General features: G+C 50.4%; 1 protein-coding gene, 1 non-coding gene and 1 pseudogene across 2 annotated transcripts; 2 read left to right on the top strand and 1 right to left on the bottom strand.

The window, feature by feature from the left end:
• Nucleotides 1-17,563: 17,563 nt before the first annotated feature.
• On the bottom strand, nucleotides 17,564-54,955 carry LOC101446765 (YTH domain-containing family protein 1 pseudogene; annotated as a pseudogene).
• Nucleotides 54,956-57,940: 2,985 nt separating this feature from the next.
• Nucleotides 57,941-93,907, top strand: WIPI2 (WD repeat domain, phosphoinositide interacting 2). Its single transcript, XM_058285732.2, has 12 exons — nucleotides 57,941-58,232; nucleotides 64,463-64,545; nucleotides 80,986-81,155; nucleotides 82,828-82,924; nucleotides 83,333-83,430; nucleotides 83,791-83,883; nucleotides 87,753-87,823; nucleotides 89,795-89,902; nucleotides 90,832-90,996; nucleotides 91,788-91,895; nucleotides 92,521-92,618; nucleotides 93,609-93,907. Exons 1-12 carry the CDS (start codon nucleotides 58,159-58,161, stop codon nucleotides 93,719-93,721), a joined length of 1,278 nt encoding a protein of 425 aa, XP_058141715.1. The 5' UTR covers nucleotides 57,941-58,158; the 3' UTR covers nucleotides 93,722-93,907.
• Nucleotides 93,908-112,581: 18,674 nt separating this feature from the next.
• Nucleotides 112,582-112,659, top strand: TRNAG-ACC (transfer RNA glycine (anticodon ACC)). Its single transcript has one exon. It is a non-coding gene; the product is annotated as a tRNA-Gly (tRNA).
• The last annotated feature ends 14,496 nt before the right edge of the window (nucleotides 112,660-127,155 follow it).

The raw sequence follows: 127,155 nt of genomic DNA, 5'->3' as shown, positions 1-127,155 counted from the left end.
CAAAGCCAGATGCCGACCCCCCGGGAGCTGGGCAGAAGGCCTGGGGAGGCTCGAGGTATAATTCTTCCAACTCTTCTTTATGTTTAAAATCCCCGTAATAAAAGGTTGGCGCGAAGAGGGAAAAAGAAAGCGAGCCCGGCGGTGTCCCCCTTTGCCCCCGCCCCGCCGCCGCTGTGCCAGCGGGGCCGCGCCAGGCCACGGCAGGGCTGCCATCTGCTTCCCGCGGAGCTCAAACCTAATTTATCCCAGCTTATTAACTTACAGCCCATTAAGATGGTTCCCATCAACCTGTCCCCCAGCCGAGGGCCAGACGGGGTGGAGTGAGGGGCGGGGGAGGGCGGCGCGGCGCCCGGCGCCCTGGCGGGACCGTGCAGGGACGAGGGTCTCCCTGATTCCTGCAGGGGGCCCGGGGCACCCAGGGAGCCCCCTTTTACAGGCGAGGGAGCCGGCTGAGCGGCCAGGCCGGGCTGGGGGACGGAAGGGCTGGGAGCCTAGCCCTAGCAGGGGCCCTGGCAAACCTCCGTGTCCTCGGGCCACTTTCGGGGGCCACTTTCGGGGGCCCCAGCAGCCGAGCCACCCACTGGGCTCCTGCCAAGGACAGAATCGCCCCCCAGGAGGTCCAGCCCCCTGCCCAGGAGGAGTCTGGCCGGTCTGGCCGGCGTCTCAGGCCAGTAGAGACGAGTGTCCCCTGCCTTGGCCACGACGGGCACTGCCTGCCCTCCCTCTGTTCAAACAGCGTGACGGCGAACTCACAGCCGACGAGACAAAGGAAGAGGCGAGACGAGGGAACGAACCCGGGACGCTCTCCTCCAGGCGAGGGCGGCCTGGCGCGGGCAGTCGTCAGCAGCGGCCACGCGGTGGGCTCGGGGCCAGCCGCCCCCGGTCAGTGTCCACTGTGCTGCTGGGGGAGGGGGCACAGCTAGAGCAGGGAGGGGGGAGGCGGGGCTTGGAGGGGGGAGGGCTTGCCCAGGTCCCACGGCAAGGGGGGCAGATGTAGGCCCCTTTGCGGCCACGAGGGGCTGTCCCCTCGGAGCGCCACGTCTGCCTCCCCGGACACACCTCCCAGGACGTCCCAAGAGGGAGAAAGGGCCCCCGGGCTGTCGGAGCTGCTGCAGGAGCTGCCAAACGCGTGTGGCAGGAAGAACGCTCGCTCGTTCGTTCCAGGTGGACCCCGGCTGGGGGAAGGGGAGCGGGGCCCTGGCCACCCCCCAGCCGGCTCTCACCAACCCGGGGCCCTGTCCCCAGCCTCCAGGAATACCCCGTGCGCCCTGCCCGACCCCTCCCTCCCTCCCCCGGCTCTGCAGCGTCTCTGTTCCAGGCCTGTCCCGGTCAGCCACCTCCACCTGGATGCACATGCCCTCCTCTGCCCAGCAACTCCTGCTCATCCTCCAAAACCGAAGCACCACTCTCTCCTCCTCCAGGAAGCCTCCCTGCTTTCCTCCTGGTTGGGATGACCCCGAGCTGTCACTGGGTGTCAGTCGTCCTCTCATCCAATCCCCCCTCCCACTTTACAGACGGGGACGAGGCTCAGAGAGGTCAAGGCACTGGCCCGAGGCCACCCAGCTAAGGAGGCTTGAGGTCTGACTCCTCCGGGTCTCAGGGCAGGACAGGGAGACGAGCTCGCTAAGCGCTGCTGGGTGAATGCTGGTGTCGGTCGGGGGGAGCGGGTCGGGGTGGGGTCGGAGGTCCCTGGTACCGGCCAGGTTCCCCGGGCTCCTTACCTGCGCCCCGAGGCCTCCCCCCACGAGGTCGGATTCCGCGCGGTGAGAGGAGCCTTTGTACTCTCTATTTACAAGAGGAGGCTGGTGCGCAAATTAGCAGGGTAACCAGGGAAAATGTTTGGCTCCGTGGGTGGGAGCCGGAGCCATCTGTTCCCAAGTGCTGAGAAAACCTGGGAGCCGCCACGGGAGCCGCCTCGGCTGGGCTGCCTGGGGGAGGGCGCTCACCCTCTCTGGGCCTCCGCTCTGCAGCTGTGAGACCAGGGGTGCCAGGCCGGCCGTCATGCCTGGGGATGCACCCCCCTGCCTGTCACTGAACCCACGAGGCCCGTCCCAGGCAGGGGAGGCAGCCTGAGGGGGGACGGGGGCCCCCGGCAGGGCCCGAGGTTTGGTTCCCTTCGGAACCCTGGCTCCGCAGCTGAAACCAGCGCTCCTGTGTCCTCTGCCTGCAAAGAAGGTTGAGAGCCCGAGGCAGGCGGTGGCCGGGGGTGGCCGGGGCAGCCTCCCAGCGGCTCCACGTCTTGGTCTGTCCTGGGATGAGGTCATCGGCTGCACCTTGCGGAGGAGGGCGGGGGAGAAGGGAGGGAGGGAGAAGGGACGGATGGGAGGGGGAAGGGGAGAGGGGGAGGGGGAGGGAGGAGGGGAGGGGAAGGGGGAGGGGGAGGGGGAGGCTGGAGGGAGGGGCAGGGGGGAGACAAGGGAGAAGAGGGAGAACGACCGCCCGTCCCCTCGGGGGTCCCGGGAGGGTCCCTGGGGTCCTCCAGCCTCAGAGGGCGTCTCCCTCTGGGCGAGTGGAGAGGGGTCCTGCTCCACCCCAGGAGGTGGGTCTGGGGACTGCCCCCCCTGGGGAGGGTGAGGTGGGCAGCTGGAGGCCATGTGGGAGGCGTCGGTACCCGGGGGTCAGGTGGGAAGGGGCGACTGGATGTGGCCCTTGGGGGCGGGGGGCACAGTCCCATGACGCCTACCGCGTCCCCCCAACAGGCCCTGGGATTTAGTGATGGAAAGTTCCAGATGCCTCAGCTCTGCCTTCCCAGGGGTGCGCCGAGGCCGCGGTGCCTCCCAGCGCTGGAGAGAAAATTAGATCTTTGGGAAGTTTTGCCAGATAGTCGTTAAACAGAGCCGTCGCTCTGGACTGACCATGGGATAGCCAGGCCCTGAGCCTCAACAGACTTCAGCTCCTACACTCTGGTTAATGGACTTACCCAGGTCAGCTAACATGGAGGTGAAGAAGGTCAACCACCACACCAGGGAACCAAGAGTGCCTACAGCTGAAAGCAGGAGAACTGCATCCAGCATCCATGTGGAATCTAAGCCCCCTCTTGATATAGATGTGGAGTGGACACAACCATTCCAAGGTCCACAGGATGGAGGAATAGAGTATGGATTAGAGTGGACTTACTGCTATTCTATTCATGAACTATTGTGATGAGTAATCGAAGAAAATGTGGCATTGGTGTGGAGAAAGTGGCCATGGTGGCTGCTGTGGGTAGGGAGTGGGAGGAAGAGATGAGATATGGGGGCATTTTCGGGGGTTGGAGTTGTCCTGGGTGGTGCTGCAGGGACAGTTACCGGACATTGTGTGTCCTCCCATGGCCCACTGGGTGGACTGAGGGAGAGTGTGGGCTATGGTGTGGACCATTGACCATGAGGTGCAGCGGTGTCAGAGATGTATTCACCAAGTGCAATGAATGTCTCGTGATGATGGAGGAGGTTGTTGTTATGGGGGGAGGAGTGGGGTGAGGGGGGTGGGGGGTATATGGGGACCTCATATTTTTTTAATGTAACATAAAAAAGTAAAGACAAAAAAAAAACCATGAAGCTCTATAAACCACAGCGGGGCTGTGTCCCCTGTGCTTTGCCTGCTTGCTGTCTCTCCGCTGGGCCTGCCCATGAGCAAAAGTCACCCCTGGGCGCTCCAGCCTGTCTCTTCCCAACTCCAAGTCCTGCGGCCCCACACGGCGCCTGGAATCCGCCTTGGCATTTCGGCGGGCACGCCAGCCTGGTGGCACAGCGCCACCCTGCCCACCGCCGCCGTGTCCGCGGACGCCCTCTGAGGGTCCCCGGGCACATGCCAGGCCGTTGTCCACTCCCAGCCTGGGATCCCGTCTCCAGCCTGCCGTTTTCTGGGCGACGGCAGCACCCTCTTCCTTGGTCCCCGTCAGCCCGTCCAGCCCCTTCTCCCACAGCATCCAAAGGGCCCCCCGCCCAGGCCTGCGCCAGCCCCGCTGCCCACAGCACTGTACTCTCTGGGGCCCTCCTCCTGCCCCCAATAGGCCCAGGCTTCCGGGGCCCAGCAGGGCTGGCCGCTGCACCCCGTTTACCCACCCCCCCAGGTTCTGCCCAATGGGTCCCACCAAGCGGAATCCCCCCGGAAGCCTGGGTTAGGAGCCCCCTGCCCCGCGCCCTGCTGCAGTCCTCGGGCTCCTGGAATGCTCTGTGCTGTCACCCCTGAGCCCGTCTCCAGGGCTCGCGTGGACCTTCCTCCTGAGGACTGGCCACGCGGCTGACCTGGTGCCCCGAGGCCCGAGGCCGGCCGAGGGACGTGCGTGTTCAGGGAAGGAGGACGCGGCCGGGACGGGCAGGCTGGGCTGACGGCCCGGCCGTGCTGGATGCTGGCAGGGACGGGACGGGGGCAGCGTGTGGGCCAGGGCCAGGGGCTGGACATCAGGGGCCAGCAGTTCCTGGCAGGGAACTCAGTTGCCTCCTGCCCTTCCTCGGTGGCAGAAAGGAACGAGGACACCTTCCCTGAAAACTCTTTGAACTTGAGACCTGGCAGGCGTGCCTTTGTCTCCGCTTGGCCCAGGCCCTGTCCCTGTAGATTTAGGGGTGGCCTGCCCCCAGGGTACAGACGCCGCCTCCGCTCGTGCCGTTCGGCCTGCCGAGGACACCTGTCCCCTCGGCTGCCTCCGGCGCTAGGTTGAGTGTGCCCCAGCTCGGGCGTGGCCTTGGTCCTGAGGGGATCCTGGGGGCCTGGACCCCGGGCCGAAAGGAGTCCTTGGAGGTGTTATCTTTAGTCCTGGGGAGGCCAACTGAGGCAGCCTGGGCCTAATCCAGACCCTGGAGTCCTTTCTAAGCAGAAGAGATTCAGACATAGAGAAAGCCCCGGGAGTCGATGGAAGCCAGAGAGAAAGGAGGGGACGTTGCAGCAGCACCCCTTTGGCTGACTAATACAGAATTTGGTACCAGGAGTGGGGGAGTGTTTTTGTAATTACCAGAATGCTGGAACGGTTTTGTCAACAGGTAAGGCGTATTTTTTGGATGAATTGTGAGATGCTTGATGGAAAAGGCCTAGATCACTAAAGAGACTTTTTATGATGCCTTAGAAGTAAATCATGAAACTATTATTGGAAACTGGAGGAAAGGCGATCCATGCTTTAAAGTTGCAGAGAACTTAGCAAGATTAACTCCTGGTGTTTTATGGAAGGCAGAATTTGAAAACGGTGAGCCTGGGCGTTTAGCTGAAGAAAGTTCTAAAGTAAACCTGGAGAATATGACTTGGTTTCTGCTTGCAGCTTACAGCAAAATGTTAGACAAGAGAGATATGCTGAGGACTGAACTGCTGGGCACCAAGAAAACAGATTCTGAAAATTCCAAGCTTCTGGAAATCAAGATCCCAGAAGAAAGTGCCCCACTGGAGGACTTAACTAAACCTGGAACAGGTAAATCAAGATTGAAGATGCAGTTATCTAGAAAAGATTTGTGGAAAGTCTTATTATCTGATGGCTTGGACCCCTGCTTCCTGCATGCTAAACCAACAGACTTTTTGAGAGAGCTGTATGAATAAAACCATTGTCAGCTTGGAATAAAAAGGACATGGAAAGGAGAGACTGAAGGAGAAACAGCTTTAAGAGGAAAGCCATGGAAGCTGAGACCTGGAATTAAGACTTCACCTTGGGCCAAGAGAGGAAGCCCACCCATGTGGACAGAGAGGGTGAGTTTGCCCAGCAGCTGAAGAGGGTGGATGTTCCCATCCGATGTTCTGGGAGAGTTTTGCTGCCCCAGGGTGCAGAGAGGGTGGAGACATTCCCCAAGGATTAGGGCAGTTAAGGTCAGCACCCCACAGGTCTGAGAGGGGTGGACCTGTCCCCCATGGATTAGGGAAGGCCAGATGGTCAGCTCGTTGCCCTGAGAGGGTTGAGCCTGTAGGCCAAAGGTTAGAGGGAATGTTGTCTTCACATCACTGCACAAGGGGGGTTAAGACTCTCACCCAAAGACTGGATGAGGTGTGGCAATCACCCCAGCACTGTTGGAAGGAGAGGTCTGGAGCTTGTTCAACACTCAGATGCTTGATGAGGGTGGAACCAAGAAAATGGTCATTGGGCCAGCATGTGGAAAGGGTGGGTTCCCATCAGGCCCCAAGGAGAAGAAACCATCATCTTAAGAATGACTCTCAGACTGAAATAGAATGGAGGATGCCCTGCAGGTTCACTGAAATATAGAGGACCCGTGACTCATGTTTCCTTCCCAATTTCTTCTTATTGTAATGAAAATGTTTATCCTTCATCTGTCCATTTGCGTATTGGAAACTGATGAATTGTTTTGTAAGTTTCAGAGGGCTATAGCAGACAGGACTTTGCCCTAAGACAAATGATTTAGTACTTGCATTGTCACTGATTTAAGTTTTTTTTTTTTCAATATTGTAATGTCTTTTTGGAATTCAGAGGGTCGAGTATAGCAGTTTGATATGGTCATGAATTCCAAAAATAGATATTGGATTATGTTTGTAATCTGGTCTGTACCTGGGCCTGATTGAGTTATGATTAGGGCTTTGATTGGGCCACATCATTAGGGCATTGAGTCCCTGCCCCTTTGTGAGTGGGGACTCAGAGATAAAAGGCATGGCAAAGGACAGAGTCATGGGTATTTGATGTTGGAGTTTTGATGTTGGAGTTTGATGCTGAAGCCTTAAGCTGGAGCCCTGAGAAGTAAGCCCACAGAAGAAAGAGAAGCCAGCCCCAGGAAGAGAGGAATGCTGAGCCCAGGAAGAAGCGAGCCCGAGAAGAGAGGAACCCTGAACCCAGAGAGAAGCAAGACCCTGGAGGAGAGGAACCCAGGATGCCTGAGCCCTCGCAGACGTCGGCAGCCATCTTGCTCCCACACAGGAAAATTGACTTTGGTGAGGGAAGTAACTTAAGTTTATGGCCTGATATCTGTGAGCAACTACCCCAAATAAATACCCTTTATAAAAGCCAGCCAATTTCTGGTATTTTGCATCAGCACCCCTTGGCTGACTAATACAGTTGCCATGAGATGGAAGTCAGGGAAATAAGCCAAGAGCCTGAGGATCCCTGGCAGCCAGCCCCAGGGCTTCCAGGCCTTGCTGGCCCCTCAGTTTTGGACTTCTCCTCACCTCAAAACTGTCGGCTGATAGATCCGTGTTGCTTGAGCCCACTCTGTTGTGTGGTGTTTGTCATAGCAGCTCAGGCATACTCAGACGCCCTCGAAGCCCTGTCACAACACACCCTGCATTTGTGGCTGTCGTAATTACGGGCTGGGAGCCCCCATGCTGGGGGGGGCAAACAGTCAGGGATATTAGCCGAACCACCCCTCTGCGCCAGGAAGGAGCTGATCCTGGCTGATTGCTAATCCGCTCGCGGCTCGCGGATTTACAGGCTTCAGGCTCTCCGGGGAGCCTGTGCCGTGGAGCTCCAGGCTCTGCTCACGGTGTGTCCTTGGCTGGAGCCTGCGTCCCTCTGCCTGCAACGGCCTTGAGCCACGTGTGTCTCAGGGCTGGACGGCGGGGCCTGGGGAGCTCCCCACCCCCACCTGCTCCGGGGGGGCAGAGTCAGTCACCATCTGGATTGACTCGTCGCCCTCCCCTGCACAGGACGCCCGTCCCCGGGCCTCGCGTGTGAATCCGTGTCTAAGTAGGCTCAGAGGCAGAGGCCGAGCGGTGGACGGCCACCCCCAGAACACGACCAGCCGCAGAGAAAGCGCCGTCCTGCTGACACCTTGACTTTGGACCTCGGGCCTTCAGAACGGTGAGACCATAAACTCCTGTTGGAGCCGGCCAGCTTATGTGTCATAGCGGCCCTGGCAGACCAGGGCAAACACCGGGCCGCTGCCTTCGGCCCTCAGACGAGGCCAATCGTGGTCCAGCATCCACGAGCCCAGCGAGCGGCCAGAATCAAGCCCGGCCCGTCCCGATCTGCCCCCAGAAATCTGCTGGGATCAGCTGGATGGTTTCCTTCCATTGTGGCTCTTAAATGCAGACGATGAGATAAGGCTGCAGGCAGCCACCTTGCCTCTTCCCCGGCATGCCTGGTGCCGAGCTGGGAAGGCTCGAGGTGGCCTCCGTCCCGTCCGCCCCGCGTGATGACTTCGCGGAGCTGGACATCCTACACGGAGGCTCCGGGCACACCGAGCAAGCGTCCCCAGAGGAGCCTGGGAGGAGCTGTGTGGCCTTTTGAAACCCAGCCCTGGACGTCAGCAGCGCCACTTCGGCCTCACATGCTCACTGAGGCGGTCGCCGAGGCCCGGTCCGCTACGGAAGGAGACAGCCCGGCCTCTGGATGGCAGGTGTGGCCGAGACTTTGCGGGGACCCTGTGATGTCCACGGAGAAGGCGGATGGTGAGAAAGCAGAGAGGGGGAAGGGAGGTGCTTAAAAAGAAAGCCCGGCTAAGTGAAGACGTTGGCGCAACGCAATGGCACGGGAACGCAAGGACGCGTGGGGCCGTACGAAATACACAGAGAAGCCCGGGTTTAGGGCCTTAGTGACTATTCATAGGGGAGGTGAGAAGACTTCTGCCCTTAGTCACCTCCGCGTTCCTGGAGCACTTGTCTGGGAGTCAACGTGAGTGGAGGATTTGACCCCCTGGGCGGGGCAGCTGATCACAGCGTCCACTGTCACAGTGCCCCCTCCCCAGGATGTCACAGGGGACGGACGACCAGGATGCCCCTTCGCGGTGCTCCACGTCTTGTTCCCCGTGGGGTCTGCAGTTGTCCCGGGGAGGCTCCCCCGCTGGGACTTCTTGGCTCCTGGGAGCTGTGGGCTAACTCTCTGAGTCAGCCAAAGGGCGCTGACGCCAAATACCAGGCATGGGCTGGTTTTTATAGAGGGTGTTTATTTGGGGTGGGAGCTTACAGATACCAGGCCACAAAGCATAAGTTACTTCCCTCTCCAAAGTCTATTTGGCTGCCGACGTCGGCAAGGGTTCAGGCTTCCTGGGTTCCTACGTTCCAGGGTCTTGCTTCTCTCTGGGTTCAAGGTTCCTTCCTTCCTGGACTTGCTTCTCTTTCCTCTGTGTGCTGACTTCCCAGGGCTCCAGCTTAAGTCTTTGGCATCAAATTCCAACATCAAAACTCCAACATCAAAACTCCAACATCAGAAACCCTCAACTCTGTCCTTTGCCATGCCTTTCATCTGTGAGTCCCCACCCACCAAGGGGCGGGGACTCAGTGCCCTAATGACGTGGCCCCATCAAACCCTAATCATAACTCAATCAGGCCCAGTAATACCCCAGATTGCAAACATAATCCAATATCTCTTTTTGGAATTCATCAATTATGTCAAACTGCTGCCCTCCCCCAGACGCGCGTTCACCCTCTTCCGCCAAGGTGGCGGGACCCTGACCGCCTCTAGTCGGCCGCAGCTCAGCTTCCTTGGGCTTTTAAGGGCTGTTTAACCATTGATGGCGCCGCTGAGCCCTGGGGAGCAGAGGGCCGTTTGATTTCCGCTGGGACCAGACCCCAGGGAGGGGAGTGGCAGGCCGCCTGGAGCTTCTCTGGGACCCTCCCTCCTGCACCCCAGCCATGCGCCCGGGGCGGCCCCGCCTTCTCTCGGGTTTGGCATCACGTCCCGAAACGGGGGCGCAGGCCGGGGCAGAGTAGGCAGAGGCCGTGTCTGCACATACCCACGCCCCATGCACTGGGGGCCAGCCAGGAGCAGGACGCCAGTGAAAGCTGCGGCCAGAGGAGGACTCAGGGCCACCCACCCCGCAGGCTAGGCTCTTTCAGGTGCACTGTGTCCCCCCAAATGCCATGTTCGAGTCCTCGTCCCCCTGTGTCCCAGAATGTGAGCCGATGTGGAAATAAGGTGGTGGCAGGTGGCAGGAGGTCACGCTGGAGCAGGTGGCCCTCGTCCGGCAGGACCGTGTCCCCGTGGGAAGTGGAGGCAGACCAAAGCCACGTGCAGACGGAGCGGGGTTGGCGTGCTGCGCCCACAGCCTGCGGGGACAGCTGGCCACCAGCAGAAGCCAGAAGGGGCAGGAAGAGCCTGTGCTCCAGGTTCCCGGGGCAGCGCGGTCGTGCCCACCGGGGGACCAATTTCTGTTGTTCTGGATCGCTGGGGGCGTTGCTTTGCTTCAGCTGCCCTGGGAAGCGAGAGCCACCCCCCCACCACCCTCCGCCTGGGCGCCTGTAGCCCCTCGCCCCTGCCGGAGCTCTGCCCACTCTTCAGGCCGCCGCCTTCTGGGCCTGTCCTTCGTGTTCTCCTTACTGGTTCCTCCTCCTTGGTCCCAGCATCACACAAGACGTTTCCTTAAGGCTCGACCCGAGAGCCCCTTCCCTTCTCCCTGACATCGACTCCCCGTGACCCCCGCCGCCCCCGGCTTTGAGCACCCCCTAGTTCCAGCTTCCTGGCCCCAGGGATCTAGCGCCAACTGCGTCCTGGCCAAGAGCCCGCAGAGGGCTCTGGGTGTCGCACGCGCTGGCCGGCTGCCCCTGCTCTGCCAGCCTCAGCGTCTCTGGGTGATAAAGAGGGGGTTGGACGAGCCCATCACGACCTCCCTTTCTGAACCGGCATCGCGGGTCAGGACGGCACAGGCTGCGCATCTCAGCCAGCCAGCGCGGTTGGGAGCGGGCCTCAGCGAGGAGCCGGCCAGGGGCAAGGAAGGCGCATTCATTTACTGAATCATTCATTCCATCACAAATGCTCACGATGCCAAGTCTGGGCATTGGTGGGTCCAACGGTTGCTGCTGAGAATGGGCACTGCCTGTCCATCCAGCTTCCCTTCTGCTGGAGGACTTCCTGCCACGGGGCCTTGCATCCTCACGACCAGAGGCACATAACAGCTGACCATCGTGGTGCTCCAACCCCCGGGGCCACGTGGCCCTTGCAGACCAATCGAGGCCTTCCCTGAGCTTTGCTATGTGACGGGGGGGGGGGTTGTGAGTTCTGGGAACTGTGGTAGCTGGAGCATGTGTGACCCTCTTTACCCAGCTCTGCAGGTGAAGCTGGAGGCCGGACGGAGCCGTGGAGGCTTGGTGACACCTCGGTGCCTCCTGGCGTGCCAGCCAGTCCCTTCCCTCTGCTGCTGAGCGCCGTGTGAACAGGGCTTCTGTTACTTGCAGCTGGACGCATCCTGATTAATCCAGACAGACGAGTTCCCTGTCCTCGCGCGTTTATGTAATGGGGACACAGATGATACACAAGCCCGACACATCACCCTTGTGTAACTGTACTTGCGATAAAGGTGAAGAAGGAAGCAGAGGGGGCTGGCGAGAGCACAATGGGGTTTTCATCAGATGGGGTGTTCAGGAAGTCTGAGCAGGCGAGGCAGAGGCAACCCACAGAGCGTGGGAAGACGCCACCCTCCTCACAGCAGCTCGTGGGGGTGGGAGGGGTTGGGGGTCAAGGTGAGAACCGGGGGGGTTGCCAGGTACACAAACCCAGCCCAGAGAAGTTTAGACCCCAAAGGGCAGTTCATTAGCTTGTGTAACCAAATCAGGGCAAAGGCCAGGGTGAGGCTGGGCCTCAGAAGCGGCCGGATCCAAGGACGAGAACGCCCAGGGGGCTCTCGCTGTCTCTTGTCTCCGGCTGCCCGTACGCCTGGCCCCCAGGTACCCCGCTTCCTTTCCCAAGATGGCCTGATCCTTTTCTCTTGGTTCCAATGTGAAAAATCCCAAGGAAGAATTCTGATTGGCCCAGCCTGGGTCACATGGCCACCTGGTGGCTGGAGGGAGCAACCACATGGCTGGGGTGGGGGAGGAGTGGGGTTCCCCAAGAAGTGGGTGCTGTTCCCAGATCTGGGAGGGTGCTGGCATTGGGGCCCACTACTGGGTCTAGAATATTCTTCTGATGGAGGAGAGAGCCTGAGACAGGGAAAAAGATTCCAGGAGCTAAGTGGGGAGCAGCGTTCGGTCTATTCTGGGCCCCTTGATCCTTACCGGTTTTGCCAATTCCATGACAATGAGGAGATGCGCTCTTTTAAGCCACGAGTGTTTTTGTAAGCAACAAAGTTTCTATTTTCATCACTATGAATCCTTCTTTGCTCCCCAAATGATTACTTTCTCGAGGGCCGTGGCCGGTGCCTGGAAGTGTCTCCTCAAAGGGAACTGGTGTGTGTTTGGGGTGACGGCCCCACGGCCTCGGGACCCTCGATCCAGGCCCTGACGAAGGGCCGCCGTGGACGCCGCCCCGTGACGTGGTCCCCGCTGCGGCGCTGCCGTGTGCTCCCGCCCCTGCCCCTCTCCCTGTCCCCTCAAGGACATGTGCCAGCAGGTTGGCACTGGTAGTGGATGGTGTCCATCAGAGGCTTAGCCGTCATCTCCCGCACAGTGACACTCACACAAACATAGACACGCAGGCACAACCATGCTCTCTGACACACGCACACAAACCACACACAGACACGTGCATCAGCAGCCACCCACCCACACTGTCACACACGGAAATGCATGCTCAGACACACGTGGCATCCACTGGACACACACCACCAACACACGTCACAGACAGACCTGCACAGTCAGACACACCCCTACCTGCACAGGCAGGGACACACACAGATGTACCAGGAGATCCCCCCCCCAGATATACACACTCAGCACACACGTGAGCTCACACAAACACTCAATTTCATGCAGACACACACTGGTCAGTGGTAGACTGTTTATACTTAACAACCAGCTCCCTGATTTGTAGCACTTGCTGATTTCCACGGTGTAAATTCTCCTGCCATGGCTGGTTTCAAACTAGCATTGAGAGGTCGCTGTCCTTGGACTTGGGAAGAGCTGTGTGCAGTCAACTTTCTAGCTGGTTGGAGCAGGCTTCAGCATCCCACTGACACACACACATGAATACACAGACACATGGACATGCAAGAACAGACACCCATGCACATAGTCAGACACATGCGAACTCATGGACACACAGACATGCACAAGGTCAGACATGCACATGGCACAGAGGTACTCATAGGAACAGCCAGATGCACATGTGTGTTCTCTGCTGTCTGGTGACAAGACCGTCCTGCATTCAAGTCCTGGCTCTGCTGTGTGTCTCCAATCCCATTTCTCAACCTCTCTGAGCCTCTCAGCTTTCCGAAATGGGAAAACCCCGTCCAGTGCTGCCGGGAGGACCAGTGGTCATTAGGGAAAGCACCCGCACGGAGCCTGGTGCGTGGTGGTTGCTCGGTGAAAGTGGGGCGTAGCCTTACCAGGAAGTGGGCCGCTGTGGGTGCTGGACGTTCCTGGGACCCTGGACCCCTGCAGATGTGCTGTCCCTGGAAGTCCCCAGGCCATGCCCTGGCAGCGCGGGCTCTGCTGCTTGGGAGCATTGCCTTCTAGTCTCCGGGGAGTTTCCCATGGTGGAATTTGGGGCCTGCCAGGCTCTGCCGCCTCACCACCCGCCTCACATGCCCGACAGCTCCCAGCATGCCCTGCAACTGCACCGGGGCCTCTGGGTGGGTGGGCCTGATGGAGTGGGGGCTCCTCTCTGTCCAGGCCGAGCTGCTCTGCTGCCTCCTCTTGGGATTTGTAAAAAAATTTATTTTTATTTATTTCTGTCTTCTCTCCCCTGCCACCATTGTCTGCTCCCTGTGTCCATTCACTCTGTGTTCTTCTGTGTCCGCTTGCATTCTTGTCAGCGGCACAGGAATCTGTGTTTCTCTTTGTTGTGTCATCTTGCTGTGTCAGCTCTCCGTGTGTGCAGCACCACTCCTGGATGGGCTGTGCTTTTTGCGTGGGCCAGTTCTCTTTGAGGAGCACACTCCTTTTGGGGCTCCCGTACGCAGGGGTCATGCCTGCGTGGCAGGGCACTCCTTGCGCGCATCAGCACTGCGCATGGGCCAGCTCCACACGGGTCAAGGAGGCCCGGGATTTGAACCGCGGACCTCCCAGGTGGTAGACGGACGCCCTAACCACTCGGCCAAGTCTGCTTCCCTTGGGAATTTCCCTGACGTGCAAACAAGGCCCAGGATGAGCCCACCCCCGCACCTTTCTAGCTGTGCTGGGAGGTTCTTTTTTTCTGTTTTCCCCCAAATCCATGCACTCCAGGGGCAGGGGCTGTGCCTAACATTGTGCTTAGTACGTGGCGTGAGGGCAGCTTGTCCAATTGGATTAATTCAACTCAAAGCTCAGTGACCCACGAAGCCGCAGACAGGCGGTTCAGAGCCTGCACTGGGCGAGAGGCTGGCAGTGTGGTCAGCAACAGCCCAGGCAGGCGGCTCCCCGGTTCTGGGCAGTCGGCCACCATCCAAGGCAAAGGTCCAGGTCCACCTGTCACGGATACCCCAGGCCAGAATGTGGGGTCTGTCCCTGAGTAGCCATAGGCTGGAGGGGCCCATTCCTCGTGTCCCTGCCGGCTGCACCCCCAGGCTTTCGGGGAGCCCCCAGCCATCTTGGCAGCCTGCATCTCCAGTGACCACGACGAGACCACCGAAGCTGAGAGCTGGCCGAGCGTCCAGCTGCCCCGGCCAATGGGGGCCTCCCCACCTAGCGAGACCTCGCCTTCCAGAAGCAAACGGCCTTCTGTCCAAACAGCCCTGGAGTCTTGCCAGTTCGGCTGGGGCCCGAGACTGAGGCTGGCAGGGTTGGGACGAGTCAGTGACCTTCTCAAGATGGTCTGCGCCTGGGGTTGGCCAACTTGGCCTTGAGATGAATCGCATCAGCGTATTTTGACCAGGAAAAATTAATAAGTCTATCTTTTTGCTGATCCAGCAAATACATGTTGGCGGGTGTTCAGAAGGCACCTAGAGGCTTGGGCGCGGGGCCCACAGTTCTCCGGCGGCCTTCCTCCGGCAGGTGGGGGCCGCGCCCCTTCTTGAACCTGCGTGGGACCGTGGCCACGTCAGCCAGCAGTGTGTGGTGGAGGTGACGGCGGTGGATCCTAGGCTGGGCCACGAAAGGCCACGTGGCTTCTCCTGGGTCTTTGGGAAAGTCTGTGGACTTTCTTGAGACCACCACGGTGGCCAGGCACGTGGGCTGTGGCGTCCACTGTCCCCGCTGAGCTCCCAGCCGGCCGCGGCAGCCCCTGCGGGCCCGGGAGCGCTCTTGGGACCGTGGCATCAGGGGCCACCGCTCAGAACCAGCGAGAGGCCCCTGGCGCAACCGCCTTGCTGAGCCTGTCCTGACGGCTGAGCAAAGAGAACGGGGCTTCTCGGCATGATTTTCACGCATCAGCGGTAACCGGAGCAGGAAGTGTCTCCGCTGGTACCAGATCATGCAAGTGGGGCGGCTTAGGACAACAGAAGTGTGTGCTTTCTCAGCGCTTGAGCCCGGAAGTCAAGGTGTCAGCTGCACCAAAAGCAAGGTGTCGACAGGCTCTTCTCCCTCCGAAGGCTCCGGGCTCCTCCTCTGGCATCTGGCGGCCTGTGGCCGTGTGGCTCCAGTCTCTGCCTTCACAGGGCCGCCTCCCCCGTGTGCCTGTGTCCAAATGCCCCTCTACTTCTAAGGGCCCTGTCAAATTGGATTAGATCTGCCCCGCTCCCTGCGCCTCATCTTTTTTATTTTTGTTTTTTTAAAAAAGGATTTATTTATTTCTCTCCCCTCCCCCCCCCACCCCAGTTGTCTGTTCTCTGTGTCTATTTGATGCATCTTCTTTGTCCGCTTCTGTTGTCAGCAGCACGGGAATCTGTTTCTTTTTGTTGCATCATCTTGTTGTGTCAGCTCTCCGTGTGGGTGGCACCATTCCTGGGCAGGCTGCACTTTCTTTCGCACTGGGCGGCTCTCCTTACGGGGTGCACTCCTTGCGCGTGGGGCTCCCCTACGCGGGGGACACCCCTGCGTGGCAGGGCGCTCCTTGCGTGCATCAGCACTGTGCGTGGGCCAGCTCCACACGGGTTAAGGAGGCCCGGGGTTTGAACTGTGGACCACCCGTGTGGTAGACGGACGCCCTATCCACTGGGCCAAGTCTGCTTCCCTAAAACAATTTTTTTAAAGGGGTGCCTAAATGCAGCCAAGAACTCTGACGAACAGCTTCCAAGAGCTGGGCACGACACGGGGCCTGCCCAGAAGCAGCCACAGGACTGGGGGGCTGAGGGGGCACCGGCTTCCGTTCAGAACCGCCCCTGCTCCCCCAGCGCTGGGAAGGCACGGGCCTGACTACACGTCTGTGCTCCAGACCCCTTGCCCCTCAGATGCCCGCGGTCCTACCCTGTGCGCCGCCCTCCACCCCCCCAGGCCCCGCTGAGCGCGGTGGGCCCCCCCCAAAGCTCCAGCTCCTTTCAGGCAGAAGTGCCCGAGTGAAAGGGAATTCTGAGACTTCGGAGGTACGAGGCTGCTCACCTCCCCCAGGGCCCCTCAGGTGACGGGGGCAGGAGGGGGGCTTCCTGGGAACAGCCAGCATGGCCCAGCGGGGCTTGGAGAGGGATGGAGGTCTGGGGTCCCCAGGGGCGGGCAGGCACCCCCAGCTGCACGGCGCGGGAGCCACGAGCCGCTCCCTGCTCTGCGTCCTGCCCGCCGGAGGAGCTGGACACCAGTCCTCCTCCGTAGCTGACGCCCGAGGCCCCTTGCAGCAGGGCGCATGCCAGTTGTCCTGGCAGGAGGCCCTCATCGCACTCTCTAGGGTGTCCCTGAGCTAACGGAGGGGTCACTCGTTGCGCCTCGGGAACAAAACGAGCACTCGCGAAGAGTCGGGCCACACGGCAGGAGCGCGTGCCCCCCACCCCGGACCCAGCTGGGGGCGGGTGTCCCTGGGGCCACTGCCCTTCCAACCGGCTGGCTATAAATTTGGGGGTTCCCACCACACCCTCGACCTCCACCATTCAGCACTCAGGACACTCCATTCTCACGATGGCGAAGGATAAGACGAGAAGGAGCCCAAAGAAGAGACCAGGGCGAGGCCTGGGAGGCCCCCCTAAATTCCTGCTTTCCTTCCTCCCCACCCAGCGCATCGACGGCACGGCCGCCAGCGGGGCTCCCCAGGGTTCTGCTGGGGGGTCGTTACGTAGGCGTGACTGGCGAATCAGGCCCACGGGGCCGAGCGCCACCCCCACTCCCGCAGCCCAAGGTCGCCTCCTAGGACGTGGCCCCCGGCCCCGGGGCTCGTCTTCCTCTCTGTGGCACGACCGTCCCTGGAGCCGTCTGAGCAGCAGGCATGCGGTCCCCTCGGGTGGCACCAAGAGCTGAGGTCGGGGAAGCGGAGGTGGCTCAACTGATAGCGCATCTGCCTACCACACGGGAGGTCCACAGTTCAAACCCCGGGCCTCCTTGACCCGTGTGCAGCTGGCCCATGTGCAGTGCTGATGCACGCAAGGAGTGCCCTGCCACGCAGGGGTGTCCCCCGCGTAGGGGAGCCCCACACGCAAGGAGTGCGCCCCGTAAGGAGAGCAGCCCAGCGTGAAAGAAAGTGCAGCCTGCCCAGGAATGGCACTGCCCACATGGAGAGCGGACACAGCAAGATGACGCAACAAAGAGAGACACAGATTCAAGGTGCCGCTGACACAAGACGACACAGAAGAACCCACACTGAATGGACACAGGGAGCAGACAACTGGGGGCAGGGGGAAGGGGAGAGAAATAAATAGAAAATAAATCTTAAAAAAGAGAGCTGAGGTTCAGGAGCCCGCGCTGGGCGGGGGCAGGCGCGCCGGGAGCGGGGCTTGGCCAACGTGCCCTGGGCACTTGGGCAGTGGAAAGGAGGACGCACTGGCCCCTGCTCTCATTGGCCACCTCGGTGACAGCGGCCCTATGAGGGCAGCGGCCGAGAAGCCACGCGCCCGTCGCTGGGCCGGCATTTCGGCAAACCGGACGGGAGGGCCCGGGTGGACAGGCCCAGCCTGAGTGCAGGGGAGGGGAGCCGCGAGCGGGTGGCCGGCCTGGGCGCAGGGGCCAGGGGAGCGGCAGCGGGACAGAGGCTCCCAGGAGGCCCCCATGAAGCCCCCTCGCGGGAGCCCGAACCAGCAGGACTTTGTTCTCCACGCGTGGGGGCTGGGAGGCGCGCAGGGCGGCGGAGCGGGGCCGCTGACCCCTGCAGCGAGGGGCCTGTCCTTGCCTGGCCCCGCGCCTGGTGGTGGCCCCTCGGCCTCCCGGGCCGGGAGCGGCGTCGCCCAAGCTCGCCTGCGCCTCCGTGTGCGCGCCCCTTCTCCCAGGGGCGGCAGTGTGGCCTCGCCTTGGCTGGATTCCATCTTCCAGACGCTCTTTCCACACGAGGCCCCTGCGCGGGGACCTGACGTTAGTTCTGCCCGGGACAGTTCAACTCAGGGCGGCAGGCGAAGGAAGGGGGCTGTGGCAGGCCCTGCCCGGGCCCCCCAGGCAGCACCCCTTCAGGACCCCCCTCCCCACCACACACACACGCCCCGCTGCTGCCTCCCCCAGCGTCTGCCTCTCTCTGGCCACAGGAGGCAACCTTACCTGTGTCCCCAGCAGGTCAGACATGAGGGGCCTGGCTCGTCACATCCACCAGGGGCCGCCCTCAGCTCAGGGCCCTGAGAACCACCTGGCCCCTCTGTGCCCAGGGCCCTGGGAAACACCTGCCCCTCTGCGCCCAGGGCCCTGGGAGACACCTGCCCCTCTGCGCCCAGGGCCCTGGGAGACACCTGCCCCTCTGCGCCCAGGGCCCTGGGAGACACCTGCCCCTCTGCGCCCAGGGCCCTGGGAGACACCTGGCCCCTCTGTGCCCAGGGCCCTGGGCAACACCTGGCGACTCTGCGCCCAGGGCCGTGGGAAACACCTGGCCCACTCTGTGCCCAGGGCCCTGGGAAACACTTGGCCCCTCTGCGCCCAGGGCTGTGGGAAACTCCCGGCCCCTCTGAGCTGTGTGTGCTCCCCCATCTCCAGGAGACTGGCCACCTACCTTTCAAGGCCCCCTCTCCTCACCTGCCTCCTGGCCCTGGCATTTCCTGGGGTCGCCCCCCAAATGAGCTACCTGCGCTTGAATTCTCATCTCAAGGTTTACTCCAAGGGGAGCCCAAGCCGTAACGGGGGACGGGGACGGTTCTGCGCGTCTGAGCGGATGATGGCCTGGATTCCGCGCCTCGGCTGACGCGGGCTGACCCTGCTCCCTTCAGACAGCCCGTCCACTGTGTGAGCACCTGGCTTCTGGGGAGGGGCCACAGTTCCTGGAGAAGCTGCCCCGTCTCGGTGGGGGTCTTAGTCTCCTGAGCCACTAAAACAAAGTGCAACAAACTGGGAGCCTTCAAGCAACTGGAATTTATCCTCTGAGTTCTTTTTTTTTTTTTTTTTAATATTTATTTATTTATTTCCCCTCCCACCCCTGCCCCGGTTGTCTGTTCTCTGTGTCTATTTTCTGTGTCTTCTTTGTTCACTTCTGTTGTTGTCAGCGGCACGGGAATCTGTGTCTCTTTTTGTTGCATCATCTTGTTGTGTCAGCTTTCCGTGTGGGCGGCACCATTCCTGGGCAGGCTGCACTTTCTTTCGCACTGGGCAGCTCTCCTTATGGGGCGCACTCCTTGCATGTGGGGCTCCCCTACGCGGGGGACACCCCTGTGTGGCACGGCACTCCTTGCGCGCATCAGCACTGCGCGTGGGCCAGCTCCACACGGGTCAAGGAGGCCCGGGGCTTGAACCGGGGACCTCCCATGTGGTAGACGACGCCCTAACCACTGGGCCAAGTCCGCGTCCCCGTATTCTTTCTGAGTTCTGAAGTCTGGAATCAGGGTTGGCAGGCCCGGCTCCCCCGAGGGCCCCAGGGAGGGTCCCTCTGGCCCTTCCAGGCTCTGGGTTGCCGGAGCTCCTGGGGCTCCTCGGCTTGTGGCCGCGGCTCTCCGGCCGCCTCCTCCATGGTCACCTGGCCTCCTCCCTCTGGGTCTGCATCCAGTTTGGTCTCATCCCAACTGATCACACCTGCAAAGACCCTAGCTCCACAGGAGGCCACTGCATTAGTCAGGTCTCGAGGGAAACCAGAGCGCACCCTCAGGGCTCAGACCTGCGCCTGGATTTTGTGAGGAATGTGCTGGGTACTTGGGGACAGAGAGTGAGTCCGTTTTCAAACAAGTTTTTCTAGAAAATTTTCCAATGTACCTGTATAAAGTTGTTCATAGTATTCTTTTTTTTTTTTAAGATTTATTTATTTATTCCCCCGCCCCCAAGTTGTCTGCCCTCTGTGTCCATTCGCTGTGTGTTCTTCTGTGTCTGCTTCTATTCTTGTCAGCAACACCCGGAATCTGTGTCTCTTTCTGTTGTGTCTTCTTGCTGGGTCAGCTCTCCGTGTGTGTGGTGCCATTCCAGGGCAGGTTTCGCACTGGGCAGCTCTCCTTACGGGGCGCACTCCTTGCTCGTGGAGTTCCCCTACGCGGGGACACCCCTGCGTGGCAGGGCACTCCTTGCGCGCATCAGCACTGCGCATGGGCCAGCTCCACACGGGTCAAGGAGGCCCAGGGTTTGAACCACAGACCTCCCATGTGGTAGGCAGATGCCCTATCTGTTGAGCCAATTCCACTTCCCCATAGTATTCTCTTCTGAGTTTGAAAACTTTCAACTCAACTTCTTTTATTCATAGCACTGAATTCATACCTTTTATTTTTATTGTTAGCCTACCAAATATTTTCAATGTATAATTTTTTAAAATCATTTTTCGTTTTTTCCTTGATCCTCTCTATTGTTTCTTTTTTAAAAAATGAGTCTCTTTGATTTTTGCGTTTTATCCTTATTCCTTCTGTGGGAAAGCAGATTTTTGCCTGGGATGCATGGAACACACGGGGTTTCTCAATCAGCTCGATGAGAAGGCTTGAATCAAGCCCCGCGAGTGGGCTGCAGGAAGACAGGCCTTCTAGAACACACTGCAGAGCTGACGCAGCAACGCAAGCCAGAGGTGCCGGGACCCTCAGGGGGGCCTTTGGATGCGGTCGTGACCTTGATGGAGCGCGTCCAGTTTAAGAACCAGCAGAAGGCTAATCCACAGGGACAGCACATGGAGTCTGCTGAAGGCTGGGAGGAGGGCATGGCTGCCAGGCTCTTTCTAGGGTGATGAAAACGTTCTGAAATTAGATTGTGGTGATGGTCGCCCAGCTTTTTTTTTTTTTTAAGATTTATTTATTTATTCCCCCCTACCCCCTACTGTTGTCTGCTCTCTTTGCCCATTCTCTGTGTGTTCTTCTGTGTCTGCTTGTCTTCTCTTTAGGCAGCACCAGGAACCGATCCTGGGACCTTCTGGAGAGGGAGAGAGGTGCTCAATCTCCTGTGCCACCTCCACTCCCTGATCTGTTGCATCTCCCATTCTCTCTCCTCTGTGTCTCTTTTTGCTGCGTCATCTTGCTGCGCCAGCTCTCTGCTCAGACCAGCTCGTTGCGTGGGCCAGCACTCCACGTGGGCCAGCTCTCTGCTTGGACCAGCTCGTTGTGTGGGCCAGCACTCCATGTGGGCCAGCTCTCCGCTCTGGCCAGCTCGCCACGCAGACCAGCCTGCCTTCACCAGGAGGCCCCGGGGATCCAACCGTGGGCCTCCCATATGTTGGACAGGAGCCCAATCGCTTGAGCCACATCCGCTTCCCAATGAAGCTTTTTTAAAAAAGTAAAACAAAAACCCTTATAAGGGAGAGAAAGGAAGCAGGAGCCCCGGAAGAGCGCTAGTTTCTCCTTAAATGGAAGTATTACGGCCGCCTTCCCTGCCCGTGGCCATCTAAGTCCTGGGAGCAGCTGAACTTACGCCACTGTCCCAGCTCGAGAGGACCTTTCCTCGGCCAGTAGCCGCCCACCCCAGTGGACAACCAGCAGGGGACCTGCCGGCGGGGCCTCCTGCGTCTGCCCTTCCCCGCGTGGCCCCCGGCTCCCCGGGAGTTGCTGTGTCCTTGGCTAATTGGGTGGGAAATCCATCTCCTTCCCCCGTCTTTCCCCACTGAGCCACGAATGCTCATTAATAATCTTCCTTTCCAGCCCATGTCCGTGTTGAAGGCCCTGGATTTGACGCCTGAAGCGATGTGTCCTGCTGGCACTCGGCCTTGCTTGGAACCAGACCCCTTTATTCCTTCTCTGCTCCAGGTTGGAAGGGAGGGTGTCTCCCACCCACCACTGCATCTGGCAGGAAGACATCACAGGTCCACAGATGGAGAATTGTTCCTCAGGACAGATTACCCAGAGCCTCTACCTAAAGAGATGTGGGACTTCGGGACCCAGTGCTACTGAGATGAGATTTGGGACTTGGAATGGGTGGAGTCTGTGGGGGATGTCGAGACGGGGTGGAAGCGATTTGCACGTGGGATGGCTGTGAAGGTTGGGAGGCAGAGGGTAGACAACCAGTGGGCTGAATTCTGCTCCCCCCACCCCCACCCAAGATATGCCCACACGGGCCCTGGCATGTGACAGGATCTTGGCAGGTGTAATTAAGATTATCGAGACGATATCATCCTGGATGAGGCGAGACCATAAATGCAAGGACGAGAGTCCTCAGGAGAAGCGGAGACTCACAAAGCGCAGGTGGCACGTGAAGATGGAGCAGCAGCTGGAGTGCAGCACCGCGAGGACGCTGCAGGGGGAAGGAAAGGCTCCTCCCGCGGGCTTTGGAGGGCGCACTGTAGAGCCGTAAGAGAGACATTTCTGTATTTTAAGTCACCACACTTGCCGTTCTTTGTTACCACAGCCAAGGAAACTAATAATGATCTTCTAACTGGAAACTAGATTTTTTAAAAAAATGTTATGTATTTTTTTTTTAATTTTACAATCTATTGAGGTATATTTTTCTTTTTTTCCCTTTTTCTTTTTTTTTTTTTTTTAGGTACCGGGACCGGAGATTGAACCCGGGACCTCATATGTGAGAAGCCAGCACTCAATCACTGAACCACACTGACTTCCCTGAGTTGGTTTTTTTCTTCGTTTTTTTCAGGAGGCACTGACAATCGAACCTAGGACCTCCCATGTGGGAGGTGGGCACTCAACCGCTTGAGCCGCGATCTGCTCCCAAAGTGTATTTTTCATACATGAACAATGAGTATATAGTAAAAGTTGTGAACTTACAAAACAACTATGTCTAACATCATACAGGGTTCCCATACATCACCCTACCATAAATACCTTGCATTGTTGTGAAACATTTAGAAACTAGATTTTATCCTAGGTTATCTTCTGGAAGTTTCACGGCTTTGCATTTTACATTCAGGTCTATGATCCACTTGATGTTTAATTTTGGGGAAGGGCAAGGACTGTGTCTAGAGTCATTTTTCTTTGCTGCATGTAGATGTCCAGTTGTTCCTGCACCATTGGTTGAAAAGACTCTCCTTTTCCACTGAATTGCTTTTGCCTCTTTGTCAAAGACAAGATGATTCCATTTGCACAGGTCTGTTTCTGGACCCTCTAATCTGTTCCACTGGCCTATTTGCCTGTTCTTTTGCCAATTCCACGCTGTAGCTTTATAGCAAGTCTTTTTTGTTATTGTTTTGTTTTTATATAATTATCTTTTTTCATTTTTTACTCTTTTTTTTCCCATTTTATATAAGTCCTGATAGTTCTCCGACTTTGTTTTCTGACTACTGGGTTGGCTCTCTTTTGGGTCTTTTGCTTTTCCATATAAACGTTAGAATCCGTTTGTTGACATCCACAAAATAATGTGCTGGGACTCTGATTGGAATTGGGATGAATCCCTAGGTCAAGTTGAGAAGAACTAACATCTTACAGATATTGAGTTTTCCTGTCCTTGAACATGGACTATCTCTCCATTTATTTACATCTCCTTTGGTTTCATTCATCCGAGTTCTGCAGATCTTGTACAAATTTTGTTAGATGTATTCCTAAGTACTTCATTTTTTGGGGTGCTAATGTAAATGCTATTTTGTTTTTAATTTCAAATTCCAATTGTTCATTGCCGGTATATAGGAAAAAAAATATAGAATTTTTTATATTAATTTGGCATCCTGCAACCATGCTATAATCACTTATTAGTTCCAGGAATTTTTGGTGGTTTTTTGGGAGTTTTGACACAGAAAATTATGCCGTGTCCAAACAAAAATAAATTCACTGACTTTAAAAATATTTTTATTATGGAAAGATTCAAATATATACCAAAGTGAGGAGACTCATAGAAGGAGACCCAATAACTCATCACGTGTTCTGGCTATGCCTATACTTTCTGGAAGATTTTATCAATATTATCTTCTGATTCCATTATTGAAATGTAAAATATTATGTTAGTGTGTTTTTATGCCAATGCCTACTTGTTTCATGTAGGCAATATCTCTTAGAAGCTATTCATAATAGCTCTTGGTTTTTTTTTTGAATATTTTTTTCTCTCTACACAACCTCTGTTTCTTCCCAATGGCTTTTTTCTGAACAGTTGTGTTGGTTTTGCTCTTTCCTGTAGGAAACTCACTTCACACGTAAGCCCTCCCTGGTTCTTTGCTTGTAACGAGGAGTGAGAGACAACGCTAAATGTGAAGGTTTGCGCGTCTGGGCCATTGACCTTGAGCTCCACGGAAGGGTGACCTGAGTGCGCCATTCGTTGAGGGAAGCCCCAAAGCAGGACTCGGGGTCTCTTAGTGGGGGCTGGCCCTGTCCCCCCCAGATGCGCGGGGTCTGGGCGCCTGGCCTGGGAGCTGAGTGAGCACAGGAGGCTGGGGGCGGGTCAAGGTGAGCGGAGGCCGTCGAGCGCCCTCTTTGGAGCATGGTACCTGCAGCAGGTAGGCAGAGTCCACCGAGACGCCTGCCCTCCGCCCAGCCCTGCTGTGCGCCCCGCGCTGGCGGCCTCTCGGGAGGGCTGGCCTGGGCAGCGGGGCCCCATCCCTTCCCAGCCGGCGGGAGCTGGAGCAGGAAGCCCGCGCCCCGGCCTCGGGAGCAGCTCTGACGCGGGACTTCCGTCCCAGAGCCCCTTGCGGCCTTGCACTCAGGCTGGGCCTGACCTGAGATTGCGCCTTCCTTTGGCGTCTTCCCTTTCCCCTCCCCTTACCAGTTTCTTCCTGGAACCCTTCCTTAATAACTCAATGGCACACACATCTCTTTGCTTTGGGACCTAAGACAGGACCCATGTCTTCTATTGTCCCCTGTCCCAAGCCTAGGAACACTATTTTGCCCTCTCCAGAGAAACAAAACTCTAGAATTCTGCCAGGGTGAGGAAGAAAGTGTCTCCTGAGGCTTGGAGTAGGGAAGATTCAGGATCTGTGTTTTTTTTTTCAACAAATCAATTTTATTGGTATACATATTAATAAAGTTTACAATTCATCCAAAGTGTACAATCAACGGTATTTGGTACGATCACATAATTGTGCATGCATCACTTCAGTCATTATTAGAGCATTTTCATTATGTCAATAATAATATAAACGACAAACAAACAAACAAGAAAATCCTTCACCTCTCAATCTCTCTGTGCTTCCCCTGCTGTACATAGCCGCTATTTCTGGCTATTCTTGTACAAATATTTGTTTATTAAGCAGTTTTGTTGAAATGTATGTTCACATACCATACGATCTATCCAAAGTGTACAATCCATGGCTTTTATTTTTTATTTTTCTTAAAGATTTATTTTATTGATTTCTCTCCCCTGCCCCCCCCCCCCAGTTGTCTGCTCTCTGTGTCCATTCGCTGTGTGTTCTTCTGTATCTGCTTGTATTCTTGTCAGCGGCACCGGGAATCTGTATCTCTTTTTGTTGCATCATCTTGTTGCATCAGCTCTGTGTGTGTGCAGCGCCATTCCTGGGCAGGCTGTGCTTTGTTCACACAGGGTGGCTCTCCTTGAGGGGTGCACTCCTTCCGCCTGGGGCTCCCCTACACGGGGAACACCCCTGCGTGGCACGGCACTCCTTGCGAGCATCAGCACTGCGCATGGGCCAGCTCATCACATGGGTCAGGAGGCCCTGGGTTTGAACCCTGGACCTCCCTTGTGGTAGGAGGATGCTCTATCAGTTGAGCCAAATCTGTTTCCCTGAAGAAACTGTTTTTAACATGGCTTTGGTAGGTTTAACAAAAACCAGTTGCCTGCAGAGGTGAGGGTTTATTTCTGGACTCTCAATTCTATTCCATTGATCACTGAGTCTATCTTTGTGCTATTACCATGCTGTTTTAACCATTGTAGCTTTGCAACATGTTTCAAGTTGAGGCAGTGAATGTCCTCCCACATTGCCCTTCTTTTTTAGAATGCTTTTGGCTATTCAGGTGCACATTCCCTTCCAAGTGGATTTGGTAATTGCCTTTCTGATTTCTGTAAAGCAGGCTGTTGGAATTTTCATTTGTATTACATTGAATCTACATATCAGTTTGGGAAGGATTGATATCTTGACATTTTCATGATGTTTAGTCTTCCAATCTATGAACACAGAATGTCTTTCAATTTGTTTAGGTCTTCAATGATTTCTGTTAGCATTGTTTTGTAGTTTTCTGCATATAGGTCCTGTACATCTTTGATTAAATGAATTCCTAGGTATTTGAGTCATTTTGTTGCTAATGTAAATGGAATTTTCCCCGGTTTCCTCCTCGGATTGTCAATACCAGCATATAGAAACATGACTGATTTCTGCGTGCTGATCTTGTTTCCTGCCACTTTGCTGAGCTCCTTTATTAGCTCAACTGACTTTGTTGTAGACATTTCAGAATTTTCTAAATACAGGATCATGTCATCTGCATAGTGAGAGTTGTACATCTTCTTTTCCGGTTGGATACCTTTTTTTCCTTGTCTAATTGCTCTAGCTGGAACTTGCAGCACAATGTTGAGTAGCCGTGGTGACAGTGGGCGCCAGGTCTGGTTCCTGATCATAGAGCGAAAGCTTCCACCCTTCTCCATTTTGTATGCTGTTGCCTGTGGGTTTTTCATATGTGCCTTTTATCATATTGAGGAATTTTCCTTCTATTCCTACCTTTTGAAGTGTTTTTATCAAGAAAGGATGCTGGATTTTGTCAAATGCCTCTTCTGCATCAATCAAAACATTCATGTGATGTGGGGGCATTTTCGGGACTTGGAGTTGTCCTAAATGATATTGCAGCAACAAATACTGGACATCATATATCCTGCCATAACCCACTGGATGGACTGGGGGAGAGTGCAAGCTACAATGTAAGCCATAATCCGTACCATGCAGCAGTGCTCCAAAATGTAATTCACTAAATGCAGTGAATGTGCCACGATGATGAAAGAGGTTGTTGGGGTATATGGGAACCTCATATGTTTTTGTTTTTTTTTAAAGATTTATTTTATTTATTTAGTTTCCCCCCCTCCCCTGGTTGTCTGTTCTCGGTGTCTATTTGCTGCGTCTTGTTTCTTTGTCCGCTTCTGTTGTCCTCATCGGCACGGGAAGTGTGGGTGGCACCATTCCTGGGCAGGCTGCACTTTCTTTTCACGCTGGGCGGCTTTCCTCACGGGCGCACTCCTTGCGCGTGGGGCTCCCCCACGCGGGGGACACCCTTGCGTGGCAGGGCATTCCTTGCGCGCATCAGCACTGCACCTGGCCAGCTCCACACGGGTCAAGGAGGCCCGGGGTTTGAACCGCAGACCTCCCATATGGTAGACGGACGCCCTAACCACTGGGCCAAAGTCCGTTTCCCCCTCATAAGTTTTAATGTAACATTTTTTTGTGATCTACGTATTTTTAAAAAAAAAAGACAATTAAAAAATGACTATAAAAAAAGGATGCTCGATTTTGTCAGATGCCTTTTCTGCATCAATCAAAACAATCATGTTTTTTTCTCCCTTTAATTTGTTAATGTGCTGCATTACATGGATTGATTTTCTTATGTTGAACCAGCCTTGCATACCAGAAATAAAACCCACTTGATCGTGGTGTATAAGTCTTTTGATATTTTGTTGGATTCGATTTGCAAGTAATTTGTTGAGAGTTTTTGCATCTATGTTCATTAGAGAAATTGGTCTTTAATTTTCTTTTCTTGTGGTGTCTTTATCTAGCTTTGGTATTAGGGTGACGTTGGCTTCATTGAATGTGTTGAGTAATTTTGCCTCCTTTCCAGTTTTTTGGAAGAGTTTAAAAAGGATTGGTGTTCATTCTTCTCGCAATGCTTGGTAGAATTTGTCTGTGAAGCCATCTGGTCCTGGACTTTTCTTTGTTGGGAGATTTTTGATGACTGATTCAATCTCTTTAAATGTGATTGGTTTGTTAAGTTCATGTATTTCTTACAGCATCAGTGTAGGTTGTTTGTGCATTTCTAGGAATTCGTGCATTTCATCTAGTTTGTTGGTAAATAGTTTCTCACAATATCCTCTTATGATCATTTTTATTTCTGTGGGTTCAGTCATGACTTTGCCCCTTTCATTTCTGATTGTATTTATTTGCACCTCCTCTCTTTTTTTCTTTGTTAGTCCAGCTAGAGGTTTGTCAATTTTATTGATTTTCTCCAAGAACCAGCTTTTGGTTTTGTTGATTTTCTCTAGGTTTTTTTTTTTTTTTCAATTTCATTTATTTCTGCTCTAATCTTTATTATTTCTTTCCTTCTGCTTGCCTTGGGATTGGTTTGCTGTTCTTTTTCTAGTTTCTCTAGTTGTTCAGTAAAATTTTTGAATTTAGCTCTTACTTCCTTTTTTAATATAGGCATTTAGAGCTATAAATTTCCCTCTCAAGACTGCCTTCACTGTATCCCATAAGTTTTGATAAGTTGTGTTCTTGTTTTCATTCGTCTCAATATATTTACTAATTTCACTTGCAAGTTTTTAAAAGATTTATCTTATTTAATTTATTTCTCTCCCCTTCCCTCCCTCCCCCCATTATCTGCTATCTTGTATCCATTCGCTGTGTGTTCTTTTGTGTCTGCTTGCATTCTCAGCGGCACCGGGAATTTGTGTCTCTTTTTTGTTGTGTCATCTTGCTGCATCAGCTCTCCGTGTGTGTGGTGCCACTCTTGGGCAGGCTGCACTTTTCATGCAGGGCAGCTCTCCTTGCGGGGTGCACTCCTTGCACATGGTGCTCCCCTACGTGGCATGGCACTCTTTGTGTGCAGCGGCACTGCATGTGGGCCAGCTCACCACATGGCCAAGAGGCCCTGGGTTTGAACCCTGAACTTCCTATACGGTAGGTGGATGCGCTATCAGTGAGCCACACATGCTTCCTGCAATTTCTTCTTTGACCCTCTGATTATTTAGGTGTGTGTTGTTCAGCCTCCACACATTTGCAAATTTACCTTTTCCCTAGCTATTATTGATTTCCAGTTTTATTCCATTATGATCTGAGAAAATGCTTTGCATAATTTCAGTCTTTTTATATTATTGAGAGCTGCAGGGTACCCTGACATGTGGTGTATCCCGGAGAAAGATCCATGGACGCTCGAGAAGAATGTATAACCCACTGAGTTTGGATGCAACGTTCTATATATCTGTTAAGTCTAGCTCATTTATCATATTGTTTCAGTTCTCTGTTTCCTTGTTGATCTCCTGTCTCGTTGTTCTATCTAATATGCAAGTAGTGTGTTGAAGTCTCTAATGATTATCGTAGAGATTTCTATTTCTCCCTTCATTTTTGCCATAGTTTGTCTCATGTATTTTGGGGCACCCTAGTTAGGTGCATAGATATTTATGACCGTTATATCTTCCTGGTGGACTGTCCTTTTTATTAACATATAATGACCTTCTGTATCTCATAAATTTTTTTGCATTTAAAGGCTGTTTTTTCTGATATTAGTATAGCTATCCCTATTCATTTTTGGTTAGTGTTTGTGTGGAGTATCATTTTCCAACCTTTCACTTCCAGCTGGTTTGTATCCCTGGGTCTGAGGTGGGTCTCTTGTAGGCAACATATGGATGGCGCCTGTTTTTTGTTTTTTTTTTTTTCAATCCATTCTGTCAGCCTATATCTTTTGATTGGGGAGTTTAATCCATTCACATTCAAAGATATTACTATAAATGCTTTATTTACTTGCACCATTTTATTCTTTGGTTTTCATATGTCATATCTTATTTTCATCTGTCATTTTCCTCTTTTGGTTATCCTTTCTGCTATTCTTTTTTCTATACTCTCCTCCAAGCCTCTCTTTCCTGTCTTTTTCTTTCAAGTTCTATGGCTCCCTGAATATTTTCTGCAAAGGTGAGTTCTTTTTTATGAACTCTCTTAGTTTCTGTTTGTTTATGAATATTTAAAATTCACCTTCCTATATGAAGGACAGTTTTGCTGGATAAAGGATTCTTGACTGGCAGTTCTTCTCTTTCCATATCCTAATTGTATCATACCACTGTCTTCTCACCTCCGTGGTTTCTGAAGAGAAATCTGTGCTAAGTGTTACTGGACGTCCCTCGTATGTGATGGTTTGCTTCTCCCTTGCTGCTCTCTGAATTTTCTCTTTATCTTTGACCTCTGACATTCTGAGAAGTATATGTCTTGGGGTAGGTCTATTTGGATTTATTCTGATTGGGGTATGCTGCACTTCTTGGACATGTTATGTTCATTTCTTTCGTGAGAGTTGGGAAATTTTCAGCTATTATTTCTTCAAATACTCTTTTTGCCCCTTTTCCCTTCTGTTTTCCTTCTGGAACTCCCATGACACGTACATTGTTGCTTTTTACATTGTCATTCAACTCCCTGAGCCCCTGCTCAATTTTTTCCATTCTTTTCTCTCTCCAATTTCAGCTGTCCTATCTTTGGTATCACTTATTCTTTCTTCTATCATTTCAAATCTATGATTGTATGCCTCTAATGTGTTGTTGTTTTTTTTAATCCTGCCCTCTGTGTTCATTCGCTGCGTGCTCTTCTGTGTTTTTTCACTTGTCCCCCTTTCTGTTGTGTCACCTTGCTGAGTTGGCTCTCCGCAGCACTTGCAGCACTCTGTGGTGCATGTGGGCAGGGCGGCACACCACGGCACTTGTGGGCTGGGCAGCTCTCCGCGGTGCGCGGGCGAGCCTGCCTTCACAAGGAGGCCCTGGGACACGAACCCAGGGCCTCCCATATGGTAGACGGGAGCCCAACTGATTGAGCCACAGCCGCTTCCCCCTTCAATGTGTTTTTTTATCTCACCTATATGTCTTTCACTCCCATGAGCGCTGCTATTTTCTATTCAGGATTTCAAATTCTTCTTTGTGCTCACTCAGTGTCTTTTTGATGTCTTTATCTCTTTAACCACAACTTTCAACTCATTAATTTGATTTTGGAAATTTGTGCACATCTCGTTAATTAGTTATCGCAAATCCTGCATCTCTTCTGGGGCCTTGATATATTCCTTTCCTTTGGTCGTGTCTTCCATTTTCTCAGTATGGCTCATAATTTTTTCCTGATGTCTAGGCATCTGATTAGGATGGTACTTTACTCAGATGCTCAATTTCTCTCTCTTTCGTAGGGATCTAGTGGTGGGGGGCTGTGTGTTTCTGATGTTCTTTGATTCTTGGTTTGACCTGGATCATTAGGATCATCCCTGTTAGTTGCTCACAACTGGGCTCTGGACACAGTAATGGGCCGCAGACCTGCTTCCTAGGGTCTTGGGGAGGGAGGCTATAAAAGCTAAAATAAGACTCTCTTATTTATTTATTTATTTTTCTAAAAAGATTTATTTATTTATTTATTTATCTCCCCCTGCCACACCCTGGTTGTATGTTCTCTGTGTCTATTTGCTGCATCTTTCTTCTTTGTCCACTTCTGTTGTTGTCAGTGGCATGGGAATCTGTGTTTCTTTTTGTTGCATCATCTTGTGTCAGCTCTCTGTGTGTGCAGCGCCATTCTTAGGCAGGCTGCACTTTCTTTCATGCTGGGCGGCTCTCCTTACGGGGCGCACTCCTTGCGCGTGGGGATCCCCTACGCGGGGGGACACCCCTGCGTGGCACGGCACTCCTTGCGCACATCAGCACTGCGCATGGGCCAGCTGCACACGGGTCAAGGAGGCTTGGGGTCTGAACCGCGGACCTCCCATGTGGTAGAGGGATGCCCTAACCACTGGGCCAAGTCCGCTTCCCTATTTTTTATTTTGTCATGTGCACTTCTTGGTCTGCCAGCAGATGGTGCTCTTTGGCAGCCCTCAGATCAAGACTGGTCAGAGTATGTTCACTGCAACATGGACTGGATCAGTGTGATAGAGGATCCCTCCTGGAGGATTCAAACTTTCTCAGAGGCTGTTCTCCAACCTTTGCTGCAGCCCCCTCCCTTTTCACAGGCAGAAAGTAATTCCATTTCTTTCTGCATCCTCAACAACCAATCCCAGTCAGTAAAGGGAGATTGAGACGTTCAGATCTCTTTCGTCCCTTGCCAACTCCCAAGATAAACAATGGCACAGGGGCCCCAGGCCTGGAAGATCTCACTCATCTTTTGCTTTTCAGCTCCCAAAATTTTATAGACCCTCTTCTTTGTATCTTTATAGATGTGTGTTTTTAGGGGAAAAATCCCCAACACCTTTTACTCTATTTGTAGTGGACTTTAAGTGGAGTCAAAACAAGATGTTTGTTTTCAATCTTCCATCTTCATCTGCAGGCCGGGTTTTCTTTAACCATTCTGTACCTTATTATTTTATAGTCTTAGATGTTCCTTTCTTTCTAGTTATTGGAAAGTGTCTTAGGTTGCCAGGCTGCTATGACAAATACCACAGTATGTTAGCTTATCAACAGGATGGATTGGCTTGTGGTTGGGAGGCTAGAAGTCCAAAATCAAGGTGCCTGCGAACACGTCCCCAGTTGGATTTTTCCCCCACTGTGTGTGTCCACATTCTCTGGGTTGTGTGACTGTCTACTGTAGAGCTGATTTGCATTTTCATCAGCTGGGACTCCAGGAATTTCCTCGTCCTGAGCCAGAGTTTGTTAATTTTTGTGTAGGATTTCTGCCTGACATGGGTAGTGTGATCCAGACCTCATGCCCTCCTGTGCTACAAATTTGGGCATCTGATTTCTAATGGGAGACTTTTAAAAAATTAATTCCACCAGAGCCCCTGGAAGGAGCAAGCACGTGAGGTTTTCCTCAGGGCTGGCAGCCACAGTTTTCTTTTCTTTTTTTTTTTTAAAGATTTATTTTATTTATTTCTTTCCCCTCCCCCCCACCCCTGTTGTCTGTTCTCTGTATCCATTTGCTGCGTGTTCTTTTGTCTGCTTCTGTTGTTGTCAGCGGCACGGGAATCTGTGTTTCTTTTTGTTGCGTCATCTTGCTGTGTCATCTCTCCGTGTGGGCGGCGCCATTCCCGGGCAGGCTGCACTTTCTTTCGCGCTGGGCGGCTCTCCTTACGGGGCGCACTCCTTGCGCGTGGGGCTCCCCTACGCGGCGGACACCCCTGCGTGCCACGGCACTCCTTGCGCACATCAGCACTGCGCATGGGCCAGCTCCACACGGGTCAAGGAGGCCCTGGGCTTGAACCCTGGACATCCCATGTGGTCAGCGAATGCCCTTTCCACTGGGCCAAGTCCGTTTCCCCACAGTTTTCTTGTCCCTCCTAACTGGGCAATGATGCTAACTCTGGACAGTCTGTTTCTGCTCATCACCTCCAGCAGGTCAGGTCAAGTCATGTCTGGGGTGAACATCAGCCCCCTACCCCAGCGGGGGTCACCACCCCTGCTTTCCGAGATGTTAGCCCAACCTGACTGCTGTGGCTTTGAGTAGCTCACACCTGAGAATGCCTTTCTTTTGAGCACCTCTGTGTATTGTGTTTAAGGCAGATCCGTGCCTTAACAGTCAATCTTGTTGCTAAAACCCTCCATGTTTTTTCCACCCGTCCACGTCGCCTCCGTGGCAGGTTTTCCATTTACACAGCAGACATAACGCTGCCCCACACACGAGCCGACACTCTAGCTGGCTGCGTCTCTTTTGAAGGAGTCCCGTCTCTATTCCGTTCGCTGCTTAATCACAGAGGCAGGCAACCCTTTGAGAGGACTTGAGGGCCTAACGCAAATCTTCAGTGACTGCCAGGGAATCGCATCTTCTCTCCGCTGGCCCGTTTCTTTACCAGGTTTTATTTTAAGCATTTCAGAGCGTTTGTGTTGCTATTGTGGACCTTTCCTCATAGCTCTTTCCCAGCCAAGCTCTCCCCCGCTTAGGCAAATATAAATCCCCCAGGAGGCAGCCCCCGCGCTGAATGCAAGTGACAGAGACTGCCCGTCCTGGTCCCGCAGCCAAGGTCTGGATTTCACAACCGCGAGGGCGGGTCAGGCCTGGGGGTGGGGGCGCAGCTGCCCACCGAGCCCTGGCTTCAGTTCTCCTGACGCTGAGCTGGCAGATTCCTTTGCACACGAGGGGACCGTGGGGGCTTCTTTTCCTGCCTTTTAAGTGTAGGATTGTGCCAAAGACGTTCAGCGGAGCACAGAGCTGATGAGGACCAGGACACAACCCAAACTCTAACCGCTGCAGGTGGAAGCACGAATCCGTACAATTCTGGGGTCATCCCCAAAGAAGGTGCTGTGAAGCCCCCCCTTATAGTCATGCTGCCCCACGTCAAGAAGTCGAGTGTCCTTCCCCTCCCTTGAGCCTCGCTGGTCTTGTGACTGGTTTTGACCAAGAAGGTGAAGTAGAAGTGATCTTGTGTCAGCTCTGGGCCTAGTTTTTTTTTTTTTTTTGCTTTTAGATTTATTTATTTTCCCCCTTCCCCTCCTCCCACCCTGCTGCTTGTGCTGTCTGTGTTGTCTTCTCATTTTCTCTCCCCTAGGATTCACCGGGATTCGATCCCGGGGACCTCTGAAGGGGAGAGAGGTTCCCTGTCAATTGCGCCACCTCAGTCCCTGGTTTCTGCTGTGCTTCACCTTGACTCTCCCCTTGTCTCTCTCCTTGTTGCGTCATCATCTTGCCGCGTGACTCACTTGCACGGGGCACTGGCTCACCACGCGGATACTCACCTGGGCACTTGTGTGGGCGCTGGCTCACCACGCGGGCACTCGCAAAGGCACTGGCTCGCCACATGAGCACGCTTTCTCTTCTTCCTTTTCACCAGGAGGCCCCAGGGATGGAACCCGGGGTCCTCCCACATGGTGGGTCGGAAGCTCCATCGCTTGAGCGACATCCGCTTCCCTGGCCTGGTTTTGAGAAATTTATTATTATTTTTCAGGAGATACCAGGGTTTGAACCCAGGACCTCATATATTGGAGGCAGGCACTCAACCACTGAGCTACACGCGTTCCCCTGGGCCGGGCAGTTTCTGCTTTCACTCTGCAGAAGTCAGCCACATGTAAGAGATCTGCCTATCCTGGTGCCCCATGCTGCGAGGAAGCCCAAGCAGCCGTTGTGGGGAGGGAGATGTCTGGTCAACCCTTGGCTGGTCCCGTCAAGTGAGTGAAGAATGTTCTACTGGAGGCTCCAGGCAATGGACAGCAGCCGAGTCCAGCCAGATTGTTGTCTTAAGCCTAGTGTTGCATTGCAGGTGACATGTTAGGCAGCAATAGATCTTTGAAACAACCATTTTGGGAAACTGTTTGGCACTACCTTCTGAAGATGAACATTTTCAGACCTTAAGCCCCCAATAGCTCCACTACTGCGTACACACCCCACAGAAAGGCACCAAAATACATATACAAGAACATTCACGGTGTCACTATTTGAGAGTCCCAAACTGTAAGCAACGCAGTGTCCATCGAGGGAGAATGAGAAACACACGAAGGTGCTTTCACACCATGGGAAACCCCACGCGTGCAGCACGGAGGATGAACAAAGTACTGCTACACACGAGGATGAATCTCACACACAACGTCAAGCGAAAGAGCCCAAACCGGAGGAGACCGTGCGGTACGACTGCGTTTCCATCAAGTACCCGTCTCTGGTGTGAGCAGTCAGGGTGGTGGCTGCGCCTGGAGAGCCTGGGGCTGCTCGGCCCTGGGAGGGGTGATGCTGGGGAGACACACACACACACATTTGGCATGGCTGTTGAGATTCACATGCCGACGTGTCAACCCAGTGCCTGGAATCAGGGGTGCTCGTGGGGTTCTGCACCCCAGGGCCTGGGGATGCTCTCTGGTGGGGGCTGAAAGAAGGTGCAAACACGGTCCCCCACCTGGGGGCCCACTGCCCCCAGGGAAGAAATACCCCTCCTGGATGCCCCTTTCAGAGCACAGCACAGCCCAGGCCTGTGTGCAGCCGTGTGGAGGAGTGGGGGGACAGGAGAGCAGTGGCCAAAGGCCCGCGACACCCCGTCATGGCACCTGGCTCAGGGCTAGGGGCGTAGCAGACTGGCCAGGTCCCCGTATGGATGGGCCACCGTGGGTCAAATCTCCAGCTAGTGACTCCGGTGCCAGCACGTGTCCCCACCCCCTCTCTGCACAGTCACCCTCTGTCCCCGCCCCTCGGGCCACTAAACAAGCAGACCAGTAGGCTTGGAGAAAAGACCACAATTCCAAGTGCTGCAGCCTCTGCGGTCTGGGTCCCTGGCCTGTCACTGCCACTCTAGGCAGGCCTGGGAGACCCCTCCCAAACCGACAGAGTCACTACCGTTTCAGCAGGTGCTTATTGATTATCTCCTGAGCGCAATCATTGACAGCATGTGTGAACAGGTGCATTTAAAAAAATAAGACATTGGGAAAACAGTGATGTATCAATCAGTTATTGCTAAATAATGCTGAGTAACGAACAACCCCCAAGCCCGATGGCTTACAACCACCACCATTCACATTCTTGCTCGCAGGTCTGAGCGTTGGCCTGGTCTGCTCCTCATGTCTCTTTCCGGATCCAAGCTGAAGGGCAGTGGGTACCTGGGGGACCTTTTTCTCATGGTGAATTAAGGGAACACGAGACGTCCAGCCAAGCCACAAAGCACATTTAAGGCTTCTGCTCTGATGTCCCCTAACCTGCCAACCAGAGCAAGTCGCATGGCCCAACCTAATATCAGCAGGTGGGGCACCAGGCTGCGCCCAGTCAAGGGCACTGCAAGGTCAGTGCCCGGGAAGGGACTGATGGATTGAGAACTGTGATGGTCAGGCTATTGTGTCAACTCGGCCAGGTAATTGTGCCCAGCTGTTTGGTCAAGCAAGCACTGGGCTAACTGTAATTCAAGGGCATTTATGGACTTTAGTCTCCATTGACTTTACTGCAGTGGTAAGTCATAGGTAGCTGATTACAATTATGTCAATCCGGGAGACTGCCATCAGCAATGAGTGATGCTTGCTGAATGCCTTAAAAGGGGAGGTGATTCCAGCATTGAGAGAGAACTTCCCAGCTCGTCTTTGGACAGCCAGCGTCTCCCAGAACTCGTCAAGAGCCTTCAGTGGACTTTCCCTGCAGCCCCTGGTTGCGGCCTGCCTGCGGAACCTGGGCTTGGAGAAAAGGCCACAACTCCAAAGGTTCTCACTCCCCACGGCTGAGTGAGAGGCTCTCATAGAGTCGCATCCTATTGACAGATATCTCTTGTTGATTCTGTTTCTCTAGAGAACCCTAATACAAGAACCATCAACACGGTCTCCCTGCAGCAGGGCGAATGACCCACCTGAGGCCAGCCCTGCAGCCCAGGTGGCCGGAGACCGGTGCCCACTGTGGCCTGGGACTTCCCTGGGGCAGGAGCAGGTGGGGGCAGCCCCCCCCACACACATACAGCTGGGAGGGGCCTGGGTGTTGACACCAGGGACCCCGGAGAAGAGGGTCCTGGTTCTCAGCAGGGCAAACCCTACCTTTCCCGGGGTCCCGTGGGACGGGAAGGGGCTGCAGCTCCAGCCGAGCTGCCGGGGGCCCCCACCTGGGCTTTCTTCCTGGGAGGTCCTCAGAGTCCACGCCCACCCAGAACCTCAGGGCATGACCTCATAAGGAAGCAGGGTCTCGGGGGCGGTCACCAGTTAAGGATCTCAGGATGCAGCCATCCTGGACCGCGGGTGGCCCTGAGTCCTTTAAGGAGGAGAAACTTGGACATGGCCACAGACCCACGGAGAAGGCGGAGGCAGACCTGGGCGGCCGGGGGGGGGCCCAAGCCACGCCCACCCGGAGGCCCCCCCCCCCCCCCCCCCCCCGCCGCTAGAAGCGGCGGGAAGGAGCCTCCCCAGAGGGCGGGGAAGAGGGGGGTGTGTGGCCTTGGCCGCACCGGGGGCTCCGGCTTCTGAGCCCGCGTGAATTCCTGTTGTTTTGAGCCCCCTGGTTTGTGGGGCTTTGTAAGGGCAGGCCCGGGACACTGAGGCAGCTGGTCAGTGACAGGGCTGGGATCTGAACCCAGTTTTGCTACATCCCAGCGGACACAGGTGCCCTGCGCTCCTTGAGGCGCCCCCCGCCCCCGTGGAAGGAGGCCCCTCCCTCCGCAGGCAGCCGGGGGCCTTCTCCTGGGGCCGGGGGGCCCGCGGGGAACCTGGGCCTGGTGCCTGCGCGCAGGCCACCCATCCTTGGTAGAAGGGCCCCGGGTAGGGGGCCCAGCGTGGAGGGGCGCCTGGAGGGCAGCCCAGGACCCTCCCGCTCCGGCTGGCCGCGCCTCCCTTACTGGGTGGCAGGAGACCCAGCACGGCACTGTCTGCCAGCCAGCTGCCCGCGGGGTCTGCGGGCTCCCCGAGACCCCTGTGGGGGTGCCCAGGGGACGACAAGGCACAGAGGACCGATTCGCCTGTGGCCTTAAGCGGGACACTGGTGACGCTGGAAACTCGAACGGCACGGGAGGTGTGAACGGGTAGGGGTCCTCTCGTCCCTCTCCCAACCCCCGCCCCAGGCCAGCCCCTGCCCCCGTCACGGTCACAGCCAGGACGAGCCCAGGCCTGGGGGTGCTTTGGCACAGGGGCCCTGGGCTTGGGGAGCTGGGCGGCCGGAGGGGCCCCTCCTGCTGGGGAAAGCGCCCCCTCCCCCCGCCAGTGCACGCTCTGCAGGCCACCCCCTGCCCAGGTCCCAGGGCTCCATGAGGACCCTCTCGAAGGGGAGCCAACGCCTGGGAAAGGCGTCTGCTTTGCTGCTGCTTTTTTTTTTTTCAAGATTTATTTTGTTTCTTTATTTCTCCCCACCCCCTCGTTGTTGGCACTTGCTGTGTCTGTTCCTCTTGTTTCCTTAGGAGGCACCAGGAACCGAACCGGGGACCTCCCGTGTGGTAGGCGGGAGCCCAATCACTTTTGCCCACTGCTGCTTCCTGTGAACCGCTGTATTGAGGTGTCACTCACGCCCCAAACAAGTCGCCGTGTAAAGCAGGTAGTTCAGTGGATTTTAGCAGAGTCACACAGGAGTGGAACATCACCACAGTAGATTCTAGAACATTTTCATCCCTTCAGAAAGAAACCGCACCCTTTAGCTACCACCACCCTGCCCCCAGCCCGAGGCGCCCACCCATCTGCTTCCTGCCCCAGTGGATCTCCCTGTTTCCTGGTTGCTCATCTTTGGTTCTAAAGAAACCTGGCTCCACTTCCGGGAAGATGGTGGTCAGGAAGACACGGGACTCTCCTCTCTCCCAGAAAAATAGCTCAAGGACAGGCTGAAACAGCCTGGGGAAAATGGTCTAGGGTAGGACACCACGGGAAGGCTGGACCCTCCCAGAGCAGGGAGGCGCAGCCACCGCCGCTACTGCCAGTGCCTTCCTGACCCTATAGACGATTTTGAAATCCCAGGCAGCCAAGGACAAAGGGGGCCCAGGGACCCACCTCCCCAGGAGACGGGAGGGAGAGGGACACAGCCCAAGGCTGACTCACATTGGGTCTGCTGTGTCCCACGAGCCCCTCCAGGCCAGGCCGGGCTGCACCACTGTCTGCCTTGGGAGCCTGCAAGGCACGGAAGAGCTGCTCCCTCTCTGCTGACCAGGACTGGTTGTTGAGGACACGGAGGGGAGTGGAATCATTTCCCACCCAGGAAAAGGGTCGGGCCAGTAAAGGTAAATTCTCAAACGTGTGGAGGCTGAACAGCACATTACTAAATAATCCGTGGGTCAACGAAGAAATTGCAAGTGAAATCAGTAAATATGTTGCGATGAATGAAAAGGAGGACATGACTTACCAAAACTTTTGGGATACAGCAAAGCCAGCCCTGAGGGGAAATTCATAGCCCTAAATTCCTACACTAAGAAAAGAAGAGCTAGAATCCAAGATCTAACTGAACAGCTGGAAAAACTAGAAAAAGAGGAGCAAACCAATCCCAAACCAAGCAGAAGGAAAGAAATAATAAAGATTAGAGCAGAAATAAATGAAATTGACCAAAAAAAAAAAAAAAAAGGTAGAGAAAATCAACAAAACCATAAGCTGTTTTTGCTGTCTGTGTTGTCTTCTCATTTTCTCTCCTTAGGATTCACCGGGATTCGATCCTGGAGACCTCTGATGGGGAGAGAGGTTCCCTGTCACTGTAATGTCATTCAGGACAATTCCCAAGTCCCGAAAATGCCTCCGTATTACACCTGTCAAAAAATAAATAAATAAACAAGTAAATAATTACTTGCCACAGCAGCAGTCTTCCTGGGTAATCAGGACTATTGTTTGAAATCCTCTCTTCTGCAATCTGTTATGACTCTCCAGTTTCGAATTTGAGCCATTTCTTTTTTCCCCCATTTTATTGTGCTACATTCATATAACATATGAGCAATCCGAAGTGTATATAATCAATGGCTTTTAGAATGATCACAATGTCGTGCATTCATCACCTCAAAAAAACTTTAAAACAATTGCATTACTCCAAAAAAGAAAAACTCCACACCTCTTAGCAGTCCTTCCCCATCCCTACATAACCACTAATCCAACTTCATCTTTGTAAGAAACGAAGATTAGTTTAGTTTTCACATAAAAGAAGAAAATATTGATTAATGTAACCTGGTAGCCTACTGCCTCAGTCTCCCACTCCCCGTTAAGCAGGAACAAAGGAAACCAGCTTAAGCCAGTCCTATAGGCAGTAAAAAGATGCCCAAGAAAGAGCTAAATCAATACCGATTCAGCACTAAATTCCATTCCTTATTTGGCAGAGGGGAGCGGTAAAAACTAAAATGGTTGGAATGTGATGGCGGAAGCGGTTAATCACAAACTTTTCCATGGGAAAGTTAGATCTTCTAGGATAGGCTGTAACTTCTGAAGTATCCAATCTATGGAGAAACAGAGGAAGGGCTTGTGTGCCAGGCTTAGGGGTATAAATTGTGTCATTTTGCTTTGTTTGGGGCGCCAGCCACGTTTTCTGGTTGTGCGTCCCTTCTTGCAAGACTGAGAATAAATTATTTTCTTCTTTACAATTGGGTAAATCTTATTTTCTTCTAGAAGATTTCTTTCTTATAATCTTTATAAAATTGATTTATATTTACATTTTTTATAAATGGAATCATACAAGATGCAATACTGTGTCTGCTTTCTTTCACTTACCATAATGGCTTTTTGTGTGTGTGTGTGCCAGATATTTACATCTTACAGTATTAACATACATTTGCTCAATTTCGAAGACATCCAGTATTTGTCCTTTTGTGTCTGGCTTGCTTCACTCAACATAATGTCCTCCAGGTTCATCCATGTTGTCATATGCTTCACGACTTCATTTCTTCTTACAGCTGCATAGTATTCCAGTGTGTGAATGGACTACAGTTTGTTTATCCATTCATCTGTTGGACACCTGGGTTGTTTCCAACTTTTGACAATCGTGAATAACGCTGCTATGAACATCACGTGCAGCTGTCTGTTCCTGTCACTGCTCTCAGTTCTTCTGGGTATATACCCAGTAGTGGTATATATTGCAGGGTTATGTGGCAAGTCTATATTCAGCTTCTTTAGGGACTGCCAAACAGTCCTCCACAGTGGCTGCACCATTCTGCATTCCCACCAACAGGGAATAAGTGTTCCTATCTCTCCACATCGTCTCCAACAGTTGTAGTTTTCTTTGTAATAGTAGCCATTCTGATAGGTGTGAAATGGTGTCTCACTGTAATTTTGCTTTGCCTTTCCCTGATTGCTAGTGATGTTGGACATTTTTTCATGTAGTTTTTAAAAAGATTTTGTTTGTTTTATTTATTTTGCCCCTCCCCAAGATGGCCCCCTCCTCTGTCTGCTCCCTGTCTGAGCTTGCTCTCTGTCGTCTGTGCCTGCTGGCTGTGTCTGCTCGTCTTCTTCGGGGGGCAGTGGGAACCAAACCTGGGACTCCCCTGTGGGAGGCAGGAGCCCAGCTGCTCGAGCCGCATCGACTCCCCTCGTGGTATTTTTGTTTTTGCCATTTGTATTTCGTCTTTGGACAGATGTCTATTCAAGACTTTTGCCCATTTTTGAGTCGGGTCATCTGTCTTTTTATTGTTGCGTTGTAGCATCTCTATATATTATGGATATTAAACCATTATCAGATATGTGATTTCCAAATATTTTCTCCTATTGAGTTGGATGCATTTTCACCCTTTTGACAAATCCTTTAAGGAGTAAAAGTGCTTAATTTTGAGGAGGTCCATTTATCTATTTTTTCTTTTGTTGCTTTTGCTTTGGGTATAAGATCCAAGACACCACTGCCTACCACAACATCTTAAGATGTCTCCCTACATTTTCTTCTAGTAGTTCTATGGTGCTGGCTTTTACATTTGGGTCTTTGGTTCATTTTGAGTTGATTCTTGTATAGAGAGTGAGATAGGGGAAATGGACTTGGCCCAGTGGTTAGGGCGTCCGTCTACCATGTGGGAGGTCCGCAGTTCAAACCCTGGGCCTCCTTGGCAGTTCAAACCCTGGGCCTCCTTGACCCGTGTGGAGCTGGCCCATGCACAGTGCTGATGTGCGCAAGGAGTGCCGTGCCATGGAGGGGTGTCCCCCACGTAGGGGAGCCCCACGCGCAAGGAGTGCACCCCGTAAGGAGAGCCGCCCAGCGTGAAAGTGCAGCCTGCCCAGGAATGGCGCCACCCACACTTCCGTGCCGCTGACGACAACAGAAGCGGACAAACAAGACGCAACAAATAGACACAGAGAACAGACAACCGGGGGAGGGGGGGAAATAAATAAATAAATAAATCTTTAAAAAAAAAAAAAAGAGAGTGAGATAGGGTCCTCTTTAATTCTTTCAGTTATGCATATCCAGTTCTCCCAGCACCACTTGCTGAAGAGAGTGTCCCATTAACATGAACTTGGTAGGTTTGTCAAAACCAGTTGACTGTAGAGATAAGGGTTTATTTCTGGACTCTCAATTCTATTCCACCAATCGATGTGTCACTCTTTATGCTAATACCATGCTGTTTCGACCACTGTACCTTTGTAATATGTTTCGAGGTCAGGTAATAGGAGTCCTCCCACATCGCTCTTCTTTTTTAGGATGCTTTGGGCTTTTGGGGTGCACTTTCCCTTCCAAATGAACTTGGTAATTGTCTTTTATATTTCTGTAAAGTAGGCTGTTAGAATTTTGTTTGGTATTGCATTGAGCCCATAAGTCAGTTTGGGTAAGATTAACATCTTCACGATATTTAGCCTTCCAATCCATGAACATGGAATGTCTTTCCATTTGTTTAGGTCTTCATTGGCTTCTTTTAGCATTGTTTTGTGGTTTTCTGAATATAGGTCCTCTATATATTCAGTTAAATTGATTCCTAGGTATTTGAGTCTTTTGTTGCTATTGTAAATGGAGTTTTTTTCTCTGATTTCCTCCTCACATTGTTCACTATTAGTATATATATATAGAAATATTATTGATTTTTGCATTTTTTTTAAAGACTTATTTTTTATTTATTTCTCTCCCCTTTCCCCCACCCCAGTTGTCTGTTCTCTGTGTCCATTTGCTGCATGTTCTTTTCGACTGCTTCTGTTGTTGTCAGCGGCACGGGAATCTGTGTTTCTTTTTGTTGCATCATCTTGTTGTGTCAGCTCTCCGTGTGTGTGGCGCCATTCCTGGGCAGGCTGCCCTTTCTTTCACGCTCTCCTTACGGGGCGCACTCCTTGTGTGTGGGGCTTTCCGACACAGGGGGCGCCCCTGCGTGGCATGGCATTCCTAGTGCGCATCAGCACTGCGCATGGGCCAGCTCCACACGGGTCAAGGAGGCCGGGGCTTTGAACTGCAGACCTCCCATGTGGTAGATGGACGCCCTAACCACTGGGCCAAGTCCGCTTCCTGTGATTTTTGCATGTTGATCTTCTATCCTGCCACTTTGCTGCAATTGTTTATTAGCTCAAATAGCTTTGTTGCAGACATTTCAGAAATTTCTAAATATATGATCATGTGTCTGCAAATAGTGAGTTTTACTTCTTCTTTTCCCATTTGTATGCCTTTTTTTCCTCTTGTCCAATTGCTCTAGCTAGAATTTCCAGCAAAATGTTGACTAACAATGGTGACAGTGGGCATCCTTGTTTTGTTCCTGATCTTAGAAGGAAGGCTTTCAACCTTTGCCCATTGAGTACAATATTGGCTGTGGGTTTTTAATATATGCCTTTTTAAATATTGAGGAATTTTCCTTCTACTCCTGTATTTCCAAGTAATTTTGTCAAGAAAGGATGCTCGGGGAACGGATGTGCCTCAAGTACTCGTATGCTATTTTTCATGTATGTGTTGATTCTACAAGGAAGTATTATTCTATTGTCCACTTTCCCAAGCATTTTATTTGTAAAGCCATCTGAAGAAATGTAGTATATGCTGTCTAAATTTGTAGTTCTGTTTCTTTTCCCCTAAGAAATAAAAGAGGGAAAAGGACTGTAGAAATTAATTCTTTGCAGGGATCGTAAATATTTTTGGCAGTTCTATGGAGAGGGGGTAAGCGGAAATTTAACCAGAACAAAACAAGAGACCCTGATCCTTTCGGTATAACCACCCTGCCCGCCCCCCAGCCGGAGGGGACCACCCGTCTGCTTTCTGTCCGTGTGCACGCGCCTGTTCTGGACTCTCACGTTGGAGGAATCATTCGCAATCTGTCCTGCGAGGGCTTCTTCCGCTCAGCATCACGTGCCCAGGCTCATCCGGGGATCTGCACGCCAGCCCCTTTTAGGGCGGGTTCACGGTACGTGAACTCCCTTGGGTCTGTCCAGGTGGGGTCTGTGTGCTCACAGCCAAGCCTCCCTGGCCTCTCCCCCACCCTCCAGGGGACCCCCGGCCCTGCAGGCTCCGCCTCTAGGCCTGGGCTTCCCAGGTGCAATTCTGTGGCGTTTGGGGCTGGATGGTTCTTCTTCGTTTTTTGGGAGGTGGGGGGTGGGGTGGGGACGGGTTGTCCTGTCCCCTGCAGGACCCTCAGCAGGACCCCCGGCCGCCACTGTGGGCAAGATGCCCACGTGACAACCAAAAATGCCTCACCCCGGGAGAGCCAGTGTCCTAGCCCGGCCTCGCATTGCCCCGGCCGGCGCTGGGCCTTCTCGCTAGGATCTCCTGGGACCCTTGCCCACCGGCTGGGGAACACACTCCAAGCTTTTTTGTTTTTAGGAGGTCTGGGGGATTGAACCCGGGACCTGGCCCATGGAAGCAGGCGCTCAACCACTGAGCTCCCTCCACTTGCACACACTTCAGCCTTGTGACCAGGGACTCCTCGACGGCCAGAAATGGCCGAGTTCCCCGAGTGGCATCCCTCAGCCTGGTGGTCGCCGTCCTCCCTGGTCCGTCACCTTCGGGGACACTTTTGCAGGCTGAGGGGGTCCCTCCTGGGGCCCTGGCCATCACCCCTCTTTTGGGGGCAGCAGGCCCAGGCCTGAGATGGGGAGCAGCAGAGAGGAAGGGAGGAGCAGCCCGGCCAAGGGGTGCAGCGGGGCGAGGTCCCCGTGCCTCGGCCGCTCAGTAGAGCGGACTGCGCGCCGGGGAGCCGGGGTGTCCACAGTAAACAGAACCACCCGTCAGCAAAGAAGAGGGCGCAACTTGGAAAGGCAAGAACAGAAAACACACCCAGGCTTGTGTGAGTAAATCCAGTTCACAGCTCAGAGGCAAATTGAGATTCTAGACGGGGACACTCTGAAGAGTATAGGGCTTTTCAAAAAAAACCCAGGACAAAAGTGTCTTTAGATACCAGATTCTAAATATTAATACATCCCCTGGGACCATGTGGCCGTGCTGGCAAAACGAGAAAAAGACTTTTAATTCCTTCTATCCATTCGCCGATTCGATCAAGTATTTATAGATCACAAATAAAATTTCCTGGGTTTGAGGAAATTGCAATCTGCCAGTGGAAATTTCTAGAATGATCCCCAGGTTAGAAAAACAGCCAGAAGGAAATTCGCCAATGCATTAACCATTGGGTTGCTGCTCTCTGTTATGCTAGTTTTGCCAGCGTTTTCTACATTGAGCCTCCTCTTATATTTATAATCAGGAAAACATTACCAGAGTTCATGCTTGCACCACTGATCGGCTGGCATTGAACTTGCTTTCAACCAGAAGATACTAGCTTGCTCCTTGCAAAGTCTGTAGGAGGCAGCTGTGAAGAGCAAGGGCAGGGCATGCAGGGTCCGAAGGCCAGCTGGGCCCCAGGAGACCAGGAGTCAGTCTGGCTCACGATGTCCCCAGGCTGGTCACTGAGAACCTGCCCCAGCCTGAACCCAAACCTCGTGCAGTGAGTTGTCCCTGCCAGGTCCCAGCCAGCCCCGCTTGCTCCAGTAACAAGGGCCTTACCACCTCCCAGCCTTGTCTATTCTTTAAAAAAAAAAAATTTGAGGTGAAATTACATAGCATAAAATGAACCATTCAGTGATTAATTAATTAATACCTGAGTGGCACTTGGTACATGCACAATGTTGTACAACCACCTATCCAGTTCCAAAACATTTTTTGGGAAGCAGATTTGGCTCGAGTAGTTGGGCAGCTGCCTACCACACAGGCGGTCCTGAGTTCGGTTGGTGGTGCCTCCCAAAGAAGACAAGCAAGATGGCGAGCTGATGCAATGAGATGATGCAATGAGATGAAGCAAGAAAGAGACACAATGAGGAAACACAATGAGAGACACAAGTGGGGAGCAGAGGTGGCGCAAGCCATTGGGCGCCTTCCTCCCACATGGCAGGTCCCAGGTTTGGTTCCCGGTGCCTCCTAAAAAAGAAGATGAGCACACAATGAATAAACACAGAGAGCAGACAGCCAGTGCAAACAACGGGGAGGGGAGAAATAAAAATAAATCTTTAAAAAACAATTTTGCCACCCCAAAGTAAAGTCCATTAAGCAGCTGCTCCCCATTCCCCCTGCCCTCCAGGCCCTGGCAACCACTGTCTGGTGTTGAGAAACCTTTCACATTTAGGTCTACAGGTGGCGGACTTGGCCCTGTGGATAGGGCGTCCGTCTACCACATGGGAGGTCCACGGTTCAAGGCCCGGGCCTCCTTGACCCGTGTGGAGCTGGCCCATGAGCAGTGCTGATGCGCGCAAGGAGTGCCGTGCCACACAGGGGTGCCCCCCGCGTAGGGGAGCCCCACGCGCAAGGAGTGCGCCCTGTAAGGAGAGCCGCCCAGTGCGAAAGAAAGGGCAGCCTGCCCAGGAATGGCGCCACCCACACAGAGAGCTGACACAACAAGAGGACACAACAAAAAGAAACACAGATTCCCGTGCTGCTGACAACAACAGAAGCGGACAAAGAAGACCAAGCAAATAGACACAGAGAGCAGACAACCGGGGCGGGGGTGGGGAGGAGGGGAGAGAAATAAATAAATAAATAAATAAACCTTAAAAAAAAAAACATTTAGGTCTACAAACATTTTTTTTAAAAAGCAGTCTTATTAAGATATATTCACATACCACACAATCCATCCAAAGTGCACAATCAACGGCTTTTAGTATGATCAGAGTGTTGTGCATTCATCACCACATATAATTTTAGAACAATTTCATTACTCCAAAAGGAAAACTCCACACCCCTTAGCAGTCACCTCTCCTTCCCTCTATTCTTCCCCAGCCCTACAGAACCACTAATCTAATTCCATCTTCTTAAATTGATTTATAAAAATGGAATCATACATTATGTAGAACTTTGTGTCTTTTTTTTTTTTTTCATTCAGCATAATGTTTTGGGTTTGTTGGTTTTTTTATGCCGGATATTAATATCTTGTAACATTAACATATATTTGTTCAGTTTAAAAGAAGAGCAGTCTTATATAAGCACTATTACCCATATTCATATTTCATATGAGGTTTTACTATGCTATACAGTCCCTGTTACCATTTTTAGCTTTCTTTCTAGTTATATACGTGACCTCAGACTTTCCCTTTCAACCGCTGTCATCCCCATATAATAGCACTGCTAGTTACAAACACTGTGATGTGCTTTCACCTTTTCTGTTTATTTCCAAAGGTTAACAAAAAGCCTTTTTACAAGTTCTGTACAAATTAACCTTCAGCTTTTCATTCTCTAACCTCATTCTATTTTCTGGTAACTTGTATTCTAGTTAACATCTCCATGAGTTTACACAATGTATTTAGTTCATAATAGTGCAATCATACAGTATTTGTCCTTTTGTGTCTGGCTTGCTTCACTTAACATAACGTCCTCTAGGTTCATCCATGTTGTCTTATGCTTCCTGACTTCATTTCTTCTTACAGCTGCATAATATTCCATCGTGTGTATACACCACAACTTGTTTATCCATTTAAGGGTTGATGGACACCTGGGTTGTTTCCATCTTTTGCCAGTTGTGAGTAATGCCACTAGGAACATTGGTGTGCAGATGTTCATGTAACTGCTCTCAGCTCTTCTGGGTATATATACCTAGCAATGGCATTGGCAGGTCATGTGGCAAGTCTATACTCACTTCCTTAGGAACTGCCAAAAGTCCTCCACAGTGGCTGTGTTATTCTACATTCCCACCAACAGTGAACAAGCCTTCTATCTCTCCACATCCTCTCCAATACTTGTAGTTTTCTGTCTTTTTAGTAGTGACCATTCTATTAGGCCTGAAATGAAATCTTATTGTAGTTTGATTTACATTTCCCTAATTGCTAACGATGTTGAACACTTTTGCTTGTGCTTCCACCCCCCCACACACACACCATTTGTATTTCTTCTTTGGGCAAATATCTATTCAAGTCTTTTGCCCATTTTTATTGTTGAGTTGTAGGATCTCCCTCTATGTCAAGGATATTAAACCATTATCAGATTGTGATTTTCAAATTTTTTTCTCATTGTGTCAGCTGACTCTTCATGTTTTCCACAAAGTCCTTTGAGGTGCAAAAGTGTTTAATTTTAAGGAGATCCTGTTTGTTTATTTTTTCTTTTGTTGTTTGTGCTTTGGGTATAAGGCCCAAGAAACCACCACCTACCACAAGGTCTTTAAGATGTTTCCCTACATTTTCTTCAAGTAGATTTATGAATCTGGCTTTTACATTTAGGTCTTTGATCCATTTTGCATTGATTCTTTTATAGAGAATGAGATAGGGGTCCTCTTTCATTCTTTTTGTTTTAGATATCAGTTCTCCCAGCACCATTTGTTGAAGAGACTGTTTTGTCCCAATAAAATGGGCTTGGTGGGTTTGTCAAAAACCAGTTGACCATAGACGTGAGGGTCTATTTCTGGAATCTCAATTCTATTCCACTGATCAATGTGTCTATCTTTATGCCAATACCATGCTTTTTTGACCACAGTGGCTTGTAACATGTTTCAAGGCCAGGCAGTGAGTGTCCTCCCACATCGCTCTTCTTTTTTAGGATCCTTCAGGCTATTTGGGTGCATGTTCCCTTCCAAATGAATTTGGTGATTGCCTTTTCTATTTCTGTAAAGTAGGCTGTTGGAATATTGATTAGTATTTCAGTGAATCTATAAATCAGTTTGGGTAAAATTGACATCCTCACATTATTTAGTCTTCCAATCCATGAACATGGAATGGCTTTCCAATTTTTTTTAATGGTCTTCTTTGATTTCTTTGAGCATTGTCTTGTAGTTTTCTGAATATAGATCCTGTACATCTTTGGTTAAATTGATTCCTAGGTATTTGAATCTTTTTGTTGCTATTGTAAATGGAATGTTTTCCCTGATTCCCTTGTCACATTGTTTGATACTAATGTACAGAAACATTACTGATTTTTGCATGTTAATCTTGTATCTTGCCACTTTGCTGAACTTGTGTATTAGTTCAGGTAGCTTTGTTGTAGATATTTGAGAATTTTCTAAATATAGAATCATGGCATCTGCAAATAGTGAGAGTTTTACTCCCTCTTTTCCTTTCATTATATATTTTTTCTTGTCTAATTGCTCTAGCTAGAACTTCTAACACAATACTAACTAACAGTTGACAGCAGGCATCCTTTCTTTTTCCCAGTCTTAGAAGGAAACCTTTCAACTTTTCCCCATTGAGTATGATGTTGGCTGTGGGTTTTTCATATCTGCCCTTTATCATATTGAGGAATGTGATAGGGATTCCTTTTATCCATGTCTTCTGAAGTGTGTTTATCAAGAAAAGATGCAGGATTTTGTTGACAGGCTTTTCTGCATCAATCATGATAATCATGAGGATTTTTCCCCTTCAATTTGTCAATGTGGTGTGTTACTTTAATTGATTTTATGTTGAACCAGCATTGCACACTAGGAATAAATCCCACTTGGTCATGGTGTATAATTATTTTAATATGTTGTTAGAGTCTATTTGCAAGTATTTTGTTGAGAATTTTTGCATCTATGTTCATTAGAGAGATTGGTCTGTAGTTTTCTTTTCTTGTAGTGTTTTAATCTGGCTTTAGTATTAAGGTGATGTTGGCTTCATAAACTGTGTTGGGTAATTTTCCCTCCTCTTCAATTTTTAAAATAAGAGTTTAAACAGGATTGATGGGGAGCAAATGTGGCTCAGTGGTTGAGTGCCAGCTTCCCACAAACTAGGTCCCATGTTCAATCCCTGGCCCCTGTACCTCAAAAAATTTAAATAAATAAATAAAATAAAATACAGGATTGGTGTTAATTCTTCTTAAAATGTTGGTAGAATTCACCAGTAACGCCATCTGGTCCTGGACTTTTCTTTGTTGGGAGATTTTTGATGACTGATTCAATCTCTTAACTTGTGATTTGCTTGTTGAGTTCCTGTAGTTCTTGTAGAGTCAAGGTAGGTTGTTTGTGCATTTCTAGGAATTTGTCCATTTCATCCAGGTTGTATAGTTTGTTGGCATACAATTTCTCATACTACCCTGTTATGATCCCTTTGATTTCTGTGAAGCCAGTCATAAATTCCCTCGTTCCTTTCTTATTGTATTTATTTGCATCTTCTCTCTTTTTTCCTTTGTTATTCTAGCTAGGGATTTATCAGTTTTATTGATTTTCTACAAGAACCAGTTTTTGGTTTTGTTGATTTTCTCTATCACTTTTTGTTCTCAATTTCATATAGCTCTGCTCTAATTTTTATTATTTCTCTTCTGCTTGCTTTGGGAATGGTTTTCTGTTCTTTTTCTAATTTCTCCAGTTGTTCAGTTCACTCTTTGATTTTAGCTCTTTATTCTTTTTTTTTTTTTTTAAGAGATAGCATGAGGTTTTTGTTTTATATTTTTAAATTTATTTTTATTTATTTCTCTCTCCTTCTCCCCACCCCGGTTGTTTGTTCTCTGTGTCCATTCATTGCTATGAGTGTTCTTCTGTGTCCGCTTGGATTCTTGTCAGTGGCACTGGGAATCTGTGTCTCTTTTTGTTGCATCATCTTGCTGTATCAGCTCTCCATGTGTGCAACACCACACCTGGGCAGGCTGTGTTTTTTTTGCGTGGGGTGGCTCTCCTTGCAGGGTGCACTCCTTGTGTGTGGGGCTTCCCTACATGGGGGACGCCCCTGCAAGGCATGGCACTCCTTGTGTGCATCGCCACTTCCCATCTTTATTCTTTTTGATATAGACATTTAGGGCTATAAATTTTCCTCAGGATTGCCTTCATTGTATCCCATAAGTTTTGTTAGGTTGTGTTCTTGTTTTCATTCATCTCAATATATTTACTAATTTCTCTTACAATTTCTTCTTTGGCTCATTGATCATACAGGAGTATGTAGTTCAGCCTCCACACATTCACTAATTTCTCCCTTTTTCATCTATAATTATTATTTTTCGAGGTTCTGGGGGCTGGGGATGGAACCAGGACCATGTATGTGGGAAGCCACTGCTCAACCATTGAGCCACATCAGCTCCCTTGAGTTGGTTTTCTCATTTGTTTTCCTTGTTGATTGTTTTTTTTTTTTTTAGGAGGCACCTGGAACCGAACCCAGGAACACTTATGTGGGAAGAAGGTGCTCAACCACTTGAGCTACATCTGCTCTCCTCCCATTTGTTATTTATTTATTTACCCCCCCCCCCCCATTGTCTGCTCTCTATGTTCATTTGCTGTGCATTCTTCTCTGTCTTCACTTTAGGTGGCACGTGAACTGATCCTGGGACCTTCCAGAGTGGGAGAGAGGTGCTCAATCTCTTTGCACCACCTCAGCTCCCTGGTCTGCTGCATCTCTTATTATTTCTCCTCTGTGTCTTTTTTTGTTGTTGGGTCAGCTCTCCTCTAGGGCCAGCTTGCTGTGCAGGCCAGTGCTTTGCTCGGGCCAGATTGCCACATGGGCCAGCTTGCCTTCACCAGGAGGCCCTGGGAGTCAAATTTTGGACCTCCCATATGGTAGACAGGAGCCCAATCACTTGAGCCATATCTGCTTTCCTCCCATTTATTATTGACTTCTAGTTTCATTCCATTATGATCTGAGAAGTTTCTTTGTATAATTTCAATCTTTTTATATTTATTGAGACCTGCCTTGTGACCTAACATGTGGTCTATGATGGAGAAAGATCCATGGGCACTTGAGAAGAATGTATAACCTACTGATATGGGATACAATGTTCTGTATAAATATGTTATGTATAGTTCATTTATCATATTGTTCAAGTTATCTGTTTCCTTGTTGATCTTCTGTCTAGTTGTTCTATCTAATGATATAAGAGGCGTGTTGAAGTTTCCAAGTATCCTGAAGGAAGATCCATGGGCACTTGAGAAGAATGTATAACCCAACTATTATTGTAGCGATGTCTATTTCTCCCTTCAGTTTTTACAATATCACACCTCTTTTTCCCTCTCCCTGCCTTCAGCAACTCCAGTGGCCACAGTCTCCACATCAGTGATATAATTTCTTCCATTGCTAATCACAATAAGTCTGTAGTAGAATACCAGTAAGTTCCATAATGGAATGAGAGGGAGCTTCGATCCTACATGGCTGATGGGCGGGACTCTCCTGCTTGCAGTAGTAGACTGTCTTGTTCCTTGGTGTGGTTGTTGACCATCCTCACCTCCTGCTAGCTGTCCTGGGTGAGTCCAATGAACTGGAGAGTTGCAACTCCGCTGAGGCTCAGGGCCCAGATGGCATATGAACAGCCCAGAGATTCAAGTCTCTTGGACATACACCTGTCAACCCCAGCGCCAACCACAAGTTCAATAAAAGGGACAGAAGAGGCATGTGTAGAGAAGTCACATCTGAGTCCAACTCTGTCACACTCAGGAGCACAAACTCCAAAGTAGGGCACACTGGTAAGGCACCAAAGTCTGGAGCCATCTGCCTTGACCTCTGTATCTCTTATAACTTTTTTTTCATTTAAAGTCTGCTTTGCCTGATATTAGTGAAGCTACCCCTGCTCTTTTTTGGTTACTGTTTGTGTGAGTATCTTTTCCCAACCTTTCACTTTCAGTTGATTTGTATCCCTGGGTCTAAGGTGAGTCTCTTATTGGCAGCATATAGATGGCTAGTGTTTTTGTTGTTGGTGGTGGTGGTTGTTTGTTTTTTAATCCATTCTGTCAGCCTATGTCTTTTGATTGGGAAATTTAATCCATTCACATTCAGTGAGATGACGGTAAATGCATTGTTTGCTTCTATCATTTTATTCTTTGGCTTTCATATGTCACATCTTATTTTTATCTGTCTTTTTGTTCTTCTGGTTCTCCTTTCTGCTAGTCTTGTCTTCTGCACTCTCCTCCAAACTTCCCTCTCCTGTTCTTTTCTTTCAGTCTGTAAGGCTCCCTTTAATACTTCCTATAAAGTTGGAGTCTTTTTTATTTGTGATTCTTTTATACTCACCTTTATATCTGAAGGACAATTTAGCTGATAAAAGAATTCTTGGCTGGCAGTTTTTCTCTTTCAGTATCCTAATTGTATCATACCACTGTCATCTTGCCTCCATGGTTCCTGATGAGAAATCCACACTAAGTCTTACTGGGGGTCCCTTGTATGTTATGGTTTACTTTTCCCTTGCTGAGCTCGGACTCCTCCCTTTATCTTTGACATTCTGAGTAGTATGTGTCTTGGAGTAAGTTTATTCTGATTTATTCTCATTGGTGTATGCTGCATTTCTTGGACATGTGAATTCATTTCTTTTGTGAGAATTGGGAAATTTTCAGCCATTATTTCCTCAAGTACTCTTTTTTCCCCTTTTCCCTTCTCCTCTTCTTCTAGAACTCCCTTGACGTGTGTGTTGTTGCGCTTTGTGTTATCAGTCAACTCCCTGAGTCCCTGTTCATCTTTTTCCATTCTTTTCTCTCTATTCTTCAATTTCAGCGGTTGTTTCTTCTACATCACATATTCTTTCTTCTGTCATTTTGAGTCTGCCGTCATATACCTCTAATGTTTTTTATCTCACCTCTGCTCTGCCCAAAAGCTGTGTTTCTGTTAAGGGGGGCTACCCAGTGGGTCTGGGGTCACTGCTAGGGTTCTGATCCTGTTGTTGGGCCAAAGGAGGAGGCTGAGCTGCAGCGGGCTGGACATTCTGTTGTGGAGTGGGGCAGCCTCGGGGGGTGGGTCTGCCGGGGAGTTGGGGTCTTTGTCATGGGCCCCTCATCACCCCAGGTGCTGATGTCCATGCTACGCTTTATAGGCAGTGGGGGCAGAGCACCTCCAAGCACAGGTCCACTGTTTGCTTTTACTTTAGGCTGTGGCTTTGCAAGTTTGCAGGCAATGGCAGCCCAAAAGGTTGGTTTTAAAACTGGCAGTCACGTTTTCCCCACTGTTTCTGGAAAGAATGCCAGTCATCGCCACACTCTTAACAACTGACCCCCCGTCTTGACTGTGGAGGTCGTGATGTCCCTGATCTTCAGGCGCACCATGGCCTGCTCCAGGCTGTTCATTCCAGGGACTTTGCTGAGAGTGTCAGAGTGGAAACCCATCTGTCATTCACAACTGTGCTGCCCAGAGAACTGGGCGGGTAGGTGGAGCTGCTTCCAGAAGCTGAATGCAGGTGCCCTTGAGATCCACTCATTCCCCGTGCTGAGAATGCAGGATTTTGGGGGAAAAAATAAACCAGTGTGGCTAGAAATTGTTCCCCAGACCCCCAGGCTGCCCCAAAACAGCATCATGTAGGAAATGATGGACTCTGTTGCTGAGCTGTCCGTAGGCGGTGAGGTATGGGATGGGTGTCACCTCCAGTAGATCTGGTGCTCCATTGAGGGAGTAAGGAAACTGATGGGTGGCAGGTAATAACTGGACAGGTAGGGACAGTCGTTGAGCGACAGCTGTTACTCTGATTTGACTGTACAGAAAGGTAAGACTCAAAGTCATTGTCCTGAACTGTATCCTTTTGATGCAATAAACCATTTTGTACTTTATTGTCTTGTCCTTTTGTTCTCTGGGGGTCCATGCTGATGGCCGACATGCATCGTGAACAGCACAGCATGGGGCCAGAGTGTCCCCAGCTTGGGCCTCCTGGTGAGACTGGGCCCCACCCCAGGTGCCAGACCTGTCACTGTTTACCTGCGCTGCTCCAGACCCACCGCTCCTGCTCAGGTTGTGGCAGCAACGGCAGCGGTGCCTGCCTGGAGACACTGGCCACTGCAGCAGGGGAGGTGGGTAGTTTGGGGTGGCCGGGCCAGGCTGTGGGTGCACTGTGCGGTGCTGGCGGCAGGGATGAGGCCGCCCAGTTGTTGGCAAGCCTGTGGGGCAGGTCTGGAGCACCCCTGGCAGCCACGGGGAGGTCCTTGCTTACCTTGTTTACATTTTTTCAAAGGAGGTTCTGGGGATTGAATGTTTTATTTATTTGTTTATTTTATTTTATTTTTCTCCTCTTCCCCCCATCGTCTGCTCTGTGTCCATTCGCTGTGTTCTTCTGTGTCCACTTGTATTATCTGGTGGTGCTGGGAAACTGCATCTCTTTTTTGTTGTTGCTGCGTCATCTTGCTGTGTCCGCTCTCTATGTGTGCAGCTCCACTCCTGGGTAGGCTGCACTTTTTTCATACAGGGCGGCTCTCCTTATGGGGTGCAATCCTATACGGGGGTGCCCCTGCATGGCACAGCACTCCTTGTGTGTGCAGCACTGTGCGTGGACCAGCTCACCACACAGGTCAGGAGGCCCTGAGGATCCAACCCTGGACCCTCCATATGGTAGCCAGATGCACTATCAGTTGAGCCACGTCTGCTTCCAAGGATTAAACTTTTAATTTCCCTACATGTACTTCCTTGGTCTGCCAGCAGATGGTGCTCTTTGGCAGCCTTCTCATTTCAAATCCTGGTCAGAGGGAAGTGGACTTGGCTCAACAGATAGAGCATTTGCCTACCACATGGGAGGTCCAGGGTTCAAACCCTGGGCCTCCTTGACCTGTGTGCAGCTGGCCCACGTGCAGTGCTGATGCGCATAAAGAGTGCCATGCCACGTAGGGGTGTCCCCCACGTAGGGGAGCCCCACGTGAAAGGAGTGCACCCCGTAAGGAGAGCTGCCCCACACGAAAAGTGCAGCCTGCCCAGGAGTGGCGCTGCACACACGGAGAGCTGACACAGCAAGATTATGCAACAAAAAGAGACACAGATTCCTGGTGCCACTGACAAGAATAGGAACAGACAAAGAAGAATACACAGCGAATGTACACAGAAAACAGACAACTGGGGCGGGAGGGTGAGGGGGGTGGGAAGGGGAGAGAAATAAATAAAAAGAAATCTTTAAAAAACCAAACCAAAACAAAACCTGGTCAGAGTGTTTTGGCTGCAAAACTCACCACAACACTGTGGCAAAGGATCTTGCCTCAGGGCTCTTCAGAGCCTGGGAAATCAAACTTTCTCTGAAGCTCTTCCCCAACCTTTGCTGGCAGCCCCCTCCCTTTTCTCGGGTAGGGAATAATTCCTCTCCCCTCTGCATCCTCAACAACCATTCCCAGTCAGTGAGAGGGAGACTGAGAGGGTTGGATCTCTTTAGCCCCTTGCTGGCTCCCCAGGAAAATAATGACACGGCCCCACCTGCCTGGAAGGGCTCAGGGATGTAGCAGACCAAATCTGTGGGTCAAAGCTCAGTCAGTCCTAGGGTGTGTCCCTCTCTCTTCTGGGTCCTAAATCCTAGCACTCAAATTCATTTTTGTGTAGGGGGTGAGGTAGGAGGCTGAGGTTAACTTTTCGCCCATATATAAAACATTTGAGCCGTTGCCTTTAATTGACAAGACCATCCTTTCCTCAACAATTTCCCATGTGTTCCAGGCTCTGGCTAGAACCAGTTTCCCAGAGCAGAAATCCAGAAATGCCATCCATCTGCCTAAGTCCCTTCAACAGCAGCCCATGGCTCTTAGGACAGTGTTCAATTTCTTGCAGAATGTAGCTCACCAACGCCCGGCACGAGCAGGCCCCCTCCTATGTCTCCAGCCAGGTCCTATCTTGTGCCTGGGACCCGCTCTAAGCCTGAGTGTGTCTGGAGGTCACACTCACCCAGAGACCTCTGCTTCCAGCCGCTTAGGCTGGTCCCCTCCTAAGGAAGGGAAAGGGGTGGGAAGAGGGAGATAACGGCCTTGGAGGAGGCCCCGCCACGAAGGAGGCCCAACGGAAAAATTACCATCAGAGACTATCTAACTGCTCATCAGAGAGTATCTAACTGCGGTGAGGCTCACCCGCGGAGGCCTGGTGCACCGCCCAAGGCGTGGTGCTGGCAGATAGCAGAGGACAAAAGGCCCGCCCTCACCCCTTCACCACGCAGCCCCCGACCCCTCCCCTGGGCAGTTCCCACTCGCCGAGGCAGGAATACAGAGGTGCATAGTTTGTAATCCCTCCTTTGCATAAAGGGAAAACTCTCAAGGCCTCTTTTGCATTAAGTAGGGAGGAGGAAAAGGCCCTGAGCGTTTATGAGACGACTCTGCAAAACGCACACGTGCGGCTGGTTGGTACGAGCAGGCCCGCACGCTTCCTGAGTGTGTACTTTCGCTCTACATTAAATTCTCTTGCTATTACAAGACTAGTCCTTGAATTTCTTCTCCCTAGTGTCAAGAACCCCCCACCCTCGGTTGAGGGTCTTTCTCCAAGACCTTCCAGGGCCGCACGGACATCAAAATTTCAGGCTGCCATGTCCTCCAGGAAGCTGTCCCCCAGATCGAGGTTGGGTGACCTCATCACGCGCTCTCTTTGGCTCCCTGGCTTTGTGATTGTCTGCTTATTTAAATATCTCCCCCACTCAGGGCCGTTTCATCATCAACACAATCCCAGCGGGTACCTAGAGAGCAGGCGCCCGCCTCTCCTCCCCCAGGCGCATGCGCGCCCCTCCCACAGGCCCGCCAGCTTCGCCCAGCGCGCCCCACGCGTCCCGACGCGTGCGTGTTTAACAGGAACCCTGGACAGGGCCGGAGGGGACGGGGCGGGACCTCCGCCGTACGCATGCGCACTGGGAAGCCGTGCCCGGAGGGGGCGGTGCCGCGCAGGCGCGCAGGGAGCCCCGGCTCAGGAGCATAAACAAGAGAGGGGTCGGGATGAGGCGGCGGTTGAATCCCGAGCAGCGAGTGGCGGCGGTCGAGGCGGGGACCGGGGCCGGGCGCCGATCCTGAGCGCGGCCCGACCCGCCCCTCCGTGCGTGAGACGCCGGCCGGGCCGACCCGACCGCCGCGCGCCGCAGCCATGAACCTGGCCAGTCAGAGCGGCGAGGCCGGCTCCGGCCAGCTGCTCTTCGCCAACTTCAACCAGGACAACACGTAAGGCCGGGCTCGGGGCTCGGGGCTCGGGGCTCGGGGCTCGGGGCTCGGGGTCCGCGCCGGGCCGGGCGGGCGAGCCGACGCGGGTCGGAGGCCCGGCCTCCCCGCAGGGCCGCGGGGTTCTGCGGGCTTCCCTGGGGCCGGGCCCGGGCTGTGGAGGGAGGGGCGCCCTCCTTCGGGACCCTCCCGGGCCGCCCTGGAGCCTGCGGGCTCTTGGCGAGGGAACTGATGAAGAGAGAAATATATTTTATCTACTTACGGGGAGGCTTTATTTCTTCAGACTGCTCTCAAAGTTGGGACAGAACTTTGTGCCTTGCCCTGTCTTGGCCGCCCTAGAGGGGTGGGAGTGGGTTGCTTCCTTCTGTGCCCCCTTCCCCTCTTTTTGACCCTCGCAGCCTTCCTCCCCACTTTTTCTCCCCGGCAGGCCCTCCTTCTTTTCTCCTCATCTTAGGGCCCCTTCCCCTGCTTTTAGGTCCTTTTCTTCCTTTCTTGCTGTTCTTGTTGACAGGTAACTTTGATGTTGTCTCCCGGCAAGAAAGAAGTTTAGCAATAATCCTGACCTCTGACCTAGGGAGAAATTTGAGCCAAGGGGACTGTTACAAAGCAGCGCCTGAAGAGTTTTGGTGCTTCAGGGGATGGCCCATCCTTAGGGAAAGAGGGGAACTTGATGCCAGTTCGTGGATTTGGAACGCTGGTTCCTGCATTCAAATTGAGATGAATTTGAAGCCGCTTCTTCTTAGGCTGCCTCTAATGACCCGTGAGGATAGTTGATAGATGAGGTTGGTTAAGAAGGAAGGATGAGTTGTGGGACTGGGAGGGAGGAGAGTCATCTTGGGAAGTGAGTAAGAGGAAGTGATGTAGGAGAAGAGGAGGAGTGGCTCTTTGGCTTCACAACAGAATAGTTGGTGGGTGGGTTGAGTTGAATGGAATCGGCAAAGGAGAAAATGATCCCTTTTTGTTTTTAAATTAAAAGTTAATTGTAGAATAGCAAACACCAAATTGGTGGTATGTAGCACCTTCTCAAGTTGAGAATCTAGTGGGAGACAGTTGCCCTGTGGGACGGGATTTAGAGTTGGAAGGGAGCAGGCCACTTAGTCCACCTACAGATGAGGAAACTGAATTTCCGAAAGGTTCAGAACTGTGCCTGGAATTTAGAGTTGGCTACTAGTGGAGTGGGGACAGGTCTAGAATCTAGGTCTCCGGAGTTCTCTTTTATTGCTCTTTTCGCTGTGCCACAGAGCAGGATTCTGAGGACAGTAAATGTCATAACAATGACAGTAATCTTTAATGATTAAAACTACTAATATGGTAGTGTTGTATATGGCCAAAAGCCAGTACAGCAAGACAATTCAGACAACCTGTTGGAGTTTGTTATAATTGGAATAGACTATATCATATTAATACTGGAAATTTTTAACAACTTTGGTTGGATTTTTAAGCCCTTAGTATTTTGAAATAGGTAAGAAAGAGTAGTATTATGGTTTTTTATACCTCGTATAAACTAGAGAATTTCCAAAACAGTTTCTACTATTTTCTTTTTTTTTTTTTTTTTGCTGGTGCTTAGGCATATTTATGTTGGACTGTCATCGTGGTTGGCTTGAAATAGGACCTTTTCACATTTGGAAATCATGTGCTTCCCTCCTCTTTACGAGTCCTGAAGTTATTAGTTCAAGGAAAGATGTTCATGTCATGATTCTGACTTGCCAAAGTGAACTTTATATCGTCTGAATATAAATTGTAAGGAATAGTAAGTTAGGATTTTCTGAAAATAAGTTTATTGGATCAAAAGAATGACATACTTTGTTTTAAACCTGAAAGAAAAACAAAAGTTCCTGTAGAAAGGCTTTATGGTTTATACCATTCCTTCCTTCCCTATCTCCAGAGTTTTTTTTTTTTTTTTTTAGTAGGTACAGGGGATTGAACCTGGGACCTTGAATATGTGAAGCAGGCTCTCAGCCACTGAGCTACACCCTCTGCCTTCAGAATTTTTAAAAATAGGAACATAATTTTTAGCAAAACAAGGAATGTTGATCCAGAATCCACATTTACTGTATTCAAAGAGAAAATTTTGAAGCCCTTGCATGTATTTGAGTATGTATATACTGTCGGGGAATTTGAATTTCACTTTTGCCTTTTAAAGTCATTGCATACCTAACTCCTGCCTTTCTTTGTGTCCTGGCAATGCGATTTCACATGTTGTGGTATTTTTCATGATTCTTTCCATAAAATTTGAATGAGTTCTATTTACTTTCTCCTGTCTGTTTTATTTGCGTCTTTCAGCTGGAGCAGTGAACAGGCACCAAGGGCAGCAGCTGGCCTAGGCCATCCCAACTATTGACCAGGGGATCCATGCTTTGTCCCAGTCCTAGTTATTGAAAGTTAAGCCTTGAAAGGCTTACCTTGGAGGGATTTTTGGCATTTTGACTTTTTTTTTTTTTAAGGAATCGGGGCAGGGGAATGAACCTGGGATTTCCTATGTGGGAAGCCAGCACTCAACCACTGAGCCACACCTACTTCCCTGAGTGGGTTTTTTGGTTTGTTTTGCTTGTTGTTTGTTTCTGTTTTTTCTTCAGGACCCGAACCTGGGGCCTCCCATGTGGGAGGCAGGTGTGCAACCCCCTTGAGCCATATCCACTCCCTGTTTTTGATATTTAAATTAACCAATTTTTAAGGGGAAGAGTATCAGTTAAAATGTTAAATGGAACTATCAGGGACTGAATTTTTCTGGTAGATACCACTCAGTTTATGAGAAGTCAGATTTGTCATTGCCTTTTCTAAAAGGATAGAGTGACTAGTTTTTTAAAAATCAATTTTATTGATACATATTAATAAAGCGTACAGTCCATCCAAAGTATACATCGAATGGAAAGAGAGAGACGCTCTTGACTTTGTAGGTCTTCTGCTTCCAGAATTGATGTTAGTGTCTAGAAAAATTAGAGATATGAGACAGTTAGGAGGACCTTGTTTGAATTTATTGCCTTCAACTGAGAGAAGGTCACTTCTCCTTTTTCCTCATTTGTAAATCGAGGGGTTTGGGAGTAGATGGCTTTTAAGGCTCCTTTCACTTTCAAGTTTGAGGACATTCTGCCTGCTATGTGGAGGATATATTTAAGGAAGGCAGGGGATCACTTCGGAGGATTTTACCCCACAGCGGTGGCCGGTGAGCAGGAGGGGATTGATACGACTGAGAACTTGGTGTGACCTGTGGTATGTGCATGATGAATTCAAGAGAGAAGTCAGGGTGACTCCCAAGTTTCTGGCTTGCGTTCTGGTTAAGCATTGGTAACCTGGGTGAAAAATTAGAGATGCTATTTAATTCGTAAAAGTCAGGAATGGCTCTTTCCTGAAGGTAATGATGGAAAGGGCAAGCCTTTATGGACTGCTGATTGGTAACAGGGTGGAGAAAAGATAAGGATGAGGGTGTTTAGGAAAAAAGATCTGATCCACATTCTCCTTTTTTAGTAGAAATCACTGTCTTGTAGATATCCAATGTTCCAATTCAAAGACTTTGATTAAGGGTGGTTTCTTCCCCAAATTCCTTTAAAATGTCAATAAAGATCTTTTTAAAGGATAAAACCCTTAAGGGTGGGAGAATGAGAAAGGAGATAATGGCTACAAAATCTGGGAAGTTATTGCAAGTGGTAAAGGAAACCCAATCCAGAATTAGTAGTAGAGAAAGTAGAAAACCAACCTGGTTTAAACTGCAGAATCCCCTAAAGGCTCAGAAATTGGAAGTCTAGGGAAGCTCTAGAAGTGGGGAAAGCGGAGTGTGGGGTAAAATAAAGAGGATTGGTTGAAAATGTGTTGAGGGCGCAGTCACTCTCCCTTCTGCCCTGACAGGACTTCCCCTTGCCTCTGGAGAGGGGAAACCAAGGTCTCTGGATTTGGGGAAGGCAGAGTATAGTTGTGTTTAAGTTAACGATCTTTTTCTGTTATGGTTTGGTTGTGTTTCTTTTGTCAGTAAAAGATCCTGCCATGTTGACTTAAATGTTTATGTGGTAAGTTTCTCTTTTTTTTTTTTTTATTGGGGAAGAAGATGAGTTATTAGGGGAGAGCTCATATTTATTTTATCAGTGGGCCTATCCAACTGATATGCCTGCCATTTTATGGTCAAGCTGATCATGAGAAGTGATTAAAACTGGAATCTCCTAAAAGGGGTATGCAGGACCTAATCATTGGTGTTTGAGATGAAAATACCAAACCTATTGATAAAGTGTATACTCATACTACACTCTAAATCCACATCAAAAATATATTGGGGATATATGCTTAGATTTCCTACTAATAGGGGTACACACTCAGTTTTTGGAGATTTTGGAATTAACATCCTGTTAATAGTTGAGGTATTTAATACTTCCAAACCAGTTTCTGAGTATCTGGAAGAACATTCCAACTTGATTGTCAAGAGCCTGGTTTTGACAAATCCTGCCTGCTGGGAGCACAGCTGAGAACCTGGGTGTCTCCCATTCAAGGAGCAGATCCTAAAGCTCCTTAGTTTTGCCCATGGGAGAGGCCCTAAGAATGCTAATCAGCTTGGTGACTTTTCCAAGTCCACAAGAAACTAGAAAGGGAGAGAACCGAGGGGTTGTTGACGAGGGTAGGATGGTCCCAAGGAGAAGTGACACCCTCTAGCCAGAGGTGGGAAGATGCTTTTAGAAACTCACTGCAGGCTGGCCATTTGATGTAGGTGACAAAAGCCTTTCCCCCTTGTTGGGGCCTGGGAGGACGTCTGTGTTGTGACAGTATTGTCAGTTGTTTAATGACACAAGTCCAGGGAAATGTTAAGAATTTGTTTTCCTCTTCTAACAACATGGGAGAGGATATAGTTTAAGAATAAATTTCCATCCAAAATAGAGGGAGCAAAAGGTTCTGGTGCTCAAAAGAGCAGCCCTTAACCATCTAGAAAACAGGTTTTCCTGGACATCAGTTTCCTCAAAGTTTGGATTGCTGAGATTTTATTTTTAGCCTTCCTGGATATTCTTGTATGTTTGTTGGCTCTTTTATTACTTTACAAAATGTTTACTTCATTGGTGTAATTAATTCAAGATAGTGAAGTATTTTTTAAAGAAAAATACTGTGACCTGGTAGAGAGTTTTGTTTTGCTTTTTTTCTTTTCTGTTATACTCCTAAGATGAGCCAGTATAATTTAAAAAAATTAATTGTACCTGTAGCAACTCCCTTCTTGGGAATATATATTCTTGTCCATATGTGTGAATAACGGGTTGGAAATGCAAGTTTTCAGGAGATAACAATGATCACTAAAGTAGCCCTGAAGAGTCAGTTTGCATTATCCCTTGTCTTTGGGTTTTTCTTCTGCCTCCACGTGCTTTTACCTTCTCTCAGACCTTAAAAATAAATGATCCCAGTGTTTGATTCTTCTCATATCCCACTGCTTCCAGCTTTCTTCCGTCTTTCTTTCTGGTTTTCTTTTTTTATCCTGTTCTTTGTTCTTGTTTTTGTTTCCCTGGGTTCAGAACTGTTCTGGAGAGAAGTTTTCTTCTGATCAAGGAATACTTTACTTCCTTGAGTGTCTCAGGTTGAATGAGCTCTTGAGGTGCATTGGCCTCTTGGCCCCAGCAGGGGTGTAGGGTGAAAAATAAGGAGGCTTAAACACGGGGCCATCAAAACAGGGCCTTGGCTTTTCTGTCCAGCTGCCTGGGCTCCTGGTTGCAGATATTCGTCGGCTCAGTGGTCTTGCCCCCTCACCACGCCTCTGCGCAGACCTGGCACAGCCTCAGGGACCAGGCTGGGCTCATTCAGGGTCTTCCTGAAGTGCACAGAGGTGGCACCATCACCCAGGCTTAGGATTTTAGGATGCTAGCTCACTTGCCTTTCTTTCCCCCCAGATTCTCACAGATGCTCTTCAGGTCTATCCCACCATCCCAGGAATCCCAGTTGGTTTTGAGGGAATTACTAATGTAGGGCCATTACTTTCATTTCTATTTCAAACTCGTGTTTAAAGTTCTACAGGTTTTCAATGAGAATGTCAGTCTTTATTTTATTGATTTTCATATTTTCCTGGCTGTGAGTCATAGCATCTTTCACTGCCACTTCTTTCCTCTTTGCCACTTAAGCTGCCATGCATATGGTACAATCTACATGAAATTATTTCTGTGTTATTTTTTGGTTGATAATGGTGGTTACTGTTTGGTAACATGGGAGCTAGTTTGTGCATTACCACTGTCTATACGTAATCAGCTCTTATTTCTGAATTTGGCTTTTTTTTGCAGGTCCCTAGCTGTTGGTAGTAAGTCCGGTTATAAATTTTTCTCCCTTTCTTCTGTGGATAAGCTGGAACAGATCTATGAATGCAGTAAGTGTTTGCTTTATTTTTCCCCTTCTTAAAAAAAAAAAAACAGACAATTTATACTTGAATTTGAATGTATTCTTAAATTCAAACACTGGTTAAACTTTAAATGCCCCTTGACCAACACTCTTCTTCCATCTTAGTGTCACCAAGAGGTGACAGCTGGTAACAGTTTGTATATATACTTCCAGATCTTTTTTGTGCACTTGCCTGCATGTAAATGTCCGTTTAGAAATAGCTTTGTTTTATGGGTAGTCTTTTTAAGACACACCATTGTATTTAATATATTATTTTATATTTTATCTCCATTTTTAATGCTATTTAAACCATTTAGATTTCTGTTATAAAGGGCTTCTGGATAATTGGAAATTTTACAGCCCCTGTGGAAATGATTTACTTCCTTCACTTGTCATTTTCTGGCATTCAAGTACCTGCCTGTCAGAGAGGCAGTGGGAATAGCCCAAGAATTGTGGCCTTTGGCTTCTTGCTTGGACACTTGTTGTGGCACTTTAGGTGGATTACTTCACCTCTGGGCCTCAGTTTCTTTTTGCAAAACAGGAATAAAACCTATGTAAAATGGTTGTCAGTGTTAGAGATTATGTATGCATGTCCTAACAGTGCATATGTGGTCCTTGCCAAATTAATCGTAGTTAACCGCCCCCCACAGCGGGCTAAGAGGATAAGTTTGGACTCTGCACACATAACTTTTTTTCCCAAGTGAGATAATTGTAGAATCACAGGCAGTTCACCTGCCCAGCCCACCCCAGTGGTAGCATTTTGCAGAAACTACAGCATGCTCTCACAGCCAGGATATTGACATGGGTGCAGTCCTCCTGTCCTGCCCAGGGTTTCCCGATTTCATTTGTGCATGTCCTAAGTGCTGTAGTTTGTTTTTTTTTTCTAAGAAGGTCCCAGGGTCAATCCTACATGGGAATCAGGCATTCAACCACTGAGCTCCACCCACTCCCCAGTGAGGGTTGGTTTTTTCATTTGTTTTTAGGAGGTACTGGGGATGGAACCCAGGTCCTTGTACATGGGAAGCAGGTGCTCAGCCACTGAGCTCCACCCTCTCCTCGAGTGCTATACAGTTTCAACACCTGCGTAGGTCCTTGTGTCCTTTGCCATAGTCAGGGCATTGAACACTCCAACACCACCACCACTTCCCTCCTGCCATCCCTGACCCCCAATCTATCCCCCGTTTCTAAAATTTTGTCATTTAAAAAGTGTTGCATAAATGGATGTATGTAACCTTCTGGGATTGGCTTTTTCAATCAGCATCACCTCCTGGCAACGTGTCCACGTTTTGCATGTGTTGACAGTTTGTTCCTTTTTAAGGCCGAGTTCTGTTCCATGGTGTGTCTGTACCAAATTTAACAGTTCACTGTTGAGGGACATTTTGGCTGATTCTGGTTTTGCCTGTTATAGATAAAGCTGCTGACAACATTCACATACAGGTAGAAGTCTTCATTTCTCTGGTATAACTGCCAGGAATAATACAATTGCTGTGTGGTATGATTGATGTGTGTTTACTTTTAAGAAAATAGCCAAACTGTTTTCCAGAGTAGCGGTATTGTTTACATTGCCATCAGCAGTGTTATTGAAGAGGGAGTCAGTTTTCCATCCTTGCCAGCATTTGCTGATTCCACTGTTGTTTATCTCAGCCATTCTGATAGGTAGGCCCTGGTAGCTCGCTGGTTTCATTTGCATTTCCCTAGTGGCTCATGGTGTTGAACAGCTTTCCTACGTTTATTTGTCGTCTCTATATGCTCCTCAGTGAAGTCTCTTTGTCTTTTTTGATTACTTGTTTGTTTGTAAAAACTATTGAGTTTTAAGAGTATTTTAATGCTTTCTTGATATTAGTCCTTTGTCTGATACTTGGTTTGTAAATATTTTCTTCCTCAGAGACCTCCTACCCCTCATCTAAGTTAAGAACCCTTGTATTAGACAATCCTGGAGCTCAGTATTCACAATATAATGCTTGTAATTAGTCACAGTGGCATATGGGCTCAGGGAGATATGTAATTTTTTTTTTTTTTTTTAAGATTTATCGATTTATTGATTTTTATCCCCACCACCCCCACTCCCCCTGGGTTGTCTGCTCTCTGTGTCCATTCGCTGGGTGTTCTTCTGTGTCTGCTTGTATTCTTGTCAGCAGCACTGGGAATCTGTGTCTCTTTTTGTTGCATCGTCTTATTGCGTCAGCTTTCCTTGTGTGTGGCGCCACTCCTGGGCAGATATCTTTTCGCATGGAGTGGCTCTCCATGAGGGGCGCACTCCTTGTGTGTGGGGCTTCCCTACATGGGGGACACTCCGGCGTGGCATGGCACTCCTTGTGCGCATCAGCACTGCGCGTGGGCCAGCTGCACACGGGTCAGGAGGCCCTGGGTTTGAACCCTGGACCTCCCATGTGGTAGGTGGGTGCCCTATCAGTTGAGCCAAATCCGCTTCCCGGAGATGGGTAATCTTTATTGTTTTAATTGTCTACATGAGCATGTGATTTGAGGGAATCAGGGCTTTCTCCTGACAATGCCAGTGTTTCCTGGGCACTGCACTCTTACCCGCATGGCTTCCACTCTGGCTTGGTGCAGCCTGTGAAGTCCCCTCTACCTGTGACTAGCCTGCGGAAGGGGCGGCTGGCTGGAGCGTCACCGCCTGTCCATCCTGTTGCCATTTGGGTGTAGCCCTTATTGAGGGCCTGCTCCGTGCCGGCCTGTTCTGGGTGTCCTGGCAGCCCCTGCTTTCGTGACACATGCTTTAAATGGAGGAAGTCAGATGGTAAACAAGTAAGCATGCTTGGGCCAGATGAGCAAACAGTCATCGGTGGTCCCAGGTCACGTAAGATTAAGACTGGGGAGAAGAGTAGTTTCTCTATGCCTGTTCCTGGAAATTCTGGAGTTCTCTTCTCCAAGCCTTCAGGCTCCCTCCCAGGCCCACCCTGGCCTCAGGCAGAGTGGGTTGGAAGGCTTCCCAACCAGTCCCTGTGTCGCAGAGGCAGCCACCTCGGCCCTTCCCTGGGAGGAGCAGATGGTCACTGTCCCTGCCTCAGGGGTCCTGCCTGGCTTTCTTAGATTTTATCACTTTTTCATCTTGCCTTCTAAGGCTTCCTAAGTCTGCTCAAAAAGCCTCCTTTCTGCTCTTTAGGCTGGAAGATGTGGCCTGGGTGATGGAGTAGGTGTTACGAGGCATGCCGGCTTACCTCAGGGGACCGTCAGTGCTTCCTTGGAAGCTCTCAGGCTGACTGCCTCTCACTGGACTGCACCGGGGATGGTTCCCTGCTGGGGGAATCTTCAAAGAAGCGTCCCATTGGGCTTTTGTGCATGAGTAAAGCATGTATTAAATCTATATCCAATCCACCCTGCCTTGCGGCGGGATGGGGAGGGGCCAGTAGGGCCCTGGAACTGCGTCTGTGGCTTTTGAAGCTTGCGCTTTCTTGATTCAGCACTTTCGTGAATGCAGCCCACTCACTCACTGTTTTCTGTCCTTTTGAGATCCCCCTGCCATCTTGGCCCTCAGTGCCTGCCTGCAGCTATCTGAAGTAGCTAGTCAAAGGCTGTGATCAGGGATCAGACCACACACCCTGGAGGACTAGGTCTTTCTGTTCACCCTGCCACCACCCTGGAAAAGCTCCAGGCCCCACCTGCCCTCCTCCAGGCTGAGGGATGGGGGCTGGTGGCACTGCAGGGAGGGTGAAACTCACCGGATTTCTGGCAGGTTACCAGCCTCTTCCTCCTGCTCCTCCCGGAGTGCTGCAGAGTGCTCCCCTGGAGTCCCGAGTTTCAGGATACAGACGGTCCCTGCCGGTTCAGTGGGTGTTCCTGCTGTTCAGTGGGTGTCCTGTGGAGGCATCGACCCCTGAAGCTCCCTATGCCGCCATCTTCCCACAGTTCTCTCTCTTCAGAGGTGCTTGATACAAGATAAGCTGTCTTCAGAGCATCTGTTAAAGAGTAGATATTTCCTTCCTGGCATGGTAAGGTGGTGCCTAGGTTTAGTGAACTTGGGCTCTTAAAAATAGGGGGTGAAATGGACAGAAAATGTTTTGAGGGTTATTGCTTTAAACTGATGCTAACAAATTCTTTTGTTCCTTAAACATTATCCATCTTTTGCCTTTGATATTCTTTTATTGAGTACTGGTCTTCTAGAAAACAGGTTAGCTACTGGGGGACCATCAAGATTGTTTCCTAGCAATTTCTGCACAAAGATTAAGAGCAGAGATTACGTTAAGTCTCCGTATTCAGTTCAGCCTTGATATTGCTTGTACCCTCGTAACTTCTAACAGTCCTTCACACAACCAGATCTTTGTGCTCAGACTTTGTTGCTTTCACAGAAAGAATGAGCCCAAGCTGGTTTTGGGGGAAACAAGGTAGACAACTATTTGTGGTTCTTTCATTAAATAAATAAATAAACAGGCTGTTGCCTGGCAGCATTTGAAGATTCTCTACTTTTTATTTTGATGTACTTTCAAACTCAAAGTTGCAAGAGCACTCCTTTACCCACTCTTTATGGGTGCCCATTTGCTTTTCTCTTCTCTGTGTATATTTTTTGTTTACTTGAGGATATAAATGTGTAAATATGTGGTCTCTCTTCCCTGAAAATATTTCTGAAAAGATGTCATACACTGTTTGGCAAAATAAAGGACGTAAATGATTACTTTTTATCACAGAAGTTTAGAAGAAAGCATTGGGTTTTTTTTGGATTCTGATTGTGTGTTTTCTTTGCATTTAATAAGTTTCTGAGTTAGGAAGATGAATGTCAGAAAGCCTCAAGTCCTGAAACAATGTAAGCAGAGTTTCTTAGCTCAGCAAAAGTGACTAGAGCCTATTTTGATTATAGAAAAGCATCCATACACATACAGCACCTTTCTATCAGCCTTCTTGCTTGGCCAAGAAACTAACCATCATTCACTTTACAGACCGTCACCTGCGTCCTGAGGTTTGGGAAATGGTGCTTTTGGCATCATTCTTACTTGAGGGATCTTGCACGGTGGAATATTAATTCAAGTGAGATTTACAGTAATGGATTTTATGTAGGAGAGACTCCAGGAGCCTCTCTCTGCCTAAATCTGTTATAATGGAATATAGAGCTCTCAGCTCACATCCCTTTGTTGCTTTAGAACTGCTCCAGGAATCTGACAGACAGCCTTGCGTGGCCTGTATGGTGTCAATTATTTATGGCCTCATTCTTCCCTTCTTCCCACTAGAGAAGTTTTATTGCTACCAGCTATGTACAATTCCAACAGAAACAAAACAAAATTATTGCTTAAGTCAAGTAAATACTTTCTTAAATTAAATTTTAGATAGGCAGTTTCTGGGAAGAAAGTTCCGCAGAAGCTCTGGTGGAGGCCACCTCGAATAAGCCTTCAGAGCAAGGATGCAGACACAGGAGGTCAGCCTTCCTTAGAAGCCAGCCAGAGGCTTCCTGGCCCCGGTGTCTTGGCAGCGTGCCATCCTGAATGATTGCAGATGCCCAGCTCTGTTTCTTTGGCTCTGCATGTGATTGTAATATCCTTCGATCATTGTAATATTGTAATATCCTGATTTATTGTTTACCATTGAGCTGTCTGCATGTCAGTTTAGTGGAAAAATATTGCCCTAGGTAGGTGGGGTCTGTGTGTGTTTGTGAGTAAAAGTTGTTTTGGGCATGAAGTGTAATAGAAAAATACTAAAAGAGCTTCTTGAAACAATGCAGCAGAAAAAATAACAAACCTAAACCACTGATGATATATCAGTATATAGGTTGGTTTTGACAGGTGTATCTTGAAAAGATCTAAGCAGTTAGGTTTGTTGGAGTTAAAGGACCCCGGAAGTGAATCCTTTCGTGTTGTAGTTATTACTCCTTTTTTTTCCCTCAGTGTACCATTCAGTGAATAAAAATTTAAACAGAGAACAAAAATTTGTGTTGGGGGAAAAAATTGTGTTGACTCCAGGGTAACCAGTGCTTCATCTGTCTGCGGTAACAGTCCTCGCCCTTTCTCTGTTACTGATTCCTTTGAAAAGCTGATGAAAATTATATTTCCCCCAGAAAACCCACTATTTAGCATATAATTTCAGCAGGTTGAGACCCCTTGAAGCCCTTCCCTATATGTTTTAGGGCTCCGTGGACTCAGGGTCTTTGATGAATTGCTGTCCCCGCCCCTCTGCCCTTCTCTCAGCTTGATGTGCAAAGTCTCCTTACTATCATGTACTTCTGGTGTGAGAGCTTAACATACAGCCCAAGTGCAGACTTTTGCAGTAGTCTACCTGAGGTTTTTTTTTTTTAACAGCTTTTGGAGGATGTGATTTATAGATCTTTAATGTATTTATAGAATTGTGCAATCTATTATAATTTAAGTTTAGAATCTTTATCATTCCCCCAAAGAAACCCTGCACCATTCGTATCACTCCCCTTTTGTGCCAACCCTCTCAGCTCTAGGCAACTACTGATCTGCTTTCTGCCTCCACAGATGTGCTATTCTGGACATTTCTTTTTTTTCCCCCTTAAAGATTTATTTATTTATTTATTTATCTCCCTTTCCTCCCCACCCCGGTTGTTTGTTCTCTGGGTCTATTTGCTGCGTCTTTTTTCTTTGTCCGCTTCAGTTGTTGTCAGCAGCATGGGAATCTGTGTTTCTTTTTGTTGCGTCATCTTGTTGTGTCAGCTCTCCATGTGTGCGGCGCCATTCCTGGGCAGGCTGCACTTTCTTTCGCGCTGAGTAGCTCTCCTTATGGGGCGCACTCTTTGCGCGTTGGGCTCCCCTACGCGGGGGCACCCCTGTGTGGCAGGGCACTCCTTGCGCGCATCAGCACTGCGCATGGGCCAGCTCCACAGCTCTCTTGAGTTAGATTGCTAGGAGTGGAATTTCTGGGTGTGAATATAGCTATAAAATAAATTCCTTGGATTAAAAGTATAGGCTCAACAGATAAGCACATTTTCAAATTGATAGACATTGCTGAGTTGCCCTTAAAAAAGATAGTACAGATATTTGCTCCATAACAAGATGTGAGAGTACCTATTTCCCATACCCCCACCAACAGTAGGCATTATCAAACATTTTATTATTTACACATCTGAGAGTTTAAAGTATGATCATTTGCCTTAATTATATTTGTATTTTTAAATGATAATTGAAATTGAACTCTTTTCATATAGTCACTTGCTTTATTCATTTAAAAATTTATTGAAGTTATCACTCATATATATAAGAACATACATATATAATTAAGTATATTAAAAATTGTGAACTTACAAAACAAACATGCATAACATCATACAGGGCTCTTATACATCAACCCACCAACACCTTGTATTGTTGTGAAATAGATTTTTAACAAATGTTGAAAGAGACTCCTCAAACTATTACCACCAACCGAAGTATCTCACATTTGGTGTATTTTCCCCCCAACCTACCCTATTTTTATGATTGTTTTTTATGATTTATATATCAACATATATAAACATAAGTGTGTAGTGAAAATTGTGAACTTACAAAGCAAGCATGCATAACGTCATACAGGGCTCCCATACACCAACCCACCACCACCACTTTGCATTGTTGTGAGACATTTGTTACAAATTATGCAAAGTCTTACTACTAACTATAGTCCATGTCTTACATTTGATGTATCCCCCCCCCCAGCTCACCCTATTATTATTTTTAAAAAATATTTTATTACAGAAGTTGTGAGCTTACAAAACAATCATGCACATGTGCAGAACTCACACAATACTCCTCCATCAGCATACCACACTGTAATGGAAAATTTGTTACAGATAATGAGATAATATCATCGGACTGTTACCACTAACCATGGTCCATAAGCGAACGTTTGGCGTGCTTTTTCCATACTCCCCATTAGCAATGCAGTACATCTTTGATATAGATGCAGGAATAGTACAGTCTTGCTGTTAACTACAGTCCATAGGTCACTCAGTTGTATTTTTCCCGTGCTTCTCCACATTCCCACCACCCTGCAATAGTGACATACATCTGCTCTAGCTCACAAAGGACACACTTGCATTTGTGCCTTCAACTACAATTCTTATCCATTTCTGAGTTTACTGTATTATTTAGTCCCTAGTTTATTCTCTTTCTTTCAACTAACATTGACATCCCTAGACGACCCTTTCCAGCCACATTCTCATTTATAAACCAGCTGTTACTCACTATTATGTGTTACCATCAACTCCATACATTGTTTTACAGTAAAGTTAGTTAAAACCTCTACATACATTAAGCATCAGTACTCCATCTCAGTCCTTCTTTTGTCTCTTTTAATAATTTACCACCTACCACCAGGTCTTGAAGATGTTTTCCTACATTTTCTTCTAGAAGCTTTATGGTTCTTGCTTTTATATTTAGGTCTTTGATCCATTTAAAATTGATTTTTGTATAAGGTGTGAGATAGAGGTCCTCTTTTTTTTTTTTTTGGCCATGGATGTCTAGTTCTTCTAGCACCATTTGTTGAATGGATTGTTCTGTTCAGGCTGGGTGGGTTTGACAGGCTTGTCAAAAATCACTTGACAAAAGATGTATGAGGGTCAGTTCCACTGGTCTATGAGTCTGTCTTTATGCCAGTACCATGCTGTTTTTTCCACTGTAGCTAGGTAATACTATCTTAAGTCCAGAAGTGAGAGTCCTCCAACTTCACTTTTCCTCTATAAACTGTTTCTGGCTATTTGGGACCCCTTTACCCTTCCAAATAAATTTAATAATTGTGTTTTCCATTTATTTAAACAATGCTGGTGGAAATTTAATCAGGATTGCATTGAATCTGTATATCAATTTGGGTAGAATTGACATCTTAATGATAGTCTTCCAGTCCATGAGTGTGGAATGTTTTTCCAATTATTTAGGTCTTTTTAAAATTTCTTTTAACAATGCATTATAGTTTTCTGAATACAAGTGCTTTTTGGTTAAGTTTATTTCTCAATATTTCATTCTTTTTGTCGCTGTTGTAAATGGAATTTTTTCCCTGACTTCCTCCTCAGATTGTGCTTTATTTAAAGTTTATTTCATCTGATATAGGTAGAGTTACTCTGGGTTTGTTTGTTTGTTTTTTCATTACTGAATTCATGGAATATCTTTTTCCAGCCTTTCACTTTCTTTTTAAAAAAAAAAAGATTTATTTATTTAATTTCTCTCCCCTTCCCCCCCACCCCCACCCCCACCCCGGTTGTCTGTTCTCTGTGTCTCTTTGCTGCGTCTTCTTTCTTTGTCCACTTCTGTTGTTGTCAGTGGCACGGGAATCTGTGTTTCTTTTTGTTGTGTCATCTTGCTACGTTAGCTCTCCGTGTGGGCGGCACCATTCCTGGGCAGGCTGCACTTTCTTTCGCGCTGGGCGGCTCTCCTTACGGGGCGCACTCCTTGCATGTGGGGCTCCCCTACGCGGGGGACACCCCTCCGTGGCAGGGCACTCCTTGCGTGCATCAGTGCTGCACATGGGCCAGCTCCACACGGGCCAGGGAGGCCCGGGGTTTGAACCGCAGACTCCCATGTGGTAGACGGACACCCTAACCACTGGGCCAAGTCTGCCGCCCTCACTTTCAATCTGTTGGTATCTTTGGGTCTAAGGTGAGTCTCTTTCAGACAGCATATAGGTGGCTTATATTTTTTTATCTATTCTGCAAGTCTATGTCTTTTGATTGGAGAGTTTAATCTATTAACACTCAATGTTATTACTGTAAAGTCAGTTCTTATTTCACACATTTTGATCTTTGGGTTTTATCAGCCATATTTTATTTGAACCATTCTTTTGAAAATTTTAGTTCCTTTTACTGATATAATCTTCATTTCTAGTCTCTCTGCCAAGCCTCTCTCCTTTGTCTTTTCTTTTCAGGTGTAGCTCACCCGTTAGTATTTCCTGCAAGGCTTGAGTTTGTTATAAATTCTCTCAGTTTCTGTTTATCTGTGAATATTCTAAACTCTCATTTTTGAAAGAAATTCTTGCCTGAAAGTTTTCTTCTTGCAGTATCTTAAATATATCATACCATTGTCTTCCTGCCTTGATGGTTTCTGATAAGAAATCAGTATTTAATCTTATTGGATATCACTTATATGTTGTGCATTGCTTTTTTCTTGCTGCTCTCAGAATTCTCTCTTTGTTTCTGGCATGTGACATCTTGATTAGTATGTGTCTTGGAGTTGGTCAATTCAGATTTATTCAGATGGGTGTGTGTTGTACTTCTTGCACACAGATATCTATGTCCTTCAATGGGGTTGGGAAATTTTCTACCATTATTTCATCTGCCCCCTTTACCTTCTTTTCTCCTTCTGGGACACCCATGACATGTATATTTGCATGTCTTCTGTAGTCATTTAGTTCTCTGAGACCTTGTTCAATTTTTTCCATTCTTTTCTTCATCTGTTCTTCTGTATATTCACTTTCAGAGTCCATGTCTTCAACCTTAACAATCCTTTCTTCTGCCTTCTCAAATCTGCTGTTATATGATTCCAGTGTATTTTGAATTTAATTTTTTGTGCCTTTCATTCCCATAAGATCTCCTCTTTTCTGTGTATACTTTCAGATTCTTCTTTGTGTCTTCTTAATATCCTTAATCTCTTCATCCATCTCATTGAATTTATTAAGGAGATTTGTTTGAATATCTATAATTAGTTGTCTCAACTCCTTATGTCATCTGGAGGCTTTTCTTTTTCTTTTAACTGGGTCATATCTTCCTTTTTCTTGGCAGGGATTGTAGTTTTTTTTGGTGTCTTGACATCTGACTTACTAGATATATTCTGGTCCAGTTTCTCTCTTTAGTTTAGGGATTTCTTGCCCTTTTTCCCTTGCTGGTTGTGTATTAGGAGCTGAGGTTGTAGTTGGTTCTGTAAGCTGTGGAGGCTCAAGCTGCCTGCATTGCCCCAGGGACCGATGAAGCTTCTCCTACCTTTCTCCTTTGCCAGGGGTAGGGACAGAGCCACAGCCATGGGTAACCATCCAGGTCATACAGACCTTGACTAGTTGCCCAGAGAGACTGATGAAGCTTCATGCCCCTTTCTCCTTTGCCTGGGGTGGGAATGGAGCTACAGGTGTGGGCAGCAGTCTATGCCATGCAGGTCCAAAATGACCGCCGTTGCCCCAGTAGACCTCTGACTATTCAGTCTGTGCCAACCAAATGTGCCTGCAGTTACCCAGAGAGGCTGGTGCAGGTCCCACCAGCTTCCTCCCTGCCATAGGTGGTGCTGAAGCGTGGGCTAGGGCTGCAGTTTGATCTGGGTTGAAAGAAGCTAGTCCTTACTATCACTGTGATATTCAGTCAGCCTGGCTTCCCCTCATCCTGGGGGCAGAGTCAAAACAGCACCTACCCTGGTGCCTGAACTTGGACAGGTTCAAACCTTAACTGTTCTTAGGGTTATACTTTAGCCAGCTGAGTTTACTAATCAGTAGCTGAAGTTGGTGGCCAACTGTCTCTTCCTCCCCTGTTTTTGGGAAATGGAGCTTCCGGCTCCAGCCACAAAATAGCTCCTGAGGTGGCTTGTGCTGCCAGAGTAGGGTAATTACTGGCCTCCATGGCGTGGCCTGTAGTTATTTGCTTTTTTAAATTTCTTTTGCCTGTTTTCTGATTGGGTTATTTGTCTCCTACTGATTTAAAGAAAATTAGCCATTTACATATTACAAAGATTTTTTTCTGGATTGTCATTTTCTTTTTGGCCTTGTTTATGATTCTCTTTGCCATTCTTGAACTCTTGAATCTTTTATATATTGAGATGTATCAGTCTTTTCTTATAAGACTTTTGAGTGCCATAAAGGCTTTTCCCACTTCAGGGCCACCTAAAACATTCTCCAGTTTCTTCTAGTACTTTGATGTCATGGTTTACATTAAATATTTGACCTACCCAGAATTTATTTTCATGTAAAGTATATTCCATTTTATTCACAAGCTGGAAAAGATATTTTTCCTATGCCCTTACTTATTTAGAGGGTATACTGAAGTATTTAGGATCTATTTCTGGCTTCTTTATTCTCTTCCATTGATTTATTTGTCACTCTAAATCAATACTAAACTGTTTGGTTTACTGTAGCTTTATATAGTAAGAATTGAAGTCACATGGTGTGAGTCCTTCAACTTTTCTCTTTTTCAAGATAGCTTTGGATATCCTATAAATGTTAAAGTCAGCTTGTTAGTATCTACAAAAAAACCCTTGCTGGGATACTGCTGGGAATTGTATAGAATCTAAAGCTGAAATTCAGAATCGATATCTATTTTAACAGTCTTGGATACTCCAATTCATGAACGTGGTATATTCATTTGTTTAGAAAGTCTTTAATTTATTCTAATAATGTTCTATAGTTTTCTATATGGAGGTCTTCCATATCTTTTGTTAAATTTATCCTAATATTTTGTTTTTTTATTATATTGCAAATAAAATATTTTTTGTTTCATCCTCTAGTTGTTTGCTCCTGATCTATAAAAACACAGATGATTTTTGTATATTAACTTGTATCCTCTGACTTTGCCAAATTCACTTATTAGTTCTAATAGTTTGTCGATTCCTTATAATCTTCTATCTAAACAATATGTCAGCTGAAACTAGAGATAGTTTTACTCTTCCTTCTGATCTTTGTGCCTATTTCTTTTTCGTGCCTTATTGCAGTATATAAGACCTCCAATACAATGTTGCATAGAAGTGAGGAGAGTAGGCATTCTTGCCCTGTTTCTAAACTTAGGGGAAAGCATTTGGTATTTTCCCCCTTAAATATGATGTTAGCTATAGATCTTTCATAAATACCCTTTCTCAGTTGACAGTATTTCTTCCTATTTCTATGTTTCTGAGTTTGTTTTTGTTTTATCATGAACGAGTGCTGAATTTTGTTGTGCTTTTTCTACCTCTTTTGAATTGGTACAATTTTTCTCCAAGTGATTGGATTTGAGTTTGTTAATATAAACCTCAAGTGGGCACTTGGCAGTGCCTGCCATGATCCTGCATTTTTTCATACCTGAATTTGTTTGCTCTCTGAGATAAATCTTTCATGCCGTCTTCACTCCTTAAACCTCTCACCTCTACCCTTAATACCAATAACCACTCCTCATGCCTTCAGAGAGAAAACACTGCTATCAGCATGGAATTCCCTTATCTCTCCTCTTTCATTCGTTTATTTATTTATTTTTCCTTTCCTCTTTGAAATGACCATCCCACCTGTGTCTGTACCCTGCTTCTCATCTCCTTCATGTTCAGGTAGCAAAAAACGATTCCCGTTGTATGAAAACCCAGCTGTCTTGCCAGATCTCTTGCTTCTCAGCTTATTAGATAGTTCATTTTTCCATTGTCCTGCTTCTGCTGCATTATCAGTCACCGTATATCCGTGTACTTGGCAGCTCCTGGCCTGTGGCCCTTCCTGTCCCTCTTGTCCTTCCTGCTGTTCGCCTCTTCAGGCCAGAACTTGTCCAACTAGTTGCTGAACTTCTCATCTCCCTTTCACATTTCGGACCCAACCTGTCTGCGTTCTGTCTCCACCCCAGTCAAAATCTGCCTCATTCTCCAGTAACCTCCATGCCCTCGGGTGCTGAGCCTTCTCTCGTCTTCCTCGTCACTCCCATTCGTGGCTTTTCTCTTCTTGGTCTCGGGATCTTTCACTGTTCCAGGGCCACTCGAGGGCCTGTTTCTCTTCTGCCCGAGCGCCGCAACAGCAGCGGCTTTGATGTGTTCATCAGTGTGTGCGTTCCAGCACCTGGCGCGTGACTCCTCTTAGCCACTCAGTTGTGTATGATGAAAGAATCAAGTAAATATGTAAAATCGTACCAAGCAAAGCAGTAAGGGTCTTTTCTTTGAAGAATATATTTGAAATTAATTTTTTTACCACTGGTTCAATTTAGACCAGTGGATTTAAATAGAATTTACTTATTTCATTAAAATCAGTTTGTCATATACCAGGTTCTCCTATAATGTGGTCCAGTCCTAGAATTATTAATAAAGCTGAAAGTAAGCTATTATTTCACCATTAAGGATATTGATTCCAGGTCATAACTGGGTAACTGCAGATCAAGATTAGAATCTGATTTTTAAACTCTAATTATGTGCCTCTCTCAGTCACCATCATATCCCCAGTACTGACCAAGGTCTGTGGTGCCAGAGGAGTGGACTGTGCATCTATGAGGATGAGTGTAGTTGAACTGGATCAAGAACAGTTTTACCATGTCGATGAAGCACATGGGAGTGATAACACTTCACTGTCAAAACCGAATGTAATGAAGGAGATGAGCCCGTTTTTAGATATGAGCCAAATGAAGAGGTTATTGTTTTTTAAAAAGAGTGTTTTGAAGACTTTCATTCATCCAGCTGCTATTCAGCTCCTACTCACAAGCGTTAGACCTGGGAGCAGCAGCGAACAGTGAGGCACAGCCCCTGCCCTTGGGGAGCTCAGCGGAGCCGGGGCCACTGCCGTTTGGCGGCTGCACAGGTCGTTAGTGGCTGTGATGACTACTGTGGATGAGAGAAGGGACGGCTGTCAGGCCAGGAGTGCACAGCTGGAGTGTGGTTTAGTGGGTGCAAGCCCGCGACAGCCAGTAAACCTGAGGAAGGGGAGCCTGGAGCGCCCGACACTGGGCAGTGGGGGAGGAGGGGCTGTTGAGAGCATCTGGCCACCTCTGCTTGCCAAGCACGCTCAGGTCACCATATCCTTGCCTATTTCCTAAGATCAGAGAGCTCAGAGTGTCTGGTCCTCAAGGAAGGTGTTTCTCCTACAGATAAACTGACATTCTGGCCATGGATCGGTGTGGTCTTGTCAACACGCACGTGAGCCTTGCAGCCTCAAGATCCCATCATTAGCTTGAAACGGAAGGGCCCCACCCTGTGTCTCACAGGTGGGAGTCGGGGCCAGGAAGGGGCTGGCAACCACCCCAGCAGCTGCCAGACCCCCGCCTCCTGGAGCGCCTCCTGTCCGGCGTCTCCCCCAGTGGTGGCAGTCACCTGCCTTTGTTCCTTTTTATTGAAGGTTGGAAGGTTGGCTTGCTGCTGTAGGAAAGGGAAATGAAAGTGGTTCAGGGCAACTGGCCAGGTAAAAATGCTGTGAATAAATGCTGGAAAGGGCTCAGCCTCATACTTGATTTTACTGCCTCTTCCATCCTAATTAATAGCAAAGCTGGTATCCTTGTAATTTTTTTTTTCCAGAAATATGGGTTGTGTCACTTCAAATGTGACTTTAGCCAGCAGCCGGATGCTAGTACCTGCTGCATGCTAATCATGTTAGCATCAGAACGATCAGTGCCATGCTTCCTAGAAATAGTTTTGGTCCTCATAAAGCAGCCCGTAGACATCCTTCTCTCACCTTCCCTAGTAGTTTGGTTTCTAAACTAACTTATTTATGTTAAGGTTTATCTTTTAAACATTTAAGTTCAGCCACAGAGCTTATTGAAAGACGCTCCTTTAAGTAGTTCTGCGGTTTGTCTTTGTGTGGATTTTCGTTTAGGGGATGTCCTTATTTACGGTGGAAGCAGTCAGACAGCAGCACTTCCCGCTGGACCAGTCTGATTACCTCTGCCCTGGGGCCTCCCTCGGGTCCTGGTCCATAGAGTTGGGGTCCCTGGCTGCCTGAACGCCCATCACCACTGTGCTTCCTCTGGCACAGGAAAGGACAGGCTACTTGGAGAAGTCATGGTCTAGCTCCTTGCCACCAAGAGACTTCAGGTATCTCTAGGCTCCTGGGTCTGGGAACTTAACCCCGCGAGTATGAATAAAATAAAGGGAGGAGAGGGCAAAGATGGCTATGTGTTGGAGATGTGAGCTGCTGCCCGTGGAGGTGTTTTCCTTTCTTCCTTCTGGATCTTCAGACCTGTAGCTGCTCTTTCCTGTGCAGGGTGCTATATCTCTGCCTTCTAACCCAGAATCTTCTGAGTAGGTGGGTCCCCGATAGGAGTGAGAGGCAGTTGTGCTATCATGTGGGGGCATGGCAGGCAAGTAGCTCCAGTTTCCTCCCAACAATAGAATAGGTGTAGCCCCCATTTTATATATGGAGAAATTCAGAAGAGATGGATTCATTCGAAGAACATTTAAGTGCCAGGGAGGTGGCTGTGAGCAGGACAGCTGAAGTTCTGTCTTCATGGAGCTTACCTTCTAGCGTGTATATAAGGAGCAGACAGTGAGCAAATAAACAAACAAGGTAATTACAGGTGTGTGCCAGGGAGGAAATAGATTGGATGGCACGAGAGCTAGTCACTGGGGAGGTGGCACATGAGCTGAGGCGTGAGCCAGCCACACGGAATGTAAAAGCAGGCTAGACAGGACGGCCCTGCAGTCGGGTCGCAACCAAGCAAATAAGCAGCAATTTACCCGGTTAGTCTGCTCCAAAGCCCCCTTCGTTGCGCCTCTGTGACACTCTGGAACCATCTCCTCAGCGCAGTCGTGGCAGAGTGCCTGCTTGAAGACCGCGTGGGGCTTGTTTTTTGGGCCCCATAAACATGGATTTGTTTTTGTGAGCAGGTTTTGCCTATTGACGTGGAGATAACTAACTGTGCATGTATGTCTCCTTGCAGCTGACACGGAAGATGTGTGCATCGTAGAGAGGCTGTTCTCCAGCAGCTTGGTGGCCATCGTGAGCCTCAAAGCGCCTCGAAAGCTCAAGGTTTGCCACTTCAAGAAGGGGACCGAGATCTGCAACTACAGCTACTCCAACACCATATTGGCCGTCAAGCTCAACAGGCAGGTGCGTGGCAGCCCGTGGAACGCCGCGCCCTGCGCCCCTAGGGTGGAGCTGACAGTCCCTCCCTGCTGGTCAGGGCCTCTGCCCTCTGGGCCCATCCGCCCGGCTCCCCTCGTCCCCGTGGCCAAGGACAGAGTCTCTGCTCCAGCCACGCTGCTTTCTTGTCGCAGCAGTTTTGTTCAAACCTTGCGTTGAGGACAGGGGCCCTCCTCTGCCAGCCTTAAGTGTTATGCATCCTTCAAGACACGACTCTGACACTTGCTCTCTACATCCACACACTCATCCGTGGTGTTGTGAGCATAGTTTATCCATCATCTTTCTTTGCTTTTATAAATGTTACTTTAAAAATACCGCCCCTTTTTAAACTGTTCATTTAACTTTTCATTTAAGATGAGGGCCTGCCACTCCTTGTGGTAGGTGTGGTGAGCGGCCCTGCGTGGATTTCCCGGGAACGGCTCTTGGCTTTTGCTTCCTCACTCACGAACAGCACTGTCCTGACGTCCTTCAGCATTTTTGTTTACAGCAGAGTGTTTTCTGCAGGGAAGGCTCAAGCAGCAGTGGGATAAGAGCACAGCGCTCTAGGCCTGCTGGTTCCTGGGCTGTGGTGGCTGCTGTGTAAGGCAGCTGCAGCAGAAGCCCTCCCAGGGGGTGGGACCGGTCATCATCCGTAACTGAAAACCAGTTAAAATGGAAATGACAACCCATTGTATCTTTTTTTTCTTTATTTTCTTTTAAATGTTACATTCAAAAAGTATGAGGTCCCCATATTCCCCCCACCCCTCCCACATCAGCAGACCCCGCCATCACCGTGGCACGTCCACTGCACCTGGCAAACACGTTCTGGAGCACCGCCGCAGCACACGGACAGTGGTCCACACTGTGGTCCACACTCTCCCCCAGTCCACCCAGTGGCCCACGGCAGGACACACAGCGTCCAGCAGCATTGTATCTTAAACATTTGAATTTACAGCGTACAAATGTGCGTGCACGTACCAGTTAATGTAGACTCTTGTGCTTTCTAGGTGGTCTCTCTCACATCAAACACCCCTAAGAAAGCATCACCTGTGAGTCTACATTCATTTTCTTCCCCATGGAGGAAGAGCCTAAGGACAGTTGCAAAGTGATCTGAGTGCAGAACCCTTCTAAATTTATATGTTTTTATATAAATATATAGGTATGTAAACATACATATTTTTAAATCCCTAGGCTTTTAATTTTCTCTTACCCATTCAGCAGCAATTTTTCTCAACAACTTGCCTTATCAAATCTCTCCAAAGCACTCAACCTGGTTTTCTTGGGGTGGGAGGACAAGGTGAGAGGGAAACCAAACCAACCAAAAAATAAATAAACAAAACACATATTCTTAGTGCTATTTTATCAGTGTATGTCATATTTCATCAAGTAGCATAGTTAGAATTACTAGTACAACTGGCATGAATAGCATGGGAACCAGCTGGCTTTAGACACCACTGCATTGGTAGACAGAGCCCAGTGAGAGAGGCGAGGTGCTGGCCAGGGGCAAACATTGCCTGTGCCTTGGGTGTCAGGCGGCCTGGCTTTCTAGAAGGAATGGAGAGCGTCTTAATCCAGGCAGTGGTCCTGGGTAGATCGGCCAAGGGGCTTCTTGTGTGGACCGGTCCTTTACGTTTGGCTTCTTTCCTTTCTCCCCTCCCAGAGGTTAATCGTGTGCCTGGAAGAGTCTCTGTACATCCACAACATCCGGGACATGAAGGTTCTGCATACCATCAGGGAGACGCCCCCGAACCCTGCGGGTAAGTTCCCTGGGAGAGGAGGAGCCTGTTTCTGATTGTGCTAAGAGGTGAGAGATGTTCTTCTCTCTTAGCTTCTGGGGATCCAGTCTCATTTAAAACCTACTGATCTTAAGCCCAGCTCCCTGCCTGCTGATGCTGGTCTTGTGACCATCTAAAATCTTTGGTTTGGTCACCTTCCAGTTTTGAGGTCAGTGATAAGTTCACAGGAAAGGCCTTTGATCTGTTCGTAACACTGCCGTCACCTCAGGTGGCGGTTTGGGGTGCTGAACTTAAGAAAGCATAAAAACAGGTTGTGGCGAGCTATTTTTGATTCTGTGGCCTTGGTTAAATCCGTGCTAAATCATGTCTCACGACCAAAAAGGACCCCCACGCCCTGAGCCGCCTCTCGTGGCCCGCGTGTCTTCGCAGGCTTGTGCGCGCTGTCGATCAGCAACGACAACTGCTACCTGGCTTACCCCGGGAGCGCGAGCATCGGGGAGGTGCAGGTCTTCGACACCGTGAACTTGGTGAGGCTTCCTCTTGTACCGCGGCGGCTGTGAGAGGCGTGGCCTTCCTTCTCAGACCAGCCATGCGGCGTGTTTGCCGCTTCACTCCCGTGGCAGCGCAGGACTGGTTAAAAGCGTCGCGCTCCCAGCAGTGGGAGTGTTCAAAGGAAGGCAGAAAGCTGGCGGTTAGATTGCTTGGCCTTCTTGAAGGTTTTGAGCGCGTTTCCTTGGACCCCTACCCCCGTGGAATCAAGAGGCTTCAGTGTGTGAACCAAGGTGTCTTTGAGCTAGTTGGCGTTTCCAGCCTAATGAGTAAGTGGTAGCAGAATGGCCTGGTCCCCGCTGCCTGGCGGTGACGTTCCACTGATCTGTCCTTTTCAGAGAGCTGCGAACATGATCCCAGCGCACGACAGCCCTTTGGCGGCGTTGGCTTTCGACGCAAGCGGTACCAAACTTGCCACTGCTTCGGAGAAGGTAAGGCCCAGCGGGAAACTAGTTCGAAGGGCTCAGCAGACTTTCCTGCTCCTTTCACACAGCCAAGTTGCCGAACAAGTTTTTATAGCAACCAAATGACAGGAGTAAAGTTAAAAATCCATATATTGGGCTGTCAGAATATGCTGCTCTGGAATGAGGTAAAACACACACACTTTATGCCTTTTTTTGACAATTAAGCTAATATCTGTTTGTCTTTGAAACTATAGACATGTACGAAGGAGATGAAAAATGACATTCTAAATCACACCACTCGCCCAGTGTTTTGTTTTTTTTAAGATTTACTTTTTTTTATTCCCTCCCCCTCAGTTGTCTGTGCTCTCTTGTCCATTTGCTGCGTCGTCTTTGTCTGCTTCTGATGTTGTCAGCAGCATGGGAATCTGTGTCTCTTTTTGTTGCGTCATCTTGTTGTGTCAGCTCTCCGTGTGTGCTGCGCCATTCCTGGGCAGGCTGCACTTTCTTTCGCGCTGGGCGGCTCTCCTTACAGGGTGCACTCCTTGCGCGTGGGGCTCCCCTACGTGGGGGGCACCCCTGCGTGGCAGGGCACTCCTTGAGCACATCAGCACTGCGCGTGGGCCAGCTCCACACAGGTCAAGGAGGCCCAGGGTTTGAACCGCGGACCTCCCATGTGGTAGACGGATGCCCTAACCACTGGGCCAAGTCCGCTTCCCGCCCAGTGTTTTTTTCAATTATGAAACCTAACAAATTTGTAGAGAACTTAAAAAATAAGGAAAAGTATGAAAAAGCAAACACATAATTAATTCTACTATCCTAAGCTGATCTAAATACATTTCAATTTATTTCTTTTCATTCATTTCATATTCATGTAACAAAATTGACATCATGCCATATGTATAATTTACCATTCTTTTTTTGTTCTACTTATGTTGTATTTCTCTAAGTTAAAAAAGCACTTTTTGATGGTGTACAATATTTGATTGTTATTTACTTGAATATCACCTTTTGGGGCATTTATATAGTTAACGTTTTGCTGTTGTAAGTACTCATGTGTTTTTGAGTCACATATCTTTTGTGTGCATCTCTGATTATTATCTTAAGAGATTGCAGTAAGAAGAATTTCTAGGTTAAAAGGATATGGCATTTTTTAAAAGCCCTCTATCTGGGACAAAGATGCCTCAGTGGTCCCTCCAGCATGGACCCCTTCTCCCTTAGCCTCCCTGGGGTGGAGCAGCTTCACGCTTCCTCGCTGGCCCAGCCACACTTCTTTCCTTTGTGGCTTCCTGTTTTCCTTAAAGAGTCAGTTCTCTTGGAGAGCTGCTTGTTCTCCTGTCCCACCTCCTTTATTCTGAGCACCAGCCGTGCTCCTTGATTTTCCACTGACGGATTTTGCTTAGATGCCTTCTCCCTGGTTAATCTTACACCCCAAGTCACTCTTCCTTTTACACAAGCTGCCAAGCCAGGCCCGGGGAAGTCCGCTCCCTCCCCTTCCTCCAGAGTCGCTGTAGCGTGACTCACGCCCAGGGTCCCTTTTATGGGGCTCTTCCTGTGTGTGAGCTGTGCTTGATCCTGCGTGTTCATCATCTCCCCTCATCGCAACAGTTACTCTATGAGGTAAACATGGCTTCATTTTATACTAGGAGAGGGTCAGTAAGCTACCCCGGGTCTCCCAGCTGGGCAGTGGCAGGGCACTTGGACTCCAGGCCTGCCTTGTAAACACTGCGGGACAACCGCACCACCACCCTGTCCTTTCCTTGTCCCTCAGAGGGTCAAAATGGCCATGAAATCCTGTTGCAAAATCTATCATGAATCCAAGTCTTACTATCTTGTTTCAATTAGGTCTTAGAAAGGCCCAAGCACTTTATGGAATTTCAAGTCCAATAAAAGCAATGTTTTTTTCCTGGACTATTGTGAGCAAACATTTGGTTTTCTTCTAAACAGAATGCACGCAGTTTGTGAAATTTGACCCTTTGGCCTTCCCAGGTGTACCGTGTACGGGTGCTGGGGCTGCACAGAATCCCCAGCTCAGTCCTTGCTTTCTAGGACCTGCGGTCGCACTGGGGTGCAACAGCTGTTAATTAAGCAATGACATGGTAGGGATGCCATTACAATTCTACATAGATTGGAAAGTTTAGGCTATGGAGAGCAAATCTTTTGCGTTGGTTATTTTTGTATGTATGTGCATAATATATTTTATGCTCCTACTACTTAAGTGATACCATACTTGAGTTGATGTTACTTTCACATTCTTAAGTATTTTCTCAGCACATTTTATCTACAGCTTGATTTCTGGTGGCTGCACAGTGGATCCCACTGTGTGGATTTACCCTAATTTAAACAATTCCTTGGTGGTCTACATTTTAAGTGTTTGTAGTTTTTCACAATTTATAAACATGCCAGTTATTCTTAAAGATAGATAATTGGGTAGACCTTTGTGTACATTTCTAGAAACTGAATTCAGTTTCCTGTTTTCAGTGGCCAGGAGTTTGTAGTCTTTATATAGCTTTCTGATTTATTTTTATAGTTTCTCTTTTTCTATGCTAAAAATCATTCTAGTTCCTGAGAAAATAAAGCTCTACTTTTTATTTCATTCTTTGTATTTATTCATTTATTTTTGTATTAAATAGTTTGAACCTTCTATCAGTCTACGTCTTTATGTGCTATTTTCATATTATAGCTTGATGATGTTCTTTATTTTTTAAAGATTTATTTTTTATTTATTTCTCTCCCTTCACCCCATTGTCTGCTCTCTGTCCACTCGCTGTGTGTTTTTCTGTGTCTGCTTGCATTATCTGGTGGCACTGGGAATCTGTGTCTCTTTTTTGTTGCGTCATCTTGCTGCGTCAGCTCTCTGTGTGTGCGGCGCCACTCCTGGGTGGGCTGTGCTATTTTTCACGCGGGGCGGCTCTCCTTATGTGGCCCCCTCCTTGTGCGTGGGGCACCCCCACGCGGGGACGCCCCTGCGTGGCACGGCACTCCTTGTGCACTGCAGCACTGCACATGGGCCAGCTCCACACGGGTCAGGAGGCCCTGGGGATCAAACCCCAGACCCCTCATATGGTAGGTAGATGGATGCTCTATCATTTGAGCCATGTCCGCTTCCCAATAATCTTCTTTTAATATTCAGGAATCAAGAGTGTCCTATTCATTTTTATTTTCTGCCTATTCTCTTACTTGTTCTCTCTGATGTTCAAGTCCTGTCTCCCCCTGTCCAGATTCCCTGTTGATTTGCCTGGGGGTGGAAGACAGAGGAGAAGGGACTATTAGGGGAAATCAGTACCTTCCAAAGGTTTGGTTCTGAAGCAGGGGCAGTGCTATAGCTCACCATTTATTCATATTTTCTTTTGTCTTGGTAAAAACGTTCTTAATATAGGTCTTATTGTTTTGGAAGTTTAGATTAATTCCTTTCTAGGCAATTAAGAACACTTTTCAGCTGATCACTTCTCTTGATCAATAACTCCATTTAAAGTGGCAGGAAAGAACCTCAGCAGGCACTTCCGTCTCATCAGAAAAGAGTCAAGTTGTGGTTCCCAATGTGCAGTGCGTGATTAAGTGGTTTTACTTTTAAGAGTTTCAACTTTTAATGACTTAGAAAAAGAACTCTTGCTTGACTCCATGGCTGTTAGTGTTTAGGATGCTTTAAAGTTTTACTGTGAAGTAAAGAGTAGAACAAGGGTGAAGTTCTGAGGTGCTAGTGTAAAAGTGGGATGGAGATGTGTACAGAACATGCCGCGAGGCTCTGGAGCCAAGGAGAGGGCCTCAGAAACTTCCTTCTCAGCCCCCTGCAAGCAGCCGTTGAAAAATGTACCACATATTTCACTTACAGTCTGATGTGAAAGAAATAGAGTCTATTTTACTTAGCTAAAATAAAATGCTTTTTTTCCCTGTCACAGGGGACCGTGATTAGGGTATTTTCCATTCCAGAAGGACAGAAACTTTTTGAGTTCCGGAGAGGAGTTAAAAGGTAGAGTATATAAATTTTCAGAATTGATGCTGGAGGTTATATCTGGATTTCAGTTACATGTTATCTGTGACCAAACAAGTGGAAACTGAACAATGAGGCAATTCCAGTTAAATGCACAAGCACCTGTGCCCAATTGGATCATCAGTTGTGATTAGGACCTTTGGTCACGGAAGGCGAAGGAGCGTCTGTAGAACAGCAAACAGAGTTTCGTTCCTTGAGCCTCAGAAATGTAAGTGCGATGGCCAGACAGGCCGGGCGCCAGGCAGCCCCCCAGCAGGCCCCGCGCCCTCGGGCGCCTTGGCTGGCTCTGGCGCTGCAGCACGGCCACTCCCGGCCACCTGCTTGGTGGCCTCTCCTTCCTCTCTCCTCTCTGGGACCCCAGGACCAGCTCCCCGGCTCCCCCTGCACCCCAGCAGAGGCTCTGGCTCTCCCTTGAAGGAGGCTGGCCTCCTCCCTTGCTCCTTTATGCTGCTCCTTCCTAGGCTTCTCTGCTGCTTTCACTGCCCCTGCAGTTTCCTCCTCCTCTGCTTTCTTCCCTGGAGCCTCTTCTCTTCCCACCCCAACTCCACACCCTTCTTGCACGGGCTGGCTGGGGTTCCCGGACGTCTTTCCCCAGTTGGTGGCCTGTGTCACTTCTGTGCATGGAACAGTCCCAGCTGCTTGTCGTCCTTCAGCTTCCTCATCTCACTGAATGTTGCCACCAGCCAGCCACCCGGTGCCCAAGCCAGAGGGACTTGGCTTCAGTTTCTTTCTTTTGTTTCCTGCATCCAGCTAGTTACCAAGTTAGGCCAGTTCTCCCCAGAGCCAACCCTCCCTCCCTTCCATCTCCGCCAGCACCCCTGGTCCCCAGCACCGTCTGGGTTCTTGCTGGAGCCTCATCCTCGCCCTGCGTGCCGCTGTTGGCCCCTGTAGTCCGCTCTTCAACTTGAACCCGAGTTGTTCTCTGAAGAGGGGAGTATAACTGAAATCTTCCAGAGCCTTCCTGTTGCCCAATGCACCAAGTCCAGGCCCCTGAACACGCTTCCCAGACCTCCCTGTAGCTGGCCTCTTTCTGACCTTATTTTGGGTGCCTTCCGCAGTCGTTCCTCCCGTTGCTCTGAAGAGCTGAGCTATCGTGCCTTCGGGTCCTCCTGTGCTGTCCTGGGCTCGGAATGGCCTGTCCGTCTTAGAACGCTTTGAGTCTGAGCTGAGCATCCCTTCCTTTATCATTGGGTAGTTAGAGCCCTGTGCTGTGTGCTTCTCCAGGGCCTTCCACCTTTTCTTTTTTTAACCAGTCTTTTGCTTCTAGCCAATTGAACATCGCACCTCCCCACCCCACATGCCTTATTGTAAGCTGCCTGAAGGCAAGAACTTTGCCTGTCTGGTTTATCCACTGAGCGTTAGGACAATGCAAGTTACATTGTCAGCACTCCGTTCATATTTATTGAATTGAATTCAGCTAATACAGGGCTAAAGGTACCTTGCATTTCTAGGGTTGTGAGAAAATTTGAATTCACCTGATGGCTTTAGGATTGTTACATAGACTTTTAAAATGTACTTTAGAAATAGACTTAGTATGTTGGAAGTGTCGCTTCCCTCCTTAGTATCATCAAGGCTGCTGGCTTACCCTGTTGCATATTAAGAATTGCAGTTGAAATTACTGGGTTTTCTTTTACTATTCTCAGGGCTGGCCATTGATCCTCTTTCAGCTAAAAATGGTTTTATGAAATCCTGATTCCCTTTCTTACTTTGGAATTACAAAGAAAATTCGGCTAAGGACATATTCAATTAGAATTGTACCTATTTGGTATTAACTTTAAAATATTTTCCTCTCAGAAATTTTTGGAGCAAATGAGTAGGAAGAAATAAGAAAGATCTCAGTAGATGGAGTACACCCCAGTGGGACTCTTCTTGCCGTCCCTCTAGTTAAGTCCCTGGGGCAGCGCGGTCAGGGCCTCTGAGCGGCCCCCGTGACGCACCCTCTCCCCGCAGGTGTGTGAGCATCTGCTCCTTGGCCTTCAGCATGGACGGCATGTTCCTCTCAGCCTCCAGCAACACCGAGACTGTGCACATCTTCAAACTCGAGCCTGTGAAGGAAAAGTGAGTTGCAAAGACACGTGGCTCCAAATGCATTTTAAAAAACACTTTGCCCTTCTTATCCTGACTAGATGGAATCATCAGCACAGACATTGTTCTGTTTTTAAATTTTCTTTGCCAATAGAAAAACCACTGGAGACTGGCTACTTAATACATGCCATCAAATCTAGACTCAGCGGTAAAATGGATTTTATTTTCCTCTTTAAAATGGTACTTTCTTTTGGGGAGCATGCTAGAGGGAAGAATGAAGGGAAACTTGGGGCAGTTGAGGCTAGAGGCGGGTATCTTTTAGATAGTACAAATGCTCACCTCATTGCTTTTCTCATCAACAAAAGCATTTATGATTAGACAGCCTGTTGTCTCCTGTAACCTGCCCATACCTAGGAAAAGAGACGTTTTCATTTTAGAAGCAGTTGATTTACATTATTTATGACTGCAGTGAAGATGTATGTTGATGGGCGTCCTTTTCTCAAATTTTAAAAAAGAACATCACGCTAGGATCGGCATTGCTTGTTTATACTCTATCTTATTCAAAAGATGTGTTTAAGATAACTTACAAAATATACATAGGATGAACAACAAGAAAAAATGGGCCGTGGGATGAGATGTGCACTAATAAGGTAAACCACAGGTTTTCAGAGAGAAACTGAGCCCTAGAGGTGGATCACCAGTTTAGCTGCCATGTCCTCAGATTTGCTACCAAGTCAGGGGCCTCGTCGTTTCCCACAGCCAGCGTGGCGGCTCAGGAGGAGCTGAGCGGGCTCTCTGCTGTCGTGTGCTTCCCAGGGTCTTGAGGAGTCTGGTTTTGTTCAACCCATTGTGTTGGTTCAGGAAGTACAAAAGTGCCTCTTTCAGTCGCAGGGCTCCTCTTGGTCTCTGAGTGAGAGTCGGAACCTGGCCTGCTGTGTCTGAATACTGTCTCCGTCTTGTAGACCTCAGGAGGAGCCCACCACCTGGACTGGGTACTTTGGGAAGGTGCTCATGGCTTCTACCAGCTACCTGCCCTCTCAAGTAACAGAAATGTTTAACCAGGGTAGAGCCTTCGCCACAGTCCGCCTGCCGTTCTGCGGCCACAAAAACGTCTGTTCGCTGGCGACGTGAGTAGAGAGGTGCCGGCCTCGCCTTCCCTTTGTTCTTCGTGCGTCTAGTCAGAAGGCCCGTGTCACTGTGCTTGTCACACATTACCAGAGGGGATGGTTTGGGGTCCATTGGCTGTTTCTTCTGAGCAGAAAGAATGGGCAGACTGAGAGCTCTGCCTTGACGAGGAGTTTGGTGGCAGTGGGAAGACAGTAAAATGCAGCTGAGCTGCCGTGACACCCAGGTGCTCTCTGTGGTGGTCTTTTAATTCCAAAAAATCTCCCTCTTTCTGTTTTTGGATTGATAATGAAAAAATCAAGTCAAACTGAGATTGCCATTCCTGCCCTGTTTTTGGCCTACAAGTTCAAGGCTCGCAGAGTAGCTCCAGAACTTAGTTTCAGAGCACACTTGGGTCATCCAGAGCATAACTCTGTGGGAAAAGACGGCCTTGAAAATCCAGTGATGGCACATCTTTGTGATTCTTACAAACATTATTTCCCATCCTTTTTTTTTTTTATATCAGACTAGCAAAGTTGAAAACATGTTCTGAAAATATCTGTCATTGGTGCTGAGAGAACCCAGGAAGCCGACTGCTGTGACCGTCCCCTGTGGTGTTGACTCACGCCAGGCACGTCCTTGGCCCTGACGCTCGAGCCTCCCCACCATCTTTATGGTCCTAGACACAAAAATAGACATGAACCCATTTGGTGGGGGGAGCTTCTAGCTGTGCCAGAGGCGAGGCTGCTGGTGTCACTGGCATGTTTTGCGTAGGTTGTAGTCCTGGAATGGGGCTGCTTTTTGTCCTCACTAGGATTCAGAAGATTCCCCGATTGCTGGTGGGCGCGTCCGATGGGTACTTGTACATGTACAACCTGGATCCCCAGGAAGGAGGCGAGTGTACCCTGATGAAGCAGCACAAGTAAGTCTGTGGGGCGCAGGCCTCTGCCCTCTCTGCTTCCTGCTGGTCTCCTATTGGCTCCTTGGGCTCTTGTGTGCTTGCTCATCTCTTTGAACACCAGCACCACAAAGAGGAGACCCCAGGCCAGCTGGCCGGTGCTCTTGCTGAGTCCTTTCCCAGAGATTTTATTCTGTGTAACACGGGGAGTCCCGGCTGCAGTGGCACCAGCTGCTGATTTCCTGCAGCCTGCGGTGCTGCGATCCGTGGCCTGGGCTGGATGAGAGGAAGGTGGCAGGGTGCTCTGGGGGCTCTTCCTGTGGCACGAGGGGGGAAGCGCACGGCCCTGCCCAGGAAGGAGGGCCACCGCAGGCGGCCTCCGCTGTGCTCTCACACCTCTCTAATTGGGGTGGAAGCGGGGTTGATGCTTTTTAGAGGGAGTTCTGGTTGCGATCATCAACCTTAAACACGAAGTAAGATGGTCTCTTTAGGTAAGACTTCTTTTAGTCAGACCTTCTGGGTGAGATATGTGTGGGGGTTCTCTCCAGTGACGCCCCTGCCTTCACTGCAGGTCTGCCTCATGGTGCCACGCGGCCCCTGCTTCTCTTGGAAACGCTGAGTGTGATCTTGCTTCTCTCCACTCCTGCAGGTTGGACGGCAGTATGGAGACGACCAGCGAAATCTTAGACTCGGCATCTCACGACTGCCCCCTAGTCACTCAGCCCTATAGCCCAGCTGTAGCAAAAGGTACTCCCGTGCCCCCGTCTCGGGCCAGACTTGGAAGGGGGTCTGGTACGCACTGAAAAGGTGGATTCTGCCAGGGCCCTTCTCTGTGGGTTCCTCCACCGGGAACCTTCGACCCGAGCTTGCCCTGGCCGGAGGCGCCCACCTCTCAGGTTTCACTCCAAGCATAGGTGAGCTTTGGAGATGGGTATTTTCAAGGCCCCTCAAGGCTGAATTCATTTCCTTCGTTTTTGAAGAAAATGGTCCTCATGGCTCTTGCTCCTGTAGTGCAGATTAATTTCGCCCAAGGCTCCCCACGTCCCCGCTGAGGGCGCATCCAGAAGTCAGCCCTGCCAGGCGTTTTGTCTTGGTTCAGCAGACAGGCCCCGCACACCTGCTCTGCGTCCTTCCAGGGGTCAGGCTGTAGTCCTGAGCCAGAGAGCCGTGGCCCCGGCGTCGGCGGCGCTGCCCTCAGTGCCCTCACTGCCCGCAGAGCACCAGGAGACGCTAGGCCAGTGGCTGGGGTGACGGCAGCCCTGACTCTTCTAGTCCACCGTGACCATCTTTTGCAAAAACATCATTCCAACGCAAGCTGCAGGTTGTGTGCTTTGCTTGCCCCGAGCTGGTGCTCGCTCCCATTACTGAAACTGCCCTTCCAGCTCCGTGGAGCAGGAAGGGCTCCGAGCATCGTTTTTGAGCACCCTGTACAATCCGTGTGAGGATGACTTCCATTCTCCTTGTTCACTAAAGCAGAGCTGCAGTCTGTCTGTCCAGAAGCTCCTCTTTACTGTGCAGGCATCTCTTTCTTTTATGAGTTTGGGAAAATAAACGTCTTCACTTTTTTTTTTAACCTGCTGCCTGAGGCTGCAAAAACCTGGTTAGTCAGGAGAAAGACGGTAACTCAGAATGCATTCCGTGGGCTGCAGTTTGTTAGCGGCCCCCGGGTTTCCCGGTCCAGCCTGCAGTTGGGAAGGCCTCCCCTGCCGCCTGGGTCTGACTCTTGTCTCTCTGCAGCCTACCCAGGTGACCTGGGTGCCGTGGGCGGCGCTGGTCTGGAAGAGGAAGCCGGCGCCCTGCGGTTGGAGGAGGACGGTGAGCACCCGCCCATGATCCTTCGCACAGACTGACTGAACTTGACCTGTGAACTCTAACCCCCGGAGCAGAGAACACTGGCTGACAGAGGACATTGTGTTATGCTGCTATGAACTTTGCCCTAAATTGGGGGAGAGAATGGCAGAGACTTAAAAAAAAAAAAAAAGATTGTAGCCGTAGTGTAATTCTGTACTGTTGAGAAATACATTGTTTTCACTTCAGCGGCTTTTAATTCTGCTTATGAATTTTAGCTTTTTTGTTGGTTTTCTCTTTTTGCCAAAATTAACTGTTTGGTGAAGCCCTTGACACCGCCTTGCTTTGCATGCATCATGTGCCAAGCCCGCACAGGAGAGCTGGAAGCCACTCTATAACAAACTGAGGTTGTTTGGTTTTCTAATATGTGTATCACGGGAGTGGACCCGAGGGCGGGGCGGGGCTGGGGAGGGCGGGAGTGGGGGTGGGGGTGGGGGTGGGAGGTGCTCTGGCGGTGGAGGTGGTTCCACTCCGTGGGGCGCTCGGCGCAGGATGCAGGGCTTGGCGTGCGCTGCAGCCCTGGGAGGAGAGGCCTCTCCCCGTCGACCCCTACCGGGTCCCTCCCCGTTTCGTTTGGTTAATTAAATTCCTTCCAGATGGGTTGATTCTGGGGTTTCTTCTAGAGTGGACTTGTATTTTGTTTCTGATCTTGTGTTCCACTGGGTATTAGGAGAAGGAGGTTATTTCTGACATGAATGCCTTTGCTCCTAAGAGCAGGTGAGCTCCAAAGAATGCCCGGAAGTACCTGGAGGGAAGGAAAGTGATCTAGTTTGTATAATTAAATGATCTGTTCTTTTACTTTAATCTTCCTGTTGAGCAATTGTGTGATTTTTTTAGGAAAGTTTGTAGCTACTCTCATGACCAAGAGAGCTCAGCATTCAAATGGGATGAGTACGGAAATCGTTCTTGGGCTCCGCTGTTTGCTAGGAGGCTCTTCTCGTATGTGTCAGGAATAGCAGAGGCACGTGGGAACATGGAGAGACCCTGGCAGGGAGCCCTTCCGCCTCGGCCAGGTCGATATGTGCCTTTTCTATTTTAATCTTCAAAAATTTGTTCAGAGAAGTGATGAGAGATTGTGGTTACAAGTTTCAGTATTTCCATAGCTTCCCTTTTCATAGTTCTAGAATTAAAACGACCTCAGATACCTCAGACTCTGCATTCCAAACCAAGACACGCAGCAGTTAAATTTGTGAGGCAAGTGAAGTGGCATTAATAGTGTGAGAGGTACAGATTTCATTTTCTACCCAGAGGGAAGAGCTGAGATGTTTAATTCTAAGGTCATTCTTTGGAGCTTGGTCAGACTAGTTGAATAGCTCGTAAAAGGGAAAGGGGAGCTGTGAAGGTAGCTGGCAGCCTCACGCCAGATACCCCCGACTTTAGTTCACTCTTTCCCTGGGGCATTTATATTTATAACGTGGCTGACCTTAAGGTGAAATCTGCCTGGAGTACGCTCTGACTGCAGCAGAAATCTCCAGAAGAGCTGGTTATTTATGGCAGAGGTGAAAGGAGAAAATGGCCTGGACTTTTCTCTAAATTAAAATCTCTAGGGGAGAGGGTGTAGCTCAGTGGTTGAGTGTCTGCTTCCCACGTACAAGGTTGGATACTTCCCGAGTACCTCCTAAAAACAAAGTCTGGCATGTCTGTCCTGGATCCCTGACGAAACGCGCCCCCCAGTGAGATGGTCTGAGACTGTAGGTCTGCCCAGCTCTGTTCAAGGACACTTCTTGACTGGAAGAATCAGGGGGCCTCAGCTAACTGCCTTGGCCCGTTTCAGGATCTTGTGACAGAGCCCCGAAGGGTTTCTCTCTAGAACTTATCTCCGTGGTGGCTTGGTTGTCAGGGTGAGTGTTAGTGGGGAAAGATGTCAACAGTAGATGACAGGTGTGGACCCCCAAGCCAGGGCTTCTGACGACCTAAGAGGGACTCATTTCACGTGTTGTGCTCAGATACGTTACGTGTGATGTCTGCTTTTAACTCTGACCACGCTTGTGGCTGGGAACTCATCTACTTGGGTGGGTTTCTTACGGTCACAGGCGTATGACTTCATCTTTCTTTGGGATTGGTAGTCCTAGGTGATGTTTGGAATTCACGTTGCCTCTTTCAGCCTCAGTTTCCCCCACCTGAAGCTGAGGTAGTTAGCAAAGGTGTCCTGCGATGCCCTGTGGTGGCCCCTCCCCACCACGGATGGGCGCTGCAGCACAGGTGAGCTCAGGTGGCCATGCAGGTGCTTTTCTTCCTGGACCCCTGGGAGATCTTGGCAGGCCCAGAGAGGGAGACCTAGGGATTCTTGGTTGAGAAGCATGACATGCATTCACGTGTTTGCCTTCTCGGTGTCACAGGGGTCATCACTGCTCCATCTCCCCTTCGCCTCGTTCACTGCTGGAAGCCTCTGTCCCTCTGCTCACAGAGGGAGGTGTGTGAGCTTCCTGGGCAGGCCTGAGGTCCCGGCAGGAGAGATGGAGAGGAGGGAGGAAAGAAATCGAAGTTGTTGACGCGGCTCCTGGTAGATGCGATGCCACCGCACAGGGAGCCTGGTGGGAAGTGGGACCCTCAGTGACGAGAGGGAAGCGTGCACCGATCTCTCGACTCCGGGCTGTATTATGTTTCTAGACGTCAAACAAGAAAAGACTTGGGGGTGGTGGGAAACACTGGTGTGCTTTGGGACCAAACCTTTTGTACTTCCTAAAATGATTGACCCAAGAGCGGCTTGAAGCTGGAGTCCACGGGAGCTGCGTTCCATCCCGGATTCTACTGCCTGCTCGCTGTGTGCGTGAGGGCGGGTCCCGTGGGGCCGCCCTCACGGGGTGGTTGTGAGCGTTCCTGTGGCGACATGGACGGCGAGCACCCGTGCAGGGCCTGGCTGCAGTGGGTGCCCAATAACTGTTACAGCAGAAACTGTTTGGGGAATTAAACGGATGGTTTTTATTCATTTCTGGTTCCTGAATGCAGAGCTGGGTGGGAACGAGGAAAAAGCCAGGAAGCAGAATTGGTATTTGAGCTTGTGTGTGGCTCTCTTTGCTCCCTGCCTTTCCTACCCCTTCCTGCGAAGGATGAGGAGTAAACTGTGCACATCTGTCTCAGAGGTGGTGGGTTTGGGCAGTCACCGTCTCTCACCTAAGCAGCGCCCACTGTGGCCGTCCCCTGCCACGCGGGCCTGGAAGCTACCCGCTGGGGTAGCGTGGTCCCAGGAGGCGGGGCGCTGCTGGCCCCAGAGGAAATGCCGTTCCCATGGGAGCCTGGCCGGGGTGGGAGCAGGAACTCCCACCTTCTCAGCTGCTCTCTGTCGGGGCCTAGGAGCTCCGTGGCTGCTGCTCCCCGTTGGGGAGCGGGTTCTGTGCACGTCCTGGTGGCAGTTTGCCTTGGGGTGGGAGGAGAGGAGGCCTCTTGTCTTCCTGCAGCCAGCAGAGGGCCCCGTGGAGAAGAGGCTGCCAAGTGCTGATTGCTCACGGCTCAGCAAAGGGAGACAGGGCAAGCAGTGAGGGAAGGGTGTGTTCTGTCCACGCCTGTCGTGGGCGCGCGGTGTCCACGGTGGGGCTGGCGGGGAGGCGTGAGCCGAGCCCCTGCCGTCGGCTGGCCGGGGATAGCCAGGTCACTTGTTTGAAATGTGTGATACTTGAAGCTAGCAGAGCTAAAAACCCAAATACGTCTCTATAGTAAGGTGTGCTTTGGAAGCATTATGCTCAGTGGGCGCAGTGAGGCTGAATCCTCCAGAGTTTCAGTTCTGTGGTGTCGGAGAGGTATGTTGTTTGAGAAGCGTGCTTTATGTAGAAGTGTGACTTTACCTGTAACTTCTTTCTTACTCAAGATGGGTACTGATAGTTATTTGCCAAGCAGCCGGATTTTTTCTGGTGCATATTTTACGCTCTTACTCAGGTTATAACATCCTTGGGCCCATATTGGGCCTTTTCCTTCTGGATTTTGTGAAGCACCAAAAATTTGGATTTTGAGGCACAGCCAGCTCTTCTGTCCTCCTCCTGTACTGACTGGGGAAATCTTTAATTTGGAAAAATGAAGTCTTATGCTCAGAATGTAAGGGCCCTGCTTTGAGTCCTCACCCCGACAGTGCCCCATTCTTTACCTAGCTGTCGCTTAACGTGTTCCTCTTGCCCCTCCTCTGAGGCAGAGCTGTCGTGTGTGCTGCCTCGGGCGTGTGTGCGCCTGCTTCTGCCACTGAACCCCAGGGCAGTGTGCGTACTGGTCACGCGCCCTGCCGGAGCGGACTGCAGCAGCCTTCTAGAACTGCATTAAGAAATTAAAACCTGTGCTCTTTTTTTTTTTCTCATTGATTCATTGCCTGCTCGGGTTATATATTTAATTTGTACCGTATATAAATGCATCCTTATTCTACTTTGAATATTATAGTAAAATATCAGAATCCTGAATCCAGACTAAACCTTCATAAAGATTTTCATTTAGAAGTGATTTTGTCCTTTGTGAAATGCATTACATCATTCTATCTACTAGAATTTAGAATTCCTTGTCTTACCTGAAAGATGGTGGAAAAAAAAAACAAAACTAAATCTCATACGATGGGTGGGATAAACAGTAGATAAACAGTAGGACCTCTTTTTTTTTTTTTCTTTATTTTTTAAAACGTTACATTCAAGAAATATAAGAGGTTCCCATATATCCCCCACCCCCCTCACCCCACTCCTTCCATTATCAACAACCTCTTTCAGCATTGTGGGACATTCGTTGCATTTGGTGAATACATCCTGGAGCACTGCCGCACCACATGGCTAGTGGTTTACATTGTAGCTTACGCTCTCCCCAGTCCACCCAGTGGGCCATGGCAGGACACACAATGTCCAGCTTCTGTCCCTGCAGCACCACCTCTAGGACCTCTTGGTACCCTGAGGTGTGTAATTTTGTTGTTTAGAGTGGTTCGTTTCTTGTAATGGGGTGGAGATGTGGTGAGTTTATGCTGTTTGTGTTCATGACAGCACCATTTTTTTTGGTTAAAACATTATTTCATATGTAGTTCTAGGTTGGCCCTTTTGAAAGTACATTCTAGGAAGTGGGCATGGCTCAGGCAATTGAGCTCCCGCCTACCACATGAGAAGTACTGGGTTCAGTTTCTGGTGCCTCCTGGAGAAGACTAAGCAAGATAGCAAGCTGGCGCGATGGGCAGATGCAGCGAGCTGATGCTACAAGGAGACACAGGAAAGACCATGAAAGACACAACAAAGCAGGGAGCTGAGGTGGCTCGAGCAATTGAGCGCCTCTCTCCCACACGGGAGGTCCCAGTACCTCCTAAGGAGAAAACAAGCAGACACCGCACACAGGAAGTGGACACAGCAGACAGCGAGGGCAAACGAAGGCCTGGGCGGGGGAATAAATAAATAAAAATTAAATCTTTAAAACTGCATCCTTCTGTACACTGAATTGCCTTCCCATGCATTCCCTCTTCAGGTTGGAGACATTTCTCCTTTAATGGAAAGGTCAAGAAACATTTGTTGTATGTTGTACCCTACTACGCAGGGTGTGCGGGGACATAAGCCCGTGAGCTCTAGAAGGACTGGTTACAGCTGTTTGGGTTCTTTAATGGAGGTGAACTTTAGGCCGGCCAGCTCATTTGTATTGCCTGCTTATCCTACCCACTGTCCTGATTTTGTTCGAGGAAACCATTGGTGCACATTTAATTCCTCGGGGAAATGCACATCAGACTCCACCATTCCGAGTGCTGATTTCCGTTGCTGCTTTTTGAGGGGCAGGAAGTTTTTTATTTTCTTGGTTGCTGTTTTTCTAAAGAGCATTTGTAGTTTCTTTTGTACTGTGTTACATTATTTTTTAAGGGATTAGCATAAAGATGTTCTTGGCTTCTAACAGCCAAGCTTTTTTTCTCCAGGGGCTGAGCAGGCGCCTTGGAGAGAAGGGCGGCGGGGGCTTCAGCAGCCTCGCGTCCTCCCTCAGTCAGGCCCCTTCACTTCCTCACCCTTGCCCCTCCCTGATGTATCTGGTGTCAGGTCTTTGCCTGAGCCGCGGGACATGGGAGAGTTGAGACCAGAATCCATCGAGGGCAGCGGAACTGCCGCGTGGGCGTCAGTCCATTTGCACGTCCTGAGCCGCAGCTGTCGGGAGCACGTCTCGCGGGCGTAAGGAGCCTGAGCTCACAGAGCTGCTGCGGCCAGTGCCTGTTAAGAAGAGATTATAAATCCTCGTCAGCATCTTCTGAAATGATGCCCTTGGGAGGCCCTGTTTGAGCCAGCTTTTCGGAGAGAGGGAGCTCTCAAGTAAGCCCTTAAGTCAAATAAAGCGAATTTTCAAAAACAAGCCCTGGCATGTTTTATCCAGCTTGCCCTTACCGCTCCTTGCAGCACCTGCAGTACTGTGGGCGAATGGCGCAGGCGTGACTAGAAGGCTATTTGGAAAGAGCCTCCATTTCCGACTTCTATTCAGCCCTCCTTGCTGCTGACCCAGGCCCGGCGGAGTGCTTACCTGCTTTTCGGGGGCCTTTGCTCCCTGCTCAGCACGTGCCCTCACACACGGAGGAGAATTCATTGGGCAGAAATGCGAGGGCATGCTGGACTTGTCACTGCGGACGCTCAGTGACATCGTAAGAGGTCTGTGGTGGTTGGGCGCATGTGTCGCCTCGGCCAGGTGACGGTGCCCGGTTGTCTGCTCAGGCAAGCACTGGGCTGTTTGTAATACAAGGGCATTTCATGGACTTCAGTCATTGGCAAGTTGACTGCATAGACGGCTGATGACATACAGTCAGCTGGAGAGATGGCCGCCAGCCGCGAGTGCGTCTCGTCCCTCAGCGGAAGGCCTGGAAGGAGTCAGGGTTTCCTCCTCGGGTCACAGCATTTGACGCAGTACGTTCCCTTCCCTGATGTTTTTGCCTGATCAGCTCCCATTTCCCCAGTCAAGGTGCCTTCACTCCTCTAGCTAGAATGGAGCGGGGACTCACGCCCAGCTAGCTCTGTGGACTCCAACTCTGAAAAGTTAGGCAATGACGGAGAGTGGTTGGAGCCGACTCTCCTCTGCGTTGATGCCCTGAAGAGGATCCCGTTCAGTCCTGCTGAAGTCTTCAGCTTTCCCTTCATTTTGGTAAACTAGCCCACGTCCTTCCAGTAGATTCTGTTCTGCTTAAGTTAGCCAGAGTGTGCGATGGGACTTGGGACCAGAGAACCATAACTGGTAGCTGCTGAACTCAGTCGTATAACGTATGAAGGACTGATGGATTAATTATAGTGGGTTCAGTGGATTGTCAGAGGAGGTTTCATTTCACCCCATTTGCTTCACACTATCTTTGTAGACGTTATTGGACGTCCTAAAGACTTTTATCACATTTCAAGAGTTTCATATACTGTACACTCAAAAGTGGAAAATCAGTGTAATAGACATTATTGGTTGGTGACCAAACAGCCATTCTTCTAAGCAAAGTCAGGTTTTCCCTCCTAGTACTCAGTCTCCTCTGCCTGGCCGGAACAGCAGCAGGCACAGCTCTGCCTAGGGGGTAGGAGAAGCTGATCGAGGCCCAAAGTGCTGCTCCCGTTGTGCTCGCCAGTCAGTGGTTTAGACAAGAGCACATGGCACAGGTTGACCAATGAGATGGGAGGTAGCCTGCTGGGGCACTTATAGGATAGATTTTTTCACCCCAAAAATGAAATAAGATCAGAACCTGCCAGGTGGTCACTAAAGCCTCTTCTTCCTCCTGGGCCCCCAGGCCTGCGTCCCCCAGCCTTCCCTGTGACCGGGGCTAATGGAATACGAGCGGAAGTGTGTGCACTCCCAGACCAGGCCGTAAGTTCTCCCACGCAGGACCTGCCACGCCCTTTTCTCTTCTGTTTCCATCAAGATAGGTTGGCCACAGAAAGCGCTTGAAGATGGCAGAGCCACGAGGCAGAAAGGTCCTCGGGGATGGTGAATGTGTCAACTTAGCCAGGTGATGGTGCCCAGGTGCTTGGTCAAGCAGGCACTGGGCGAATCGTAGTACAAGGGCATTTCATGGACTTTAGTCATCAGTGAGTTGCCTGCATAGACGGCTGTCCATCTGTAATCAACGGAGGGGATTGCCGTCAGCAATGAGCAGTGTCTCATCCAGTCAGTTCAAGGCCTTAAAAGAAGTGATTTCAGCAGTCAGAGAGAGAACTCCCATCTCTACTTCAGACAGCCAGTGTCTCCTGGGGAGCTCGTTGAGGACTTTCACTGGAGCCCCTGGCTCACAGCCTGCCCTGTGGAATCTGGACTTGTGCATACTCACGGTCACATAAGACAATTTTATAAAATCCCATAAGTATTTACAGACATCTCTCGGTTTTGTTTCCCTAGAGAACCCTGACAAATCCTATTTATGATGGGTTATTTTTAGTTAAGGTGTGAGTCTTAATCCAAATTACTGGAGGCCTTATAAAAAGAAGACACCAGAAGCTAGAAGCTAGAGAAGGCCAGAGGGAGAAGCCAGAAGCCAGTGGGAGCCGGAAGAGCAGGTGAAAGGAGAGGATATTGCTGTGTGATGGGAGACAGTTACCAGCTGTGGAACTCCAAGGACTGCCGGCAGCCAGCGCTTGAGTGCTACAGACTCTGGGAGAAAGCATGCCTTGGCGGTATCTTGGTTTCTAGCCTCCAAAACTACGAGACAAAATTCCCATGGTTTAAGCCAGCCTATTGTGTGGTATTTGTCATAGCAGCCTGGCAAACTACAACAGGTAAATGCATGTGTAGAAATATATCAAGCTTTATTTAAGATTTGTGCAGTTCAGTTTGAAAATTATAACTTGATAAAACAAAAAAATGGAAGGGGCCAAATTGAACTTGGGACACCCGTGAAGAAGCTGTTGCAAGCACCCAAGGGGTGGGGATGGGATAGGGTGATGGTTCAGGTAGATAAGACTAGGGTAGTGACAATAAAGATGGCGAGAAACGGGCAGATTTGGGAGATGTTTAGCAGGTTAAGTTCATTTTAGTGATTGACTGAATTTGGAGGTGAGGAAGAAAGAAGCCTAGCCTTTCTGTCTAATCCACTTTATAATTATTTTATTTTTAAAATTTCTCTCCCCTTCCCCCTGCCCCAGTTGTCTGTTCTCTGTGTCTGTTTGCTGCATCATCATCTTTGTCCGCTTCTGTTGTTGTCAACGGCACGGGAATCTGTGTTTCTTTTTGTTGTGTCATCTTGTTGTGTCAGCTCTCTTTGTGTGTGGCACCATTCCTGGGCAGGCTGCACTTTCTTTTGTGCTGGGCGGCTCTCCTTACGGGGCGCACTCCTTGCGCGTGGGGCTCCCCTACGCGGGGACACCCCTGCGTGGCACGGCACTCCTTGCGCGTATGTAGGCGGACGCCCTAACCACTGGGCCAAGTCTGCTTCCCTGTCTAATCCACTTTAATCCTTTAGATTTGAAGTGGCATCATTAGTAGAGATTTACTCATTTATTTAAAATATGCCCAGAAGAATACAAAAGAATCCTAAGATCGACCTCCTTCCCTGCATACTCAGAATAATTTCACTGGAGGGTCAAGATTCACACATATTGATTCAGCATACATTTTTCGATTTCTGCTGTAGGCACTGTTCCAGGAATTCTGAATTCTCCCATGGCATCCTGCTGAGCATCTCCAGCTAACAAATGGGAGAGCTCAGCAGTATCCCTTCAGCATCCCTTCACTGACCGCCTTTTAGATGCCAGGCACGGAGGATTCAGCAGTAGACAAAGTGGAGACAGGCCCTGCTCTTGGGAGCTTTCAGTATACAGAGGGATGGGCTTCCATCAAATCATATGGACATAAATGGATCATTCCAGACCAGGTTGAGTGCTGTGAATAAGAGGTCTGATGGGCTGTTTCCTCTTCTCACTCTCACTCTCTCTCTCTGGGTTCATCTTCTCCCACGCTTCCATCTAACTGACAACTTCCAAAAGGAGTCCCTACTCTCCCAGGATTGTCCTGTTGCTGCAAAACTGCTCAGTCCTTCAAGTGACTACAACCAGAATGATTGGTATAAAATGCAAATTTATCAGGTTAAAGTTTTCCAGTAACTCCTTGTAACAGTCAAGGTCCCAGCAGAAAACAGCTGGGGCAGGAACAACTGAAGAGAGTTTAGTGGACTGTCACACTTGAGTGGGCCTCAGAATTGCCTGGTGGGCTGACGGAGCAGTTCTGGAGGAGGGCCGAGAATTTGCTTCGATCAAGTTGCCAGGTGATGCTGATGCTGATGATCTGGGGACCACAGTTGCGGTTACAGGGACAGTAAGGTGTGTTGAGGCACCTCAGCTCTAGTAAGGGCAGAAACCAATTGCTGTGCCTGATCCTGACGAGGAGGGAGCATTTTTATCAGAACCCAGTAAGAGCTAAGTCTGTGGAAGGGGCCACCCAGCAGGAGCTGTGTTCGTAAAGGAACACAGCCACAGCTGAAACTTTGGCCCAGCAGGAAGGGAACCGGGGATGAAATGATTTCTAGTTTCTTGCTGGTGACTCGCATTGGCTGAGCCAACCAGACCAGAGGGCAGGCGAGCCTGGGTGTCGCAGCCCTTGCAGGCCAGTCTGGGCCAGGGTTGTGGAGGGTAGGTGGGGAACAGAACAGGCAGAGAAGAGCAGAGACTGGACCTGGAGAGGCAGAATAACGGGTACAGTCCACCCCTTTGGCCTCTGCGTTCATCTGCACTTGGAAAGAATTTGCGTCTCCATCATAAAGGAAACAAATTAGAACCAGCCATCACATGATGTCGTACTCTACCTTGAACCTAAAATATAACATTAGCCACCATTAGTGCATTTCATATAGTTTGCAGTTTGAGGAGATTAACATAAACAGCTGAAGTCTCCACTTCTATAGCTAAACACAAGACATAAGTTGATCATCATAGCTTCCTTTTCACCACCCAGTCCCTGTTCTCTTGCCCTCTGCCAACAGTTGGCTGGTTGAGGTTTTTGCATGGGGAGAGGAGTGTGACCAAAATCTTCATTTCCGCAGGAGCAATGTCCTTAGTGGACGTGTCTTTATCAGTTGCCACCGTTTCCCACAGATCATCATTATTGAGCTGAGGCACAAAAGAGGTGCCCAAGTGAATCCCCTGGGCTCTAGATATAGCCCTCTTTGGCCCCATCTTGAGCAGTCGGTCACCCAGTTTTCTTAGGGCCATCAGAATCAGTTATTCTAGCCAGTATAATATCTCCTTGGCCAGGGAGTGGGGGAGTGGGAGGAGGGAAGTAGTCTCAGTTTCCAATTTACCAGAACCACAGCCCTCTTCCCTGGGGTAATAGGAAACACTCTTGAGTACTAGGATGTTGAAATCCACTGCGTCCTGGGTTGCAGGGAAAAAACAAGAATTCCTTAAGTGGTTACTAGATGTAATAGTGCAAGTGCAAAGTCCAATTTCTCTACTATGCAGGTGTGTACTGCATATTGTAGGACAGTATGTCAATCTTAGAGGGTGGGTAGGGTCTCCCAAATGGTGCCACACTAAACCTGCTGCGCTTCTACCAGCTGTCCGGGTCTTAGGCTACAGGAGGAGATGCTCAGCTCCACGGGCAGGAGCCTCCTGTCTAGCGTCCTTCCACCTAACGTGAACTCCTTGGTTAGAAGCATGTGGGGTAGGTTACCAGAGAAGCCCTCCTGAAAACTACCTCTTCCTGAAAATTACTGTGGCAGATTGAACTATGTACCCCAGCAAGACGTGTTCTTAATCTCCATACACATTCCTGTGGGTATGAAACCATTTGTAAATAATATCTTTGAATACGCTTAGGTGAGCCAGGGTGTGGACTCATTTGTGAATGGGCTCTTCTAAAATCTTATTTAAGCATGTTCCAAGCAAATCAAGGTGGGCCCTAATCTCTATTGCTGGAGGCCTGATTGAAGTCAGAAGTCAGTGGAAACTGAAAACAGACACAAGGAGACAAGGAGAGAGAGAGATGCCGTGTGACGAGGCAGATGCAAACCCTGGAACCCCAAGGATTATGGCAAGTCACCCCCAGAGCACCAGACTGGAAGAAACCATGGCCTGTTGAGACCTCGACTGGGGCTTCTGGCCTCCAAACCCTCGCGCCAGCCGCTGCTTGCTGGTTACGCCAACCTGTTGTACGGTCTTTGTCATAGCAGCCTTCCAAGCCAAGACCACTACCTCCTCCTGTTAAAAACAGCCACCACTGTCCGTCCACACATTCCCTAGCCCTTTCCTTGCTGTGAATTTCTGTGTAGCACTTGGCACCTTCCAGTCCACCACGTCATGCTCCACTGTCACCACTGGAACATCAGCTCCGTGAGGGCAGGGACTTTTGTCCCTATTGCTCACTCTCTGTCTCTATTACTTAGGACAGTGCCTGAATAACTGAACAATGAGCCACCTCCTGGTGGCCAGAAGGAGCTGTCGCTGAGAGCTGCTGCCTGTCTTGTTTAACTATTCATCACCTGGGTGATGCTGGGACCCACAGAAGAGTTTGACCTGAATTTCTGAGTTCGTGAACTGTTGCAGACTCAGGAATGCGCCTTCTTGTGCCAGCTCACCTGGGACAGCACGAGCTGACATACCTGATGGCATGCTGAGCAGGAGGACTGCTTATCAGCCTCTCACCCCTGCTGGGTTCCTCCTCCAGGGGATTGGACTGGTGCCACCCCAGAGAAAAGCGCCTTCCTCCCTTCCTTCAACCCTAGAGCAGAACCATCGTCTGCAAGTGCTTAGAACATTCCTCAAATATTCTTCTTACATGAACCATTCAATGCTGAGCAATCCTCCCACAGGAAAGTTCCTAAATAAACTCATGGGATAAACAGATGGCACGGAGGAGAGAGCTAAGGGCTAGGGGGCACCTTGCATGAGACGAGGCGGCATGGGGAGGAGTCAGGGTGCAGAACCTGAAATCAGACAGGTACAGTGGGGTTCAAATCCTGGCTCAGGGTCTCCAGAGGGGTGCAAACTCAGGCGAGACTCTGAGCACCAGTTTCCTCAACCATAAGATGGGCGGAAAGAAACTCGCCTCCTAGTATTGCTTCTAGGTTAAATGGATGAGAGGCGGCACTTCCAGACTGGTGGAGTTGGGATCTCTGGAAATCTCCATAAAAGCAACGAGATCACGGACAAGATGGTCTAATAAATTCCCATTGTTAAAAGCCAACCTGGGAGCGGATATAGCTCAAGTGGTTGAGCGCCTGCTTCCTATATACAAGGTCCAGGGTTTGATTCCCAGCACCTCCTAAAAAAAACCCACCAAAAACCAACCCATTTTATGGTGTCTGCTTTGAGTAGCTTAGCAAACAAATATACCTCCCCATCTTTCTTTGTGCTTTATTGTTGTACGTAGTAAGTCTATGTTTTAGAAAACCAGCAATACATAATTAAACTATTGCTTTTTGTAGTAAAAGAAGCCAAGAGAGGTAGAGCAAGTATATATTTATAGGCTTTTTCTTATTTACCCTTTTTAGCTCTCCATTTCTTCTTTGGATTTGAGTTACCATCTGGTGTCATTTCCATATTCCAAGACAGCATTATTCCACCTGCCTCATCTGTGCTGGTGTCACCAGGTTGATTACATTTTTGTGTATTTTAACCCAACAAAGCAATTATAGGCATACTGCTTTATGTACCTGCATTTTGAATCAGTCAAGAGAAGATATGGGGAAGAAATATGCAATTATGCTATTTATACTATTGCCTATGTAATTACCATTACCCGCACTCTGTCCACGTGGCCTCAAATGTCCATCTGATGTCACTTGCTTTCAGCGTGAAGAATGGCCTTCAGTATTTCTCGTAAAGCAGGTCTACTAGCAATGCATTTCCCCCCATTCTTCTTTAATTGGAAATGGCTTTATTTTTCTTTCATTTATGAAAGATAGTTTCACAGATGATAAAATTGGGGTTTCCTTGTATGTGATGTGTTGTTCTTCTCTTGTTCCTTTCAGGATTCTCATTGTCTTTTGTCTTTCAACATTTTGATTATGATGCGTCTGGGTATAGACATCTTTGTGTTTTTCCTGCTTGGAGTTTGTCAAACTTCTTGAATGTTTAATTTTTTTTTTTAATCAAATTTGAGAAGTTTTCAGCCACTATTTTGTTTGAATATATTTTCTGATCCTTTCTCTTTCTTTTCTCCTTACAATGGTCTCCTTACAATGCATGTTCATGGACCTAATGTTTCCTACATTTCTTTAAGGCTCTGTGTTTCTTCCTTCTTTCTCTGTCTTCTTCAGATTGCATATTCTCTATTGATCCAACTTCAAGTTTGCTGATTTCATTCTTCTGCCACCGCAAATCTGTTATTGGACCCTCTAGCAATTTCTTATTTTGGTTATTGTGCTTTTCAACTCCAGAATCTTCATTTAGTTCTTTCTAATATTTTAATTTCTTTGCTGATATTCTCTATCTGATGATACACTGTCATCATATCTTTCATTTAATTCATTTTAATTCTTTAAATGAAACTCTGGATACCTATTCTTGCATCCACCCTGGGAGGTGTTTGTTGTTGTCTGCCTGGTCATTTGTTTGTTTAGTGATTTGGCTGAACTCGCTCTGGTAAGTCTGTTTCACTTCCTTTCCCCCTCTCCAGTGAGCAGCCCTTACTTTTATCTTTTCTTCTGGTACCTCGGGATCGACCTTGGGTTGATCGAAGCCACTGATCACTCACAGTTAGTGCTTAAGCCCTCTTCACCCATTAGGTGTTTACCGTTCCCCGTTGGATGTGTGTTTGGCATGGAGCCTGCGATCACAGTTCAAGGACTGTACACTTCTGTTTGTTTTTTGCCTCACTTTCAGCCAAGGACTAGGAGCGGGGAGCTTCCCTCTCTGATCCGTCCTGAGAAGGTGCAGCCTTGGGCAGGCCGCAGCCTTCTAGCCTGCCGGGCATGACAGTGATGAGGCTTAGCCCGGCTTCCTCGGAGTCCCCTCTGGTCCGAGTAGCTTGTAGTCCACTCAGTGTTGGACCAGAAGTCCCGCTGAGTCCCTTTGCCAGCGAGGAGTCAGCCTGTGTCGATGGGCCTGTGCACGGCTTGTGAAAATCTTCCACGTCCTCCCACGTCTTGTCTGATGGCTCCTGAGTAGCTGTCACCTCGCCATGTGCGCAGCCTTCTCTTATCCCAGGCTCGTCTGCGATCCCAGCAGCGGTTCTCTCCGCTGTTTCTTTCCCTGCTTCTTTCTATTACACTTACAGCTGTTTCTGCCATGTTGCTTGTGTCAGAGCTACCAGCCTCCCCTTAGTTTCTTTTCTTTTTTAAAAAAATCTATCCCCCACCCCCCCACCCCATTCCATTCATTGTGCTTTCTTCTGTGTCTGCTTGTGTCCTCATTAGATGGCTCCGGGAACTGATCCTGGGACCTTCCGGAGTGGGAGAGAGGTGATTGCTCTCTTGTGCCACCTCGGCTCCCGGTTCTGCTGCATCTTCTTATTTTCTCTCCTCTGTGTCCCTTGTTGTGTCGTCTTGCTGTGCCAGCTCTCCGCATTGGCTGGCACTCCTGTGCGGGGCCGCTTTTCCGTGTGGGCTGGCACTCCGCTTGGGCCAGCTCGCCCTCACCAGGAGGCCCTGGGCATTGAACCCTGGATGTCCTACATGGTAGACGGGAGCCCAGTTGGTTGAGCCACGTCTCTTTCCCTCCTTAGTTTCTTCTCCACCGAGAGTAGCATTTTTTCACCACCACCCTCAGGTATGAGTTTCCCACCCTCCTTTCCAAATAAAGCCAGTGACGGAGCAGAGGTTATGCGATTATGGCCTCCCTCCCCCATGGGAGGCCCCAGGTTCAGAACTGGTGCCTCCTAAAAAAGAAGACCAGCAGAAAGAGAGCATAAAGGGGGGGAGGTGTGCAGAAAAAAAATCTTAAAAAAAAATGAAGTCGGTGTCCTCAGGCAGAACTGCTGAGCTCATCTTCCTTAGGGCCCGCCTCTCCCCTCCCTGTGAGTGAGCCCAGGGTGGGGGGTGGCAGCCTCAGTTTCCCCTGCTGTCCCACCAGCGTGGGGGGAGACTTTGCTCTAGAGCAAGCTGTGGAGGGGGTGGGGTGGGGCCCCGGGGCTTTGGGCAGTGCCTGGGGTACAGCTGTCACCCTGGGAGTAAAGGCTGTGGGGGTGGAGAGACCAGGTACCCCAGGGAGCCCTTCCACCTGGACTCTTCCAGCGCTTCGGCCACGTGGGGCTGGGGTGGGAGGGGTGAGAAGGGCAGCAGCCTGTGCCAGGCTGGCAGCTGGGGCGGGGGTGCCCTGCCTTCTTGGGGGCACTTGCCCTGGGAGAGCCTGCGTACCCCAGAGCTGGGGGCGTCCCGTGGGGGCTGGGGCTCGACGGTGAGCACTCCCCGCTCTCGGGGGAGTGGCAGGTTCCTCGGACGCGTGTTTCTCCACTTGTGTGACCTCAGGGCCATTTCCAGAGGCGTGTACGGATTGTGTTCCCCAGCTCAGATGTTGTTTTGGCGGGGAGAGGGTCCCCTCAGCTCCACTGCTGCAGAGGGTCTACCCCTGCACCCCTGGCTCTTCACTTAAAAGTGTATTTGTGATGGGTAAAATTGCATATGTAAGACCACTTTTCTTTGAAACTGGACAAATGTATGTTAATACTACCAAATGTTAATATTAGACCAAAAAAACCCCATTATGCCGAGTGAAAGAAACCAAACACAAAGTACTACTGTGGGAGGAGGGGCACCCGGCTTGCCTCAGTGGCAAACAGTGCGGCAAGAGGTGACACCGCCTCTGCCCACTGGGCCTAGACAAGGTGACCACGCCTGACTAGGCCTTTGCTGCTAACGGCTGGCCGGCACCGCCCTCCCCCTTCCTATCTCCCACCTAGCCCAGCTCTCACTTCCCCTCCCCCCTCCCTTAAACCTAATCTCTTAGTACACTGTTTGCCCAGCAACAGCTTCAGCCTATCAAGAGTTAGCACATACTCTACTGGCCAATCACTAGCCCAATGCCAGAGCATTGCCTTATATGGAAACAGCATTTGCCCTAGCCAATCAGAACCCGCCACACCACTCCCCAATCCTATAAATCTGCATCCCCTTCCGCAATAGACCAGACTTGTGCCATCAGCCTGTCTCCGCGACTTCTTCCTGGGTCGTGTGCCCTCCACGCCTTCGGAGCCCCCGAGGGAAGCCTCAGCGGCCGTACGAGGCTTTCTTCCCCACGCCAGGGACCCCTCTCATCCCACAACAGGACCCCACTCGTCCCTTAACAGGGACCCCACTCATCCCATAACGGGACCCCACTTGGCCCGCAACAGGGACCCCACTCGTCCCGCAACAGGGACCCCGTTTCGTCCCTCAACTGGCGCCCAACGTGGGGCCAAAGCAACCCCACCACTGCACCGCTCCGAGGGTAAGGGCCCCGAGAACCTCCGCCGCCTCACTCCATAACCTGGCGCCCCCCCCCCTCTTCTCACCCCTATCTTTTCGCTCTGCATTGCTGCTCCTGAACCTTGGCGACCTCATACGATCCACGGCGGTCTGGGAGAATCACTGGATGGCTTTCTCCTTCCATGTCGGGGGCTTATACCAACCCGCTATGATCAAGAGGCACCAATAAAACTCTCAGGAGCGTGTGCCTGAGCACCTCCACCCCTGCCTTCACCTCTGCCTCCTCCCCTGTTCTCGTCACCTTTATGTTCGTAGTCCTACTCTCTGCCTTTTGCCTTGCCGCTACTGCTCTGCCGCGGGACGCTCATGAGCCCCAGCAACCTTTTCCCTTGCCTCCTCCTTTCGCCCCTTTGCGCCCTTCTCCTCGCTTCCCTCCTCTGGTAGGTAAGGACTCTCGTCCACTGGACTCTCGTCCATCCCTGGGACCTCTAATCGCCCGGGGCAGGACTCTTGCCGTCCGACCCTTTCAGGCTGGACTCGTGTCCCCCTCTCGCTGAGGTGCGGACTCTCGCTGTCCGATTCTAGGAACTGGACTCTTCGCGTCTGCCCTCTGGGCTGGACTACGGCACGTCTTCCCCCTTCCCCTAGTCTTTACCTATCTCCACTCCCGGCATGGGGTCCTCCCTTTCCCGTAGCCTCTATGGCTCCGCTCTGCCCGGTTCCGCCCCCCCCCCAACATCGAGAGCCCCGGGATATTAAAAACAAAGGGGGAGATGTGGGAGGAGGGGCACCCGGCTTGCCTCAGTGGCAAACAGTGCGGCAAGAGGTGACACCACCTCTGCCCACTGGGCCTAGACAAGGTGACCACGCCTGACTAGGCCTTTGCTGCTAACGGCTAGCCGCACCGCCCTCCCCCTTCCTATCTCCCACCTAGCCCAGCTCTCACTTCCCCTCCCCCCTCCCTTAAACCTAATCTCTTAGTACGCTGTTTGCCCAGCAACAGCTTACAACCACCTATCAGCTTAGTAACAGTGTCAGCCTATCAAGAGTTGGCACATACTCTACTGGCCAATCACTAGCCCAATGCCAGAACATTGCCTTATATGGAAACAGCATTTGCCCTAGCCAATCAGAACCCGCCACACCACTCCCCAATCCTATAAATCTGCATCCCCCTCCGCAATAGACCAGACTTGTGCCATCAGCCTGTCTCCACGACTCCTTCCTGGGTCGTGCGCCCTCCACGCCTTCGGAGCCCCCGAGGGAAGCCTCAGCGGCCGTACGAGGCTTTCTTCCCTACGCCAGGGACCCCTCTCGTCCCACAACGGGACCCACTCGTCCCTTAACAGGGACCCCGCTCATCCCATAACGAGACCCCACTCGTCCCGTAACAGGGACCCTGCTCGTCCCTTAACAGGGACCCCCGTTTCGTCCCTCATACTACGTATTGTATGATTCAATTTATATAAAATGTAAATATAAATCAGTTTATAGAGATGAAATTAGATGAATGGTTATGTAGCGCTGGGGGAGGACTGCTAAAGGGTGTGGAGTTTTTCTTTTTGGAGTAATGAAAATGTTTTGCGGTGACGAATGCTCAACATTGTGATTAAACGAAAAGCCATTGATCATGGACTTTGGGTAGATGGTATGGGGAAGCGGACTTGGCCCAGTGGTTAGGGCGTCCGTCTACCACATGGGAGGTCCAGGGTTCAAACCCCGGGCCTCCCGACCCGTGTGGAGCTGGCCATGTGCAGTGCTGATGCGCGCAAGGAGTGCCCTGCCACACAGGGGTGTCCCCCATGCAGGGGAGCCCCACACGCAAGGAGTGCTCCCCGTAAGGAGAGCCGCCCACTGAGGAAAAAGTTCAGCCTGCCCAGGAATGGTGCCGCACACATGGAGAGCTGATACAACAAGATGATGCAACAAAAAGAGACACAGATTCCCATGCCACTGACAAGAACACAAGCGGGTACAGAAGAACACGCAGCGAATGGACACAGAGAGCAGACAACTGGGGGTCGGGGCGGGAAATAAATTTTAAAAATCTTGAAAAAAAATGGATAGACAGTATGGTATGTGACTATATCTCAACAAAACTGCTGAATGAACAAATAAATTATTGTGTAAGGATAACCAGTAATAGTAGCTATGTGCAGCAGGGGAAGCACGGAGAGATGGAGAGGTGAGGAATTTTGTTTGTCTGTTTTTTAAAATTATTATTATTGAAATGATGAAAATGCTCTAATAATGACTGAAGTGGCGAATGCAGAACCGTGTGATGATACGAAATGCCACTGATGGTGCACTTTGGATGAACTGTGTGCTTTGCTTTATTCATATGTATCAATACAATTGATGTGTTTTTAAAAGACTGTTGTGGAGCGTTTCCCAGTCGTCAGTCAAGCACGCTCTCTTCTCCCGGTCGCGTGGCGCCCCGGATGCCCGTCCTGCCGCTTGTAAGACGGCTCCCGCCGCGGCGCCCTGCCCGAAAGGCCGTGTGCTCGACTCCCACGGGCATCCCTTCAGTCTGGACTTCTCCCCCGAGCTCTAGGGTGTTAGCGCCCACCCTTCTTTGATTTAGGTTATTTTATTCTTTTTCCCTTTCCCGACACGTCTGTGACAGGGAGGCTCCCGTGGACGCTCTCGCAGGCACCTGCCGCTCGGGAATCCCAGGCCCGCCTCTCCGTGACCTGCACCCGCCGCGCCCCTGGCCCTCCCCGTCCCCAGGCCGGCACCTTCTTCTCTCCCGCGCCCTCAGCAAATAATGCCGCTTCTACCTCCACGGATTTCTGGGTAGATAAGGTCCACGTAGCCACACCCCGTCAGTGTCCTGGGCTCGGTGGCCCTGGGTGGAAAAAAGTGGCTCCCCGCTGGTCTGCACGCTCCCGCTCTCACCCCCTCTCGCTGCACTGGCTTGGGGCGGCCGTGAAGGCACTGGGCGCGCCCGATTCCCTTCGATGGCCTCCAAGGTCCTGTTCTGTGCGACCCCAGCTCGCCTCCCCCGCCTCACCCGGGACCGCCGTGCGCCCAGCCACCCTGCCAGCCACATCGTCCCCTCCGGCTTCTTGTCGCTGTGCTCCTTCCCACAATCAAGACGTCCCCCGTGCCGAGAACCTGCCCCCGCCCCCCCTCCGTCAGGCCTCAGCTTCAGCAGAACGTCTTTGGGCCAAGGCCACCTCCCCTGATGATTGGGGCCAGGCACGCCCCCCACCCCAGTGGTCCTTTCTCTGTTATCCTTTTAACAAAAACAAACCCCAAAGGCAAGAAAAAGGTGTCCTGATTTTCCATGCGCCCATCACCCAGCTTCAACCATTCTTAACACTTTGCTATTCTTGTTTCATCTACACTCACTGACATTTTAAAAAATATTTCAAAAATGAATCCCAGAGGGAGGCAGTTGAGCGCCTGCCTCCCACATTGGGAGGTCCTGGGTTCGGTTCCTGGTGCCTCCTAAAAAGACAAAACAAAAACAAAGAAGCAAAATAAATGAGAAAACCAACTCAGGGGAGCCGATGTGGCTCAGTGGTTGAGCACCGGCTTCCCATGCACGAGGTCTGGGTTCAATCTCTGGCCCCTGGTACGTCAAAAAAAAAAAAGAGAGAGAGAGAGAAGTAAATTCCAGCATTATTTCATTTCACCCACATATACTTCAGTATGTGTCTCAGAGAAAACTTTACTTCTTTAACATACCCGTAACACCATTATCTCATCACAAAATGAACAATTATTCCTTAACGTCATCTAAGACAGAGTCAGAGGTCCACTTGCCCCGGGCGGCATAAAAGCCTTTTTAGACTTGCCTTGTTTGAGCTGGGATCCAGGCGCCCAGTGGGATCCATGGTATGGAAGAGCTGGGATCACTTGCTCTGCAGACCGCCCACGTTCTGCATTTGGCTGGTTGCTTTCCTGTGGTTTAATTTAACACGAGCACGAAAATGTTTCTCATCTCTTTTATTTCGAACTAGAGGAAATATATTTTTGCCAAGATGACTCCGTTTAGGATTCCTAGAGGTGGAGTCGGTGGGTCACAGCTACATGCATTCAGAATTTTGACGGGAGCGACTGAAAATGCTTGGCTAATTTCTACTCCTTCCCCATCTCCAACTCCGGGAATAGAATCCGTTTTCAACATGTAATAATTCCTCTGGCCACAAGAGGGCACCAAGACCTAGCGCGTTTGAACCAGGCGTCCAAGCCTGAACTTGGGTTGCTCTTTTCAGGGGCATCAGTGGGGGGTGGGGGGGCTGCTTTCCCACAGGCGTCTCAAGTCCAGCGATCGTGTGGGTGAATCGGGCAGACTGGCCAGGGGTGGACAAGAGGCTGGGCATGTCAGAGGGGGTGCCAAGGGGAGCGGGTCGAATTTCAGATTTGGTGGCCAGCTCCTGGAAATCGTAGCACTGAACATTTCTGTGATTAAAAATGCATATTGGTGGTTCCCCAGAAAGTTAGACATAGAATTGCCATGTGACCCAGCAATTCCAACCCAAGGTCTATTCCCCAAGGAACTGAAATTAGGGGCTCAGATACTCGCATATCAACGGTCACTGCGCATTGTTCACCACAAGCAAAAAGTGGAAACAGCCCGTGTCCACCGCCAGATGAGTGGGTAGCAGAATGTGCGTGTCCACTCAGTGGCTACTATTCAGCCGTCAGAAGGCGTGGCGTCTGCTAGAACACGGAGGAGCCAGGAACACGCGGAGTGAAAGAAGCCACATACAAAGAGGACAAACGCCGCGTGATTCCACTTACATGAAACGTCTAGAACAAGCAAATCCCCGAGGCAGAAAGTAGATTGCAGGTTACCAGGGCCTGGGGTGAGGGCACGGGGTGTTACTGCTTAACGGACAGGCCTTCCGTTTGGGCGGATGAAAAGGTTTGGGCAACGGAAGACAGCGAGAGTTGCTCAATATTGAGAATGTAACTGATTCCACTGAATTGTACCCTGAAAAACGGTTGACGGGGTGCGGCTGGAGCTCAGGGGATGAGCGCCTGCTTCCCAGGTACAAGGTCCTGGCTTCAATCCCTGCTACCTCCTAAAAAAAAGGTTGAAATGTTTAATGTTATGTTGCATGTATGTTACCACAATAAAAAGGTAAATTTAAAAATGCACACTAGTAAAGGCTGACAGGCACCCGTGACAGCAGTAAATGCTGTCTGTCTCTTCTGTCCACACAGGCCTCTGCACACTAGAAAGAAAGACGTGGTCCTTTCTGTATTGTTAGATAGAGTTTTGGTCTTTTCCAGGTTTGTCAGAGTATAATTTACATACCTCAAAATTTGCCCTGATTAGGTGGACAGCTTGAAGACTTTTGACAAATGGATACAGCGGTGCATCCACCATCACAACAAGACAGAGAACCTTCTGCCGCCCCGGCCCCCAGATCCTTGTCTCTTGGTAATCAGCCTCTCTCCCACCCTATCCCAGCCCCGGCAACCACCGCTCTGTTTTGTCTCTAGTTTTGCCTTTTCCAGAAAGTCATGTAAGCAGAATCTTACAGTGTGTAGCCTCTGAATCGGGCCTCTGTCACGTAGAGGCACTAAGGCACGTCACTGCATGTGTTAGCAATTCATTCCTTTTAACTGCTGAGCAGTATTCCATTGTACGGGTGCACCGCAGCAGGCTGCGCTTCCCCCCAGGTGACAGATATCTGGGCTGTTTCCAGGTTTTGGTAAATGAATAAAGCTGCTATAAAATGGTACACATAGGGAGTGGGTGTGGCTCAACGGTTGCACTCCTGCCTCCCATGAGGGAGGTTCTGGGTTCGATTCCCAGTGCCTCCTAAAACAAACAAAAACAAACAACAAGCAAAACAAACAAAAACGCCAACTTGGGGAAGCTGACGTGGCTCAGGTATTGAGCACCGAGCTCCCACATAGGAGGTCCCGGGTTCAATCCCCGGCCCTGGTACCTCAAAAAAAAAAAAGGTGCAGACAGGTTTTTGGGTGGACGATGTCTTGCCTTCTCGCTGGTAAGTGTGTTGTAACTCACTAAGTGTGTTGTAACTCGTTAAGGAACGGCCGGGCTGGTTTCCCACCGGCAGCGCAGGAGAGTTCCGGGAGCTCCACGTCCCCAGCAGCCCTCGGCGCTGCCGGTTTGGTCAGTCCTAAAGGGCTGCGTACGCCAGGTGCAGCCACGCCCCTCGGGAGGGCACTGCCGCGTGAGCCCCCCAGTGAACAGCAGTCGTCAAGGTGGGCCTTCGTCCACCACGAGCAGAGGACATGCGGACACGGCGGGAGGAGACAGACGGCGAGGGACGGCCGTGGGACGGCGGCGGGACGGAGGGGACGCTCGCTTGCCGGCCCCCAGAGCCCCCCTACTTCAGGGTGCTGGACTTGGCGCCCCCAGAGCCGTGAGACAATAAATAAATTCCTGCTGGTTAAGCCAACCCGCCTGGCAGCCTAAGGCTGCGGGATAATCCCACATTTCCCTGGTGACGAAGGTCATGCTGCTTTCACGCGCTCACGTGTCATCCGTGCACCTTCTTTGACGGAACATCCGTTGCTCGTTTTCAAATCGTTTTCTTATTATCAAAGGCTTTAACAATTCCAAACTAAACCTGTGGAGTTGTGCAGCCATCACGGTCTAGTTCTAGATGTTTCCGTCACTCCAGGCACTTCCCTTGCGTCCACCTGCCGTCCACGCCTGGCCTCGACCCAGCCCCAGGACGCCGCTACTCTGCCTTCCGGGTCTCTGGCTTGCCTTTCTGGACGTTTCGCTCAGTGGAATCCGACGTGCGTCGCCCCGGCCTCTCGCTTGGCGTAATGTCCCCTGGGCGCAGGAGGCACGGTGCCGGCCCGGCGCAGGTTCGCTCCTCTCCATTGCTGAGCCGTCTTCCGCCGTGGGAGATAGCAGCTGCTGTTTTTTCAATCCCCTCATCAGCTGATAGACATGTGGGTCATTTCCAGTTTGGGGCTGCTATGAATGTTAGAGTTTTGACAGGTCTTCACGTATTTTGGTGACCACCTCTTTATCAGATACGTGGCATTTGCTCGAATGCACTGGATGAAGGAACGAGTGGTCTGAAGTGGCTTCCTGCCCCTCTTTCCCACCAGGCTCTAAAAGCTCGAGGCGGCCGGCGGGGACACCTTCTCCCACGCTCCTTCTGCCCCCAGACGTGGCTCGGCTCCCGAGACGTGTCTATTTAGGGCCTCTGATCGTTTGGGGATTAAAGTCACTGAGGAGGAGGCGGGGAATCGGGTCAGAGGGTGCTGTGGGGACGGGGGGACAGATGGCAGAGGCCGGCTGCAGGGGAGAGGCTGGTGGCGTGGCCGGTGGCTGGGAGGGCTCTAACTTACCCGCTTCCAAGCCTGCTTCTCCCCTGCGGTGGCGCGTCACCCATGTCGGTCAACAGAGCAGGCAGCGCAAGAGTCAGACAGGCTGGGCTGGAATCCCAATTCGCCGGTTAGTTTGCTGGGGGATTTAAACTGCTTGTGCCTCAGTTTCCCTGTCTGTAAAACAGATGCGGCACTACCTACCACAATTTTGGAGAGGATTCAAGGGAACAAATGAATTTTCAATAATAACGTCTTGCCCCGGCCTTGTTTGTCCCTCCTGCAGTCTGTTGAAGTGGGTGTTGCGACCCCTATTTTACAAGTGGAGAAACTGAGGCTCAAGGACCTATGCACCTGGCCCCAGGGCCCAAAGCTGGGTGGGTGGGGCGCGGACAGCTACCCAGAGAAGGCCGCCCCCGAGCTCTTAGCCACCTCCCCCCGCCTCGGGACAGGGGCTGCTCGGGGTATCTGCCCATGAGCAGGCACTGCGGCAGGGGTCACCGCGTCCAGCACCCACCCCCAGGAATGGCAAAGGAGAGGCTTGTCCCCCAGCGCCGCCTGCCCCCCACGGGCACTCCCTGCCCCCTCCCCCCCGTCCAACCCAGACGTCAGCACAGGACTCAGGCCCTCAGTTGCCGTAACAACGGATCCTGGCAGTAAAAATAGTAACTTATTTTATATTCCACTTGGTTTCGTTCTTGGAGAAAATCTATTTCTAGGCTCGTGCTTCATTTTGGGGGTCTCCTCCCAGGCCCTGCCAAGCCCACTGCCAAGACCTGCTTGGGTCAGGAGGAGGCCAGGACCAATCCTGAAGCCCCCCCGGCCCCCAGGAGCCGGGGCTACCTGCGGACAACCCCCCAGGCTGTCCTGGGCGCTCCCGGGAAGAGGCGCACAGGGGCGCTGTCACCACCTCGGCTGAGCCAGAGCTTTCTGGGGGTGAGGTTGAGGCCGCGGGAGGAGGTGCGGCCGGCACCTGCGGACAGGTGTGTCCCAGCGGGGCTGACCGCCAGGCCTGGGCCCCCGGGCCGGCTCAGGGTAAGAGCTCCAGTCACCGGCGCGAGACGCGGGGCTGGGACTCGCCTGCTCGTTTGGCTCCCGGCTCCTGGAAACCACTAGAAGTGCGGCTGAGCCCGGAGAACAGGGCTCCAGGGCAGTCCTGCCTCTGGCCAGGCCCCCCCTCTGCCAAACGGGGCATGGCATCAGAGGTGCCGAGCGGCCTTTCCCCTCTCAGCTGGGATGCGCGGGTGCGCACAGACAGCTGCCGGGAATGTCGCCCAACTCCACATGGCTCCCTGTGGCGCGCTGCGCCCTCCCCGGTCATCCTTTTCCAGCACGGCTTCCCCTCTTCTCCTGACGCCCCGATCTTCCAGGCCGCGCGGCCCCGAGAGCTTTCCCCGGGGTTGGACGGAAGCCGCCGGCCACGCTGGCTCCTGGGCCGGGACGAGGGCCTCGGCTGCTGAGGACGTGCGGTTTCCCGCTGGCCTTAGTGTTACCTGGCGCAGCCTCGAAGGCGCGGGTGCCGCTGTGGCTCTTCACCCCAAGGCTGAGCGCCGGGGCAGAAGATGCAGATGGGAACACGGGGTGCCCTGGGGCTCGGCCGCGGCCTTCCAGCCAGGGTCCCTCAGCCCCAGCGTCCCTGCCGTCGCCCCCCAGGCCGAGGCCCACCCGGGCTGCCCCCAGCCCTCCCCTCCCCGGGCATCGGTGCCCGCTTGGCCTGCACCCACCCCATCCCAGCCGCGGCTCCCACCCTCCCTCCACTCACAGCTGCACGTCTGGGGCCCCCTCCCCTCCAAGCGGACCCCCCCTCATCCGGCCGCGCAAGGTCTCCCTGAGACGCCCCTCTCGTCTCCGCCCCCAGCGCCCCCCCTTTGCCTGGTTCCAGGTGGGGGTGGGGGATTGTCTCCTGAGCAGGTCGCAGGGTCACAAAGCGTCCTTCCAGGAAGGAGCGGGCGCGGGGCCTGGGCGGGGAGGGGAGGGGGCGTCGCTTCCATCTAGGGACCGTCCTCGGGTCCCCCGGGGGCGCTGCCGTTTCTTCCACGTGGAGGTGGCCTCCGGCAGCCTCGCGGCGGGGCTCGGGGTGGGCGTCGGGGCGGGGGCCGTGGGTCCCGCAGCCGGTGCCCGGGCCAAGGGCTCCGAAGAGAAGGGGGCCACGGGGAGCGGGAGCCCCACGGAAACGCCCCGCCTCTGGTGACAGGGGCCCCAGAGTCACGCCCGCTGGAGGCGGGGTGAGGGGGCTCCTGGGGGGCCTCGCCGGGGCGGCATCGGGTGCGCGCCTCCCGCCTGCAAACGCCAGCTGGAGGGACGGCGGGGGCGGGCGCGGCTGGCGGCGGAGCCCCCCACCCACGCGGCGCGGGCGGGAGGGAGGGTCTGCCCCGCGCGGGGCCGCGGCGATTGGCGGCGGCTCGGCCCGCGCCCGCCCCCGCCCCCGGCTGCGCGGGATTCGGCGTCCGCTGCGCCCGGCGCCTCCCGCTCCCGCCCCGGCGACCGCCCGGGCTCTGGCGCCCCCGGCCCGCGCCCACCTGCTGCCCGGCCGCCCCGCGCCGCCGCTCGCCGGCCCCCGCCCCGCGCCGCGCGGTCCCCGAGCGCAGCGGGGATTCTGACGGAAGCGCCGCGATGCTGGCGCGCAGGCTCCTGGATTTCCAGAAGACGAAATACGCCAGATGGCGCGGGGCGCGGGGCGCGGGGCGCGGGGCGCGGGGCGCGGGGCGCGGGGCGCGGGGCGCGGGGCGCGGGGCGCGGGGCGCGGGGGCGCGGGGCGGCGATGCCCATGGAGCCCCGCACGCGGGCCAGAACCCCGCCACGGCGCACCCGGGTCTCGGCCCTGGAATCCTCTTGGCGCGGGGCTGGTGCGCCCTGGACTTGGGGCGGCGGGGGCGGGGCACGGGTTCGCGGCGCCTCCTCGCGCCGCGGGGCGCGCTGGGCCGGGGCGCTTCACGTCTCTGAACCTCAGGCTCCAGGACGGCCAAAGGGAGCGGCCGAGAGTCCCCAGCGCCGGGTCCCCGGGCGCCTTCACGCAGCCGCGCCCGGGGCGCCCCCAGTCCCGCGCCTGGCGCCTGCCGGTGGCTCTCGCTCGCGGCCGGTGTTGGGAGTGACCCGGGCACGCACACCCGCCACCCGCGTCCGCCCTCGCGTCGGGGCCGCGGGAACGGGCGCTCTTTTCAGGAAGGGAGACTGAGGCTGCCCGTACATCTTGGCCTTGGCCCTGCGCGGGGTCTGGGGTCGCCTCTGAGCCTTGGTTTCTTCTTCTGTGAAGTGGTGATGACAGCTCCCGCCCGCATGCTGGGGGAGCGGCGAGCTCTCCTGGATTTGCCTCCCAATTAGGGGACTGCGGAGGTTTCCTGATGATTATATGAATTTCTTTAAGAATTTGTGTGTGTGTGTGGGGGGGGGCTGCCTGAAAGCTGGTGTGAGAACCCGTTCCCAACATTGCCCTTTGGCCCGCAGGGGTCTTGGGGGAGGGTGGGCCGGCCTGCACTTCCGGGCACCTGGTTCCTGGAGGGACCCCCAGCCTGCCTGCTCCACCCCCTCGGGGGCTGCCTGGGCAGGGGGCAGTTGGAAAGCCGGTGCGTCGTTTTCCACATTCCCGTCGCTGAGCATCACCTCCAGGTGGTAGGTGGGAGTCCCTGGTGCCCACGAGGTCCCTTCAGGCCAGGGCCCAGCGGAGCCGTGTGGGCTCTCCTGGACCCCAGGGGCCCGGGGCTGAGCTTGGCGTCCGGGCAGGCAAGGCTGGGAGGCAGGGGCGGCCCGCCCCGCATCTCCGTCTCCTCCTGGGGGAGGCAAGTGCGTCTTTCACCAAGCTGGGAAAGCCCACCTGCGAAGGCGACGCCGGGAAAGGCCTCGAGCCCGAGTCCCTGCCGGCAAGGGCCAGAACGCGGGAGAGGCTGGCTGCCCAGATTCGGCCGGCGCCTCCGGGTGGGCCCTTGGCCAGGCAAAGGTGGGTTCTGAAGGGCCTTGTGGGTTGTAATTGGGTCAGGGTCAGGGTCAGGGGCATCCGCCAGTGCGTGGAGAATCTGGGGCCGAGGCGGCGGGCGCAGACGTGCAGGGAAAGTGCTCTGAAGCCTAGGTGCTGGGCCCTGCTGTGTGGACTCGGGTGGTGCCTCAACCTCTCTGGTCGTCAGCTATAAAGACACGAGTGGCTGGACTAAGTATCTCTACATTTGGACAACTGATCCTGCTCGATGGGTAACTGGAATAGAGTTTTCCAGCTGGCGGGGGGGGGGGGCCTGGGCCAACAGCTCCTCCTTTGGAGTTCTGTGGGTGATGGGTTGGGGAGGAAATGGATTAGCATTGCTGCTCCCTTCCTCATCCAGGGCCCTTAGCCCTCACTGTAGTGCAGTCCTCAGCGTCGTTCCATAGCAGAGGCTTCTGGAGTGAATGAGCAGTGGTGTAATCCAGACTAACAGAAATAGCGCACAAGCCTCAGGTGTGAGCTTACATATTCTGGTGGCCACATAAAAAAAGTAAAAAAGAAATGGGTGAAATTCATTTTAAGAATATATATTAGCTGACCCAGTATATCCAAAGCCTTATCATTTCTTCATGTAACCAATGTAAACTAATTATAATGAGGTATTTTACATTCTCTTTTTTACCCAGTCTTTGAAATATTTTACCTTTACAGTACATCTCCATCCAGCCCAGCTGTATTTCGAGTGCTCAGTCACCTTGCGAGGCTAGTGGCTACCCTGTTAAATGGCTTGGGAATAGCCCCCAAAGTGAGAGCTGGTTCTGAGCTAAATGCTGTGTGACGTTGCGAAAGATGCTTCCCCCACCTGAGCCTGTTTCTCTAGTACACAGTGGATGGTTGACCAGCTGGTCTCTAGGTTCTAGCCCAAAGTCCTCGATGTAAGAAACAATCTGGTCACCCAGAATGGCTTCTTTTCCTCAAGAAACAGACTTATTGCAAAGCTAGAAAATTAGACAGGATAGTATTAGTACAGGACTAAGCAAATTGACCAATGGAATGGAATAGAGCGGCTGGAAACAGACCTACACGTGTGAAGGTGGCGATGCTGATCAGCCGAGGTGCGGATGTGCTGCTGAATAAATGGAACTGAGACAGTTGATTATTCAGCTGGAAACAATGAAGCTAGAGTCCTACCTCACACCATACAGAAACAGCATTTCTGGATAATTAACTTTTTAAAGTGAAATTTTAGAAAAAGCTTGAAAACTTTTTTTGTCTTTTGGACTTCAGGATAGGTAAAAGATTTCTGAAGGCACAGAAAAGTACAAACCGTAGTAGAGAAGACTGATAAAGCAGGTCACATTAAAAATGAGGAGTTTCTATTAATTAAAAAAAAATGCCAGGAAGAAAATAACAGACAAGCCACAAACGTGAAGGAGCTATTTGCAATGCATTTAACCAACAAATGCTTAATATCCAGAATATGTAAAGAACTACAAACCAAAACGAAGGCGGATAACCCAAGAGAAATGTTGAGACAGGAAGTACAGGCGTCTCACAGCAGAGAACACGGATGAGCAAGAAGCACGTGGAAAGCCGCTCTGTGTTAGTAGTCAAGGAAATGCAGAATGGGAGCGTGGGGTGCCGTTTTATATTACGTACTTCAGCCTCCAACAGTACCGTTCTAGCTGCTTCGGCAAACAGCTAGAAATTAACAAGGGAAGCTGGACGTGTGCGCCTCCTGAGAGAGCCTCTCGCCGTGTCCACGCCAGGAGAAACGTGGCCACGTGGGCACCAGGGGACGTGGCTCTTGGTGCTGAGCGCAACCTGGGAAACGCAAACGTCCCTCCTTTGTAGCGTGGCTGAGAGTGGTGTGCATCCAGCCAGTGGAGTGGGAAGGAAATCCAGCTCCAGGCATCCGGGGGGGCTGCACTCACGCACAGGTCCAGCGATGGCAAAAGACAAAAGTAAGAATCCGTTCAACTAAGCTCAAAAACTGGCAGAAGCACTGTATTGTTTAGGAGTGCCCGTAGGTACGTAGAACGAAGAGAGTGATTATTGCAAAATCAGGCCAGTGGTTACCTATGAGGGAGGGAGACGGGGTTAAGTTGCGGGCGCTTCTGGGGTTCTGGCAATTTATTTTAATTTTTTATTTTGGCAGTGTCTTTAATTGGGAAGAAAACCAGCTGGACTCTGTGTCGTAAAAAGGTAGCACATTGTGGTGGGCGGGGCTTAGCTCAGGTGGCTGCGCTGGCCGCAGGGTGGCCTGGGATACGTGGTCCTCGGGCAGGGCTTATCCCCTATGCCCCGCAGGTTGCAGGGGAGGCTGGGAAGTGCAGTCCAGCTGTGTGTTCCCTGCTGCATATTCCGATCCCTGAACGGGGCCTGGCATAGGAGTGAGTAATGGCCGTGTGACCTTGGGCCAGTGAGTTAACCTTGGAAGACGTTGGTCCCCTCTCTTGCATAATGCAGTGTGACTTTAAAGGGCGCCATTTAAAGGTAACTGTGGTTATAAATGCATCATGTGCTCCACGGAGATTTTTTTAAATAATGGGAAGTAGGTATAAAAACGGAATCAACAGTCACCGTTAGTCCCATCGTCCCGGGACAGTACCTGAGATGTTTTGGTGTGCTCTCTTCCAGCCTTTGTTCTATGCATTAATTTTAAATAGCAGGCACTGTATATACAGCATTGCATCCTAGTAATCTGCTTCCTTTTCTTTTTACTTAACTTATTTAACTTGTTTTATTTTGTTTCCCTATCTTTAGTAATTACTTGCAACCTCAGTTTAATGTGTGCCTAATAATCCATTCTTGTGCCTTGCTTCGTCATATTGTTTCCCAGTTTCGGGTATTGAGATTGTTCCCTGGATTACACCCTTGTAAATAATGCTGCAGGGAGCATCTCTGCAACAAGGTCTCTGTGTTCCAGGGAATTTTCTGCAAGGAGACATACTGGGCCATTGTCCATTCTGGGCGTTAGCTAAGTCCTGTGGTTTAGAAGTGCTTTATTAGGGTCCCTTACTGCCCAGTTCACAATGACCAGGTCAGCTGGCCCCTATGAGAGTGATCCCATAGCGGATTCTCGGCCCAGGACTTGGCATTCCTCCTGAGGCCACACGGACAAAGCCCGGGGCCTGGCTCTTCGCGGAGGCGGCCTCGGGAAGCAGATGGAGCTCGGAGCTCGCGCTTTAATTCTGCCCTACCTCTTTGCTGGGCCCTCACGGGCAAGTGATTTGCACACACAGAGCCTCGTTCTCACTCACCAGTGTAGCTAAGGTGGGCTGGGTAAAGCACCTGGTCTCAGTGGCCCACCTGCAGATTCCATGCCTGACCTGCAGCCTCACACGCCTTCAGAGCCCCCCAGGATCAGCCGCATTCCAGATAAGGCTCGGAAATCCCCAACAGCTGTGGGGCTCACGCGCATCTTTTATTCCCAGCAGGAATAAGAGGATGTGTATCAAGCATCTGGCGCAGCTCTTGGTATACAGTTGGTGCTCAAAACTGGTGGTGATTGATATCGTAGTTACTGTTATGGCTTACAGCCCTTCATTTCCAGAGAGGGTTTAGGGCAGTTTATGAAAAGCAAGTTTCTCGGGGCCCGTGGGGCTGAGAGGCCCTGTCCTCTTGGCAGGGCTTCCTCCACCTCCGGCAGGTTTTGGGGAGCAGGGGGTGCGGGTGGGGGTGAGATGGGGTTCACGGTGCTTCTGTCCTGGGAGCGCTGGGGGCCGGCCTCACTTTGCAGCCATCGGCTCGTCGGAAGCTTCCGGCAAGCCGGGGAGTATGTCTTTCAGTTCTCCGCCTGTTGGGTTTGCCCGAGGGCTCGGAGCAAAGGGCGGACCGGCCGCGGGTTTGCCTGCTCGCCTTTGCTGTTCTGCCACCCACGTTAATAATACCGACGGCAGCCGTGGGGATAATCATAACCGTGCGCCCTGGAGCCCCGGGCACCACGTACTCACCGCGTGACTCCTGAGTCCCAGGATGCTGGGCTCACGCTGTCGGTAGTTCGGCCCTCTCCATTCTCTGACGCTCTGCCCGGAGTGCCCCAAAGATTTTTGGGGCCTGGGACAAGCATACAAGTGGAAGTACAAGTATCTAATGCCAAAAATCAGGCCAACGAATGTGTCAACAAAATAGCTTCTCTTCTCCTTTGCTACGGACTGTTCTAGTGACAAAATTGAACACTTGCTGCCAAACCATGGCCCTTGTGTGACGGAAAACTGGCCAGTATCAAAGAGGAGCGGGTTTAGTTATTTTCATGTGTGTTGGCGCCTGTTAAGGGGCCAGAGATGCTTGGATGAGTGAGGAACTGGTTTATTAATTATTATAAGGCATGATGTATTAATTATTACACATTTCATAATTTTCTTGGCTTTATGGTAGGGAGATCACTAATTATGTTATTTATAGTCAACATTCTTCCTTTGTTTTTTGGTTCCATCAACAGTAATAATCTAAAGCTGTATTGTCCAGTACACTAGCCTGTGTGACTATTTAAATGTACGCTTGTTAAAACTGAGCAAAACTAAAAGCTCAGTGGCATTAGCCACATTTCGAGTGTTTAGTAGTCACGGGGGAAGAGGGGGCAGTATGCAGAAAGTTCTCGGGGAATGCACCAGCCTCAAGGACGGAAACGTGCAACGCGGCTACAGCCTGCTGGGTTCGCCCGGGGCTCAGAGCAAACGGTGGGCTCGGCAGCTGGTTTGCCTGCTCTGCTGTTCTGCCCCCTCGTTGATAACACGGGCGGCATTCGTGGGAGTGGTCGTAACTGCGCCGTGCAGCCACGGCGCGGATTAAAGTGGAAACCATCCTGCGTGGCAGAAGCCAGACCCCGGACAGACGTTAGATGGGTGCACTTACACGAAATCCCCAGAAGAGGCAAGTGCACGGACAGGAAGCAGGCGGGAGGCGCCCAGGGGGCGGGCCTGGGGGCTTCAGGAGGGCGGGGCTTCTCCCTGGGGGAGGAGGACGTTGTGCTGGTGGGGGTGCTGGCAGCTCAGCACTGTGCCTGGAACTACCACCAGTGAACTGGGCGCTCAAACCTC

The sequence above is a fragment of the Dasypus novemcinctus genome, chromosome 23 (assembly GCF_030445035.2).
Source record: "Dasypus novemcinctus isolate mDasNov1 chromosome 23, mDasNov1.1.hap2, whole genome shotgun sequence".
Classification (NCBI taxonomy): Eukaryota; Metazoa; Chordata; class Mammalia; order Cingulata; family Dasypodidae; genus Dasypus; species Dasypus novemcinctus.
The sequence above is the reverse complement of the archived record's forward strand: the minus strand, read 5'-3'. Positions and strand labels throughout refer to the sequence as shown.

What these genes read in the sequence shown, in the direction of transcription:
- WIPI2 (XM_058285732.2), top strand. Translation starts at nt 58,159, where the DNA reads ATGAACCTGGCCAGTCAGAGCGGCGAGGCCGGCTCCGGCCAGCTGCTC. An exon ending in AACTTCAACCAGGACAACAC is followed by an intron (nt 58,233 to 64,462) that starts GTAAGGCCGGGC and finishes TTTTTTTTGCAG; the next exon opens with GTCCCTAGCTGTTGGTAGTA. An exon ending in ACCCTGATGAAGCAGCACAA is followed by an intron (nt 91,896 to 92,520) that starts GTAAGTCTGTGG and finishes CCACTCCTGCAG; the next exon opens with GTTGGACGGCAGTATGGAGA.